This window comes from Rhinoderma darwinii, chromosome 2, assembly GCF_050947455.1.
Source record: "Rhinoderma darwinii isolate aRhiDar2 chromosome 2, aRhiDar2.hap1, whole genome shotgun sequence".
NCBI lineage: Eukaryota > Metazoa > Chordata > Amphibia > Anura > Rhinodermatidae > Rhinoderma > Rhinoderma darwinii.
Window position 1 is genome coordinate 305,179,412 of NC_134688.1, and position 144,179 is coordinate 305,323,590.

Below are 144,179 nucleotides of genomic sequence, written 5' to 3' on the forward strand. Positions count from 1 at the left end.
GAGGGGTGGCGGCCCCATCTGACGTGCCACCGGCCCACACCGCAATGCGATTGCAGGGTGCCGATGGTAGTCATGGCGGCCTGGGGGCCTAATGAAGGCCCCCAGGTCTGCCATCTTTGAATACCTATGAAGCCCTGTCGGAATCACGGTATACAGCAATACATTAGTATTGCACTATATCATGTAAGCAAAGTTAAAAACAGTTAAATAAAGTTTCTTTGATATATACATGTATAAAAATATTAAAAGTTAAAAAAAACAAAAAAAGTTTTACATTTTCCCCCAAAAGCAATGGACATTTTTTTTAAATAAAACCGCTATCGCCGTATCTGTAAAAGTCCGAACTGTCACAATATAATATTATTTAACCCGCACGGTAAATGCCACAAAAAAATAATGTAAACGCCAAAATTGCTGTTTTTTGGTCACCTCATCCCCCACAAAAAATGTAACAAAAAGTGATCAAAAAGTTTCATGTACATCAAAATAGTACCAATAGAAACTACAGCTCGCCCCGAATATTTTTTTTTTTATGGCTCTCAGAATATGGCGACACAAAACAATTAGTTTTTTCCTTGTCATAGTGTTAAAACACAAAAAAAACTATATAACTTTGGTATCGCCGAAGAGAAAAGTTAACATGTAGTTTTTACCACACTGTGAATGCCGGAAAAATGAAACCCCCCAAAAAATGAAGGAATAGCAGTTTTGTTTTCTCATTCCCATTCTAGTTTCCTAGTACATTATATGGTACAATAAATGGTGCCATGAATAGCCACAACTTGACATGCAGAACCGAAGCCCTTATATGGCTTTATCGATGGATAAAATAACAAAGATATGGCTCTTGGAAGGTGGGGAGTAAAAAACTCAAATAAAAATCTGAAAAATGGCTGTGGTGGGAAAGGGTTAAGGTATTCATCTAGGGGTATAGTGAGAAGTAGTAGTTTTCTTTTTGGTTTCACTGATATTTCAATTTATAATGTGGGGGCATATGTGAGCTGTGCAGAGTACATAACGGTATTATAAAGTGGTGTAATAACAGGATAAATAAAAAAATTAAGTTAATAATCTGTGGGTGTGTTGTACGCTTTGAAGCGATCCTTTGTTCACAGGCAAGATGACTCATGGATACATGGTGTCCTCTCAGCACTTTTTTTAGTCTTTCCCTATATTGAAGTTTGAGGTATTTCACTGGGAAAATGTTGCCTTGGTAAAATACGGGCACCCTCTCTCCATCTGGTTTCCAAATGTTAGAGACTTGATAACCACCTCTTGAAAATGAAGGAATGTTATAGTCTCCGGCCTGCAAATCGCAATGGCAAGTAAGCGTTATATAATTCCATCGGTACGATATTCACAGCCACCTTTTTGTACCACAACTTTTTGCATGGAACTGTATGGCTTCAGCACTTAATCTGAAAGATCAACTCCTCCCATGTACATATTCTATTCCAGGATACAATTTGGCTTGGGGAGTCACAGTAGTGGAACCTCGTACAGGGACGGGGGTGCTGCCGTAACAGTGTATTGTGGAGAATATGTTCTCTTTGTTAGTGCCCTGCCCTTCTGAGTGTTGCCCAAGTAGCGATCTACAGAAGCCTGCCTGGTTTGTACACAGTGCCTCATGCTGCTTCTGAAAGTGAGGCACCTAAAGAGTTGGATGCTGGTATAGAAGTAATCCGCGTAGAGGTGGTAACACTATTTTTTCCACTACCTCACAGGAAGGGGACGGAGAGCATTCTGGTAGTTTAATCCTAGAGTCCTCTTTGTAAAGCCTAAACCTGTGGTTGTACCTTGAGGTACTCTCTCACAGCTTATACATTTTATTATAATGTTATTGACCGCGGCATTTAAGTAGTTAAATGGCCGAAATCAAAGTAATCTTCGATTCCGCCCATTGCACTGGGCTGTCAGCTGTAACATACAGCTGACACACGCTCGGTATAGAGCGCGCTTAACCCGTGAGTGCTCCCTATATTTCCCCTTGGTGGCGGTCACGTACATGACGTCACCAAGGGGTTAAATTATAACAAAATATATCATATATAATAAATTATATTGGCGCTTGTGCAGAATATCAAGATACATTTCCATTATTTATGAAGCATCAGTATTGCGCATGCCCAGAATGTCAAGATGCCATTCCACTCTCTGTAACAAGGTATATGGACGTGATTATATATAATCTTCAGAGCCAAGTACCAACGGAATTCCTTCAAAAGGAGTACAATATTCGTTGCAGAAAAGGGAGATAGGCATAACACCATATTTGTCTAAAATTAGAGATTTTCCTTTATGTCCCATAACCTATTCGGGGGACATAATTAAGAAACGGACTAAATACGCAGTATGTTAGGATAACCATAGTATTTATTTACAAAGATCTGCACTAGAAGGAACCAAAAGAACAGCCATAAAGACAACATGTCATATAAACATCTACACCCAATGCAGTATATTAAGGGTTACTAAACATTCAACAAACTTCTGACATGTCATCGTGACATATCAGAAGTTTTAATCGGTGGGGGTCTGAGCACTGAGACCCCAACCGATCGCTAGAAGGAAGCGGGAGAAGCACTCGGGTAAGCGCTGAGCCGCTTGGATTCTGATCTACTTTTCTCGGAAAGCCGATGTAACGGAGTACGGATTCAATAAAAAGTCTATGAGTCCGTACACCACTAAATCGGGTTTCCGAAAAAAGCTCATGAGAAACCAAGCGGATCAGCACTCACCCGATTGCTTCTGCTGCTTCATTCTAGCGATCAATGGGGGTCTCAGTGCCCAGACCCCCACCGATCAAAACTTCTAATGTGTAAATCATGAGGCACAGCCTATATAGCCTAGTAGCAGCCAATTTGTAACGCCATGATAGCACATAGAGCGGGCTGCCCTGCTTGCTATGCCAGACCGTGTGTGTATATATATATATATATATATATACACACAGACACATACATATATGACATACTGTATAAATACCGGATATAAAGTGCACTGTGCTAAAAAAATATATACACCTGTAAGGGTATGTTCACACGAGGGCGTCCGTTACGGCTGAAATTACGGGGATGTTTCAGCCTGAAAACATCCCCGTAATTTCAGCCGTACCGGCATGTGCAGGCGCTTGAACGCCGCGTCATTTACGGCCGTAATTAGCGCTGCTATTCATTGGAGTCAATGAATAACGGCTCCAATTACGGCCAAAGAAGTGACAGGTCACTTCTTTGACGCGGGCGTCTAGTTACGCGCCGTCATTTGACAGCGGCGCGTAAATATACGCCTCGTGTGAACAGACAAACGTCTGCCCATTGCTTTCAATGGGCAGATGTTTGTCAGCGCTATTGAGGCGCTATTTTCAGACGTAATTCGGGGCCAAAACGCCCGAATTACGTCCGTAAATAGGCCGTTTGAACATACCCTAACCGTTAACACACACATAAAAATGTGTCATTTATTCATTACTAAACCCCTTAATGACCATGCAGCTATGAAAATCTTTGAAGTCTAATTTATTAAATTTTTTTCTATTAAAACTATGTATAATGTGATTTTATACAACTTTTAAGTAGGTTTTTATAAAACATTTTTTTTTACTTTTTGAGATACAGATTCTATGTATCCTGTATACATAGAAGCTGTATCTTGCCGTCAAAGCCAAATCCGTCATATCAGCGGGACTGACGGCTTTGATAAACGCTGGTCATGCAGGATCCAGCTGTTATTGATCACATTTATGCCTTATTCACACGAACGTGTGTGCATATTGCGCGCGTAGCAGTTCCGTGTGGCATCAGTATTTGGTGCGTGCCTGCGTGATTTTCGCGCATATGGTATCGTTATGACACTCAGTTTTATGTTTACAAACATAAAAGCAGGCGGTGCTTTTTTGTTTTCATTCATTGATTTTACAACTGTAGCGCGAATCACGCGCGGCACATGGAAGTGCTTCCGTGTGCCGTGAGCGATTTTCACGCACCCATTGACTTTAATGGGTGCGTGATGCGCGAAAAACGGGCAAGTATAGGACATGTCGTGAGTTTTACGCAGCGGACATACGCTGCGTGAAAATCACGGACTGTCTGAACGGCCCCATTCACTAACATAGGTCCGAGACGGGCGTGATTTTCACGCGTTTATCACGGACGTAATACACGTTCGTGTGAATAAGGCCTTAGGGACGATTCACACGAACGTATGAAACCTCGGACGTGAAAAACTGCTGTTTTTCACGTCCGAGGTGCCTCTGTGCTGCACCCCTGCAGGATGTGTTATCACGCATCCCCCATAAACTAGAGTCTATGGTGGGATGAGTGAAGCGCAAAAAAACTAGGACATGTCCTATTTTTTTAACAGACCCTTCACACGGTCCATTGAAGCAACGGCCGTGTGAACGGCCCCATTGAATTACATAGCTCCATGTGACGGCCGTTGTTTTAACCCCTTCCCGTCGTAAACAACTTTCAGGTTTTAATTTTCGTTTTTTCCTCCCCACATTCCAAAAGCCATAACTTTTTTATTTTTCCGTCGATATAGTCCTATGAGGGCTTGATTTTTGTGGGACGAGTGGTAGTTTTTCGTAGCACCATTTAATGTGCCATATATTGTGCTATATAGCAGGGAAAAAATTATTTGTGGGTAGAAAATGAAAAAAACAGCAATTCCTCCATTGTTTTTTGCGCTTAGTTTTTGCGGAATTCACCGTGCCTATTAAAACAACATGTTAACTTTAGTCTGTGGGTCAATACGATTACGACGATACTAAATATATATAGTTTTTTCTATATTTTACAAGTAAAAAACGAAGTGTAAAAAATGAAATTTATTTTGTTGCCAAATTCTGAGAGCCATACCTTTTTTATTTTTCCGTCGATTAAGTGGTATGAGGGCTTATTTTTTGCCGGATAAACTGTCGTTTTTAATTATACCATTTTGGGGTTCATGCGACGTTTTGATCACTTTTTATTCAATTTTTTGTGGGAGATTAGGTGACCAAAAAATAACGATTCTGGTGTTTACAAAAATTTTTTTTACGGTGTAATAGTTCAGACTTTTACGGTTGCGGCGATATCAATTATGTTTATTTATTTATTTCTTTTTTTACTATGCTCTAGGGAGAAAATGGGAAAAGGGTTTTGTTTTTTTTAACTTTTAATTTAAATTTTTACATAAGAAACAACAACAACAACGACTTTATTTTACTAATTTTAACTTTTTTTATTAGTCCTCCTAGGGGAATTCAACCAGCGATCGTTGGATCGCTTGCACGATATACTGCAATACCAATGTATTGCAGTATATCATCTTTCTGACAGGCTTCTATTAAGTCCTGCCAGAGGCAGGGCTTAGTAGGAGCACAAAGATGGCGGAACTGGGGGCCGTCATTAGGCCCTCAGGCAGCCATAGCAACCATCGCCATCCCGTGATTGCATTGCGGGGTGTGCGATGAGCTGCTAAAGGGAGTCGCCCCCCTTTTTCTAACGATTTAAATGCCGCGGTAGCTACTGACAGCGAAAATAGTCAATTGTTATGTTTTTTCTTTGTTAGGGTATGTTCACACGCTTAACAAAAATGTCTGAAAATGCGGAGCTGTTTTCAGGGGAAAAAGCCTCTGATTTTCAGGCGTTTTTGAAGCTGAAAATGAAGCTTCTTTTCTTTTCAGGCTTCTTTGAGGCGTTTTTCATAGTGTTCAATGGAAAATCAGCTCCAAAAAACGCCTCAAGAAGTGGCATGCACTTCTTTTTAGGGAGCATCTTTTTACGCTCCGTTTTTTAAAACAGGCGTAAAAAGACGCCCCATATAAACTAAATTCTGTTTTTCCCATTGATTTCAATGGGCAGATGTTTGTAGGCATTCAGCTTCAGTTTTTTCAGGCGTTTTTCGAGGCATAAACGCCCCAAAATACGGCTGAAAACACTGCGTGTGAATTTTCCCTTAGGGTATGTTTACACGGATTATTTTTGGCCATTTTTCAGCGGAACGCCTTCAAACATCTGCCCATTGATTTTAATGGGAAGAACGGCATTCTGTTCTGACGGGACGCGCTCGTTTTGAAAAGGGTATGTTCACACGCTTAGCAAAAAACTCTGAAAATACGCAGCTGTTTTCAAAGGAAAAAGCTCCTAGTTTTCAGAGGTTTTTTAAGCAAATGCCTCCAAAAACGGCATGCACTTATTTTTCGCTGGTGTTTTTTACGGCCCATCGGAACAGAACGCCGTTTTTCCCTTTGAAATCAATGGGCAGATGTTTGGAGGCATTCTGCTTCTGATTTTTCGGCCCGAAAAACGGCTGAAAATAAGCCGTTTAAACATATCCTTGGAGTAGTAAAATATAATTTAAAAAAAACTATAAATTTGGTATCACCGTAGTCATATTGATCCGCAGAATAAAGTTAAGTTGCCGTTTTTACCGCACGGGTAAAACCGTAAAAATGAAACACAAAAAACAATGGAGGAATCTAATTTTTTTCCAATTCCATCCCACAAAGAATTTTTTTTTCAGTTTCCCATCACATTAAATGGTGCTTCAAATGGTGCCACTAGAAACTACAACTTCTCCCGCAAAAAACGAACCCCTTACAGCACTCTATTGACGGAAAAAAAAAAAAAAGTTATGGCTCTTGGAAGGAGTGGAGTGAAAAACTAAAAAGCAAAAATATGGCTTAGGGCCTGTTCACATCACCGTAACATTTCCGTTCCGGGGTTCCGTCTGAGGTTTCCGTCGGGTGAACCCCGCAACGGAAAGTGAAAGAACAGCTTCCGTTTCAGTCACCATTGATCTCAATGGTGACGGAAACATCGCTAATGCTTTCCGTTCGTCACCATTCCGGCAGGTTTCCGGTTTTCCGACGGAATCAATAGTGCAGTCATTGATCGGCACTCGTTTGGTCCTTTCACAAGGAGCAATGTATGGGGACGATCGATCGTTACTACACAGGAAGATGTGGTGCCAACAACGATAATATTTCCTGCATTTAGGACGATAGTCAGCGGATGAATGAGCGTTTGATCGTTTATCAGCTGATCGTTGCCCTGTTTATGGAACGAGCGTTCTGTGAACGCTCGTTTGCCCGATAATTGGCCTGTGGATGCAAGATACAGCTTCTATAGACGCTGTATCACAAAAAGTAAAAACATTTTTTAATAAAAACCTAATTATAAGTTGTTCACAATCACATTATACAAATCATTAAAAAAATACTTCAAAGGTTTACATAGCCTAAGGCCTCACTTCCGTGTGCCATTGAACGGCCGCTAATGTCGGTTCGGTGAATTACGGACCGCACACGGATGGCTTCCGTGTGCAGCCTGTTGTTTCACAGACCAAATCAATGCAAAGGCCAAGACTGTTCCGTCAAAAACGGGCAGGAGTAGGACCTGCACTACTTTTGACAGAACGACCGTACGGTTCCGTTAAAACAACGGAAGTGTGCATGGCCCCATTGAAATTAATGTGTCAGGGTTCTATCAGTTAAAAAACGGATAGCTTCCTGACGAAAAAAACTGAAGTGGGCATGAGGCCTTAAAGTGTAGCTAAACGTTTGACAAACTTCTGACATGTTATAGTGACTTGTCAGAAGTTTTGATTGGTGGGGATCCGAGCACTGAGACCCCCACCAATCGCTAAAACTAAGCGGCTGTAGCACTTGTGAGTGTTCGGCTGCTTCGTTTCTGTTCGTCTTTTTCCGAAAAGCCGATGTATCGGAGTAGAGGCTCATAGACATTCTATTGAGCCCGTACTCAGATACATTTATTTTCGGAAAAAGCCGAACAGACAAGAAGCGGCTGAGCGCTCACACGAGCATCTCAGTGCTCAGACTGAAATCAATGGGAGGAGATTTCAGGTGTTTTATGTTCACACGGAGCTTTTCGCAGGCTGAAAATTCTGCCTCAAAATTCAATTTTGAGCAGATTTTGAGCTGCCTGCACACCGTTTGACACAGCGTTTTTCGCCCGCGGCCATTGAGCGCCGGGGGCAAAAACGCAGCGGAAAATGCTTTTTCTACTTCCCATTGATGTCAATGGGAGGTCAGAGATGTAAACGCCCGAAGATAGTGAATGTCGCTCCCATTGAAATCAATGGGAGGCGTTTTCGCAAGTTTTTTGGCTAATTTTCCGACGTGGTTTCCGACGTGGTTACCTTAGAGTTAAATACTTCCTAGATGGTCTGTGGGCATCCACTATCTGCCTAAACTGGGATCTCATCTCATTGTTCCAAATACCGTCCGCGGCCTTTAGGGTATGTTCACACGCTGAGCCAAAAACGTCTGAAAATACGGAGCTGTTTTCAAGGGAAAACGGCACCTGATTTTCAGAAGTTTTTTGAGCAACTGACATTTTTCGCGCCGCTTTCGCGCCGTTTTTTCGGCTGTTTTTGGAGCTGTTTTCAATAGAGTCTATGAGAAAACGGCTCCAAAAACGTCCCAAGAAGTGTCCTGCACTTCTTTTGACGAGGCTGTAATTTTACGCGTCGTCTTTTGACAGCTGTCAAACGACGACGCGTAAATTACAGGTCGTCGGCAGAGTTTGTCGGCAAACCCATTCAAATGAATGGGCAGATGTTTGCCGACATATTGGAGCCGTATTTTCAGGCGTAAATCGAGGCATAATACGCATCGTTTACGCCTGAAAATAGGTTGTATGAACCCAGCCTTAAAGTACTGAGGCCTCTATATAAGTCCCCATGCATACTAGCTTGGGAGAGGGATCTGGGACAATCCTTCTCGGATATAACATGGTGTAAAGCGACCTCTTATACTGCAGAATTTTTTAAATGTACCTCACATTATGAAGCCGCCATGAAAACTCTCCTAAGGTGGTACTATACTCCGGAAAGATTATGTCGAATATACCCTAATACTACAGCCCTGTGCTGGCGAGGTTGTGGACGAGTGGGTTCCCTACTACATACAGTGGCGTAACTACCGCTATAGCAGTCGTAGCGGCTGCTACGGGGCCCGCGGCATGAGGGCACGGGCCCCCACCATGGCCGGAGGCTCCGCTAGCTGCCGCTATGGCTGCTACAGCGGGACGCCACTGAACGCTACGGCAGAGCAGGGAGGTATCTCCCCGCTCTGCCATAAACAAAAGACGTGTATCCCCTATCCACAGGATATCCACAGGATAGGGGATACATGTGTGATCGCTGGCAGCGATAGGGAGAACGGGAGACTGAAAGTCCCCTGAAGTTCTCCATCACAAACCTCGGACTTCCGGGGTCTGTGTCGGCAGCTCCGTAGAAATGAATGGAGCGCCGGTCGCGCTTGTGCGCATGCGTGACCAGCGCTCCTTTCATTTTTATTGAGCTGCGCAGATGCCGGAAGTCAGGGGTTAGTCATGGAGAACTTGGGGGACTGTGGATAGGGGATACATGTCTTTTGTCTTTTCACACTGTAGGTCGCGTTATGGCGTTCCCTACAGGGGGGGGCTGTATAGCGTTCCCTACAGGGGGGGGGCTGTAAGGCGTTCCCTACAGGGGGGGGCTGTACGGCGTTCCCTTCAGGGGGGGGCTGTACGGCGTTCCCTTCAGGGGGGGGCTGTACGGCGTTCCCTTCAGGGGGGGGCTGTACGGCGTTCCCTTCAGGGGGGGGCTGTACGGCGTTCCCTTCAGGGGGGGGCTGTACGGCGTTCCCTACAGGGGGGGGCTGTACGGCGTTCCCTACAGGGGGGGGCTGTACGGCGTTTCCTACAGGGGGGGCTGTACGGCGTTCCCTACAGGGGGGGGGCTGTACGGCGTTCCCTACAGGGGGGGCTGTACGGCGTTCCCTACAGGGGGGGCTGTACGGCGTTCCCTACAGGGGGGGGCTCTACGGCGTTCCCTACAGGGGGGGGCTCTACGGCGTTCCCTACAGGGGGGGCTCTATGGCGTTCCCTACAGGGGGGGGCTGTATGGCGTTCCCTACAGGGGGGGGCTGTATGGCGTTCCCTACAGGGGGGGCTGTATGGCGTTCCTTACAGGGGGGGCTGTATGCCGTTCCCTACAGGGGGGCTATATGGCGTTCCCTACAGGGGGGGCTGTATGGCGTTCCCTACAGGGGGGGCTGTATGGCGTTCCCTACACGGGGGGGCTGTATGGCATTCCTTACTGGCGGCGCTGTATGGCGTTCCCTACATTGGGCTGTATAGTGTTCCCTACAGGGTTGGGGACGCTGTATGGCGTTCCCTACAAACCCCCCCCTGTAGGGAACGGCATACAGACCCCCTGTAGATAACGCCATACAGTCCCCCCTGTAGATAACGCCATACAGTCCCCCCTGTAGATAACGCCATACAGTCCCCCTGTAGATAAAGCCATACAGTCCCCCCTGTAGATAACGCCATACAGTCCCCCCTGTAGATAACGCCATACAGCCCCCTGTAGATAACGCCATACAGTCCCCCCTGTAGATAACGCCATACAGCCCCCCCCCTGTAGATAACGCCATACAGCCCCCTTTGTAGATATCTACAGAGGGGGCTGTATGGCGTTATCTACAGGGGGGCTGTATGGCGCTATCTACAGAGGGGGCTGTATGGTGTTATCTACAGGGGGAGCTGTAAAAAAGGCACTATCTACAAGGGGGGGGGGGGGTTGTGTGACACCCAGGGGAGGGGGGCCCCAGTCAGAAGTTTGCTATGGGGCCCAGTCTTTCCTAGTTACGCCCCTGACTACATATATTGTGGTCCTGTCCTCTTGTTACAACCTATTGGGTCACAATCTATGAGCTCATAGCTGAAATAACAGGAATTGCACTAGTACCGTCACCTGAACTCGCATTACTGTTCCTGAATATACACACGATCCCTCTCAGGCAGAGATCCATGATAGGCCATATCATGTTGGCAGCTAAACTTGTTCTTACAAGATACTGGAAAAGTCAGACAATCCCCCATATGTCTGAAGTAATTACCCTCCTTAACAACACATATGAGGCTGGGTTCACACGAGCACATTAACGTCCGTAATGGATGGACGGACGTATTTCGGCCGGAAGTCCCAGACCGAACTCAGTGCAGGGAGCCGGGCTCCTAGCATCATAGTTATGTACGATGCTAGGAGTCCCTGCCTCTCTGCAGGACAACTGTCCCGTACTGCAATCATGTTTTCAGTACGGGACAGTAGTTCCACGGAGAGGCAGGGACCCCTAGCATCGTACATAACTATGATGCCCGGCTCCCTGCACTGTGTTCGGTCCGGTACTTCCGGCCGAAATACGTCCGTCCATTACGGACGTAATGTGCTCGTGTGAACCCAGCCTAACTGTGAGAAGACACTTTCATTCAGTGTGTTTGGGAAGAGAATGGAGGAAAAGTGGAAATCATGGTCACAGAGTGCCAAATGTGTAACGTACTAGATAGACCTTTTTATACCAGGTGCCAAATGTGTGGGCAATGTTTCGGTTGAGTTGACTGTTTATTTCTACTGCACTCGCTTTTAGATACATTACCATCCTCGAATTTAGGACGCATGATGTAACTGCATAATAAAACTCTTGCCTACACATTATAATTCAATTATTCTACTATGCAATTCCTGACTAGGATGATTCATGATGTATATCAATGTATCTTATTTTTTGTTGTGCTGGATGAGATATTCCGGCCTGTTTGGATGTTATGTGCAAAAAACAATAAAAATCTTTGTTTAAAAAAAACTTGTAAAAAAAACAGTGTGAAAAGAGCCTTTTTCCGACGTGGTTTCCGCGTCAAAAACAGCGCCAAAATACTCTGTGTGAACTCCACAATAAAAACGCATGTCACAATTAGGCCGTTAACAGTTTTTCCGCGTGCAGAAACATCTGCCTCGCAGATTTTGACCTGCCTGGGCAAAAGACGCAACGAAAAATGCTTTCTCTGCCTCCCATTGATGTCAATGGGAGGTTGGAGGTGGAAACGCCCGAAGATGGGGCATGTCACTTTCTCCTGCGAGCGTTTTTTCCCACGAATTCGGCCGTGGATTTCAACGCTCCGTGTGAACAGGGCTTGTGCACATCAGCGTTGGCTTTCCATTGAGGGTTTCCGTCTTGAGGTTTCAGTTGTAGAACTCCTCAACGGAAAGTCCAACGGAAACCTTAGCTTCCGTTTGCATCACCATTGATATCAATGGTGACGGAAACATTGGTAATGGTTTCCGTTTGTCACCATTCTGGCAGCTTTCCGTTTTTTCGATGGAATCAATAGCGCATTGATATCAATAGTGTTGCAAACGGAAGCTAAGGTTTCCGTTTGACTTTCCGTTGAGGTGTTCCACAACGGAAACCCTCAACGGAAAACCAACGCTGATGTGAACAGGCCCTTAGGCTTCGTTCACATCTCGGTCAGGGCTCCGTTCTGTCGGAACGGAGCCCTGACTGACACAAAAAGAAACCGCAGGTTTCCCTTTCCATCACCATTGATTTCAATGGTGACGGATCCGATGCCAATGGTTTCAGTTTGTCTCCGTTGTGCAAGGGTTCCGACGTTTTGACCGTGAATACCGTAGTCTACTACAGCATTTATCCGGTCGAAATGACGAAAACCTTGCACAATGGAGACTAAGGGTCTGTTCACATCAGCGTTGGCTTTCCGTTCCGGGGTTCCGTTGGGTAAACGCCGCAACGGAAAGTCAAACTGAAACCACAGCTTCCGTGACCATTGATATCAATGGTGACGGAAACATCGCTAATGGTTTTCGTTCATCACCATTCCGGCAGGTTTCCGTTTTTCTGACGGAATCAATAGCGCAGTCGACTTTGCTATTGATTCCGTCGTTAAAACGGAAACCTGCTGGAATGGTGACAAACGGAAACCATTAGCAATATTTCCGTCACCATTGATATCAAAGGTGACGGAAACTGCGGTTTCAGTTTGACTTTCCGTTGCGGCGTTCACCCGACGGAAACCTCAGACGGAACCCCGGAACGGAAAGCCAACGCTGATGTGAACAGGCCCAAAATGAAAGCATTGGCACTGGATCCATCACCAACGATGATGGAAACAGAAACCTATGGTTTCAGTTTGTGTCAGTCAGGGCTCCGTTCCGACGGAAAGCTCCGATGGAACGAAGTCCTGACGCAGATATAGAAACATAGCAGCGTGTTCCAAGTCATCTTTTCACATGACCCTCCCCCTTAGCGCACATTAAACCCCTTTCGGCGCCACAATACACAGCAGAGCGCTTCCCCCAGTACAGCAGTCTAGACCACTTCCTGCAAGCCGAGCGCCAAATAGACTGCGTAGTCACCTGACCTTCGTGTCCCACGTGACTCAAGCGTGACCACATCTCCACTGGCGGCGATTCCGTTCCTTATCTGGTATGTATGCCTGGGACACGCTATGGAACCAGCTTTCCCACGTATGTAGAACGCTCTTGTAGCAGGCGTTGTGTCCATAGTGTGAAGAGGTAATCGTATGGTGTCTATGAAAGCGGGGGTTCACTTATATTTCTATGTGGGTCTGACGTATGAATCCTGCACAACTAATGTTACAGTGCAGTCTGATTCTTGGTGCGCAACTTTCAGTCACCATGTAGCCTCAGCCTAAAGCTCCGTTCACATTGGATTTCCGGTTTCAAATAATTATTAATAAAAAGATAGCTATTAAACTTTCTAATATACTTAAAGTGCAACTAAACCTTCAACAAACTTCTGACTTGTAAGAAGTTTTGATCGGATTAGATTTGTTCTGAGCAATGAGACCGCCACTGATCGCTAAAACAAAGCTTCAGAAGCGCTCAGGTGAACGCTAAGCCGCTTAGTTTCTGATCGGCTTTTTTCGGAAAGCTGATGTAGCTGTGTGTGGGCCCATATACTTTCTATTGAGTCTGTACAACGCTACATCGGCTTTCCGAATAAAGCCGATCAGACTCCAAGCTGCTCAGCGCTCACCTGAGCGCTTCTGCCACTTCGTTCTAGCGATCAGTGGGGGTCTCAGTGCTCGGACCCCCACCGATCAAAAGTTCTGACATGTCAGAAGTTTGTTGAAAGTTCACACGGCCTATTCTCGGCCGTTTTCTTGGCCGTAAACGCCCGAAAAAACTGTTGAAAAATCGAAAGCAGAACAACTCCAAACATCTGCCCATTGATTTCAATGGGAAAAATGGCGTTCTGTTCCAACGGGCCGGTTTTTTACAGGGCTGTTTTGAAAACCGGCCGCGTAAAAAAATAGCCGCAAAAAAGAAGTGCAGGTCACTTCTTGGGCCGGTTTTGGAGTCGTTTTTCATAGACTATTTAAAACCGCTCCTAAAACGGCCGTAAAAAAACGCAGCGAAAAACTCGAGTGGCTTAAAAAACTTCTGAAAATCAGGAGTTGTTTTCCCTTGAAAATCGCTCCGTATTTTCAGACGTTTTTGGCTAAGCGTGTGAACATACCCTGACATTTAAATTTTTAAAGATCTTGAATTCCCCCCATGGAATCTCCGATGATGTCCCACTCGTTCAGCGCTGTTCTTGTACTTCCAGACGAATGCTTCTCCCGGCCTGCTGACTGATGGCGCGTCAATGATGCTCGTTCAGCGGGTTGGCCCTGCTGACGAGGCATCGTCTACGCTCATGCGCATTTCAGGGTATCTCTTTGATCCACACATGCTCAATACATTGAGCCTCCACTGCTACTAGTGATGTACTGGGAGCATCGGGGGAGGAGGGAGCATAGACATCAGTGTGTACTGGGTGGGTTTGACATGGCCTAGGAGAGAAACAGTGCATGCTGGGAGTGGAGCTGGAAGCTGTCATCAACGCAACGGGAAGTCAACAACATGCTGGATGACTACAAATGAAGATAATAGGACTAAAATGACTTCCAAAGTAAAAATATATATTTAGGGGGTTTATGTGGGGAAAATAAAGGCAGACGCAAATAAATTAAAGTAAGTATAAGATTTCAGAAAACACTTTTAACGGAGCAGTGACATCTTTCACACATCTATTGTAAAAACTATCCCATTTACGGAACTTATAATGGGTCTGTCCAGGTTTCCATCTACTTCAAGGCTATCAATGCAGACTATGCTATTCTTGCCATTAAAGCAACAAAAACCTGATGGAGTGAAACCCAGTGCCAGTGAGAACGGAGCCTGATCTGTTCCCAATGCTTGAAATCTTCATGTTATGTCTTTCAAAAAATCTAAGGCTGTGTTCACATCTGCGTTCAAGTTTTTTGTTATTCTCCTTCGTCTTAGGAGCAAAAACAACAAAAATCTGGATCAGTTGCCTGACGGAACCCATTGTCTTTAATGGGTTTTGTCCGTTTTCCTTCATGGTGTCCGTCGTTTTGTCTGGCAAAAATGTCGGACCCTCTAACGTAGATGTGAACAGAGCCTAAACTGCACTATGTGAAATAAAATTTTCCACGGACTTTCTTCATGTCTCTTTGCTTTTGTTTGGAGTTACTATGCTTATTTTGTTAGGGAATTGCATAAACAGTAATTTCCTAGTATACAGTTATGTTTAAAATTGTTTATACTTCTTCCTAGAGGAAATAAACCAGGACTGCCAGGGTTAGGCTTCGTTCACATCTGGCGCCAGGGCTCCGTTCCGACAGAACGGATCCCCGACTGACACAAACCGAATCCATAGGTTTCCGTTTCCATCACCATTGATTTAAATGGTGACGGATCCGGTGCCAATGGTTTCCGTTTGTCTCCGTTGTGCAAGGGTTCTGTCTACTACGGTATTCATTCCGTCAAAACGACAGAACCCTTGCACAACGGAGGCAAACGGAAACCATTGGCACCGGATCCGTCACCATTGAAATCAATGGTGATGGAAACGGAAACCTATGGATTCGGTTTGTGTCAGTCAGGGTCCCATTCCGACAGGAAAACTCAGACGGAACGTCGAAACGGGACCCTGGCGCAGATGTGAACGAAGCCTCACTGATGGTAACTTGCTGGTATGATCTTGTAATCTCTGGGAATTTGAAATGCCACTCCCTGCTGTGCTTTTAAAAAGCTCTTTTTAGTACAATGTTTACACAGAAATTTGTAGGCCATGTTCACACAGCATATGTTACAGGCAGAAAACAGCCCCTGAAATCCAGGCGTTTTTGATATTTACAACCATATTTTAGGCATATTTTCAAAGCGTTTTTTTAAGTGTCAATGGAAAAAGGGAAAAATTAGCTACAAGAAGTAACGTCACTACTCTTTTTTACAAAGTGTATTTTTACAGGGCATTTTTTAATTCAGCAGCAACAAAATATGCATCATATTAACTACACAGTGTATTTCCCATTAAAATCAATGGGATACTGTTTGCAGGCTCATTTCAAGTGTATTTCAGAGTGTAACACAATAGTTTTACGCTCCGAAGTACACCTGAAAATAACCCGTGTGAACATGGCTGTAGGCAGAAAAAGATGTGTATTCTGCGCCAAAATCACTTTTTTACGCCACATTCAAGGAACACACGCGTTTTTTTACACTTTTTTTGACGCTTTTTTATGCTGTTTTTTTAAGTACATGTACCTTTTGGGGTGTGTTTAAAAATATGCGCGCTGTGTATTTTGCACACGTTTTCACATGCAAAAACGCTAAAAATAGCAAGCAAGCGTTTTGTTTTTTTACAGCGTTTTTAAAGCCTCCAATTATAGCGCAGGAGGCAGGACCTAATAGGCTTCCTGTCTGTATAACTGACAGCTCTAAAACAATGCACTACATAGGTACTGCTCAGAGTAGTGAAGTCCCCAAGTGGGACAAAAAAGAAATAAAAAATAAGTAAATAGAATAATTAACCCCTTAATAAGCAGCCTATTTTAGACCTTAATGACCAAGCTATTTTTTATGTTTTTCCATCGTCGCATTCAAAGAGCTAGAACTTCTTTATTTTTATATTGACATAGCTGTATAAGGTCTTTTTTTTTGCGGGACAAATTGTATTTTTTAATAGCAGAATTTTGGGGTATGTATAATTTTATTGATTAACTTTTTTAGAAACTTTTTTTGGGGGGGGAATATAAAAAAAAACCAGCAATTTCGGCACTTTTTTTTTGCGTCCTAAATTACGCTGTTTACCGTGTGGTATAACTAACATAACATCTTTATTCAGCGGGTCGTTATGATTGCGACGATACCAAATTTATATATATTTTTTATGTTTTACTACCTTTACACACTAAAAACACTTTGTTTTCAAAATTATTTGTTTTTGTGTCGCCATGTTAGGATCCATAACTTTTTTTTATTTTTCTGCCGATGCAGTTGTATGAGGGCTTTTTGATTTAGTCAAAAAAACGGAAACCTGCCGGAATGGTGACAAACAGAAACCATTAGCAATGTTTCCGTCACCATTGATATCAATGGTAATGTAAACGGAAGCTAAGGTTTCCATCTGACTTTCCGTTGAGGGGTTCCCCCGACGGAAAGGTCAGACGGAACCGCTCAACGGAAACCACCTCCGGCATGGCCTAACAGGCATCGACTAGAGGCAGACATGTGGGGGCCTTTGTTAGGCCCCTGGCTTCCATAGAAGCCACCGGCATCGCTGTTGAGCGCCGCATCTAAGGGGTTAAACTAGCAGGATCGATACTGATACCGGAGGTAGCTGAGAGCAGGGAGATTTACCTGCTCCCAGCTCTGTTTATTTATTCCGATGCAACGCTGTAAAAAAGCAACACCATCGGAATAAAGCCCATTAGTGGCCGACATAAAAACACCTATGGGCGGTCACTAACGGGTTTCAAGTTAAAGTTTCAAGTAAAAAAAAAAACACCTTTACTCCAATAATAAGTCTTTTGTTCTAGGAAAAAAAGTGAAAAAATTCAAAAGAAAAGTACAGATATTTGGTATTGCCGTGTCCGTAACGGCACAAACTATAAAACTATAGTGTTATTTTTCAGTACTGTGAACGCCGTAAATTTATTTATAAATAACAATTCCAAAATTGCTGTTTTTTGGTCACCTCAGCTCCAAAAAATGGAATAGAAAGTGATCAATAAGTCCATTGTACCCCTAAAAGGTACCAATAAAAGCTTCAGCCCGCCCGACAAAAAACAAGCCCTTACACGCAAACATTTTCAAGTTATGGCTCTTAGAATATGTTGACACAATATAAACGATTTAAAGAGGCTCTGTCACCAGATTTTGCAACCCCTATCTGCTATTGCAGCAGATAGGCACTGCAATGTAGATTACAGTAACGTTTTTATTTTTTTTAAAACGAGCATTTTTGGCCAAGTTATGACCAATTTTGTAGTTATGCAAATGAGGCTTGCAAAAGTCTAAGTGGGAGTGTATTATGTGCGTACATCGGGGCGTTTTTAATACTTTTACTAGCTGGGCGTTCTGATGAGAAGTATCATCCACTTCTCTTCAGAACGCCCAGCTTCTGCCAGATCACGCTGTGACGTCACTCACAGGTCCTGCATCGTGTCAGACGAGCGAGGACACATCGGCACCAGAGGCTACAGTTGATTCTGCAGCAGCATCAGCGTTTGCAGGTAAGTAGCTACATCGACTTACCTGCTAACGCCGATGCTGCTGCAGAATCAACTGAAGCCTCTGGTGCCGATGTGTCCTCGCTCGTCTGACACGATGCAGGACCTGTGAGTGACGTCACAGCGTGATCTGGCAGAAGCTGGGCGTTCTGAAGAGAAGTGGATGATACTTCTCATCAGAACGCCCAGCTAGTAAAAGTATTAAAAACGCCCCGATGTACGCACATAATACACGCCCACTTGGACTTTTACTTTTAAACACGCCCAGTTGGACTTTTGCAAGCCTCATTTGCATAACTACAAAAATGGTCATAACTTGGCCAAAAATGCTCGTTTTTTAAAAATAAAAACGTTACTGTAATCTACATTGCAGCGCCGATCTGCTGCAATAGCAGATAGGGGTTGCAAAATCTGGTGACAGAGCCTCTTTAAAGAAGTGATTGTTAGGGTATGTGCACACACAAAATCAAAAACGGCTGAAAATACGGAGCTGTTTTCAAGGGAAAACAGCTCCAGATTTTCAACCGGTTTTTCGCAGGGCTTTTTACGGCCGTTTTTGGAGCTGTTATTCTATAGAGTCAATGAAAAACTGATCAAAAGTGACATGCACTTCTTTTTACGGGAAGAGTTATTTTTTACGGGGCGCGCCCGCCAGAACAGAACGCGTATTTCCCATTGAAATCAATGGGCAGATGTTTGTAGGCGTTCTGCTTCTGTTCTTTCAGGCTTTTCTCGAGGCGTAAATGCCCCGAAATACGCCTGAAAACACTACGTGTGCACATACCCTTACTGGGCAAATGCCGTAAAACATAAAAATTCCAGCTAAATTTGAGCTCCAAAAGCCAAATTGTGGTCCTTCCCTTTTGAGCCCTGCCGTGTATGCAAACAGCCGTTTACGACCACGTATGGGATATTTCCGTACTCGGGAGAAATTGCTTTATAAATGTTAGGGTGCTATTTCTCCTTTTTTCCTTGTGGAAATGAAAATATTTTATTGAAAAAAAACATTTTTTCATTTTCACAGCCTAATTCAAATGAATTCATCCAAAAAAAACCCGTGGGGTCAAAATACTTACTATATCCCTAGATGAATTCCTTGAGTAGTTTGCCAATTGGAGTCACTTTTGGGGGGTTACCACTATTTTGGACCCCCAGGGGCTTTGCAAATGTGACATGGAACCCGAAAACCATTACAGCAAAATTTACGCTCCAAATGGCACTCCTTCCATTCTGAACTCTGCCGTGTGTCCAAACAACAGTTTATGACCACATTTGGGGTATTTCCGTACTCGAGAGAAATTCCTATACAAATGTTGGGGTGCTTTTTCTCCTTTATTCCTAAGGAAAATGATAAAATCTGAGCTAAAACTTTATTTTAGGAGCGAAAATGTATAGATAATTTACACTACCTAATTCCAATATATTTAGCAAACAACCTGTGGGGTCAAATTGCTCATTATACCCCTAGATAAATTTCTTGGGGGGGTGTAGATTCCAAAATGGTCTCTCTTTGGGGGTGTTTCCTATGTTTTGGCATAACGAGACCTCTTCTAGCCTAACATGGTGCCTAAAATATATTCTAATAAAAAGAATGCTCAAAATCTACTAGGTGCTCCTTTGCCTCAGGGGCCTGTGCTTCAGTCCAGTAGCACACTAGCACCACATGTGGGATATTTCTAAAAACTGTAGAATCTGGGAAACAAATATTGAGTTGTGTTTCTCTGGTTAAATCTTCTGTGTTACAGAAAAAAGGGCTGAAATTTGAATTTCTGCTAAAAAAAAAATAATTTGAAAATTTTACCTCGCTTTTGATTTAAGAGTTAAGAAACTTTCTAACTGCTGTTTTGAATACTTTAAAGTATGCAGTATTTAAAATGAGGTCATTTATGGGGGGTTTCTAATATATAGGCCCCTCAAAGTCACCTCAGAGCTGAACTGGTTCCTAAAAAAGTGGTTTTGAAAATCTTCTTGAAAATTGCTGCAAAAGGTCTAAGGGTATGTTCACACAAGGTCATTACGTCCGTAATTGACGAACGTATTTCGTCCGCAAGTACCGGACCGAACACCGTGCAGGGAGCCGGGCTCCTAGCATCATAGTTATGTACGACGCTAGGAGTCCCTGCCTCGCTGCCGGACAACTGTCCCATACTGTAATCATGTTTTCAGTACGAGACAGTTGTCGTACATAACTATGATGCTAGGAGCCCAGCTCCCTGCACTGTGTTCGGTCCGGTACTTGCGGCCTAAATACGTCCGTCATTTACGGACGTAATGACCTCGTGTAAACATGCCCTAAGCCTTGTAACATCCTAGAAAAATAAAAGGACGTTTAAAAAAACGATGCCAACATAAAGTAGACATATGGAAAATTTTAAATTGGTAACTATTTTGTGTGGTATTGCTATCTGTCTTAGGCTATGTTCACACAGAGTATTTTGCCGAGTTTTTTGACGCGGAAATCGCGCCAAAAAGCTAGTCAAAAACGGCCTGAAAATGCCTCCCGTCGATTTCAATGGGAGGCGGGGGCGGTTTTCTCCAGCGAGCGGTAAAACCGGCTCGCGGGAGAAAGAAGCGACATGCCCTATCTTCGGGCGTTTCCGCCTCTGACCTCCCATTGACTTCAATGGGAGGCAGAGAAAGTGTATTTCGCTGCGTTTTATGCCTGCAGCGCCCAATGGCCGCGGGCGAAAAACGCAGCGAAAATCGGCGTGCAGGGAGAGGAAAATCTGCCTCAAACTTACAAACTGAATTTTGAGGCAGAAATTCTGCCTGCAAAATACTCCGTGTGAACATAGCCTTAGGGTATTCTCACACGCTTAACAAAAAACGTCTGAAAATACGGAGCTGATTTCAGCCTCTGATTTTAAGGGTATGTTCACACGACAGCGTCCGTAACGGCTGAAATTACGGGGATGTTTTCAGGAGGAAACATCCCCGTAATTTCAGCCGTAACGGCATGTGCAGGCGCTTGAACGCCGTGTCCATTACGGACGTAATTGGCGCTCCTTTTCATTGGAGTCAATGAATAACGGCTCCAATTACGCCCCAAGAAGTGACAGGTCACTTCTTTTACGCGGGCGTCTATTTACGCGCCGTCATTTGACAGCGGCGCGTAAATATACGCCTCGTGTGAACAGACAAACGTCAGCCCATTGCTTTCAATGGGCAGATGTTTGTCAACGCTATTGAGGCGCATTTTTCGGACGTAATTTGGGGCAAAAACGCCCGAATTACGTCTGTAATTAGTGTGTGTGAACATACCCTTAGGCGCTTTTGAAGCTGAAAATTAAATTTGGAGCTTTTCAGGCGTTTTTTGAGGCGTTTTTCATCGTGTTCAATGGAAAATCCGCTCCAAAAAACGCTGCTTCTTTTTACGGAGCGTCTTTTTATGCTCAGTTTTTTTAAACCGAGGCGTAAAAAGACGCCCCGTATGAACTAATTGCTGTTTTTCCCATTGATTTCAATGGGCAGATGTTTGTAGGCGTTCAGCTTCTGTTTTTTCAGGCGTTTTCGAGGCGTACCCTCATAAGCAGATACATTTAAATTTCGAACAACATACCCTCACAAGCAGATATATTTAAATTTAGAAAAATGCACTTTTTTCCAAATTTTCTCTAAATGTTGGTGTTTTTCACAAATAAACGTTGACTGTATCAACCTCCTGATGAAGCCGATCTTAGGTGAAACGCACGTCGAGGCATTTCTTGTGCCACATCTCCTACTACCATGTCTTTAGGTGCAGTTTACTTATAATTATATTCTGGTGATGACTCTTTTCAGCCTATATTTAAAGAGGCTCTGTCACCAGATTTTGCAACCCCTATCTGCTATTGCAGCTGATCGGCGCTGCAATGTAGATTACAGTAACGTTTTTATTTTAAAAAAACGAGCATTTTTGGCCAAGTTATGACCATTTTCGTATTTATGCAAATGAGGCTTGCAAAAGTACAACTGGGCGTGTATTATGTGCGTACATCGGGGCGTGTTTACTACTTTTACTAGCTGGGCGTTCTGAAGTATCATCAGCATTTGCAGGTAAGTAGCTACATCGACTTACCTGCAAACGCCGATGCTGCTGCAGAATCATCTGTAGCCTCTGGTGCCGACACGATGCAGGACCTGTGAGTGACGTCACAGATCTGCACTGCCAGAAGCTGGGCGTTCTGAAGAGAAGTGGATGATACTTCTCATCAGAACGCCCAGCTAGTAAAAGTAGTAAACACGCCCGGATGTACGCACATAATACACGCCCAGTTGTACTTTTACTTTTCAACACGCCCAGTTGTACTTTTTGCAAGCCTCATTTGCATAAATACGAAAATGGTCATAACTTGGCCAAAAATGCTAGTTTTTTAAAAATAAAAACGTTACTGTAATCTACATTGCAGCGCCTATCTGCTGCAATAGCAGATAGGGGTTGCAAAATCTGGTGACAGAGCCTCTTTAACCTACTATTTTCATTGCTGTTTTGGGGTCATACTCATGTACACCCATCATCTTTTTTACGTACCTATAAGGTTTTTATATTTGACTTTCTGGCCATTGCTGCTTAGTCAGTCATGTTTTGTATTTTATGGTGAAATGGAGTATGGGACATTGTTGTTTTGAGATGGATTGTTCTGTTTACCTCTGGGTATTATTACATCTATACCACTGATGCCGCTCTTCGTATATGACCTTTTCTACTATGTTCATTTATATATTTATGTGATACCATGTATTGTTATTTATCATTAATAAAGACTTCTATTTTTTGATACGTGGTAGAAGCATATTTCTTCTATCTATTCTGGGTGTTATGTTCCCTGTGCTTTTAGGTTGTTCAACCATATTTTACCAAAAACATAAAGTACACTTTGTCACAAGAAAACATTCGCAGAATCACTTGGATAAGTAAAGCCATTCCAAAGTTATTACCATATAAAGTGACACGTCAGATTTGAAAAAAAATGGGCTGTATCCACAAGACCAAATTTGGTTGTGTCTCCAAACAACAAAAAACAAAACGCAAGCTATGCACACACAAAATAAAAAATATCTAAAAATACAGAGCTGTTTTCAAGTAAAAACAGCTCCTGATCTTCAGACTTTTTTAATCAATGTCACATTTTTCGTGGCGTTTTTTTAACATCCGTTTTTGGAGCTGTTTTTCTATAGAGTCTATGAAAAACTGCTCTAAAAAACGGCTGAAGAAGTGCACTTCTTTTTCACGGCCATTCTTTTACGCGACCGCGTAAAAAACGCCCAGTCGGAACAGAACTCCATTTTCCCATTGAAATCAATGGGCAGATGTTTGGAGGCGTTCTGCTTCTGATTTTTCAGCCGTTTTTGGCTGAAAACACTCCGTGTGAACATACCCTATATGCACAGTGTCAACCCAGGCCTCATGCACACGGCCGTGCCTGTAATCATGGCCCGCGATTGCGGGCACGCCCACCTGCGGGCCGCATTTTTGGCTTGTTCTCGCATACAAAGTATGAGAGCACGTCCCATAAAATGCAAAAGATAGAACGCGTTCTATCTTTTGCAGTACAGTTCTATGGCACGGACACCTATCCGCGGCCAATAGAACTGAATGGGTCCGTAATTGCGGACCGTATTACGGTCCGCAATTATGGAGATTTTTACAGTCGTCCCTAAGGAAAGGCTGCAATTTTCCCATGACTTTAATCACTGATAAGAAGTAAGATATTCTTTTCATGTAAACTAAAGTGCATGTAGATGGCTTGTCCAGTAGTTCTTGAATTATAAATGTTATTTTTTCCAATTTTTGTCCTAGAAATCGTCATGGCAAGCTCCTCTCTCTACGACACTGACCGAGTTAGCCGTCTTTTCCTAAAGGCCCTGGGATCTGGTTCACATGGATCCTTGGAAGCTTACAAGATTCTTCAATATTTTCCTGGGCCATTTCCTTGGAGCAGAATAATAGAGAGACTTTGCATAAAAGTGCCCATCCAAGATGTATATACCTGGAAATTGATCTTGTGAGAAATATTCTTTTTCATTGTGTATATTGTTTGAGTAATGTTTCAACTTACTGAAAAAAAAAATGCAAAGGGAAATTGTCTGTATTGTGAACAAAGCTCGAATACAAATAAAAAATAGAAAAATAAATATAAAAAATAAGGATAATACAATAGAGTGCAAAAAATGATGAGTTGATAATGGTATTAACAATCTAGGTTTCCCAGTTTACCCTACAGTGTTTATAAAGTGCAGTGAGTCAAATGGTGCTCCACATAATTATGACCTTGTAATTGAATACGCCATTGATGTCAATGGGAGGTCAGAGGCGTAAACGCCCGAAGATAGGGCATGTCCCTTTCTCCCGCGAGACGGTTTTACCGCCTCCCATTGAAATAAATGGGATGCATTTTCGGGCCGTTTTTGACGAGTTTTGCGACGCGGTTTCCGCGTCAAAAAACTCTGTGTGAACCCAGCCTTATATTGCATCTGGCTCAGTATTTAAGATTACAGCCCAGTGGGTGTAACTACGGTGCACAATACTGTGTCACTCACTGCGCTGCTGACTGGTTCGATCATATGCTGGTAATTCTTTATACTTGGATTAAATTGCAAGGTCATAATTACAGTATGTGGAGCACCATTTGATGCACTGCACTTTATAAACACTGTAGGGTAAACTACGAAAACCTAGATTGTTAAAACCATTATCCGCTCATTATAGTTTGATAGCAAAATATTGCAAAGGGGTTTAGAAAGTTATGGTATAACATAATTTTTTGCATTCGGAATGTATTATTTTTAATATATATAGTTATTATGATTATAATGTGACAAAAAAAAACACGTCGGCCGTTTGAGGCCTTTTTTCGGTCTCCCGTTGATTTTTTAATGGGGTTTTTGAGGCGGAAAACACCTCAGAGCATGTCTCTTGGGGGAAAAAAAAGCCTCCACCTCCTATTGAAAACAATGAGGCAATTTCGCCTGTTTTTTACCGCGGTTTCTGCAGCAAAAAAAGTGTCAAAAAAAACTATGTGAACAGGGCCTTAGAAAGTCTATAGAGCTGGGGTTTGCTTTATTGATAATTTTTTTTATACGATACTTTTGAATACAACCATTGCGCTCAGCTGTCCTTATTGCTTGCATCACAGGTGAGCCACTACTATTCACTAAAGAACTAAAAATCCTTAAGGTGCATTCAAACGTTGCGGTGGAGGTGCTGTTAAAACTGCATAAAAAAAAAGAAGCATCTGAAAACCGCATGCCTTTTTACAGCAATTTGATAACTGCAACGGAAAACGCATCAGATCAAGGTAAAAATGCATGCGTTTTTCGATGCGGTTCTAATTGCATCTCAACTGCATTGTGTGAATGGACCCTTACAGTGCTTGCTGTTATGTTTGCACTACCAATATAATAATTTAGCTAAGACACAGTAAGGGCTCATTCACCCATCGTTCTCCTTTTATACGGCCGCAAAAAACAGACCGCATACAGATGGCTTACGTGTGCAGTCTGTAATTTTAACGGACCCATAGACTAGAATAGACAAACGTTATAAACGTTTGACCGCTGGGGCGCCCGCCAATGACATAAAACCTCCTCCACACCGTAGTGTTGGTGAGGAGGAACGGAGGACTCTAGACTCCTTTTCTGATTGTTGGGGGTTCCAGCGGTGGGGCCTCCAAAAATCAAACATCTCTCACCTATTCTGTGGAAAGGATAGGTGATAAGTGTGTTTAGTGGACAAACAAAGATGAAAAAAAAGATAGATGTCTGTACTTACTAAAGAGCTTTTCCTGAAGTTCTTATATGTACAATGAGTGCATTTCTCATACATCATTATTTCTCCTTCCAATTTATTTTCAGAAAGCCTAAACTTTTCCAGCTGCCAATAACATTTCAGAGGAATTTATTCAGCATCCTGAATTTTATATTTCCCCTGTTACCATCACCATGTATTCAGCTTTTGGCAGAGGCGATCAGACTACAGTGGTACTTCTCAGACGACTGGCTGCTGTTCCTCACTCATGAGTTCATCGAAAATATTCGGCGTGAAGCCTGGGTCCAAAGATCTCAAGTGGTGCAAAGACTGCAGATTCTCTGTAAGGACTCGAATCCGACAGTGGATGAGCAGCCTAAATTATGCCGATATAAGCAACTTTGGGACTCATTAAGGTCTGACTGCAGAATGCAGCGTGAGCGTGAAACATCAGTGGAAAATGAAAGAAGGTCCACTTTAAGTGTTTGCTCTGAAGTACTCTGCACAACTTCCAAGTCAAATAACTTTGCTGAAGAACTGAACACAGAGGAAAAAGGAACCACCAAAGAGAGAGAAGAAGTTCCTGCATCCATCAAGGTAAAACAATATATTCCCTTACAGGTTATAAGGAAGACAATTTGTAAAGTTATTTTAGAGTTAGAGCTGGGCGATTTTGTCAAAAAATGAAATATAGTTGTTTTTTTTTCCCCACACTTTTGGCAAATCAGCATCATACACTTCTCATCGTTCCCACCCAGCTTCTTTCACTAAAGACACACAGCTTGACGTCACCCACAGATCCTTCAACCATGTCGTCGGACAAAGAAGATTCATCGGCTGAAAGGCGTCCAAAAGGTTAATATACTCGTCTCTAGGGAGTTTACTATGCTTACCTGCACATGGTGATGCTGCTGCAAATTCAACTGTACGCCTGGAGCTGTGGTGTCTTCTCTCTTCCGACGCCAAGGTTGAAGGACCTGTGGGTGACGTCACGCTGTGTCTGCAGTGAAAGAAGCTGGCTGGGAGTGATGACGTCACCCACAGGTCCTTCAACCTTGGTGTCGGAAGAGAGAAGACACCACAGCTCTAGGCGTACAGTTGAATTTGCAGCAGCATCACCATGTGCAGGTAAGCATAGTAAACTCCCTAGAGACGAGCATATTAACCTTTTGGACGCCTTTCAGCCGATGTTGTAATGATAGGGGTAGGGAAACGGACAAGTGAGCCCTAATCTACCCGCCACTCTGTCCCTGCCTACTTGCAACGACCCGCGCTAGGCGACGGGGTACAACTGGGCGGCGGTCCCTACGCTCAGTATAGTGCACGAGACAAACATACAAGGGAATATAAAGCAAATGGAAAGGGGCAGTTGCCCACGGCAACACCGTGAGCAACAGAGTGGTGAACGAGCCAAGTCAAACCAGGAGAGCACGAGGTACCAAACGCAGAGCAGAAGAGTAGTCAGAAAGCCAGGGTCAGAATGGAGCAGGATCAAATTTTTAGGAGCTGTAGCTGGGCCAGGAAACACACGGAAAGAATCACAAGCAAGGAGGAACAGGAAAGGCAGGTATAAATAGACAGAGGGCGGGAGCTAGCTGAGTCTGGCCAGGCTGCGATAGGCTCTCCCACTCCTAAGCCTGCCAGCCTGAGTGGTGGAAGCTGGAGTCAGTCTCAGAGAGATAGACTCAGGTGAAGACTGATTACCTATGGACGTTAACCCCGAAGCTGTGCCTGGCAGATCCTTTACAGTTGTATCTTCTTTGTCCGACGACAAGGTTGAAGGACCTGTGGGTGACGTCACGCTGTGTGTCTTTAGTGAAAGAAGCTGGGTGGGAAAGATGAGAAGTGTGTGATGCTGATTAGTCAGCAACATACACTTCTATTCACAACGCCCAGTTAGTAAAACATGTAAACACGCCCAGTTGTTAAAAAAACAATACACGCCCAGTTGGAAATACGAAAAAAACACACCAGTTGTCCATTTCAAAGCTCATTTGCATAAATATAAAATTGCTCATAACTTGGCCAAAACTGATAGTTTTAAAAAAAACAAAAAAAAAACGTTACTGTTATCTACATTGCAGCGCCGATCACATGCAATAGGCGATAGGGATTTGATAATCTGGTGACAGAGCCTCTTTAACAGTAAAACCAAGAGATAATGTAATACATTTTCTTTATATAAATAACTCTTTAACATATATTGCTATAATTATTGTATGTAACTTCACAACTTTTAACCTCTGCAAATACTTTATTTTATCATAAATACAATTGGAAAAATGTCTATCTAATTGATTATAACTTCTGTGTTCCCTGGCAGGGAACAGGTTAACATAATCTATAATCAATTCTGCTCTGCGTGCACTAATATCCCTCTCTGCCCGTCACCACCTCAGCCAGTCTCCGACGTTGCCGGATCCACATGACCGTGATTGGACCGTGAAAAATGGTCCGTGTGTCAGCCGGGTTTTGTGGCCCGATCATGGGACTCTTGGCATCCGTCATTTAGGCTACAATCACACGACAGTGAAAAAAAAATTGCCATTAAAAACTCATCAATGCTCAGTTTTTTCATGTCCATTTTGCATCAGCATCTCCAAATTCTCATCCATTTCCAGTCCGTCTTTCATGGCCGTAAAAAAAAGGGTAGACAGTGCCCACATATAGTGCCTTAGTTCCCACATGTACTGACAGTGCCTACATAGTGCAACCCCCCCAATATAGTGCCCATGTAGACAGTGCCACACCCCCTTGCAGATAGCACACCCACCCCATGTAGATCTTACCCCACCTTGCAGATCGCAGCACCACCCACCTCCCTTGTAGATTGCACCCGCCTTGTAGATCGCACTGCTGTAGCTGCCACTGGGAGCTAAATCCCCGGCCAGAGGTTGCCGATGCTTTGGCCGGGGATTCAGCTCCTAGTGGGAGCTTCAGCGGTGCGATCTACAAGGGGGGTGTTGTGTGATATAAAAAGTGCAAGGGGGAGTGATGCGATCTACAAGGTGCAAGAAGGGGTGCTATCTACTGCGGTGCGATCTATAAGGGGGTCCTATCTACAGCGGAGGGGTATCTACAGGGCGGTGTGGCTATGTATTAGGAGTCCCAACTTCCCCATGGAACTGTTCCATACTGTATGATTTTGTTCAGTACAGAACAGCAGTTCCGTGGGGGGGCAGACCAGGAAGTGGCGTGGTGGAGCTTCCCCCTGCAGCATGGCGCGACGACGCCACTAAAGAATTGATTCTACAATTCTGTTAAAAAATAGAATCGTGTGAGTCCTTGAAGGCAATTCAAATTAATTAGATTAGTCGCCCAGCCCGAATTTGAGTAATAACAAAAAGGGCACCTATCCTTTAAAGAGGCTCTGTCACCAGATTTTGCAACCCCTATCTCCTATTGCAGCAGATCGGCGCTGCAATGTAGATAAGAGTAACGTTTTTTTTTTGTTTTTTTTTTAAAACGAGCATTTTTGGCCAAGTTATGACCATTTTTTATATTTATGCAAATGAGGCTTGTTAAAGTACATCTGGGCGTTTTTACTTCTTTTACTAGCTGGGCGTTGTGAATGGAAGTGTATGATGCTGACGAATCAGCATCATCCACTTCTCTTCGTCAACACCCAGCTTCTGGCAGGGCACAGACACACAGCGTGTTCTCGAGAGATCACGCTGTGACGTCACTTTATGCCCCAGGTCCTGCATCGTGTCGGACGAGCGAGGACACATCGGCACCAGAGGCTACATTTGATTCTGCAGCAGCATCGGCGTTTGCAGGTAAGTCGATGTAGCTACTTACCTGCAAACGCTGATGCTGCTGCTGAATCAACGCCCAGCTAGTAAAAGAAGTAAACACGCCCGATGTACGCACATAATACACGCCCAGTTGGACTTTTACTGTAAACACGCCCAGTTGTACTTTTGCAAGCCTCATCTGCATAAATATAAAAATGGTCATAACTTGGCCAAAAATGCTAGTTTTTTTTTAAAAAAACAACGTTACTGTAATCTACATTGCAGCGCCGATCTGCTGCAATAGGAGATAGGGGTTGCAAAATCTGGTGACAGAGCCTCTTTAAATCAAAATCATTTCTTTACACTGTTAGCTATTTTTTTTAAACTTTTTCTAACTTCACTGAAGTTTTTTTTTTTTTTTTCCTCTATTGTCCGGATAGGAGTATTTCTGAGGAGCTATACGTTTTGAGATATGTTTAAGATTAAAGTGCATATGTTACCAAAATATTCTTTATATTTTGACCAATCCTTTTAGAATAATATTAGAAATATATTTTATATTATATTTTTAAAGGGGTTATCCGAGAATTAAATTTTTTTTTTTTTTTTTTTTTACAGTAGCAGATGTTGTTAAAAACAAAATAAATAAACAAACAGTACTCTCTTGTTAAATCCCCTGCCCCTACAGCGACGGTAGTCCCCTGCCGTCCTCTGTTTACTTTCCAGGAGTGGTGACATGCAATATTGGCCCATGTCCGCTGCAGCCAATCACTGGCCTCAGCGGTCACGCGCTGTTCAGCCAGTGATTGTCTGCAGCGGTCATGTGGCGGTTTATCTGGAGATGCTCGTGAATATTCATTGGAGGCTTTGCTTCTGCCAAGCCCTCTTAGAATACATCATTTACTAGATCCCTGTACTTGTTGACAGCTAGCTGGCCTATAATGTGACTTCACATACAGTGAAGGAAATAAGTATTTGATCCCTTGCTGATTTTGTAAGTTTGCCCACTGTCAAAGTCATGAACAGTCTAGAATTTTTAGGCTAGGTTAATTTTACCAGTAAGAGATAGATTATATAAAAAAAAAAGAAAATCACATAGTCAAAATTATATATATTTATTTGCATTGTGCACAGAGAAATAAGTATTTGATCCCCTACCAACCATTAAGAGTTCAGCCTCCTCCAGACCAGTTACACGCTCCAAATCAACTTGGTGCCTGCATTAAAGACAGCTGTCTTAAATGGTCACCTGTATAAAAGACTCCTGTCCACAGACTCAATTAATCAGTCTGACTCTAACCTCTACAACATGGGCAAGACCAAAGAGCTTTCTAAGGATGTCAGGGACAAGATCATAGACCTGCACAAGGCTGGAATGGGCTACAAAAGCATAAGTAAGACGCTGGGTGAGAAGGAGACAACTGTTGGTGCAATAGTAAGAAAATGGAAGACATACAAAATGACTGTCAATCGACATCGATCTGGGGCTCCATGAAAATCTCACCTCGTGGGGTATCCTTGATCCTGAGGAAGGTGAGAGCTCAGCCGAAAACTACACGGGGGGAACTTATTAATGATCTCAAGGCAGCTGGGACCACAGTCACCAAGAAAACCATTGGTAACACATTACGCCATAATGGATTAAAATCCTGCAGTGCCCGCAAGGTCCCCCTGCTCAAGAAGGCACATGTACAGGCCCGTCTGAAGTTTGCAAATGAACATCTGGATCATTCTGAGAGTGATTGGGAGAAGGTGCTGTGGTCAGATGAGACTAAAATTGAGCTCTTTGGCATTAACTCAACTCGCCGTGTTTGGAGGAAGAGAAATGCTGCCTATGACCCAAAGAACACCGTCCCCACTGTCAAGCATGGAGGTGGAAACATTATGTTTTGGGGGTGTTTCTCTGCTAAGGGCACAGGACTACTTTACCGCATCAATGGGAGAATGGATGGAGCCATGTACCGTCAAATCCTGAGTGACAACCTCCTTCTCTCCACCAGGACATTAAAAATGGCTCGTGGCTGGGTCTTCCAGCACGACAATGACCCGAAACATACAGGCAAGGCAACAAAGGAGTGGCTCAAAAAGAAGCACATTAAGGTCATGGAGTGGCCTAGCCGGTCTCCAGACCTTAATCCCATCGAAAACTTATGGAGGGAGTTGAAGATCCGAGTTGCCATGCGACAGCCTCGAAATCTTAATGATTTACAGATGATCTGCAAAGAGGAGTGGGCCAAAATTCCATCTAACATGTGTGCAAACCTCATCATCAACTACAAAAAACGTCTGACTACTGTGCTTGCCAACAAGGGTTTTGCCACCAAGTATTAAGTCTTGTTTGCCAAAGGGATCAAATACTTATTTCTCTGTGCACAATGCAAATAAATATATATAATTTTGACAATGTGATTCTCAGTTTTTTGTTTTTTTATATATAATCTATCTCTCACTGGTAAAATTAACCTAGCCTAAAAATTCTAGGCTGTTCATGTCTTTGACAGTGGGCAAACTTACAAAATCAGCAAGGGATCAAATACTTATTTCCTTCACTGTACACTGCTTTTAAACAGTGAATGTCATTGGTCAAATCACTGAATTAAACTCCAGACTCATGCACAGACAAGTAAGTTAGACTCATAGAGGCTTTCTAAGATTTCTAAGACTGGCGTTTTAAATGCCAGTCTTAGTATGAAGCATGCAGGTGTAAGATGCAGCTAATTTATTAAAGAGGTGCAAGCCTTAATGCCAGCTACGAGCTAGTGTAGATTTCCCCTATAACTTACGCCAGTTTCTGAAGTAAATCATAGTAAATGTGTCGAGCCGCTGACGGCCTCTTCCGCTAAGTTCCGCCCGCTTTTTCAAAATTGCGTGAGCAGCGCAAATGACTCAAAAGTCGCAATTTTTTTTTCCATATATAGTGACTTTTTGTTTTCTGAAAAAGGGCTCAACAGGACACTAAAAAAAACAGATGTGTAATCCTTCCACGGTAATATATTGTAATAGATCGTGGAATGCAACTCAAAGGTGGTGATGGATGCTCTTTAAAATGTAATTCGGGGCAACCAATTGGTATGAGCCACTTGACAAGCAGCATAGGAAATACAATAAAGTTGGCAGTTGTAGTATTTCCTGTTCTGCCTGCCCAGTGTTTTACTTTGTCTCTAGCCTGTGCATGTATTTCAGTAGTCTATGCTTTTGAAAAACATTCCTAAAAGGAGAGAAAATGAAGCATGCCTGCTTCTCTTTCTATTACAGTTTGAGGGTTATGAGAAAAGTACCCAGACAGCTGTGCCTAATATTGCAGCTCGTCCCCTTCAGTTGAAGAAGGGGACGAGCTGCAGTACCAGGCGCTGCCGCCCGTACACACGAGCCGACGTGCCAGTGAAAACAATGAAGGGACTGCAGTCCCTTGTTGGGCTGATTAGCAGGTATCTCGGAGGTCGAACACCCATGATCAAACATTGATGCCCTACCCTATGTATCAAGGTTAAAATTTCAGTGAACCCCTTTAAACCAAAACTTTAACTTTGTAGCCCTTTAGTTAAAGCCTCACCATGGCAACTTCTGGTGCTCAGCTGACTGCTTCTGCACCTTCGTTTCAGCGAGGGTGGGGGTCTCAGCATCCAGACCCCCCACCAATCAAAACTTCTGATCGGTCTCTGATACATTCAAAATTTTTTAAAGAGCAGATACTCTTTAACTTAAATAAAGTTTAATAAAGTGATTATTAACCCCTTAGTTACCAATAAAGCCTTTTCACGGCGGTCACTGGGCGGCCGTCGCCTTTTCACGGCGGCCCAGTCTAAGTCCTACACGAAGTTTACTTCGATTGCGGCCGTTTAACCTGTTAAATGATGCGGTCAATAGCAACTGCGACATTTAAATCATTTACAGAGGGAGGGAGCTCTCTCTCTCACCTATCGGTGGCCTGCAAATGCAATCCCGGGTCTCCGATGGGGTGTTATGGCAGACAGGGGGCCTGATGAAGGCCCCTAGTTCTACACTGGACATATGTCTATTAGGACATGCCGGAAGCACGTCCTAATATATTGCCTGTCGGTTTTACACTGACCGTTAATAATGCTTTGGTATACTTTGTATACCAAAGCATTATAGCAGCAATCTAAAGATCGCATAGAGTCCACTAGTGGGACTAAAAAAAAGAAATCATAAATGTCAAATAAAAATGTTTTTTATTTATTTATTTAATAAAAAGTGGTTTTATTTAGTAAAAGTGTAAAAAAATAAATAAAAGTACACATATATGGTATTGCCGCGACTGTAATGACCCAAACCATAAAAGTTAATATGTAATTTAAACTGCAGGATGAACACCGTAAAAAAAAAAACGCAAAAAACAATGGTGAAATTGCTATTTTTTTTCATTGCCACCCCAAAAAAGTCATAATAAGTTAATCAAGAAGTCCCATGTACCCCAAAACAGTACCAATCAAAACTACGTCTCATCTCGCAAAAAAACCCTCATATCACTACATTGACAGAAAAATATAAAAATTGCGGCTCTTGAAAAAAGACGATGCAAAAACAGTTAGGTCCAGAATTATTTGTACAGTGACACAATCTTCATGATTTGGGCTCTGCATGCCACCACATTGGATATGAAATGAAACGACTGATATGCAATTGAAGTGTAGACTTCCAGGTTTAATTCGAGGGGTTGAACAATAATATCCTGTGAGACGTTTAGGAATTGCAACCATTTTTCTACACCACCTCCTCGTTTCAGGGGCTCAAAAGTCATTGGACAAATTCACATTACCAGAAATAAAATGCTTTTTTTTTTTTTTTTTAATACTTTGTAGAGAATCCTTTGCAGTCAATGACTGGAACCCATGGACATCACCAAACGCTGGGTTTCCCCCTTTGTGATGCTTTGACAGACCTTTACTGCAGCGGTCTTCAGTTGTTTCTTGTTTGTGGGTCTTTCTGCCTTAAAGGGAAGGTGTCATGAATTTTTTATTTTTTTATCATATTGCTTTTAATATGATATTAACATAAATTTTATTTATTTGTGTTCTCATGTTCTACTTTTTACTTTGTTCTTACTTTTACTTCTCTATGGGGGCCGCCATTTTTTTTTCATCTCTGTATGATTACAGAGATGGAATACGGCACATACAACCCCATAGAGAATGCGAGCGGGAGCCGTTCCATTCTCTAAAACGTACGCCGTCTGTGTGGGAACGCTCAGAAAATGGCGGCACACAGTGTAGGAGGTTTGAAGATTCAAAACCCTCCTTCTCCTGGCACTAGCTAGAAGATGGGAGGGGGGATTGTGTGAGGACACTAGAGAGAGTGTGTCTACCCCAAATTTGCAGCATAAAGTAATGCGGTTGCTTTACCACATTGACCATGCTGCAATTTTTGGAACTGCTCCCTCTAGTGGCCAGCAAATGGAAATGTTATAAATTAGAATCTAATTTATAATATTTCCTGACTTGTGAAAAAATTAAAACAATGTGTAATCACTTAAATAATAATTGTTTAACTAAAAAAAATTCTAGCGACACATTCCCTTTAAAGAGGCTCTGTCACCAGATTATAAGTGCTCTGTCTCCTACATAATCTGATCGGCGCTGTAATGTAGATAAGTGTTTTTTATTTTGAAAAACAATAATTTTTGACCAAGTTATGAGCAATTTTAGATATATGCTAATTAGTTTCTTAATAGACAACTGGCTGTGTTTTTTACTTTTTACCAACTGGGCGTTGTGAGGAGAAGTGTATGACGCTGACCAATCCGTGTCCAATCAGCGTCATACACTTCTCATTGTTCCAGCCCAGCTTTTTTCACTGCACAGCGTGATTGTGCAGTGTGTTTGTGCAGTGAAAGAAATGCAGTGTCAGCTGTGTTTTACAGCTGACACGCTGCGCTAACGGACAGGAACAATGATTCGTCAAACGATGTTTGACCAATAAAAGAACTTATTGATTGAAACTTGGGAGACTTGTGCTGCTGTTCACCACGCTTTTTCTGAAGATTACATTACGTCAGACTGGGTTTGTCTGATTTTACAGCGTGACACCGCTCCTGATAACAGGATTTGTGCTGCTTCAAATATTGCATTTTTTACATCCACAGGATATGTCATAAATGTTAGATAGATGCGGGTACCACCTCTGGGATCCGCACCTATCTCTAGAACAGGACCCAGTAGCCCCATTCTATCTTACTTGGCTCCGCTGTCTCCCAGCCACTTCCTGGTTAGGTTGTCGGGAGTTACGGAAACAGCCGAGTGCTCGCTGAGCTACGCTGCTTCCATAACTCCCATAGAAGTGAATGGGAGTTACGAAAACCGCGTAGCACCGCGAGCTACGCTGTTTCCGTAACTCGGTAGCTACCAAAACAGCGTGCATGGTCGGGATACGGAAGCAGCGTAGCTCGTCAAATATTTATGGCATTCCTGTGGATATGGCATAATCGTCTAAGGCCCTGTTCACACAGTTATTTTGCGCATCTTTTGACGCAGAAACCGCATCTGAAACCGCGACAAAAATCTGCCCAAAATGCCTCACATTGATTTCAATGGGAGGCGGAGGCGTGTTCCCGCTCGCAGGAAAATGAAAGGTGCCCTTCTGGCGTTTCTGTCTCTGACCACCCATTGACATGGCATCCCATTGACAATGGGAGGCAGAAAAAGCGGTTGTCACAGCGTTTTTTGCCCGCGGCACTCAATGGCTGCGGCCTAAAAACGCGTCAGAGTGAAGGCAGGTCAAAATCTGCCTCAAAATTCCTGAAGTAATTTTGAGGCTGATTTTTCCGCCTGCAAAAAAAACCTCTGTGTGAACAGGGCCAAAGATGGGGAAACCATTTTAAGGGGGTTATACATGGAATTTGTTTTCCCCTCAAATTTATAGTCTTTCCATAAGTAGAAAATCTTGTTTTTGGATTAATTCCACATTTAATTACTTTCATCTTCTTTTCTAGGATCATATCTCTAACCTGAAGCAGATAATTTATCTGGAACTGGACTCGGAGGTAAAAATAAGACTTTAGGCCTCCGGTATTACAGTAAGGGTAGATAGAAAGTGGAGCAGTGGTCCATAGAAAAAAAATCAAAGCTGTGATCTGGTTGCTTAGCCAAGTGTTTATTCATATGGGAAGCTACCCATCTTTTAGTTTGCACTAGGGTCTCTGTCTCTCCCTTTCTCTTTTTCTTTCGCTCTATCTAATACTTACTGATATATATCAAATTTGTAATTTACTTACTGTTAAAATGTAGCTGTTTTATTCATGCAAATTATGTATGAAGTTACTGCCACTAGGTGCCTCCCTTGCTGTAATCTGCAATCAACCTCCTGTTGTCAAGCAAAGTGTCCCTGGTAACAGAGCAGAATTGATGGACTACAGAAGGTGGGGGTGTCTCTCTTCACTGCCTGCCTTTACAAGTCTATTGAGAAGGGAGGGGGAGCAGGAGCAGAGTGAGGAAGACACATGCTGCTGTTAAGATTTCTTTGCCACCCCAGTTATGGATTCTCAGCTACACATCTCATTACTTCTGTATAATCTTTACCATGCTGTTGCGGCTTCTATATATGTGATAGAGATAGGATAGCAGGAATTTCCTCTTCTCTGTGTAGTGTATGGAAGACATGATAGCAGTTAGGTTCCACCCACTAGCTCAGAGACCACTGAGAATTAGGGAGGATTTACACGAGCGTGTAATACGTCCGTGCAACGCGCGTGATTTTCACGCGCATCGCACGGACCTATGTTAGTCTATGGGGCTGTGCAGACAGTCCGAGATTTTCACGCAGCGTGTGTCCGCTGTGTGAAACGCACGACATGTCCTATTGAAGTCAATGGGTGCGTGAAAATCATGCGCACCACATGGAAGCACTTCAGTGGGACGCGCGTGATTCGCGCAACAGCAGTAAGAAGTATGATTGAAAACAGAAAAGCACCACGTGCTTTTCTGTTTACAAACAGAGTGTCATAATGATGGCGGCTGTGCGAAAATCACGCAGCCGCGCATCATATGGTGATGACACACTGAGCTGTTAAGTGCCTTTTGCACGCGCAAAACGCACACGCTCGTGTAAATTTGGCCTTCGAGATAGTGCATGCAGAGGGAAAACTGCCAAAAAATGCAGGATACAAGTCATATAATGGTCAGAAATAGTGTTATTCCTCATGTACACACACATTCTAGTCCTTCTCAAAAAGTTAATTTATTTCAGTAATTCAATTCAAAAAGTGAAACTCATATATTATATAGATTCATTACACACAGTGATCTATTTCCAGCATTTTTTCTTTTAATGTTGATGATTTTGGCTAACTGTTAATGAAAACCCAAAATTTAGTGTCTCAGAAAATTAGAATATTATATAAGCCCAATTTCAAAAATGACTTTTAATACCGAAATGTTGGCCCACCGAAAAGTATGTCCAGTATCTGCCCTCAATACTTGGTCGGGGCTCCGACTCTGCATGAATTACTGCATCAATGTGGTGTGGCATGGAGGCGATCAGCCAGTGGCACTGCTGAGGTGTTATAGAAGCGCAGGTTGCTTTGATAGCGGCCTTCAGCTCGTCTGCATTGTTGGTCTGGTGTCTCATCTTCCTCTTGACAATACCCCATAGATTCTCTATGGGGTTTAGGTCAGACGAGTTTGCTGGCCAATCAAGCACATTGATACTGTGGTTATTAAACCAGGTATTGGTACTTTTGTCAGTGTGGGCAGGTGCCAAGTCCTGCTGGAAAATGAAATCCACGTCTCCATAAAGCTTGTCAGCAGAGGGAAGCATGAAGTGCTCTAACATTTCCTATTAGACGGCTGCATTGACTCTGGACTTGATATAACACAGTGGAACAACACCAGCAGATGACATGGCTCCCCAAACCATCACTGACTGTGGGAACTCCACACTGGACCGCAAGCAACTTGGATTGATGCCTCTCCACTCTTCCTCCAGATCCTGGGACCTTGATTTCCAAATGAAATGCAAAATTTACTTTCATCTGGAAACAGGACTTTGGACCAATGAGCAACACAGTGCTGATCGCCTCCATGCCACGCCGCATTGATGCAGTAATTCATGCAAAAGGAGCCCCGACCAAGTATTGAGGGTATATACTGTACATACTTTTCAGTAGGCCAACATTTCGGTATTAAAAATTATTTTTGAAATTGGACTTATATAAAATTAAAATTTTCTGAGACACAAAATTTTGGGTTTTCATTAACTGTTAGTCATAATCTTCAACATTAAAAGAAAAAAAATGCTGGAAATAGATCACTCTGTGTGTAATGAATCTATATGTAATATGAGTTTCACTTTTTGAATAGCTGAAATAAATTAACTTTTTGATGATATTCTAATTCATTGAGAAGAACTAGTATGACCGCTTATTTTGAAAAGTCCAATGTAAAGTTAGGTACGCTTTAAGGCAGGGGTCTCCAACTCGGCCGGGTAAATGGGCCGCACATAAAAAAACGTTGAAGTTGACGAGCCGCATTACTTCTGAATTTGATACAATACAAAATTATTGTTAATCAATTAGTTATTTGAAGTACTATAATAATACTACATTACTATAATAATAGCACTAGGTCTAAACTTAACGGAAATTTGCGAGTTTACTCCAGGTGCTTTTTTTAACAATCCAGTTTTCCGGTTTGTGTCACTAAATGCAGTCTAGCTGCTCAGTTGGCAGCGTTTTGCAGACACAAGAATGTCAAGATTGGGCAGCCCCTTTTTAGATATTGCCATAGTGCCCTCTCTATATATTGCCACACAACCCTGTAGATAATACCACAGTATGCCCTGTAGATAGTGCCACACCCTCACCATAGATAATGCCACAGTGCCCTCTGTAGATAATGCCACAGTGCCCTCTGTAAATAATGCCACAGTGCCCCCTGTAGATGGTGCCACACACACCCCCTTGTAGATGGTGCCACACACACCCGCTTGTAGATGGTGCCACACACACCCCCTATGGACACCCCTATCCCTGGCCAGAGCGCCGGCAACGCCCCAATGTAGCTACCTACAGGGAGGAGCATAGTGTATAAAAGTCACCAATACTCTGCTGACTCAATAACTGCAGCTCCTCTGGCATTAACATCCGCACAAAAACTGTGTGCCGAGAGCTTCTATAGCAAATAAGCTTCTTGCAAGCCTTACATCACTAAGCACAATGCCAAGCATCGGATGGAGTGGTGTGAAGACTCCGGGGCAGTGGATATGTGTTCTGTGGAGTGACAAATCCCCCTTCTTTATCTGGCAGTCCGATGGACGAGTCTGGGTTTGGTGAATGCCAGGAGAATGTTACCTGACTGCATTGTGCCTACTATAAAGTTTAGTGTAGGAGGGATAATGCTATTTGGGTGTTTTTTAGGGGATGGCCTAGGTCCTTTAGTTCAAGTAAAGGAAAATGTTAATGCTTCAGCACACCAGGACATACTTGTCCATTGTATGCTTACAAATTTGTGGGAACAGTTTGGGGAAGGTCCTTTTCTGTTCCAGCATGATTGTGCCCCAGAGCACAAAGCACGGTCCATAAAGATATGGTTGGGTGAACTTGGTGTGGAAGAACTTGACTTGCCCGCAGAGAGCCCTGACGTCAACCCCATCGAACACCTTTGGGATGAAATAAAATGGAGATTGCGAGTCAGGAACTCTCATCCAACATCATTGTCTGACATCGCAAATGCTTTTCTGGATGAATGGGCAAAAATTCCAACAGAAACACTCAAAAACTTGTAGAAAGTCTTCCCAGAAGAGTGGAAGCTATTTTAGCTGCAAAGGGGGGGGGGGGGACAAACTACATATTAATGTATATGGTCTTAGAATGGTATGTCAAAAGCTCATGTAGGTGTAATGTGTCGTTGTCCCAATACTTTTTGTCCATATAGTATATGTCCTTTTTTTTTGGCCTTACAAACTATGATACTATGTACACATTTAGCGTGTACATCCACAGCTTTTTCCGTTTTTACAAGCTAAAAGTAGTAATTGAACATGGTGTGAAAGATGCCTTACTTATAAAGTTACAATTATATTGTTTTGTTTGTATTTTTTTACAGACACTGGACAAGGAATATCTATCAAAGCTGCAAAATATCTGTTATAATTGTAACCCTTTGCAGGTGTGTAGTTTTCTTCATGTACTCACAAAGGATACAGCACTGCCAATAGTAGGCTCCTGTTTCTCTACATGACCATTAAATTCATATATTTCTTACAATTACCAAGGTGTATAAGTTTGAAATATAAAAGTTATTTCCCTAAGGATCTGTTGTCCCCTGATTCCTAAAACAAAAATTTCTCAACTATAGATGGCAAAACATACATAAAGATAAGTGCTAATTATATCTGTAATAATTCTATCATAATAAAACAGCAGTATATTTGAAAAGGGGGATTGAGTTACCCAAAGAAGGAACAGGACTGCATTAGTGGATCATTTAAACATAAAGTTACAAATTATTTCTGCTGACTTGAACCCACAATATGTCTTGCGTCATTAATACCATTAAAGACGTTGTCTGCTTTTTAATTTTTTTTATATTTTGTTTTTTTTATAGAATAGGAAATCATACAGTTTTCTAATATACATGTATTACACATTCTGTTCACATACCTTTCTTAGACCAATGAGATCGGCCCCTGTCTCTTCACAGTAGAATGCTATAGTTTACAGATTAGTCCTGTGTAAGGCTCTGTTCACATCTGCGTTGGGGTCCCGTTCTGATGTTCCGTCGGAGGTTTCCGTCAGAACGGGACCCTGAGCAGACACAAACTGACACCAACGGAAACCAGAGGTATCTGTTTCCATCACCGTGATGGAGCCGGTGCCAGTGGTTTCTGTTTGTCTCTTTTGTGCACCGGACCCTTCGTTTTGCCGGAAGCAATAGTGTAGTCGACGGATCCGGTGCACAAAAGAGACAAACGGAAACCACGGGCACCGGCTCCATCACGGTGATGGAAACAGATACCTCTGGTTTCCGTTGGTGTCAGTTTGTGTCTGCTCAGGGTCCCGTTCTGACGGAAACCTCCGACGGAACATCAGAACGGGACCCCAACGCAGATGTGAACAGAGCCTTACACAGGACTAATCTGTAAACTATAGCATTCTACTGTGAAATCAATGGTGATGGTGTCAGTTTGTGTCTGCTCAGGGTCCCGTTCTGACGGAAACCTCCGACAGGACGTCAGAACGGGACCCCAACGCAGATGTGAACAGAGTCTAATGCATCCATGGGCTGACTGAATATGAAGAAACACGGAATCAGTCATGTGACCACACACACACACACACACACACACACACACACACACACACACACACACACACACACACACACACTTGATTCTAGCATTCAGTTAGCAAAAGGTTATATAACATACTAGCTGTTACCCGGTTTTGCATGGGTCTATTTGTTTGTGTGTGTGTGTGTGTGTGTGTGTGTGTGTGTGTGTGTGTGGTTAAAAACTCTTTTTGCTACTGATATGCCTCAGTCTGCTGGGGAGTTTCAGCATCTCGCTGTTGGCTGTGACGTATATTGTCAGCCTGGAGACGAGTTTAGGTCTGCTGAGAGGATTCAGCAGCTCGGTCAGCAGCCATGCGGTTTGCGAGTCTTTCGTCCAAGTGCAGGGTTCCTTTTTGGAGGCATGACTGGTCTGAAAGCGGTTCAATTTATGAGAGTGCTGAAATCCAGTATAGGTACAGTGTAGTACAGTCAGTTCACGGCGAGTAAAGAAAGATGGCTGGATTGTTCTGGAAACCCGATGTAAAACAAATCTGACTGGGTTGTTATGTGCATCTAGTGTAAAACTGTGCATGTCGGTGAGGCTAAGAATGAAGACCCTGCGAGAGTCTATTGGCTAATATGGGTCACCTGTTGTGATTATGGAGAAGGACCCTTGATGTGGAAGCCAGTGGTGCCCTATTTACGATTGTATTGCAATTCTTTGTGAATATGTCGAACGGTAGGCACTAGAGAGCTGAAACGCAGTGTAAAACCTTTGAAAGCGCCTTATTTACTTAGGTGCCAAATTTGGAATTTGGTTCATATTGGTCCAGTCAGTTGGCCGTGCAAAAAGAACAGACAACAGAAATTCAGTCGTGTGTGTGTGTGTGTGTGTGTGTGTGTGTGTGTATATTATATATTTGTAGGATTGTATCATCTTCTGATTCCTTATTTTGTTTTTTTTGTTTTTTAAAGCTGCAAACTGTTTTTCTCTCTGCTGGTGTCACACGCATCTCTCCAAAGTACCTGTTTCAACTATGCATGCATTTGGACTCCATTACACCAGATCTTAGTTATGCTCATGCAGAATCGTTGGCTAGTATTTTCTTCCTTGAACAGGTAAATTACTTTACAATGACTAAAGTGAGATGTCTCTTGTATTACTGATATTGTTGGAATAAAACAGAGAGAGGTTTATCCCTTTCCTTTCCATCTTGGTAATCCGCAGAAGGATTATCAAATTTTAGCTGGCTTAAAAGGAGTCTGTCACCAGAATGTCCGTATTAAACTAGTAACAGTGTATTGTACAGGTGACTAACCTGCTTCTAGCGTTTATTAAAAATTTTTGGTTACTGGCTACTTTGTAGGGAAATCTGTTTTATTAACCTTATGCTAATGAGCATTTAGGTGCAACGAGGGCTTCACCGTTGCTCCTAAATGCTTTTACGGCGCTCCCCAGTTCAACCCCCCCCCCCTCACTCCCTTCTTACATTGGTTGACAGGGACCAGGCAGCGTAATTGGCGCATTTATGCCTGGCCCCATACTCTCTGTAACGCTCGCGTGTCCCTCCTCTTTACTAGGCACATGCGAGTACGGAGAGCAGGAAGATCGTACTGCGCATGCGCCGAGTAAAGAGCAGGGACGCGCGCAAGTTAGACCGTACAGGGGATAGGCATGAGCGCACCGATTACGCTGCCTGGCCCTTGTCCATCAATGTAAGAAGGGAGGGAGGGGGGTGGAACTGGGGAGCGATGTAAGAGTATTTAGGTGACGCCCTTGTTGCACCAAAATGCTGATTAGCAAAAAGTTAATACAATGGATTACAATGGAGGCAGTATCCAGAAATTGAAAATAAGCGTTAGAAACAGGTTTGTCTCCTCTACAATACCCTGTTACTAGTTTAATATGGACATTCTGGTGACAGACTCCATTTAAATGGGGTATACCTCTGAGAATGTAGGGTTAAAGGGGTTATCCAGGATTTTGAAATAAATGGCCTATCCTTAGGATAGCCTCTTCATTGTTTTTCTCGGGTTTCAGGCTGTTCGTACTTGCACACGCTGTCACTTACGTAGTGGCTGTGCAATTGAATAGGACAACACTGCAATACCTTGCACAACCACTACTAAAGTAATGGCGTGTGCATGTTTGAACAGCCTGAAAATGATGATAAACAATAACCTCTTTAAATGCAGAAAATGTAATGCTATAGTTTTATTTAAAATGTAAATTGCAAATTCAAATGGAAATCAGAATACGCTGCTACACAGATGCTGTATGGTAAGTGTCAGCTTGCAGCCTATTGCTAAAGAAAATTGTACAGAATTTAAAATGGCACAAAGTAAATCTAAGTTAAAGATACATCTTCCAGGTCCACGCAGTGTTGCTTGGTGCAGTTTTTGATGCACTTTTTCCTCAGGAGTGATCTAAACATAGAACATTCAAAAAATCCATAGTTTCACATAAAAGAAAAAAAAGATAAAACCCTGCTCAATCCCTTAACCTGCTTATAAAAGCCCCCCAGGAACACAGAGCAAACTGCCAAGACTAAGAGACCTAAATGACCACTACAATTTTTAGTTTTTGCCCCTGCCTTTCAGCAGCCATAACTATTTCTGTTTTTTTCCTTGACATGGCTATATGAGGCCTTGTTTTATGGGTTGGGGTTTGAAAAACGTACTGTGTAAGGTAAGTTTTAGATATTTATTTTTTTTTTTGCGGTGTGAAAGTAGCAAAAAACAATTTTCGGCATTGTTTTTTTGTTTGTTTTTTATCTCGTTCATGTTTCACGCTAAATAATTTAATTCTTCAGGTTTTTATGGTCATATAGATACCCATTATGTGTAGGTTTTTTTGTTTTCAGGTAATGTATGGGCAGTAAAATATTTGATGCAAAATAATGACTTTTTTTTTTTTAATACCTTTTTTTGTTTTTGTTACATTTTTAATCCCATGAAGGGATAACTTTACTTACAACTTTATTTATTTTTTTATAAATTCTTTTATTTATCAATTTTCAAACATAACACGATGATGCAAAAAGAATCTGCAAGCATATAGCACTTCGGCACGCAGGCCGGAAAATGAGGTAATCTTGTAAGATGTATATGCAATCAGAGAAATATCAACATTAATTGGGGCTAGGCCCTTGCATCCCGAACCTGCAGACATGCACTAGGCCCACAGTGAAGCATAACTTAAGAGGGGGAAAGAACAAGGAGAGGAGAAAAAAGGAAAGACAGGGGAGGGAGGGTAAAGGACGAATTCTGGTGTTATATGCCCTGCAAAGGGTACAAATCAGGAGGCTACGATGTTCCTGAACTCCACTGATGATTGAAACCTGACCCAGTGATACCAGGTCTTCATGAACTTGGCGTGAGTACCTCTCATGGATGCCGTGAGATCCTCCATCCTCATGATCTCCTGTATCTTATTAAACCACGTGCTGAGCGACGGCGCAGCAGATTGTCTCCACAGCGCTGGTATGCAGGCCCTGGCAGTGTTCACCAGGTGGCAGACCACTGAGCGACGATATGAGGATAGTGGAACCTCGCACAGATGGAGCAAGAAGAAGGCCGGTGTGCATGGGAGCGGGAAGTCCGTGAATTTACAACTTTATTTTTGACTTCTAATGTGTTAACATACTTCTGTACGCTAATACATTACACTGTGTCACTATGACACAGGCTGATGTTAGGGCAGCACATAGTGTTCCCTAACAGAAGGCTTACTGAACAGACATCCCTGAGGTCCTTTCTAGGACTCTAGGACTGATTTCAGAGGTTTTCCACAGTCACCGATTGCATCACCGGATTTTGAGTCCCTTTTGATCATGCCCCAGTCACGGATTGCAGCGATCAAGTGTTTAACCCCTACCCGCACAAGTCAGTAACTATACGTAGTTGCGGGAGGTTACTTCCCGCACGAGGACGTATAGTTACTGAGTAGTTCCCGGTGCACACTGTCGCCGAAAGTGTGCATCGGGGACCCGGACTTTAGCTGTCCCCGACTCCAGTGTTGCTGACCAGCGTCTCATCACCCCTGATTAAGGCAACCGATCGCCGCATTTAGGGGGTTTGTGGCACATCGGCAGCCCGCATGTAATCGTGGCCATGGCAACCGGAGGCTAGACAACGGCCTCCGGGTCTGCCATGTATGGAAGCCTATGAGGACCTGCCTCTGGCTGGTCAACATAGGCTTGCTGTCAGAGTGACTGTGACGGGTTAGTGATAATGTATTCTAGCAGAGTGACTGTGACTAGGTAGTGTAATGTATTCTAGCAGCGATCAGAGCTGCAGGTCAAAAAAAAGTGTAAAAAGTAAAAAAAAAAGTTAATATAAATGTTTTATAAAAGTGTAAAAATAAGTGTTTGTTTTTTTTCCTACAATAAGCCTTTTATTCTAGGAAAAAAATGAAAACATAAAAAAAGTACACGTATTTGGTATCACCGCGTTCGTAACGACCCAAACTGTTATTTTTCCCGCACGGTAACCACTGCAAAAAAAATAAATGAAAAACGATGCCAGCATCGCTATTCTTTGGTCACCACCCCTCCCAAGATATAAACTAAAAAGTGATCAAAAAGTCACATGTACCCCAAAATAGTACTAATAAACTAAAACCGAGCCTGCAAAAAACAAGCCTTTACACGGCTTTTTTGACTGAAAAATAAAAAAGTTACGGCTCTCAGAATATGGCAACACAAATTTTTTTTTTTTTTTATAAAAATGTGATTTTATTGTGCAAACACTGCAAAACATAAAAAAACTATATACGTATGGTATTGCCATAATCGTACCAACTTGCAGAATAAAGTAAAACTTAATTTATTGCGCACGGTAAACGCTGTAAGAAATAAGGAATTTAAAACGCCAAAATCGCTATTTTTTTGGTCACCTTAGTTCTAAAAAATCAAAAAGTTGTATGTACCATAAAATGGTACCAATAAAAGCTACAGCTCGTCCCACCAAAAATAAGCCCTCACACCGCTCAGTCCACTAAAAAATTAAAAAGTTATGGCTCAGAATGTGATGATACAAAAAATTTTGGGTAGTAAAATATAAAAAAACCTATATAAAACTTTTGGTATCCCTGTAAACGTATTGAGACACAGAATAAAATGATGTCGTTTTTACCGCATGGTGAAACACGTAAAAACAAAACCCCAGAAACAATGGAAAAATCAGTTTTTTCCAATTTCAGCCAGTAAATATATATTTTTTTTCAGTTTCCCAGTACATTATATGGTACTTTTAAATGGTGTCAATAGAAACTACAACTCCTCCCACAAAAAAATAAGCCCTCACGCCACTCTATTGACAGAAAAATGTAAACGTTATGTCTCTTGGAAGGCGGGGAGTGAAAAATTAAAACGGATCAGTCCTGAAAGGGTTAATTAATTTCTAATAAAACCATTTATGACCACATATGGGGTATTGCCGTACTCAGGAAAAATTTATTTTCAAATGTTGGGGTGCTTTTTCTTTTATGAATTAAAAAATTCAACATTTTAGTGGACAAAAATATCTATATTAATTTTCACGGCCTAATTCCACAAAATTCTACAAAAAACCTGTGGGGTCAAAATGCTAACTATACCCTAGAAAAATTCCTTGAGGGGTGTAGTTTCCAAAATTGGGTCACTTATGGGGGGTTTCCACTGTTTTGGTCCCTCCAGGAGACCACCGGCAACCATTCCAGCAAAATCTGCGCTCCAAAATCCAAAAGGCGCACCTTCCCTTCTGTGGGTCCAATCATCAGTTTATGACCACATATGGGTATTGCTGTAATTGGGAGAAATTGCTTTACAAATGTTGGGGTGCTTTTTCTCCTTTTATTCCTTTTAAAAATTCTATGTTTTAGCAGAAAAAAAGTAGATTTTCATCTTCACAGACTAATTCCACTAAATTCTGCAAAAAAAACTGTGGGGTCAAAATGCTGACAATACCCCTAGAAAAACGCCTTGAGGGGTGTAGATTCCAAAATGGGGTCACTTTTGAGGGGGTTTCGATTGTTTATACACCACAAGACCTGTTCAAATCTGACATGGTGCCTAAAATATATCCCTAAAAGGAGGCCTCAAAATCCTCTAGGTGCTCCATTGCTTCTGAGGCTGGTGCTTCAGTCCATTACCACACTAGGTCCACATGTGGGATATTTCTAAAAACTGCAGAATCTGGGCAATTAATATTGAATTGCGTTTCTCTGGTAAAACCTCCTGTGTTACAGAAAAAAAAATTATTACACATGAATTTCAGCAAAAAATATTTAAAGAGGCTCTGTCACCAGATTTTGCAACCCCTATCTGCTATTGCAGCAGATAGGCGCTGCAATGTAGATTACAGTAACTTTTTTTTATTTTTAAAAAACGAGCATTTTTGGCCAAGTTATGACCATTTTTGTAGTTATGCAAATGAGGCTTGCAAAAGTCCAAGTGGGTGTGTTTAAAAGTAAAAGTCCAAGTGGGCGTGTATTATGTGCGTACATCGGGGCGTTTTTAATACTTTTACTAGCTGGGCGCTCTGAAGAGAAGTATCATCCACTTCTCTTCAGAACGCCCAGCTTCTGACCAGGGCCGCCATCAGGAATTTCAGGGCCCCCTACAGCTAAATTTTCTGGGCCCCCCTACCGTGGCACCGCCTGTTAACGGTACTCTGTCCAGAACTATATCATGGTACCCAGGGCCGCCATCAGGGGGGTATTAGGGGTACTGATGTGAGAGGCCCGGCCAAACCTAATTGAAAGGGGGGCCCGGCAAACTGCCGCGACTTGCCTTTGGTAGAAAAAAAACAGGCCCCTGCAATGGGGCCCATTTTTTTCACCAAAAGAATGTCGTGAGCTGCGGGCCCCCCTTTCAATTAGGTTTGGCCGGGCCTCTCACATCAGTACCCCTAATACCCCCCCTGATGGCGGCCCTGGGTAGCATGGGGGTCGTCATGGGGGCCGTCAAAGACCGCCGCCCGTGCGACCGATCGCGCGCACCCGCAAACTCCCGCGCATGCGCGACCGCCTGGAACCGCGCACCGAATTTTGAGGCAGATTTTGACCTGCCCACACTATCTTGCCGCGTTTTTTGCCCACGGCGATTGAGGACAGCAGACAAAAAACGCAGGGAAAAATGCATTTTCTGCCTCCCATTGATTTCGATGGGAGGTCAGAGGTGGAACCGCGACAAGAAAGGACGTGCTGCTTTTTCTTTTTTCCGCGACTGGCTCCCATTGATTTCAGATTAAATCAATGGGAGGCGGTTTTGGAAGTTGTTTGGTGCTGATTCTGACGCAGTGTCCGAGTCAATATCAAGGGCCAAAAACTCTGTGAACTGGGCCTTATTGTTAGGGCTTATTCAGACCAACGTGTAATACGTCCGTGCAATGCGCGTGCTTTTTACGCGCCTCTCACGGACCTGTGTTAGTCTATGGGGCCGTGCGGACTGTCAGTAATTTTCACGCAGCGTGTGTCCGTGTGTCCGCTGCGTAAAACTCACGACATGTCCTATATTTGTGCATTGTTCGAGCATCACGCACCCATTGAAGTCAATGGGTGCGTGAAAATCACGCCCAGCACTTCCGCAGCCGTATGAACTATGAATGAAAACAGAAATGCACCACGTGCTACAAACATACAAACAGAGTGTCATAATGATGGCGGCTGCGCGAAAATCACGCAGCCGCGCATCATACGCTGCTGACACACGGAGCTGTTATGGACCTTTTGCATGCGCAAAACGCCACGTTTTTGCGCGCGCAAATAGCACACGCTCGCGTAAATCCGGCCTTAGGGTAGGAACACACTAGGCATGAACACTGCGGATTTTATGCAACACATTTTATTGTGGAAAATCCGCAGCGTATTACAGTCGCAGCCGAGTGGATGAGATATGAACAAATCTCATCCACACGCTGCAAAAAATAATGGACCTGCAGTGTGGCTTTTGGCTTTTTAAGCCGCAGCATGTCAATGTATTCTGTGGGATCGCTGCTCCTCTGTTGCGGAAATGCTGCGGTTCTGCCGCAAAAATCACAAATGAGAAAAAATAAAAAGGCACTTTTTTAAATTTATAAAAAAGTTTAGACATACCCCGGCCGTAGTCCTGGTGACGCGATCCTCTATTCTTAGTGCAGCTCGGCCTCCTGTCATGACGTTTCATCCCATGTGACCGCTGCAGCGGTCACATGGTCTACAGCGTCATCCCAGGAGGCGGGGCTACGTTCAGAAGAGAGAGATGCGTCGCCAGGACTACGGCCGGGGCAAGTCTAAACTTTTTTTTCCCTGCAGGATTCCCGCAGCGGACACGCCTCACGAAACCTGCGCCACTATTTGGTGCGGTTTTGCTGGCAGAATTCCCTGCGGCTACCGGGGCGGATAAGCTGTGTAGTTTTACTCAGCATATCCGCCTAGTGTGTCCCTTATGATGTCGCTCCTGGAGCTGCTGCCGGTCTCTAAATAGGTCCAGTAGAATTTGGAATTATTTTTTTTTGTGAACCAGCTTAAAAAAATCCAAAACTTTTGTGTTAGGGCCTGTTCACATCACCGTTCGCTTCCGCTCCGGGGTTCCGTCTGAGGTTTCTGTCGGGTGAACCCCGCAACGGAAAGTGAAAGTGACAGCACAGCTTCCGTCACCATTAGCGCAGTCGACTACGCTATTGATTCCGTCCGAAAACCAGCCAGAATGGTGACGAACGGAAACCATTAGCGATGTTTCCGTCACCATTGAGATCAATGGTGACTGAAACGGAAGCTGTGCTATCACTTTCCGTTGCGGGGTTCACCCGAGGGAAACCTCAGACGGAACCCCGGAACGGAAGCGAACGGTGATGTGAACAGGCCCTAACACAAAAGTTTTGGATTTTTTTAAGCTGGTTCACAAAAAAAAAATAATTCCAAATTCTACTGGACCAATTGCCTATTTAGAGACCGGCAGCAGCTCCAGGAGCGACATCATAAGGGACACACTAGGCGGATATGCTGAGTAAAACTACACAGCTTATCCGCCCCGGTAGCCGCAGGGAATTCTGCCAGCAAAACCGCACCAAATAGTGGCGCAGGTTTCGTGAGGCGTGTCCGCTGCGGGAATCCTGCAGGGGAAAAAAAGTTTAGACTTGCCCCGGCCGTAGTTTGGGTGACTCTCTCTTCTGAACGTAGCCCCGCCTCCTGGGATGACGCTGTAGACCATGTGACCGCTGCAGCAGTCACATGGGATGAAACGTCATGACAGGAGGCGGGGCTGCGCTAAGAATAGAGGATCGCGTCACCAGGACTACGGCCGGGGGAAGTCTAAACTTTATCAATTTAAAAAAGTACCTTGTGATTTTTGCGGCAGAACCGCAGCATTTCCGCAACAGAGGAGCAGCGATCCCACAGAATAAATTGACATGCTGCGGCTTAAAAAGCCAAAAGCCACACTGCAGGTCCATTTTTTTTTTTGCAGCGTGTGGATGAGATTTGTTCAAATCTCATCCACTCTGCTGCGACTGTAATACGCTGCGGATTATCCACAATAAAATGTGTTGCATAAAATCCGCAGCGTTCATGCCTAGTGCGTTCCTACCCTAAGGCCGGATTTACACAAGCGTGTGCTTTTTGCGCGCGCAAAAAACGTGGCATTTTGCGCATGCAAAAGGTCCATAACAGCTCGGTGTGTCAGCAGCGTATGATGCGTGGCTGCGTGATTTTCGCGCAGCCGCCATCATTATGACACTCTGTTTGTATGTTTGTAGCACGTGGTGCTTTTCTGTTTTCATTCATAGTTTATACGGCTGCGCAAGTGCTGGGCGTGATTTTCACGCACCCATTGACTTCATTGGGTGTGTGATGCGCGAACAATGCACAAATATCGGACATGTCGTGAGTTTTACGCAGCGGACACACGGACACACGCTGCGTGAAAATCACTGACCATCTGCACGACCCCATAGAGTAACACAGGTCCGTGCGAGGCGAGTGAAAATCACGCGCGTTGCACGGATGTATTAAAAACGGGACCCTTTGCAGGGGCCCGTTTTTTTTTACCAAAGACAAGTCGCAGCAGTGGCCGGGCCCCCCTTTCAATTAGGTTTGGCCGGGCCCCTCACACCACTACCCCTAATACCCCCCTGATGGCGGCCCTGCTTCTGACAGTGCAGATCTGTGACGTCACTCACAGGTCCTGCATCGTGTCGGCCACATCGGCACCAGAGGCTACAGTTGATTCTGCAGCAGCATCAGCGTTTGCAGGTAAGATCGACTTACTGCTCAATACTGTCAAATGCTCACACACTTGTAGTGGCGATACACAGAAGGCTGTACCTGCCTTTGAACTGCCACTTCAAGTGTGTCAGCGTTCGACAGTATTGAGCAGCGTGAGCAATGAAGGGGAAGCAGCACTAGCACCGCGACCTCTTTAAAGCAGCTGATCGGCGGAGGTGCAGAGACTCCCACCGACCAGATATTGATTGTCCTGAGGATAAGCCATCAATTTTCTCTCTCCGGAAAACCCCTTCATATTGTTCCTTTTGGTTTTCCAAACCCTATTGGAATCACTGTAAGGCTACATTCAGACAAGCGTATCTGTTTTGCTCTCGTAAAAAAAGTTGCATTTTTCCTACGTTTATTGTCTGTTTGCATTGCGTATTGGTATCCGTGTGCTTTTGTGTGGCCTGCGTTTTATTACGTCCGTGCAAGCACTTAAGTTTTGTTTTTTTACATTTATTGCTTTTCTATGTATGTAATGCATGAAACATGGACAGCACACGGATGTCGGCCGTGTGCTGTCCGTGGTTTTCATGCACCCATAGACTTCAATGGACGACTAGGTGCGTGAACACGCACACCAATATGGGACATGCAGTGAGTTTCACACACTGCAGGAAAAATAACGCATGTGTGAATGGTCCCATTGAATTGCATGGGTCAGTGTGCTGTGAGGTATTTTCAACGCACAGCACACGGACAAGTATTACGCTCGTCTGGATGAGCCCTTAGATGTTAGGCCTTTGTCTCTACTGATCCCTTATCTTAGCTCCTATCAGATCACTAATCTTTGGATATATATCTATATTAATGTATCTAGAATGTAAAGAAGAACAGTCTGAACTGTTTTCTTATGATGAACCATGCTTTTCTAATATCTCTTATCATTATAGACAGTATATCTACTGGTTTGTCCTCCTCAAATATACAGTTAACCCCTTACTGAGAGAGGAGATATTAAAGGCTATATACACCTTTGTAGGCAAAACATTTTTTTATTAATAAATGAATGGATTTTGTGTTTTTAACAAACTTTCAACTTGACTTTTATTAAAAATAATTTTTACTTTTTAAGATCTAATTTCTGTGTATCCTGTATCGTTCTGTCTCATCAGATTCCGTCAGTTCAGCTGAACTGACCGCTCGGCACAGAGCGGGTCCTCCGTGTCCCTGACACACAGGATCCAGCTTATAAGGTGTCTCTGACACAAAGCATCCAGCTAATAACGATCACATCTTAGTACATACCTTTGTTGTGATCAATATTAGCTGGATCCTGTGTGTCAGAGATACGCAGGACCTGCTCTCAGCGGAGCCATCAGTCCAGCTGAACTGAGCTTTTTATGTAAACGAGATACAGTGAAGGAAATAAGTATTTGATCCCTTGCTGATGTTGTAAGTTTGCCCACTGTCAAAGACCTGAACAGTCTAGAATTTTTAGGCTAGGTTAATTTTACCAGTGAGAGATAGATTATATATAAAAAAAAAAAAAAAAAAAAAACACATCGTCAAAATTATATATATTTTTTTGCATTGTGCACAGAGAAATAAGTATTTGATCCCTTTGGCAAACAAGACTTAATACTTGGTGCCAAAACCCTTGTTGGCAAGCACAGCAGTCAGACATTTTTTTTTGTAGTTGATGATGAGGTTTGCACACATGTTAGATGGAATTTTGGCCCACTCCTCTTTGCAGATCATCTGTAAATCATTAAGATTTCGAGGCTGTCGCTTGGCAACTCGGATCTTCAGCTCCCTCCATAAGTTTTCGATTGGATTAAGGTCTGGAGACTGGCTACGCCACTCCATGACCTTAATGTGCTTCTTTTTGAGCCACTCCTTTGTTGCCTTGGCTGTATGTTTCGGGTCATTGTTGTGCTGGAAGACCCAGCCACGAGCCATTTTTAATGTCCTGGTGGAGGGAAGGAGGTTGTCACTCAGGATTTGACGGTACATGGCTCCATCCATTCTCCCATTGATGCGGTGAAGTAGTCCTGTGCCCTTAGCAGAGAAACACCCCCAAAACATAATGTTTCCACCTCCATGCTTGACAGTGGGGACGGTGTTCTTTGGGTCATAGGCAGCATTTCTCTTCCTCCAAACACGGCAAGTTGAGTTAATGCCAAAGAGCTCAATTTTAGTCTCCTCAGACCACAGCACCTTCTCCCAATCACTCTCAGAATCATCCAGATGTTCATTTGCAAACTTCAGACGGGCCTGCACATGTGCCTTCGCGAGCAGGGGGACCTTGCGGGCACTGCAGTATTTTAATCCATTACGGCGTAATGTGTTACCAATGGTTTTCTTGGTGACTGTGGTCCCAGCTGCCTTGAGATCATTAACAAGTTCCCCCCGTGTAGTTTTCGGCTGAGCTCTCACCTTCCTCAGGATCAAGGATACCCCACGAGGTGAGATTTTGCATGGAGCCCCAGATCGATGTCGATTGACAGTCATTTTGTATGTCTTCCATTTTTTCTTACTATTGCACCAACAGTTGTCTCCTTCTCACCCAGCGTCTTATTTATGGTTTTGTAGCCCATTCCAGCCTTGTGCAGGTCTATGATCTTGTCCCTGACATCCTTAGAAAGCTCTTTGGTCTTGCCCATGTTGTAGAGGTTAGAGTCAGACTGATTAATTGAGTCTGTGGACAGGAGTCTTTTATATAGGTGACCATGTAAGACAGCTGTCTTTAATGCAGGCACCAAGTTGATTTGGAGCGTGTAACTGGTCTGGAGGAGGCTGAACTCTTAATGGTTGGTAGGGGATCAAATACTTATTTCTCAGTGCACAATGCAAATAAATATATATAATTTTGACAATGTTTTTTTTTTTTTTTTGTTTATATAATCTATCTCTCACTGGTAAAATTAACCTAGCCTAAAAATTCTAGACTGTTCATGACTTTGAAAGTTGGCAAACTTACAAAATCAGCAAGGGATCAAATACTTATTTCCTTCACTGTACATAGAAGCTGTATCTTTAAAAAGTTATTTTATTTATTTTTAATAAAAGTCAATTAAAATGTTGGTCAAAAGCAGAAAATACATTCATTTAATAAAATAATTGCTTACAAATCATGGCCTATTAATTCTCTATCAAGGGATATATTAGTAAAACTCTGTTCACACTTCGTTTTTGTATATGATGGACTTTTCCCCCACGTATGCCACTGTATAGCAACACGGTGGCATAAGTTGGCCACTGGCTTCAATGTAAAAAAAAAAAAGCATTCCGCGTTGTATAAGCTTTTCTACGACGGCCCACAGTATAGTAATGCACAGTCTGCTATGCTTAAAAGATAAAAATTAAAGGTATCCTGTCACAGGCCAAAAGGATACTCTTGAGTGAAAGGGAAACTATGACTACGTCGCCAGGAGCCTTCCCGGTGAATACGCCAACGTGCTCACGTAACGAGATGTGAACAGAGCCTATATACCTCATAAAATCTCAGACTGCCATTTCTCACTAGCATATTCCCATCCTTTCCTCGCTCCATAAAAATTAATACTATTAATACTTGAAGCACTAAGCAAAAAATAAAAATAAAGTTGTCGTAGGGGGAACAAGAATACTGGGGAAACTGACCATTTTCAATAGGTAAACCCCCGTTTTTTACCATAATAGATAGTGGTTAATCTCTTCATTTTTCTAGTTCCTGCTTTATCTTATTTATCACCTAGGTAAAGTTTAATTTTTAAGTAGAATTCTGATTTCTAGGGTACCAAAGTCCCAAATATAAAATCTTCTGCTACTGACATTCTGACATTATCTGACTTTGTCAGAATCAAGGAAAAATACTTCACATTTTTTCATATTAACCCCTTAGCGACTATCCACGTACACGTATTTAGCAGCTCTTAAGTGGAAGTATGTCACGGGCTCACAGGCTGAGCGCGCTCCATACTTGGCGGATAACGGCTGATGTACAGCCAACACCTGCAACAGGCGGAATCAAAGATCACTTTGATTTTGCCTGTTTAACACCTTAAATGCAGTGGTCAATCATGACCGCAGCATTTAAATAGTTAGACTCATGGGGGTAGCCCCCTTCGACGTGCTGTTGCCCCTCCACGATGCGATCGCGAGTGTCGATGGTAGTCATGGCAGCCTGGGGGCCTAGTGAAGGCCCCCAGGTCTGCCATCTTTGTACTCCTTTGAATCCCTTCCTCCGGCAGGGCTTTAAAGGAGACTGTCAGTATAGCGATCTACTGCAATACATTAGTATTGCAGTATATCATGCAAGCGATCCAATGATCGCTGGTTCAAGTCTCCTAGGGACTGAAAATATAGCATTGTTTAACGCCGTAAAACAAAAATATATATAAAACTGCTGTTTTTTTGGTCAACTTAGCTTTCCAAAAAAATTTATCAAAAAGTCGCATGTACCTCAATATGGTATCGGTAAGAACTACAGCACGCATCACAAAAAATAAGAGCTCACACCGCTCAATTGACAAAAAAGTTATGGCCGTGAGAATTTGGCGACACAAAACAATTTTTTTTTCTTTTCAGAAAATAGTTTTTTTCTCTAAAAGTGGTAAAATATAAAAAATTTGTATCGCCATAATTGTATAAACCCGTAGAATAAGATGATCGTTTTTACCGCCTGATGGACGCCATAGAGACAAAAAAAAAATAGCGTAATTGTTGGTTTTTGCCCATTTCACCCCACTAATATTTTTATTCAGCTTCCCATTACATTATATGGTAAATAAGTGGTGCCATGAAAAACTACAACTTGTCCTGCAAAAAACAAGCCCCCATACGGCTATGTCGACGAAAAAAGTTATGGCTTTTGAAAGGAGGGGAGGAAAAAACTAAAATAATAAAACGAGGATTAGCCGTGTTCTTAAGTGGTTAATCTTGAAACCTTAAACTCCAAAATCAATAATAACTTCCAGTACATTCTATAAGGAAGCACCTGAGTCATCAAGATTCAATATCACGTTGTAAGCAAAAAAATATATTTTTGGCTTGGTAATTCCGATTTTGGATTCACCTTAGTATCCCTTATATATTTCACGAGAGGTTCGGTAACCATGTTGGGACAACGGGGTGAAAGGAGACACCCTGTCGCGACGCTGGAGCAAGATATATTCTTAAGTTACATTAGATGCCACTACATGTGCTTTGGATTAGCATACAGTACATATATCTAAATATGTTTATAATATTCCCATTAAAACCCATCCTATCCATTGCGGTAAACAACCAAGACCAGGTGACATTATCAAATGCCTTTACCACATCCACAGCAGTAATGATTTTCCCTTTAGCTTCCGCTTTAATTTTTGACCAATCCAGGATAGAGAGAACTTTTCTTAGTTTTCTTGCATCCAGTCTGCCTTTAATAAATCCGGTCTGTGATAGAATGGAGTAACCTTGAATAGCATAAGCTTTGCCAAATTTCTTTGAAAGATACTTCACATCTTGATTCAACCAATATTGGTCAATGTGGCCTTGGCATCAATGGGTCCTTTGCCTTTATTCAATATCACCTTAATAAAAGCCTGTTTCCCTGTTCTCAAATTTCTACCCAAGAAAATCCTATAATTAAAAATGGAAACCATTGAATTTGGCAACTCCGGGAGAAGTGTAATGTTAGGGTATGTGCACACGTAGTGTTTTCAGGCGTATTTCGGGGTGTTTACACCTTGTAAAACACCTGAAAAAACTGAAGCAGAAGGCCTCCAAACATCTGCCCATTGATTTCTATGGGAAACACGGCGTTCTGTTCCGACAGGGCGTTTTTTTTACGTCTCATTTTCAAAAAACGGCGCGTAAAAAGACTCCTGCGAAAAAGAAGTGCATTTTTCATTTACTCTATAGAAAAACAACTGCGTATTTTCAGACGTTTTTGGTTAAGTGTGTGAACATACCCTTAAGCTTAATTCTGCTTGTTTTTTTGGACCTATTTGCTCCTCTTTACAAGCTTTACGGACATCTTCTTGGCTTCTACCTTTTTCCCATTGACTGACATGTTTTTAAAAATGTGACATCAATCTTTTTGTTTGTAATACATTTCCCTTACATCTCCCCTGTGTTTAAATCTATTTCTGATACTCCTTTTTTTTTTTTTTTTTTATAGGTTCTCTCACTCTCCGCACCAGCATCTCGTACCGTAACTGCAGCACTTACTGTGTTTTGCAGAAAGTATGCCTGGCCTGCATGTAACACTCTAATTGTCCCAGTTTTGGCTAAAGCTGTGACAGGTAACCAACAAAATTGAGTTACAGCTCATGCATGTGTCCATATTAGGGCTCTGTACAAGCTCTGATTTGTAGGAAGCTGTAAACTGGTACCCATAAACGGCATGTATCTGTTTTCATATGGAGGAATACAGATGTTCTTTCTGTTAGATTTATAGTAATATGAAAAAGTGGCATTGGATGCCATATTTCAGAGCTGTCCTCGTATTTGGTATCCCCATAACAGTAACAAACCATACAATAAAGTTGGCTATAATGGGACAAACATGCAGCCTCCAAAAGATGAGCAGAGCTGACAGAAGCCGAAGAAGCACATTGCTTGTCTCGGTTCGGATCACAGCATTCAGACCCCGTCGTATATTGATGACAAATACTAGCGATATACCATCACTGTCCTTAGTGAGATAAACCATTTAAGGCGTTACATTAACCTACTGTTGCTGACACTTTTTTTTTTTTTTTCTTTCCCTTGTCTGATATGCAATAGAGTATGTAGATGCAGATTTTCTCTGCCGAATGATATCTGAATGCCTGGGGTATCATGAACTACATCTGTGCTTTGAGTAAGTGTAATCTTTAAAATGCAACTATTCTTTACTTTTGAAACGATAGCAGGAGTTTATAGAAATTTGCTTTTCAACATGCTTGCATAAAAACATCCTGCATCCAACAACTTTTTCTACTCCACGCCTGTTGTTGTGGTTCCAATGCTGCACATCAGATGTTATGTATATCAATGAAAAGATCAGTAAACAGTAGCCAGTAAAAGCATTTGCATAGTCAAACGTGGCAGAAGATTCTGGGTACTGCAGTGAAAATAATATTTTTAAGTTTCTTTTTGTCATTTGGTCAATATTTCTATTTCCTCTTTTCTACTGAATTAAATTACTATGACTTAGGCTGCATTCACATCTGCGTCAGGGCGCCGTTCTGATGTTCCATCAGAGCTTTGCGTCGGAACGGAGCCCTGACTGACACAAACGGAAACCAGATGGTTCCATCACAATTGATTTGAATGGTGACGGATCCGGTTTTAAATTTGTCTCCGTTGTGCAGGGGTTCCGTCGTTTTGACGGAATGAATACCGTAGTCGACTTCGCTATTGATTCCGTCAGAATGACGGAACCCCTGTACAACGGAGACAAACGAAAACCATTTGCACCGGATCCGTCACATTTGAAGTCAATGGTGATGGAAACGGAAAGCTCTGATGGAACATCGGAACGGAGCCCTGACGCAGATGTGAACGCAGCCTAAAATCTATTCTACCCTGCTTTCTTTTAAAAGCTTTTTTGCGTATTCTCTTATACTTGTTACCTGCCTTTTGAATACCATGTTGATAAAACGGTACGACAAAAGCAGCAAACCGGATGGGAAGCAATTTGCTTATAAATAATTTAAAGAGGCTCTGTCACCAGATTTTGCAACCCCGATCTGCTATTTCAGCAGATCGGCGCTGCAATGTAGATTACAGTAACGTTTTTATTTTAAAAAAAACGAGCATTTTTGGCCAAGTTATGACCATTTTTGTATTTATGCAAATGAGGTTTGCAAAAGTACAACTGGGCGTGTTTAAAAGTAAAAGTCCAACTGGGCGTGTATTATGTGCGTACATCGGGGCGTTTTTACTACTTTTACTAGCTGGCCGTTCTGAAGTATCATCCACTTCTCTTCACAACGCCCAGCTTCTGGCAGATCACGCTGTGACGTCACTTCCCCAGGTCCTGCATCGTGTCAGACGAGCGAGGACACATCGGCACCAGAGGCTACAGTTGATTCTGCAGCAGCATCAGCGTTTGCAGGTAAGTAGCTACATCGACTTACCTGCAAACGCTGATGCTGCTGCAGAATCAACTGTAGCCTCTGGTGCCGATGTGTCCTCGCTCGTCTGACACGATGCAGGACCTGTGAGTGACGTCACAGCGTGATCTCTCGAGAACACGCTGTGTGTCTGCACTGCCAGAAGCTGGGCGTTCTGAAGAGAAGTGGATGATACTTCTCGTCAGAATGCCCAGCTAGTAAAAGAAGTAAAAACGCCCCGATGTACGTACATAATACACGCCCAGTTGTACTTTTGCAAGCCTTATTTGCATAAATACAAAAATGGTCATAACTTGGCCAAAAATGCTCGTTTTTTAAAAATAACGTTACTCTTATCTCCATTGCAGCGCCGATCTGCTGCAATAGCAGATAGGGGTTGCAAAATCTGGTGACAGAGCCTCTTTAATGCCGCATCCCTGCACCTCAGCCTTTGTGGAGAGCAGAGATGGAACACTGTAGCAAAGCAGTTTTGGATCCCTTGTCAAGGAAGTTCTCTCTTATCTGCAGGTGCACCTATTCTATAGCATAGGTAATCTGTCTGTGTATATTAGACAGCTGCCCCCTGCACCAGTTGCAGCCCCGGGAGCACTGATTTAGGACTGCTTTATTGAAACCTTGAGCTTGGATTTGGTTGGTGTCAGGCGGTTCGCCATATTGATGTGTGCTCGTAGTCAACGAGTTTCATAAAGAAAACCCTGTTTAAAAAAGAAACCGGCATGGCTATCAGCTGATCGCCGCCAATCAGGCTTTTCTAACTTCTGACAATCATTTCCCCTGCAGTATGTACTTTTGACATACATTTGGGTAATATGCATTGTGTACTGCATTTTTTTTTTTTTTTAATTGTATTACAAAAAGCATAGTCGATCTTGCAAAACAAAAAAACATACATATATACTGTTTTGCTTTGTTTTGTTTTTTTTTTGCAATGGGAGTTAACAAGCAACATATGCAACTTTATGTCATAGTTACCTACATCGGAAATATACATTTAGCATATATGTTTATGTAGAACAAAAAATTCCCCGAACTTTTGAATGAGGATATTCTTTCAATATGCAAAGGAGAAAGGGGGAAAGGAATAGCTTGATGATTGAGCTTGATTAACATATGTACTCTGTCGTATTTTTTTTTACAGACCAATCTTTAAGATACCATGCTCTGAAGTGTCCGTCAGGGTCCTGCACGTGCTGGTCGATAAAAAGGTATGGGGCTATATGGTGAAATAACAATAGTGCTTGCCCAATCTAAACTGGAAATCAGAATAATTGTCTGATATATTCAGGTGAATTCTTTGCATGGGTATAGACATTTACGTCAAATATTAATAGACAGCCACTTTGTTTTTGTGAAATGTTAACAGGTGTCCTTAGTCTGAAACCATTAGGGTGCCTATACTTGCAACATTTGTGCTGTGGTAGTGTGCTTCACGACAGAATTATATGGGAAAACCGCCCGCGTATATTCAGCTTTGGTAAATCTATACATGGAGAACTTTATGAGGTTGACAATTACTGTCAGTCTCTTAGTACTCACATCATTGTACAAAACCAATAAATAGAGCATTTATAACCACTTGTAGATTTATTTTTATTTTTTTGCCAACAACCCCTGGTCATCTGTAGAAATGCATTTTCTTGTACTGGTTATAATTGCAGCTGATACACAAGCTGCTTGACTTCAAGTTGTTTCTCCTGCCTATGGTTGTGGTTGCGGAACTGGAGTTAGAAGAAATACAGTCTGAACTGATTAAATTAATGTATAACTGCTCGTTTTATTTTCCATGTGGGACAAACAGCATAACTGTTATATCTTTTTTTTCTATTTCAGGAGAAATTAAGTCAATCAGAGTTTGACCGCATGGTTAACCACCTAGGTCATGCTGCAGAGAACTTCTCCAAGTCTATGGCATTTTCCAAATTACTATTGGTTCTTATGACGAGTAATATGAACTTGGTGAGACCTTTATTTCCTATTTAGTTACAGGGCAAGTAAAAAAATATCTTTATTGAAAATATCATGCAGAGAAGTGTGAAATGTAATAATTTAAGACCTCCAGCAGAAACACATTTCCATCCTGATTGTCTATACAACTCTGAACTTCTTTTATGTATATTTTAGCCCCCTAAAATCAAGTTTTTTCCTTCCTTCCGTTTACAATGCCGGATCCCTCAGGATGGAATAGCGTAGTCTCCTACACTATTCCATCCTTCAAAAAAAATTGTATACAAGCCCAACAGAGGCCAAAAGCACACTTTTTTTTTTTTTTTTTGTTCTATATCGGGTTAATGGAGCCCTATGGATAAGTTTAGCATGTACTTCGGAAAGCCTTCATACATGCTAATCATAGGGCAGAAACTCGCTTCCCTGCAGTTAAGCCTCATGTCTTCTTCTAATCAGACGGCATATATTTCACCCCGCATTCTTTTCTGCTTGGCTATTGTTTCCGTGATGCCTCAGTACATCACATGGGCAGATACAGCCAGTACCATCTCTGCCTTCTGGGAGGACAGTGTGATCACACTTATCTCAATATTCTCCTAAATAAGCTTTTAAGTCTATAGACAGGTAGTCTGAACAGTGATCTTCTTCATTATAACTGTGTGACAGGAGCCTGTATAATCATCAGCAGTAACTGTGATAGGAGATTGTATCCCTTCCCCCTTCTGAAGAACCTGTGTGAAACAGTCCATGTAATCTCATCATAAAGAAGTTCCCAATGGCAAGTAGAAAAAGTGTGTCACCGAAGCCTGATTCAGACTCTTGGTCTGCGACGGACCCTTGTGATATTTAGCGATAGAAACAGAAGAGACTGACACATGGAGTGCCTTAAAAGGGGTTTTCTGGGACCAATTAACTATTTTCAAACTATTTTAAAGGTGTATTCAATGCACTTTGCAATATACTTGCATTTATGTCACTTGATGTCTCGCACTTAAATTCGAACTTCCGCCGTTGTTCCACACATCATCTTTCATTTCCCTCTTCCGGTAGACGATATACTGACACTTCATTCTTGATGTCACTGTACACTGGAGGGGGGGCTCCCGGATCCCCTGTCTTATCCTTCTCTGAGCATGCAAGGTTGATACACATACAGTGTTCACCATACATGCTTGATTCTCAGCGCTCACAGCGCCTGCGTGGCTTGTCCTCCTTCCAGCTTCTGCTGGATGCCCAATTATGCATGGACTAGGAGTTCTAAGATGACGACACGGTGGATAACTGAAAAAGAAAGTTGGTGTTTGGTGAAGATCTTCAGTGGATGATCTGTGGAGGATCTTCTGCTGGCTCAGACAACAGCACTAGACATCATGAGACTTGTAGGCTGTGAGGAGTACAGGAACCGGCCGGGGACATAAAGTAAACTATTTAAGCAAAGCAGAGAGCAGTCACTTCACCTGGACAGTGATGAAATAAAATGAAAATACTACATTGTTACACATAACACAACAGGCACAAAAATGTAAAAACTATGTCTGCTGCTATTTTTTTTAGTTTTATTTATTTCTATTCTCTCTTTAGATGCAGGTGATTTTTCAGCCTGGTCAACCCCCCGCAGCTAGGCAGTTCTCTGCTCTGAATTTCCCTTTCCACCGATCACCTTAAGGGGGTTTTACACTGGGCGATTATTGTAAACAGGGCAGCGATCCGCAGTTGATCAAGCAAATGCTCGATCATCTGCTTTTCGTATTGTTTTAAAAAAGTAAAATATTATTGTTATCGGCAGCATATCTCCCTGTGTAAATGGAGACACGCTGCTGACATGGTCATAAAGCATGGGGACGAGCAATCTGAGTAACGTCCGCTCGTCCCCATCCATATCTCCCTGTGACAGGAGCAAACGAGCGCCGATCAACGATGTCTCGTTGATTGGCGCTCGCTGCGCCGGCCGATGTAATAGGGCCTTAAAATGTATTTTCTGCCCCCTATACCTTCGAGGTTACTGAACAGGTGATCTTTCTTACACCCGAAGACTGCAGAGGGTAAGTAGGTTATTTCCCATTCCCCCGCCTACATTATTTAGGGTCTAAGCATTTGGAGGCTCTCTATATCTTGAGGGGCTAGATTTTTTTTATTGGGAGGAAGATTTTTATCTCTGCACATCTGTAGGAATTTATTACTTTTTATTTTTACTTGCCTATACTCCCGGTGCACATATTTATGTTCCTTTGCGTGGGTGGGACGGACTCAGCCTGGCTTCAAAATTTAGGACCCTTTTACACCAGCCAATTATCGGGCAAAATGCTCGTTCCCGGTAATTGCCCTGTGTAAACAGGACAACGATCAGCCGATGAACATGCAAATGCTTGTTCATCGGCTGATTGTGTCGTTTACGCAGCCTAAAATATCGTTGCCAGCAGCACATCTCCCTGTGTAAAAAGGGAGATGCGCTGCTTGCATGATAGAAATGTATGTGGACGAGCGATTGGAGTAACAAGCTGTCCTCATACATACATTACTGATAATAGCTCCTTGTGACAGGAGCAAACGAGCGCCGATCAACGAGCTGTCTTGTTAATCGGCGCTTGTTTACATGGCCTTTGTCGAGCCTTGTAATAGGACCTTAAGTCTCCAGCATTTTTCAGGCCTAGGCTGCAATCTCTCCTTTTTGCTCCGCTTTCTGCTGGACACATGTTGGGTTTTGACCTATTGGATTTGGGGGCAGGGGCGGAAGTTTTAAGAGGACTGTGATCTCTTGGAGCCAGCGCCATGTCCATACGATTTGGGGTCTTGATCTCTTCTATTCAGCTTCCATCCTGGACCTCAAGTGTCTCAACACACGTCAGGGGGAGTTTCCTCCGTGGACAACAAGGACGCGTATTTTCACTTCCCTATTTGCCAGACTCACCTGCGCCCATACAGTGCTCGCCCATCCTATTTGTGGCTCTCTCTTTCAGCCTAGCTACGGCCCCCAAGAGTCTTCACAAAAATCCTTCTGGTCGTGATTGCACTTCTTCGGACTAGGAGGTGTTGGTCACCCCGTACCTGGATGACATTTTGATAAAGTCACCATCCAGGGAGGACAACGCGACTGCTCCGGATCACTGGACACCTTGTGCCAATTCGATTGGGTTGTCAACCTCTACAAATCTTGCATGTTTCCTTCCCAGCAGATCGTGTTCCTGGGCGTAGCTTTCGACAGTCACCCTGCGAGAGTGTTCCTTTTTCCGGAACGACTTGGTCCTTCAGGATGGGATTCACTTGTTGTGGGCGGCTGTTCCGACCTCACTCCACTTATGCATGAGGTTTGTTAGAGCCGTGGTGGCTTGGATGAAGACCATCCCCTTTGCGCAGTTCCACACGCGACCCACATATTTTCTCCGTCAAGAGACTAGATCCAGGAGAATAGTTTTTTCACCAAGAGGTATTCTATCAGCTGTGCCAGAGGTGGGGCTACCCAGATATGTATCTTTTTGTGGCCCATCTCAACCACAATCATATGTGGATGGCTTATTTACGCTGGTGTGAACAGAGTATTTTCCATCCTATGAAATGTATCACACCTAAAGTTTAGTACTTCCTGCAATCAGGCCTTGAACAGGGCCTTGGCTTTTCTTCCCTGAGTACTTTACCTTTTCGATCTCAGGTGAAGACGTTTTTCAAGGGGTGGCTTATGCGGTCCCTTCTTTCAGACATTCCATTGAGCCTTGGGAGCCTAATTTGATCCTTGAGGCTTTTGAGGAGGCTCCTTTTGAACTTTTGAGAGACATTTTGTTGTCTCCTTTCCCAGAAGGTAGCTTTTCTGGCGGCAGCTGCATGTATCAGTCGGATTTTGGAACTTGCTACCTTGTTCTGCAAGTCTCTTTTTGGTTATCTATACCAATATGGTGGTGTTCCGTCCTGCTCCATCCTTCCTACCGAAGGTAGTTTCTGCATTTTTAATATCAATTAAGAAATTGTTTTCTCTTCCTTTTTGCCCCTACCCATCTCATCTGATGAAGTCGTTATGGCGCTCCGTTTCTTGTTTTGTTATTTCTGAAGGGCCACGTAAGGGTTTGGCAGCATCCAAGGCCACCGTTGCATGTTGGATCTGGTCTGTGATATTGGAAACCTATATTTCTAAGGGTAAAGTTCCTCCCTTTCAGGTTACTGCCCATTCTACAAGTGCTGTTGGTGCCTCCCAGGGTTGTCAGGCATCAAGCTTCAGTTTCTCAGGTCTGCAATGCTGCTACCTGTGTTTCTGTGCACACCTTCACCAAGTTTCCCTGTGGCATACCAGACCCACAATATACCTATTTCGGGGTTCCGTCGGGAGAACCCCGCAACGGAAAGTAAAAGTGAAACCACAGCTTCCGTTTCAGTCACCATTGATATCAATGGTGACGGAAACATCGCTAATGGTTTCCGTCAGTTACCATTCCGGCAGGTTTCCGTTTTAACGACGGAATCAATAGCGGAGTCGACCACTATTGATTCCTTCAGAAAACCGGAAACCTTCTGGATTCTTGACGAACGGAAACCATTAGCGATGTTTCCATCACCATTGATATCAATGGTGACTGAAACGAAAGCTGTGGTTTCACTTTCCGTTGCCGGGTTCACCCGACGGAAACCTCAGACTGAACCCCGGAACGGAAAGCGAACGGTGATGTGAACAGGCCCTAACACGCATCATACTTATACATGTGATTTGGTTACCTCTACACTGCTGTTGGAATTGCTGTCTTTTTTTTAAAGGTGAAGGTACCTTCAATAACTTTATCATAGCATCTCTTGACTGATTTAATATATCCCCTGATGAACTATGGTTTATCCATAAGGAAACACGTTGGAACTTGGTTTATGGGACAAAATTGAAATCCTTTTTGGTATTTATGATATCACAATAATGGCTGTGACACTAAAGATACTGTTCTACTGATCTATCTATATTATAGCACTATATCAGTTGTACCGAAGTGAACTGCCTTGTGGTAACTATTTTGGTGACACAAATGTTGGAACTTTGTTTGTGAGATATCAGTGTAACCTACAATATGTGTGACACAAGAAATAATTCATTTATCATACGTGAAGTATTATATGTGCTGTTGTTTACTCTGTTAACCTTCTTGCACCCTTGGTAAGAGTTGCAGATCAAGGTTTTTTGTTAGAAGTCCCTAGAGTGGGATCCCCTTTGTTATATGCTGCTTTAGTAGGGACCTACTAGGGTGCAAACAGGGGAGGTTCCAGATAGCAGGATTGCCCTTATCAGGGCGGTAGTTCTGCTGCAGGCAGGGTCCGTTAGAAGAAAATATATATAGGGTGAGATTACCCTTTCTTCCATATATACCATCCCCTTCTTGGAATTCCCTGCTTGTTTATCAAGTGTTTATTTTGTGTGACCCGGCTGTACAAGCTGCCTTTTACGTGTAATTTTTTTTAAATTAAAAGATAATTTTTATATTGATAGGTTTTCCTGTGACTACTTGTTTAAACTGACCCAATAGGGTTAACGTTCTAGATGGGGTATTAGTCAGTTCTGTGACTATATTTCAGTATAGAGCGAAGGAGGAGGAGGCTTAAAAACTGCAGACCTTCCTTCATCTCTGTTGAGGGAGAAAGAAACAGAGATTCAAATATCTTACCTAAACAGGGAATTGTAAGCTAATATAGTCCTGTCATCAGTAATCCGTATAATTCAGATATCATCAAACCATAAAATTAAGAGGGGAGAAAAGAAGAAAACAATAATAAAATAAAAGGTATCACATAATTAGAATTACGTAGCTGTAATGACTAAGTACCATATCAGGAAGTAAAAGAGCAAGGTATACCAGGGGTGTCAACATAGATGGACCATGGTTGCCAAGTTTTCTGAAATTGATCCATCGTGTCAGTTCTGAGACCGTGTAGCTTTTTATGTTGGCATTATTTTTTAAATGACGTTCGAATACTTAAGTTTAGCAGCAATTTCTCACATTTTCAAGACCATTTCCAAACCAAATTTTTTTAGGGACCAGTTCAGTTCTGAAGTGGCTTTTTGGGGCCTATATATTAGAAATCCCCCATAAATCACACCATTTTAAAAACTGCACCCTCTAAGATTTTTTCAACACAGAATTTAGAATGTTTGTTAACCCTTTAGACCTTTGACAGGAATTAAAGCAAAGTGGAGGTGAAATGTAAACATTGAATTTTTTTTGCAAATGTTCAATTTGAATAAAAAAAAATTCTGTAACACACCAAGTGTTAACAAAGAAACTAAACTGAATCTTTATTACCCTGATTCTGCTGTTTTCAGAAATATTACACATTGTGGCCCTAGTATGCTACTTGACAGCAACACAGGCCTCAGAAAAAAGGGAGCACTATATGGATTTTGGTGCCTCCTTTTTCTTTTATGAGGATGTTTTTTTTAGTCACCATTATAGGTTTGCAGACGCCTTGAGGTAATGCTGGGCGATTTTGCAAAATATAAAATCTGGATTTTTTTCAACCCTATGGACAATTTTCGATTTGAATCCCGATTTTCTTATTTATGTTAAATGAACAGAAAAAAATACCAAGACAAGGTATACATGGTGCATTGCTAGTATACAATGTACAGATAAATGGTGTGGTGCATATATGAACAGACTGAGAACCATGAGACCTGAGGTAAAATACACATATAAGGACCCATTCACATTTCCCTACGGTTAGTGTGCACGCCGGGAAAGCTCCAGACATACGCTTAGGTTACCATTAGTCCGACAAGGGCCAAAAGAGAGTCCTATTGGTGTCCATTGGGCCGGTATGTAGTGGTAGTTACAGACATACTGAAATTCGCAGCAATGCCTCTATACATAAATAGGGAATTTTACACATGGGGAGATATTTCTAAACTATTAAAAGGCATTATATCATAATGCACACAGGTACAGTATAGCCGCATTAATAATACACACTATATGGGTATATACTGTACCTGTGTGCCTTTTATATGGCTATATACTGTACCCGTGTGGATTATATATAGCTATATACTGTAATTGCGTATTATACATAGGTATATACTGTACCTCTGTGACACAGTGCATAAGTATATACATGTAAGGTGGGGGCCCGGCGTCAGGTCCTTGTAAGAGCGATGTTGAAATGATAAGGGAGCAGAAGCGGTGAGTATAAATAAATGTTTTTACTTATTCAACTGTTTAATGTGAATGGCAGCATGGTGGCTCAGTGGTTAGCACTATTGCCTTGCAGCACTGGGGTCCTGGATTCAAATCCAACCAAGCATAACATCTGCATGGAGTTTGTATGTTCTCCCCGTGTTTGTGTGGGTTTCCTCCGACACCCCAAAAACCATACGGATAGGGAATTTAGATTGTGAGCCCCGATGGGGACCGTAAAAAGAGGACCTCTGTACAGCGCTGCAGAATATGCTGGCACTATATAAGTAACAGAAATAAATAAATCTGGTCGAGGGGTGGCAAGGTAGGGGCCCAGTACTGACCTCTACCTTGCTACGGAGCTGGCGTAGATTTCCACTATAATATACGCCACATTTCTGGCGTAAATTCTAATAAGTGTTGGCCTTTGGTGGACACGCCCCTTTCCACGAGGCCATGCCCCATTCCACAAAAGTGGCAAGGGTGGCACAAAAAGGCCAAGCATCCCAATTTGCTGTTTTTGGGTTCTTTTCAACTTTTCTATGTAGAAAGCATGATAAATTACCCCTAAAGTCTGCATGTGATTTATAACTGAGGCAAGTCTCTTAGGCCCCAAGCACACGACTGTAATTTTGCCGTAATTGCAGATCAAAATACGGTTCTATTCATTTCTATGGCCCACGGACACCTTCCCGTCAGTGTCCGTATATTTGCAGGATGGTGTCGGGCCATAGAAAGACTCCGCAAAAGATAGGACATGTCCTATTTTTTGCTTTTTACGGACCATGCTCCAAAACGTTATATGTTAGCACATCATTCAAATGCAGGTGGCTGTCAGCGGCCGGCTGTGCCCATACTCACGGACAGTGATTACGTGCACGGTCATGTGCAGGGGGCCTTAGACACAGAAACTGTGTTTTAAGAAATTTGTTATCAGCAGTACTACACAGAACTAGTAAACTCCCACTGCATTGTATATCATCCTCCACTGACACTGCTCTCTACTAAGGCTTTATCATAACTTAAGGTAATGAAAACCACTTCAATTACCATCTCAACCTATAGCTTCTCATTCTTGGAGTGCAGCTGGAACCGCCTGGGAAAACGGGCCCCCACATGTAAAACTCTCTGGAAGGAGTATAACACACAGAGCTAGCAAACCCCCGTTCCCCTTACTGCTGCTCCTGTTCATTGTCGGCATTCAGTGATATAGATGCACTGTGCAGCGTGCCTACCTGTTAATAAAGCTTTTTTTCCTCTCTCTTGCCATGGGAGCAGGGCCTGTAGCGATGTCACGATTTTTGCCAAATCCAGAATCGTGCTGATTTTGAAATGGAGAATTAATTTAATTTGATCGCCCCCGCCTTACCTTGAGGTGCCAAAACATAAGGATCACCCCCAAAAAGACCCCCATTTTGGAAACTTCACCCCTGGTAAATCCGTGTAGGGGCTGTCGGGGCTCCCTCAGTAGATCGAGATAAATGGAGAAAAATAAAGGATAAAATTCTCCAGCGCTGTCCAAATGTTGTGGAATTGAAGGATTCAATCCAAGGCAAGAAGTTTTAATAAGATATATATGTTTAATGGATAAGAATGCTACGCGTTACGAGATCAGACCGATCTCTTCATCGGGCAAAGAAACATACATTTTTTTTATCGCCGTCGCACGGACGAGATACACGCTTGTCTGAATTGCTTAACCACTCAGCCAACTCAGACTAACTTCAACTCGTTGTTAATTATTTTTTTAAAACATATCAATGTTTACTCTAAATTACCCATTTCCTGGGTAGGCCGTATTTTGGCAACTAAAATTTTACTACTGCCCAAGATACAATATTGTTTTCGTAATCTTCCCATTACTTTTATCCAAAGTCTTTCTCTCGCATAGTAAAATACAGATTATGATATTTGTGTGGCAGCGTCAGAGGGCGAGGGTCTCCACTAAGATGCTATTTCTGCCATCTCTAACAGTGGCCTGGGATGTCTATGGGTAACTGACTATTAGTATGCAACTCTGTTAGATCAAATGAAAAGCTGGTGGTTAAATTATACTTCTAAGCAGTGGGTAGAAATAGAGACTAACATGACAAGCCATTCTAAAATATTTCTTCTGTTCCCTCAGATTGCCTGGCAAGACTCTCAATCTGCACACAACCCCCCCCCCCCCCCCAGCCTAAAATTAAGGAGGGTAATCACATTTTGAGAAACATAGCCTCACCTCCCAATGTACTTCTGACTTGTATTAATGATTTGCTCATTGAGGTTGTTCAACATTCTATAATTGAGGGCCTGTTCACATCACTGTTCGCTTTCCGTTCCGGGGTTTCTGTCCAGAGGTTTCCGTCAGGTGAACCCCACAAGTGAAAGTGAAACCACAGCTTCCGTTTCAGTCACCATTGATATCAATGGTGACGGAAACATCACTAATGGTTTCCGTTCGTCACCATTCCGGCAGGTTTCCGGTTTTCCGACGGAATCCATAGTGGAGTCGACTGCGCTATTGATTCCGTCGGAAAACAGGAAACCTGCCAGAATGTTGACGAACGGAAATCATTAGCGATGTTTCCGTCACCATTGATATCAATGGTGACTGAAACGGAAGCTGTGGTTTCACTTTCCGTTGCGGGGTTCACCTGACAGAAACCTCAGACGGAACCCCGGAACGGAAAGCGAACGGTGATGTGAACAGGCCCTAACTCAGACTTATACTAGATGGATAAGGGGTTAGTTCATATCGTTAAATGCTCATCCCTACTCCCTTTTTCTTGAATTTGTGACGCTTTTAATATACCCACTAGAGACTTTTAAAAGTAATTGCATCTCAGGAACTTTGTAACCACATTAGACTTTTCCTCATCATGCCCTCGTACTTTTTATGAAATGTATTTCCCAGACCCCAAGAGTTTGACCAAAGGGATTTCAAAACCTTATTCTGCTATGTTATTACAGTCGACTACTTCTACCCTTACTTTTAAGGGCAAATGGGAAGTGGATTTGCAATGTACTTCTTATGATGGACAATTAGCAGTGTATCAAATTACTAATAGAACTTTCATTGTGCGACTCAGTTAGGCCCTGTTCACATCATAGTTTTTGCCTACGTTTAACATACGTTGGAAAAAAAAACCGACTTATACGTAAACGTAAGCTGTTACAGATGCCTAACATTGGCATCTATCATCAAAGACTTTAATGGTATCCGTTAAACGATAAGTTGTTAACTGGGGTCATTAGCGTTTATGACGGATGCCACTGTTAGGGCATCCGTTTAACATATCCGTCACCAATAGTCTATAATGGTATCCATTTAATGCATACGTCATGAAATGAAAGCCCATGACCTAATGGTTATACGGACGCCTGTGATGTATGCCATACAGTGGCATGCGTCAACCATAGACTTGCCTGGTCCGCACATAGCTCTGACCTCAACCCCATCGAACGCCTTTGGAATGAACTAGAATGCAGATTTTGAGCCAGGCTCTCTCATTCAACATCAGTGTCTGAACTCACTAAAGCTCTTCTGAATGAATGGGCCAAAATTTCCACAGACCCACTCCAAAATCTTGTAGAAAGCCTTCTCCGAAGAGTAAAAGCTGTTTTAACTGCAAAGGGAGACTCCTATGGATTTAGAAAATGTCATAATAGCTCCTGTAGTTAAAATGTGTAGGTTCCTCAATATTTGTGTCTATATAGTGTATGTTGGATGTGTCATGAACATGTAGGGTATATAATGCACGTGTGGTGGATGTATGACCTTTTCAAACCTCTTTGGGCTCCGCTGTATCTTAATCTCAAAGAAATATTGGTTTCAAATTTTCCATGGGATCCACCCTTGGCCTTATTTTCCTTGGGGATAGAGAATGTATCTTTGGATGACCCCACTGTGCTTACTAATGATTTAACAGTTTTTAAATCTTGTATAGATAAAAAATGGAAAAGTACTTCAGTTCCAACAGTCACTGAAATTTGACACATTGTCTATCATAATTGAAAATTGGTAGAATAAATAAACTAAATTAATTTAAAAGGAAATGGGCAAAGTGGTTCTCATATGTAGGTTATTTTTTTGTTAACTTTGGTATCTATATCTCACATTATGTTTTTGTGATTATGGCTACGTGCTTGGTATTGTGCTGGTTATCCTGGCAGCTGACACCTTTTTTCATTCACACTTCACAGCAAGGATAGTTCTTTTCTTTTTTTTTTTAGCTTTTGAGATTTTCCGTTTAATTGGGTTTTGGGTCTCTTCCCTACACTGCAGCAGGGAGACACTTCTCATTGTCTATTTTCTGAACAGGACTTACGCTTGGATACTTATTATCACACACATATGGGCAACTGTTTATGTGGTATTGCATGGTAATATCACACTTTTCTTATGCATGAAAATATTTATATTTCATAGTGTAAAGTCCTTTTGGGCAAATATTAGGTGCTCATTTTATTTCTTAACATTGTCATATTTACATGTACAAAAGATTTCTGTTTGTCACTGACAAGCTTGTATGATTATTGCTTGTATATGACCAACATCAATAAATAATATGTTCTTAAAAAATGCACTGTTTAACTTCCGCAGCTTCTATGTATGACGTTAGTAGCTGCAGAACCCCGCTTTCAGGCAAATCCATCAGTGAGCTTCTCCGACGGCTCGGCTGATAGTGGCTCTTGTGTGCTCCTGAGCGATCTTCTAAGCTCAATTCTGATCAATTCAAAGTAGATCCACTGTTATACATAGAAGCTGCAGAAGTGAAGCACTGCATTTTTTAAAAGAAAAGAAAACTTTATCAACTCGTACCCAATACTTTATCATAATCATACAAGCATACTTAGTGGCAGAAAAAAATGTAAGGTGCTGGTCACACTATATTTTTTTTCATACAGTTGAGGTGTAACGTCTTTTGTACTGCCAAATGTATATACAGCCGTTTTAAATAAATGTAAGCAACTGTTTGATCATGTATTATATTGCTTTCACAAATCACTTAGTAGGGAATGGTTTTCAATAGAACATCAGTCCCTGAATACGTCAAACCTTAACATATAACTTTTATTGAATATTAAAATATTTCAAAATTCAAGTCCAAATTCCAAAGAAACGCTATCCAGTATACATGTATCCAAAGCCCAGCAGGTTCTGAGATTACCATTCGCAATAATACTGCCTTCCTTAGTGGCATGTTTTTTCTTTTTTTTTTTCTTACTGTACTTTTAGGCTATGTTCACACGGGGTATTTTGCCGAGTTTTTTGACGCGGAAACCGCATCGCAAAACTCGGCAGAAACGGCCCGAGAACGCCTCCCATTGATTTCAATGGGAGGCGTCGGCGTCTTTTTCCCGCGAGCAGTAAAACTGCCTCGCGGGAAAAAGAAGCGACATGCCCTATCTTCGGGCGCTTCCGCCTCCGACCTCCCATTGACTTCAATGGGAGGCAGGAGAAAGCGTATATCTCGCTGTTTTATGCCCGCGGCGCTCAATGGCCGCGGGCGAAAAACGGCGCGATAATTGCCGCGAAAATCGGCGTGCAGGGAGAGGAATATCTGCCTCAAAGTTCCAAACGGAATTTTGAGGCAGATATTCCTCCCCCAAAATACTCCGTGTGAACATAGCCTTATTCTTTTATGTCTGTATTTATCTTTTAAAATGTTTTATTGCTGTGAGACCAGATAATAATATATTTTTAAGAAATGAAGTACTTCACACAGTTTGTTAAAGTATCACGTGTACAAGTATTGTAGATTAAATATATTGACTTTTACAGATACAGCCTTGCCATATTGGACTCCTGACTTATTCACTCCAGTCCAACAAAACGTTCATGAAGAAGTCTTTGGGAAATGCACTGAAGAAAGTGCAGGAAAGTTTAAAGTGAAATATTTGCTATACCCTTTTGTGTATTGGAGACATCATATCCATGCACTGCTACAATTTCCTAAGGCTTGGTTCACACATGCTGCATACGTTTTGACCATGTTTATTTTTGAGAGGAGATTCAATTCAGTTACCAGTGTTTTCTTGCCCTAAAATTTATGTTCATGTGTCACTTAACCACAACAATGACGTGTTGTCCATAGTGACGTCCCCACTGCAGCTAGTGATTGGTGGTGCTGGAAGACATGTCCTCATACTGTGATAAATACTGGAAGTAGAATCGGGGGCCTGTTCTGTGTTAGTCGATCGAAAATTTCTGGGATTGATCTAAATAATAGTAGCTGAGCTGCTATGTTTTTCGTTCTGTTAATGTTTTCATTTTTCTTTGTTATGAATCTCGTCATATCACTTTATTTTTGCACCTGTATATGATGTGTCGTTTTGTATGCATTGTATTATACTGTGTATATTTTCCTGTGTTTGGTGTGGATGGCCTTTAGGACTTGCATAATGCAAATATGTTATTCTGAAAAACAAATAAGATATTTAAAGTATATGTACACTTTTGAAGTACACTTTTTTCTACTAAATAAATGTTTTATTTGATTTCAAACAACTTTTAAATTCGTTTTTTATTTAAATGTTTACTTTTTGAGATACAGCTTCTATGTATCTTGTAAATAGAAGCTGTATCCTTCCGTCAAAGCAGATTCTGTTAGGTGAGCTGCACTGACTGCTCTGGTGAAAACTAGTCCTTCATGTCTCTGAAGTGCAGGATCCAGCTAATAATCATCACACTAAGAATGTATTACGAAGGTATTCCCCCCCCCCCCCCCCCCCCCACACTGACAAGGAATGGAGTGGAAATTCAAATTACATTTTGCTGTCACTGGTGAGCCTTGGAATGTGGTACTACTTCATGATCCTTCTCAAGCAAGTGTTGAGATGTCCAGTCTGTTCAATTGTCCTTCTGAATTAAATGTGACAGTCCAATACCACAAAAAAAGGTTTCCACAAATGCACTTTAATGGGGTACTCACAAGATGTAGATAGTTTAAAAGCCTGTCTCCATAAAACACACAGCACTTCAAACTTCTCTCCCCGACACAAGGTTTCACTGTTCCAGCTTCTTCCAGGGCATGTTTGGTGTGCACTTTTTCATTCTCATTTGAAAAGGCCGCTAATAACACACACCTCATTACATTCTAAAACCTTCCCAAAAGCAACCATAAAAATAAGTTAAACATTCACAATATCTTTTTGAAATATATTATATATGTATAAAATAATTCAAATAAGGGCCTGTTCACATCAGTGTTCGGGTCCGTTTTGGGGTTTCCGTTCATCTATTCTGTCTGCGGAACAGATGAACGGAAACTATAGCTTCCATTTGCATTACCATTGATATCAATGGTAATGCTTCTGTTTCAGTTGGTTTCTGCTTGTTTCTGTTCCGTAAAGTTTTTGTTTTTTTACGACTAGTCGACTACATTAAACAAAACTCCCAATATTTTATTACAACCAATAAGTTGTCCTAAGAGACTCACAACATAGAATTATCAAATTCATTCACAAAAACTAAGGAAGACGGTCACGTGATCTTAAATAACATTCAATCCTAATATTTGCAAGAATCTACATATAGGGTAAGTAATTTGTTGCGTTTGTTTTATGTACTTTTCTGTGCACATTCTTTTTATTTATTTTTTCTTAATATTTAGGCTTAACCTTTAAACACATTAGGGGAATACATATTGGATCTTATTTATTCTCAGCCCAGTGGGGAGTATGATGTAAGATTTACAACTTTTTCAAAGTCTATATTCAAACCTAACAGTTTTTCTTTCAAGAATCCAATAGGATTTTCTTTAGCTTATCTTTCTTTTTTATGTTGTCATCCTCTCTCCAATTATATTTCACCACTTCTATAGAATAGGACTTGGTATCCATAGGATCTTTATTATGTATTCTAAAAAAAATATGCACGTTAATTGATTGTCAGACGATATCGATTTTTATTTTAACTCTATTGCACATATTTTTGGGATGGTTTTGAAATGTAATGAATTGTGTGTTATTAGCTGCCTTTTTAAATACGTAATGAGAGTGCACACCCAACATAGTTGATAAGGTTGAAAAAAAACACAGGTCCGACATGTCCAGCCTATAATCCTACCATGTTGATCCAGAGGAAGGCAAATCCCCACCCTCCCCCCGCCATGGAACGAATGCCAATTGCCTCATTAGGAGAAAATTTTCTCCCTAACTCCATATATTACAATCAGAATAAATCCCTGGATCAACGTTCCATCACCAGAATCTAGTATCCATAACTTGAAATATTAGATTTTTCAAGAAAGGCGTCCAGGGCCTCCTTGAACTTGCTCAACGAACCAACCATCAATAAATCCTGTGGCAGAGAGTTCCAAAGTCTTTGATTATGGTGAAACATTATTTTCTCTAGATGTAAAGGATTCCCCCCTTGTCATGGCTACAAGCCTAGGTATAAAAAGATCATTAGAAAGATATCTGTACTGTCCATTTATACATTTGTATATTGTTATTAAGCTCCGAAGCCATCTTTTTTCTAAACTGAATAACCCCAAGTTTGATAACCTATCTTGGTACTGCAGTCCACACATTCCCTTAATTATCTTTGCACCTGCTCTAGTTCAGCTATGTCCTTATTTACAGGTGCCCAAAATTGTACACAATAATCCATATGTGGTCTGACTAGTGATTTGTAAAGAGGCAAAACTATATTCTTTTCATGTGCATCTATGCTTCTTTTGATGCATCCCATGAATTTATTTGCCTTGACTTCAGCTGACTGTCACTGGGTGCTAAAATATCCCTAAAGTCTTTTTCAGTGGCAGTTTTACCCAATGTTGTACTATTTAAAGAGGCTCTGTCACCACATTATAAGTGCCTTATCTCCTATATAAGAAGATCGGCGCTATAATGTAGGTGACAGTAATGCTTTTTATTTAGAAAAACAATCTATTTTAAACCACTTTATGAGCGATTTTTAGCTTTATGCTAATGAGCTTCCTAATGCCCAAGTGGGCGTGTTTTACTTTAGACCAAGTGGGCGTTGTACAGAGGAGTGTATGACGCTGACCAATCTGTGTCATGCACTTCTCTCCATTCATTTTCACTGCACTAGCGATATAGTTATATCGCTATGTGCAGCCACAAACACTAACATTACTGCAGTGTCCTGATAATGAATATACATCACTACCAGCCTGGACGTGATGTTTATTCAGAATCCTGACACTTTTGAATCTTTTCTGTGAGATTCCAGCAAGGCAAGCGTAATCTTGCGAGATTACGATGTAACCTGTCATTTCAAACGAGATTACGCTTGCCTTGCTGTAATCTCACAGAAAAGGTTCAGAAGTGTCAGGATTCTGAATAAACATCACGTCCAGGCTGATAGTGATGTATATTCACTGCAGTATTGTTAGTGTTTGTGTATGTAGCTGCACATAGCGATATAAATATATATCGCTAGTGCAGTGTAAATGAATGGAGAGAAGTATATGACGCTGATTGGTCAGCGTTATACACTCCTCTGTACAACGCCCACTTTGTCTAAAGTAAAACACGCCCACTTGGGCATTAAGAAACTCATTAGCATAAAGCTAAAAATCGCTCATAAAAGTGGTTTAAAATAGATCATTTTTCGAAATAAAAAGCATTACTGTCACCTACATTACAGCGCCCATCTCCTTATATAGGAGATAGGGCACTTCTAATGTGGTGACAGAGCCTCTTTAAAGAGGCTCTGTCACCACATTAGAAGTGCCCTATCTCCTACATAAGGAGATGTGCGCTATAATGTAGGTGACAGCAGTGCTTTTTCTTTAAAAAAAAACGATCTATTTTCACAACGTTGGGAGCGATTTTGGTTTATGCTAATGAGCTTTCTTAATGCCCAAGTGGGCGTATTTTTACTTTCGACCAAGTGGGCGTTGTACAGAGGAGTGTATGATGCTGACCAATCGGCATCATTCACTCCTCTCCATTCATTTACACTGCACTAGCGATATAGTTATATCACTATGTGCAGCTACATACACAAACCCTAACATTACTACAGTGTCCTGATAATGAATACACATGACCATCCAGCCTGGACGTCATGTGTACTCAGAATCCTGACACTTCTGAATCTTTTTTGTGAGATTCCGGCAAGTGAAACCAAATCTCGCAAGATTACGAGATTTGGTTTCACTTGCCGGAATCTCACAAAAAAGATTCAGAAGTGTCAGGATTCTGAGTACACATGACATCCAGGCTGGATGGTCATGTGTATTCATTATCAGGACACTGTAGTAATGTTAGTGTTTGTGTATGTAGCTGCACATAGTGATATAACTATATCGCTAGTGCAGTGTAAATGAATGGAGAGGAGTGCATGATGCCGATTGGTCAGCGTCATACACTCCTCTATACAACGCCCACTTGGTCGAAAGTAAAAATACGCCCACTTGGGCATTAAGAAAGCTCATTAGCATAAACCAAAATCGCTCCTAACGTTGTGAAAATAGATGGTTTTTTTTAAATAAAAAGCATTCGTGTCACCTACATTACAGCGCCGATCTCCTTATGTAGGAGATAGGGCACTTCTAATGTGGTGACAGAGCCTCTTTAACCCCTTCAGGACTGAGCCTGTTTTGGCCTTCAGGACGAAGCCGATTTTTCAAATCTGACATGTCACTTTATGTGGTAGTAACTCCGGAATGCTTTTGCCTATCCAAGTGATTCTGAGAATGTTTTTTTTATTTGTAAAAAAACGCCAAGATTTAGAGAAAATTATCTATTTTCTAAATTTAAATGTATCTACTTGTAAAACAGATAGTAATACCACACAAAATACTTTCTAGTTTATATTTCCCATAGGTCTACTTTATGTTTGCATAGTTTTTTGAACATTCTTTTATTTTTTTAGGACGTTACAAGGCTTAGAACTTTAGCAGCAATTTCTCATATTTTCAAGAAAATTTCAAAAGCCTACTTTTTCAGGGACCAGTTCAGTTCTGAAGTGGCTTTGAGGGCCCTATATATTAAAGTCCCCATAAATGACCCCATTTTGAAAACTGCACCAACAGCATTCAGAAAGTGTTTATAACCCTTTACCACAGAAGGTTTTACCCAAAAAATGCAACTCAATATTTATTGCCCAGATTCTGCAGTTTTTAGAAATATCCCACATGTGGCCCTAGTGCGGTAATGGACTGAAACACAGGCCTCAGAAGCAAAGGAGCACCTCGTGGATTTTTGGGCCTCCTTTTTTTTTTAGAATATATTTTAGGCACCATGTCCGGTTTGAAGAGGTCTTGTGGTGCCAAAACAGTGGAAACCCCCCAAAAGTGACCCCATTTTGGAAACTATACCCCTCAAGGAATTTATCTATGGGTATCGTTAGGATTTTGAACCCACAGTTTTTTTGCTCAATTTATTTGAATTAGTATGTGAAGATGAATATCTCCTTTTTTTGTGAAAAAACGTAGACATTTTAAATTTTTGCAAGGAATAAAGTAGAAAAAACACCCCAACATATGTAAAGCAATTTCTTCCGATTATAGCAATACCCCATATGTGGTAATAAACTGCTGTTTGGACCCACAGCAGGCTTCAGAAGAGAAGGAGCACCATTTGGATTTCTGATTTTGCTGTTTTCAGTGCAGTGTAGCGTTTTCAATGCACTGGAGAGATGGAAACCCCCCAATAGTGACCCCATTTTGGAAAGTACGCCCCTCAAGGAGTTTTTCTAGGGGTAAAGTTAGCATTTTGACCCTACAGTTGTTTTGCTGAATTCATTGGAATTAGTCTGTAAAGATAAAAATCTACTTTTTTTCTGTAAGAACTTAGACATTTTTAATTTTTACAAGGAATAATGGAGAAAAAGCACCCCAGCATTTGTAAAACAATTTCTCCTGATTACGTAAATACCCCATATGTGGTAATAAACTGCTGTTTGGACCCACACCGGGGCTTAGAAGGGAAGGAGCGCTATTTGGCTTTTGGAGCTCAAATTTAGCTGGAATAGTTTTTGGGTGTCATGTCGAATTTGCAAAGCCACTGAGAGACCGAAACAGTGGAAGCCCCCCAAAAGTGACCCCATTTGAGAAACGACACCACTTAAGGAATCTATCTAGGGGTATAGTGAGCATTTAGGCCCTACACGTCTTGCAGAATTTATTAGAATTAGGCCGTGAAAATTAATAGCAACATTATTTCCACTAAAATGTTTAATTTTTTAAATTTCACAAAGGATAAAGGAGAAAATGCACCCCAACATTTGTAAAGCAATTTCTCCCGAGTACGGCTATACCCCACATGTGGTCATAAATGTTTTTTTCATTAGAAAGTAATTAACCCTTTCCGAACTGAACCATGTTTTTCTTTTTCATTTTTCCTCCCCGCTTTCCGAGAGCCACAACTTTTTTATTTTTCCGTCAATAGAGTGGTGTGAGGGCTTATTTTTTGCGGGACGAGCTGTTGTTTTTATTGGTACCATTTTTTGGTACATAAGACTTTTTGAGCACTTTTTATTAAATTTTTTGGTAGAGCGAAGGTGACCAAAAAACGGTGATTTTGCCATTTAAAATTCTTTATTTTTCACGGCGTTCACCGTGCGAGTTCAATAATGGTATATTGTAATAGCTTGGACTTTTACGGACGCAGCGATACCGATTTTGTGTATTTTTTTAATCTTTTTACATTACTTTAGAGAAAAAAATGTGAAAAGGGTTTCTTTTTGGACTTTAAATATTTACTTAATTTTTTCCACTAATAATAATAATTTACTTTTGTTTTTACACATTTTATTAGTCCCCCTAGGAGACTTGAACCAGCGATCGTTAGATCACTGGTAGAATACACTGCAATACTAATGTATTGCAGTATATTGTCATTTTTACAGGCACCTGTAACAGCGTGTTCGCTGTTTCTGTCCGTTAGTCCCAGATATCAGCTGTAATACACAGCTGACACCCGCAGCAAATGGCGCGGGCTCAGCGCGTGAGATGCGCCATATATCACCCCCCCCCCCAACACACACACCACGACATGCTATTAAGTCATGGTGCGCGAAGGGTTTAATGCGCAGCGGATGGTGCAGAGTGAAAATTACAATTTTCCACTGATGTGCCATTTTAGTGCACTATATGTTGTGCCCAGTTTGTGCCACAAATACCTAATAAAATTTTAACCGGGTTCTCCCGGGTATGGCGATGCCATATCGGTGGACGTAAACGGCTGTTTGGACACGCTGTAGGGCTCAGAAGGGAGGGACGCCATTTGGCTTTTGGAGCGCAGAGTTTGCTTGGTAACTGGTTCTGTTTGGCGTTTTGCTGGTATTTCAGTTTATAATGTGGGGGCAAATGTAGACTGGGCAGAGTACATCAGGGGCATAATAAGAGGGTATAATAATGCGGTAAATAAAATAATCCGCAGATATGTGGCCTTTGTGGCACTTATAAATGGCGCCTGATCTTATCCGCTTTTGGACAATCTGCACATTTTGCATCGCCATATTCTGGGAGCCAGAACTTTTTTTTATTTTTTCACCACCGGAGCCGTGTGAGGGCTTATTCTTTGCGGGACAATCTGTAGATTTCATTGGTACCATTTTGGGGTACATGCCATTTTTTTTTATCACTTTTTATTCCATTTTTCGGCAAGCCAGGTGACCAAAAACCATCAATTCTGACAATGATTTTTATTTATTTTTTTACAGCGTTCACCCTGGGCTATAATTGACCATTATATTTTATTCTGCGTGTCGGTACGATTACGGCGATACCATATGTATATCGTTTCTTTATGTTTTGCAGCGTTTGTGCAATAAAATAACTTATTTAGAAAATAAACTATTTTTTGTGTCACCATATTCTGAGAGCCATAAGTTTTTATTTTTCAGTCAAAAAAGCTGTGTAAGGGCTTGTTTTTTGCGGGACGGGTTGTAGTTTGTATCGGTACTATTTTGGCGTACATGCGACTTTTTGATCACTTTTTATTGCATATTTTGGGAGGGGTGGTGACCAAAAAATAGTGATTCTGGCATTGTTTTTCGTTTATTTTTTTTGCGGTGTTCACCGTGCGGGAAAAATAATATTATAGTTTTATAGTTGGGGTCGTTACGAACGCGGTGATACCAAATATGTGTACTTTTTTTTTACGTGTTAGTTTTTTTTTTCTATAATAAAAAGCAGTTCTTGTTTATATCACTTATAACTTTTATTTTTACACCTTTTTTAAAACATTTTTATTCTTTTTTTTACTTTTTTCACTTGTCCCACTAGGGGACACTTAGACTTGCAGCTCTGATTGCTGCTGGAATACATTACACTACACACGTAGTGTAATGCATTCCAACTGTCATTGTGACGGGGTGGTCCTCATAGGCTTCTGTACATGGCAGCCCGGAAGCCATTGTCTGGCGTCCGGTTGCCATGGGTACCATCGCCAGCCCCCGTGATTTCACATGGGGGCTGCCGATCGGCGCTAAACACCTTAATTGTGGCGTTTAAAATCGAACGTCGCAATTAAGGGGTTAACTGCCGAAATCAGCGGCGATGGGCCGCTGATCGGCAACGGGGAATGCAGCGCAGACACCCTGCACGGTTAACCGCCGCTGCGGTGTAGCGCTGCGCGGCGGTCAACTGTCAAAGCACTGATGTTACTGCACGTCAAGGTGCGCAAAGTGACTGCTCCCATTGACGTGCATTAACGTCAAGGTGCAGGAAGGGGTTAATGCCTAGTGCTAGAAGTTTTTCCTTGGTCTAAGTGTATAACCTTACATTTATCCACATTCAAACTTCATTTGCCAGTTCTCTGCCCACGCCTCCAGGTTCTCCAAATTTTTATGTAATCTATTATCCTTCTCTTTGTTGGTTACTGTATAGAGCTTAGTATCATCTGCAAATATTCTACTATGTAAGCCCTCCACAAGGTCATTAAAGGGAACCTGTCACCAGCATTTCACCTATTGAACTTTACTTCTCCCTCACTAGCTGCTGCTATAAAAAGTTCATTGCCGTTATCCCCTCTCCTAAACTCCTCCTCCGACTGTAAATAACGGTCTGCAAACGCTTCGCGCCTTTTATCGTAATAATCCGGTGTCCCTTTGTGCGCACACACCAGAAGAGGACATCAATGCACAAGCGCGGGATGTTGTGTGCTGGGGGAAGGCGAGGAGCTGTCAATCAAAAGTAAGGAGGCGGGGTAAACTCGGAAAGACTTGAGGAATGACGATTTGACTCTTCAAAACGAAGATTTGACTCTTTTCAAATGAAGATCTGACTCTTTTCTGCTCATTAGCATACGGTGTGGGAACACTAAAATGCTAAATACTAAAGCTAAGAAGATAATTATAGGTTATTGTAATCGCAGGGGGTAGGTAGACGGACAAGTGAGCCCTAATCTACCCGCCACTCTGACCCTGCCTACTTGCAACGACCTGCCCTAGGCGACGGGGTACAACTGGGCGGCGGTCCCTGCGCTCAGTAAGTGCACGACAAACATACAAAGGAACACAAGCAAGGAAAAGGGGCCGTTGCCCACGGCAACTCCGTGAGCAACCAGAGTGGTGAACGAGCCGAGTCAAGCCAGGAGTGTGCGTGGTACAAAACGAAAAGCAGAAGAGTAGTCGGTAAGCCAGGGTCTGTATGGAGCAGGATCAAAAATAGCAGGAGCTGTAGCTGGGCCAGGAAACCACAAGGAGGGAAACACAAGCAATAGCAAGCACCGAGGGACAGGAAGTGCAGGCTTAAATAGACCGAGGGCGGGAGCTAGCTGAGTCTGGCCAGGTTACGATAGGCTCTCCCACTCCTATGCCTGCCAGCCTGAATGGTGGAAGCAGGAGTCAGTCTCAGGGATGTATTCTCAGGTGCTGACTGATTAGTTCTGGGAGTTAACCCCGAAGCTGTGCCTGGCAGATCCTTTACAGTACCCCCCCTTTTATGAGGGGCCAGGTGGAACCTCCTGACCAATACCCCAGCGTGAACATCCCGGGCGGGTACCCAAGTCCTCTCCTCGGGCCCGTATCCTCTCCAATGGACCAGGTACTGGAGGGAGCCTTGGACCATCTTGCTGTCCACAATCCTGGCCACCTCGAATTCCACCCCCTCCGGGGTGAGGATGGGAACAGGAGGTCTCCTCGAGGGAGCCAAGGACGGGGAGCAGCGTTTGAGGAGGGAGACATGAAACACGTCGTGTATCCGAAAAGACGGGGGTAACTCCAGCCGGAAGGAGACAGGATTGAGGACCTCAATGACCTTATACGGCCCAATAAACCGGGGAGCAAACTTCTTGGACGGAACCTTGAGACGCAAGTTCCTAGACGACAACCACACCAGATCCCCGACCATAAACGGGGTTAGCAGAACGTTTTTTATCAGCCTGAGTTTTTTGTACGCTCTGGGACACCTCTAGGTTTTTCTGAACCTGGGCCCAGACTGTGCACAGTTCCCGATGAACGACCTCTACCTCGGGATTGTTGGAACTACCAGGTGAAACGGAGGAGAACCGTGGATTAAACCCAAAATTACAAAAAAAAAGGAGAGACCCCTGACGAGTTACTGACCCGGTTATTAAGGGAAAATTCAGCGAGGGGAATGAAAGAGACCCAATCAAATTGACAGTCAGAGACAAAACACCTTAAGTATTGTTCTAGAGATTGATTAGTCCTCTCCGTTTGGCCATTGGTTTCAGGATGGAAGGCAGAGGAGAAGGACAGATCAATCCCCAACTTCATACAGAAGGCTCTCCAAAACAATGAAACAAATTGTACCCCTCTGTCCGAAACAATATTGACAGGGACCCCATGGAGACGCAGGATGTGTTTGACAAACAAGGTAGCCAACGTTTTGGCGTTGGGTAGTTTCTTGAGGGGCACAAAGTGGCACATCTTACTGAAGCGGTCCACCACCACCCACACCACTGACTTGCCTTGGGATGGAGGCAAATCGGTGATAAAATCCATGGAGATATGTGTCCAAGGTCTCTGGGGAATGGGCAGCGAACGCAGTAAACCCGCTGGTCGTGACCTGGGAGTCTTGGACCTAGCACAAACCTCACAAGCGGCGATGTAGGCCTTAACGTCTTTAGGCAACCCAGGCCACCAATAATTTCTGGTAATGAGGTGTTTGGTACCCAGGGTGCCTGGATGGCCAGATAGTGCGGAGTCATGATTTTCCCTAAGTACCCTTAGCCGGAATTGCAGGGGAACAAACAGCTTGTTCTCAGGAAGGTTCCCGGGAGCTGCACCTTGATCAGCAGCAATATCAGAGACTAAATCAGAATCGATCGAGGAAATGATTATACCTGGAGGCAAAATACAAGCAGGATCTTCCTCTGAAGGAGGGCTGGCCATGAAGCTACGCGACAGTGCATCAGCCTTAATATTTTTAGACCCAGCCCTATAGGTAACCAAAAAATTGAATCTGGTAAAAAATAACGCCCATCGAGCTTGTCTCGGGTTTAGCCTCCGGGCAGATTCTAGGAAAACCAGATTCTTGTGGTCGGTAAGGACCGTTACCTGGTGCCTAGCCCCCTCCAGGAAGTGGCGCCACTCTTCAAATGCCCATTTAATGGCTAAGAGTTCGCGGTTGCCAATATCATAGTTACTTTCAGTTGGCGAAAACTTCCTGGAGAAATAGGCACAGGGGCGGAGATGAGTGAGGGACCTGGTACCCTGGGACAAGACAGCCCCCACTCCCACCTCACATGCGTCAACTTCCACGATAAATGGCTCCATTTGGTTGGGCTGAACCAGCACCGGGGCCGAGACAAAGCACTTCTTAAGGACCTCAAAAGCCTGGACAGCCTCAGGAGGCCAGTGGAGGAGATCAGCACCTTTGCGAGTGAGGTCCGTAAGGGGCTTAGCGATGACCGAGAAGTTAGCAATAAATCTCCTGTAATAATTAGCGAACCCCAAAAAACACTGTAATGCCTTCAGGGAGGCAGGTTGGACCCATTCCGCCACAGCCTGAACCTTGGCGGGGTCCATGCGAAATTCATGAGGAGTGAGGATTTGAACCAAAAATGGAATCTCCTGTACCCCAAACACACATTTTTCGGTTTTGGCAAACAGTTTATTTTCCCGAAGGACCTGGAGCACCTTCCTGACATGCTCAATGTGGGAGGACCAGTCCTTGGAAAACACCAGTATGTCATCAAAGTACACTACCAGAAAAATCCCCAGGTAATTTCTCAAAATCTCATTTATGAAATTCTGAAAGACCGCAGGGGCATTACACAACCCAAAGGGCATGACGAGGTATTCGAAATGGCCTTCGGGCGTGTTAAACGCAGTCTTCCACTCATCCCCCTCTTTGATGCGAATAAGGTTATACGCCCCCGTAGATCCAATTTAGAAAACCTTTGGGCCCCCTGAACCTGATTAAAGAGATCAGGAATCAAAGGAAGGGGATACTGGTTCCTTACCGTGACCTTATTCAGGCTACGGTAGTCAATGCATGGCCTAAGACCACCATCCTTCTTCCCCACGAAGAAGAAGCCAGCACCTACCGGAGAAGAAGAGGGACGAATGTAACCCTTGGCCAGGGATTCCTGGATATACACTCTCATAGCTTCACGTTCGGGACAAGAAAGATTAAATATCCTACCCTTAGGAAGCTTAGCTCCTGGTACCAATTCGATGGCGCAATCGTATTCTCTATGAGGAGGTAACACTTCGGAGGCCTCCCTAGAGAAAACATCAGCGAAGTCCTGAACAAACTCGGGTAGCGTATTCGCCTCCTTAGGGGGAGAAATAGAATTAACAGAAAAACATGACGTACAACATTCATTACCCCATTTGGTTAGCTCCCCAGTATTCCAGTCAAACGTAGGATTATGCAACTGCAACCAGGGAAGACCTAGAACCAAATCGTACGATAATCCCTGCATCAACGGTACAGAGCATTGCTCCAAATGCATGGAGCCAACAAGGAGTTCAAAAACAGGGGTATGCTGTGTAAAATAACCATTAGCAAGAGGAGTGGAGTCGATACCCACTACCGGGACAGGTTTAGGCAAATCAATCAGAGGCATAGCAAGGGACATAGCAAATTCCACAGACATGATATTAGTAGAGGACCCTGAATCCACGAAGGCACTGCCGGTAGCAGACCTACCACCAAAAGAGACCTGAAAGGGAAGCAAGATCTTAGTACGTTTCATATTTACGGGAAATACCTGTGCGCCCAAGTGACCTCCCCGATGATCACTTAGACGCGGAAGTTCTCTGGCTGCAATCTTACGCTTAGGACAGTTGTTCACTTGATGCTTGTCGTCCCCACAGTAGAAGCAGAGACCATTCTTCCTGCGGAATTCTCTACGTTGTTGGGGGGACACGGAGGCCCCGAGTTGCATAGGTATCTCTGAATCTTTCGGGGAGGAACGAAGCAACGGAGCTTCGGGAGGCATCATGGGGGAGTCGGAGGAGAAAACACATAAACGTTCACGTTGTCGTTCCCTGAGACGTCGGTCAAGTCGTATCGCTAAAGCCATAACCTGGTCTAGGGAGTCAGAAGAGGGATAGCTAACTAGCAGGTCTTTCAGGGCATTCGACAGACCCAACCTAAACTGGCACCTTAAGGCAGGGTCATTCCACCGAGAAGCTACGCACCACTTCCGAAAGTCAGAGCAATACTCCTCAACAGGTCTCTTACCCTGACTTAAGGTCACCAGCTGACTCTCGGCAAAGGCAGTCCTGTCAGTCTCGTCATAAATAAGTCCGAGAGCAGAAAAGAAACAATCAACGGAGGAAAGTTCAGGGGCGTCAGGAGCCAAGGAGAAGGCCCACTCTTGGGGCCCTTCCTGGAGCCGGGACATAATTATACCCACCCGCTGGCTCTCAGAACCTGAGGAATGAGGCTTTAAACGAAAGTAAAGCCTACAACTCTCCCGAAAGGAGAGAAAAGCTCTCCGGTCCCCTGAGAACCGGTTGGGCAACTTGAGGTGGGGTTCAAGAGGTGCGGTGAGGGGAACTACCAGGGTAGCATCAGGCTGGTTGACCCTCTGAGCCAGGGCCTGGACCTGTAGGGAGAGACCCTGCATTTGCTGAGTCAGGGTCTCACGGGGATCCATAGTGGTGTCAGGGACCAGGGGTAGACTAGGTATGGGCTTGTTATTATGTAATGGCAGGGGGTAGGGAGACGGACAAGTGAGCCCTAATCTACCCGCCACTCTGACCCTGCCTACTTGCAACGACCCGCCCTAGGCGACGGGGTACAACTGGGCGGCGGTCCCTGCGCTCAGTAAGTGCACGACAAACACGACAAACATACAAAGGAACACAAGCAAGGAAAAGGGGCCGTTGCCCACGGCAACACCGTGAGCAACCAGAGTGGTGAACGAGCCGAGTCAAGCCAGGAGTGTGCGAGGTACAAAACGAAAAGCAGAAGAGTAGTCGGTAAGCCAGGGTCTGTATGGAGCAGGATCAAAAATAGCAGGAGCTGTAGCTGGGCCAGGAAACCACAAGGAGGGAAACACAAGCAATAACAAGCACCGAGGGACAGGAAGTGCAGGCTTAAATAGACCGAGGGCGGGAGCTAGCTGAGTCTGGCCAGGTTACGATAGGCTCTCCCACTCCTAAGCCTGACAGCCTGAATGGTGGAAGCAGGAGTCAGTCTCAGGGATGTATTCTCAGGTGCTGACTGATTAGTTCTGGGAGTTAACCCCGAAGCTGTGCCTGGCAGATCCTTTACAGTTATATAGAAATGATTTTTCACCCACTACCACCAGGTATAGTCGGTTTAATAGGTGAAATGCTGGTGACAGGTTCCCTTTAATGAACATATTAAAAAATAAAAGTTATATACTGACCCTTGTGTAACCCCACTGGTAACTGCGACCAGTGTCGGACTGGAGTACCTTGGGCCCACCATTCAGTTATATAGAAATAATGCGACCACTCTTAATTGTGTAGCAGAAAGTGTGTAGTAAAATAAAGACCAATATTATCACCATATAGTGACTATATAGTTGCAGATACGAGTTCTTCATAGGCACTCTGCAGACTGTATAAGTGAATACAGTAGATTTGCATATAGTGACTCGCAGGTGATGTCTTCTCAGTCGTTCACTTTCCCTTTTCTTCATACGGCCCAGAACACCATGATGACTTGTTACAGCCACTGTCACGGTCACAGGGTATGTGGACCCACTTGGCTGCTCCGCCGGAGCAGAGAGGCTGCTGACCAGGTCTCAGTCTATACAAAAGTCTATAGCAGTTCGTAACACTCGGGTACCTGAACTAGTCCAGACAGTAACTGTGGCTTCAGCATGGATGGAGGTCGGTGCAGCAGGTTGCGCCAAACGTGGCGGACAGTACAAGATGTGGCAGAAGACACTGGACGTAGTAAACGACAGCAGGTGCAGTAGGACCCGACTCCAACACTAGTAGGCACAAGAACACAGCACGGGATACAGGAACAGGTAACGGCACGAGTAACAACTAGAACAGGAAACACTAAAGGGACCATTTGCAAGACAGACTTGGGATATACTAACAATGCTCAGGCAAGGATCAGAAGGGCTGGGACCTTCTTATAGTCCAGGAAATAATTTGAGTTAATGATGATTCTTTTCATGTGTGCGCGCTGGCCCTTTTAAGAGCGGGCACGAGCGTGCTTGCGCACGCACCTTACATTACACAGCGGACCGGACCGGAAGTGAGCGCTGGCGTCTCCTAGGAAGGAGATGGGGACTAGAGCTCACAGATCCATGGCTGTGGGCGTCGGGCGGTGAGTAAACCCGATGGCCTGCGGCCAGGGACGCTACAGCCATGAATCGCCTCTGCAGAATTTGCAATATAAACATCTTTGGCTCCTTGCTTTTCCAGCACCCAGGGCCAGTTTTAGACAAAGTGTGGCCCTGGGCAAAGGTAAAAGTAGGGCCCCAATTGCTGAATTACTGTATCAACAATGCAGTAAATTCAGAAGGCGGTGTGCAGAGAACTGCATTGCTGATATCTAGCGCGTCCAGGATGGTTGCAAGCCCCAGAATGTGTCTCCCCTCTCACACAACACAATTATCTATATACATTTACAGTTATTAAATCATATCACTTTACCAGATGAAATATTACCCCCATACTGTTACTGAACACAACTCACTATTATAAGACCAATATTACCAATAATAACACAATATAAGATCCAAATAATACCTCCCCGTTTCTAGCGATCGCCGGAGAGCTGCACAGCCTCCAGACCGGACGCTTGCGCAGACCAGCGTGATGCAGTGACGTCATCACGCCTGCCTATGTAGGGAGTCTTCCCAGCGTCTTTTAAGCTCCAAGCCTAACGTGGCCTGCAGCCTATTGTATTCAATTGAACGTGGGTGTTGCTAGCCCCGGGGCCCCCTCCGGTGCTAGCGACGCCACTGGGCATGAGGGGGCCAGTGCAGCTTGTCCCATAAATGTTATGTTCCAGGCGGTGCAAACCCCCCTTAATGTCTCGGGCTCCATATGTCTGCTATAGGGGGCCCTGGGCAGTTGCCCAGTTTGCCCCCCCTAATGCCGGCCCTGCCAGCCCCATCCCTTCTATTTCCCACCCTTTACAAAAACTCACCATCCATAGTGCCCCAGACAGAAATAATGCTCACTCTTGGTGCCCCACACAGTAATAGTACTTTCCTTTTGTTCTCCACACAATAATAGTACCCCCACACAGTAATCGTGCCTTCTTTAGTCCCCACACAGCCATATTGCCTGCCCTACCGTAGTTAGGCCCACATTTGTGTCCCAACATATTAGTTAGATCCCCCTTTGGGCTCCCATGTAGCAGTTAGGACTCTTTTGTGTCCCCATTTTAGTTAGGTCTCCTTTGTGCCCTCTATGCAGTAGTTAAATTCCCTTTGTTTCCACATATAGTGTTAAGGTCCCCTTTGATCCCCTATATAGTGGTTTGTTCCCCATTGTGCTCGCATATAGTAAGCTCTACTTTGTGCCCCTATATAGTGGTTAGGTCCCCTTTGTGTCCTCATATAGAGGTTAGGTCCCCTTTGTGTCCCTATATAGTAGTTAGGTCCTTTTTGTGTCCCCCACTTAGTAGTTAGGACTCTGTGCCCCTATATAGTAATTAGGTCCCCTTTGTTTCCCCCGATATAGTAGGTATGCCCCCTTGTGCACTCCATATAGTAGTTAGGCCCCCTTGTGCCCATCATTAATTAGCTAGGTCCCCTTTGCACCAATGAAAAAATAAAACTCACCTAACCCCGGCCTCACATACCTTAAAGAGGACCTGTCACCTCTCCTGACATGTCTGTTTTAGGAAATAATGGTATTCCCCATAAAATAAAAATTCTGGAGCATCTTTTCTTTTCTGATATTCCTCCTATAAATTATAAATTTTTTAATAAATTGACAACTGGGTGTTACCAGTTGGGGGGGGGGGGTGTCCCTACACAGACTGACAATATCCAACCAGTTCTGACAGAGTAAGGCCACTTTTTACATTTACTTTAGTATTTTGGTCATTATTTTGCTTCAGTATTGGGAAGCCAAAATCAAGAATGGAAAATAAACAGAAAATTTATAACCTACTCCAAATACTGATGCAAAATACTGACCGAAATGCTGCTGTGTAAAAGAGACTTAAGACTGTAGGGTCACGCCTATTTGACAAGGGGAATGGTGGCACCCAGTTTTCAATTTATTCATACATTTCTAGAAGGAATAACAGGAACATCACAATGCAAATAAAATATGTTCCAGAATTGCTATTTCATTGAAAATAATTTTTTTACTAAAATATAGATGTCAGGAGAGGTGACAGATCCTCTTTAAACAGCCTGTGGCCTACATTAGTAAGCGGCGGAGCAGGGAGCTAATGGCGGAGAGAGATGCATATTGGCGCCTGGGCCCCCCGGTGGATCCTCTGCTGGGCCAGTCCAACGCTCTCTGTGACCCAATCTGAGAATGTACCATTAATAACCACCCTCTGTTTTAGGATAGAGATGGCAAGAGAGGTGACAGATCCTCTTTAAACAGCTTGTAGCCTACAATAGTAAGCATCGGTGCAGGGAGCCAATGGCTCTCTGCTCCGTGTCCGGAGAGAGTTGCAGTTTGGCGCCTGGGCCCACCGGAAGGTCCTCCGTTGGGCCAGTCCGACGCTATCTGCGACCCAATCTGAGAATGTACCATTAATAAACACCCTTAGAATAGAGATGTCAGGACAGGTGACAGATCCTCTTTAAACAGCCTGTGGCCTACAATAGTAAGCAGTGGGGCAGGGAGCCTATGGCTCTCTGCTCCGTGGCCAGAGAGAGATGCTGCTCAGTGCCTGGGCCCATTGCAGGATCCTCCGTTGTGCCAGTCCGACGCGTTCTGTGACCCAATCTGAGAATGTACCATTAATAACCACCCTCTATTTTCTATCATAGAGCCAAATATTAGCCCAATTACAAATATTTTCCCCCCAGCATTCTCATTTTATGCACTAACCTTTTATGCGACACAGTATTAAATTCTTTTGAAAAGTCTCGATAGACAAAATCCACAACCTTACCTAGAACCAGTCTAAAACTTACTTCCTCATAGAAACTAATCAGTTTAGTTTGACAGGCCGATCCCTAATAAACGGGTGGGATTAACATTTTAATAACTGGTTCTGTGCTTTGCCGACAAAGACATACCCGCCAGGGGGTGGGTGTCGAGGTGAATCGCGCCATAAAAAATGGTTCTAATAATGAAATAAAACAATTACAATATTACAAATACACCCTATATTAAAGTGGACTCTAAATAAAGAAATTCCCTTTCCAGAATGTTTAACTGGATTACCACACTATATATATAATTACAAAAGCATACATACCTATCTACCTACACCAATTAAGCTCACCCATTACATATAGACCTATATGCACACATTCAATTTCCTAAGCGGGCTCAGCCCATTTAGTTAGGCTGTGCACTGTTAGACAGGTGGAGGACAGTGCGGCATGCGCAATAAACCGCAACAAATCTACCAGCTAATGCACAGATACAGCACCAGAAAAAAGCTGAGTACATAAATACAGCACTAGAAACAAGTTCACTACATATATACAATACCAGAACTGACCTCAGTACATAAATACAGTAACAGTGTCACATTGGGTACGTGGACCCATTGGACTGTACCACCTTGATGGTATGGCAGCTGGCCAAAAGGACACGGGTCACAGTCTATAGTTTATATACTTTACCTGTTGTAGCTCAGACAGTAGCAAGACAGGCTCGGCTGGGACTAGGCAGCAGGCAGGCTCCAGGGGTGGTGTAGCAGGACAGGCATGGTACACAGCACAGCACGACTTCAGCTCAATATGGTACTTGACCAGGATAGCACGGGATACAGGTGGCAGGAACGGGAAACACTGGGAACTGGGAAACACTAGGAGACCATTTGCTTAGAAAGACTTGGGTAGACAAAAAGGCTCAGGCATTGCAGGGAGGGGCACATCCCTTCTTATAGCCCAGGGTGCTCTGGGAGCAATCATCTCAATCTCCCACCTGTTTGCGCTTTGGCTCCTTAAGTCTGGACTGAGCTCGTGAGCGCACCCTGGTGGTCACTGTGGAACAGGATGGCCGCATGTGCAGACATCTCTGGAGAGAAGGGCGTTGACTGGATGGAAGGAGTTCGTGGTCAGCGACCACGGACGTTACAGTATCCCCCCAATTATGCCCCCTCCTCTTGGGACCAGAACGAGAGAGAAACCTCTTAATGAGGGTAGGAGCATTGAGATTCTCTTCTGGCTCCCAGGACCTCTCTTCTGGACGAAACCCCTTCCAATCTACTAAATAAAAGGTTCTTCTTACTTTTTTAGTGACCAGGATCTCCTTAACCTCAAAAGTCTCTGATGAACTGCTGGGAGCCACTGCAGGAGTGGAAGCCTTGGAGTAGCGGTTCAAGGTCACCGGCTTCAGCAGGGAGACATGGAAGGAGTTGGGGATCTTGAGGGTAGGAGGCAGCCGAAGCTTGTAGGAAACAAGGTTGATTTGTTGCAAAATCTCGAAGGGTACAAGAAATCTGGCAGCAAACTTGTATGATGGCACCCTCAGCCGGCTTTTCCTAGAGGACAACCAGACCTTAGTACCTGGAAGGAACTGGGGAGGCTCTCTCCTTCTTGTGTCTGCGTTTCTCTTCATGCGGTCGACTGCCAGCAGAATAGAAGATCGAGTCTTCTGCCAGATCTGTAGAAAATCCCTGAATGTAGAAACAGCTGCAGGCACCTGGGACGTAGTGGAAACAGGAAGAGGTATACGAGGATGTTCGCCATAGACAACAAAGAATGGACTCTTAGCAGTGGACTCACTAGTGTGGTTGTTATAGAAGAACTCAGCCCAAGGAAGCAGCTGCACCCAGTCATCATGCTGCCTGGAGATAAAGTGTCGTAGATAGTTCTCCATAATGTGGTTTATTCTCTTGATTTGACCATAGGACTGGGGATGGTAGGCAGAGGAAAAGTTCAACTTCACACCGAGGAGTAGGCAGAAGGATCTCCAGAACTTAGAGGTGAACTGATCCGTCACAATATGTAGAGGCAAGCTGTGCAGACGGAAGATGTGTTTGGCAAAGAGATTGGGAAGTCAGGAAGCGGACGGTAGGCCGGTCAGTGGAACGAAATGAGCCATTTTGGAGAATCGGTCCACCACCACCCAGACCGTACTGCAACCAGCAGAGAGAGGCAGGTCCGTGAACTTCGAGGTAAACTGAACCCCCCCCCAATTAGACACAATATGCTGCGGCAAGCCGTGCAGGCGGAAGATGTGCTGGATGAACAGCTTGGCCAGCTGAAGAGCAGAAGGAAGACCGGTCAGAGGAACGAAGTGGGCCATCTTCGAAAATCGCTCCACCACCACCCAGACAGCACTGCATCCAGCAGAGAGAGGCATGACGGACATTTTTCTGATGAGTCATTGGATCTTGCGAAAAAATCAAGATGTCATCAAGATAGACCACAACACAAATATAGAGGAGGTCGTGGAAGATGTCATTAACGAACTCCTGGAAGACCGCGGGAGCATTACACAGGCCGAAGGGCATTACTAGATATTCATATTGTCCGTCACGGGTGTTAAATGCAGTCTTCCATTTGTCACCCCGGCGAATCCGGATTAGGTTGCAAGGCCCACGCAGGTCTGGTTTAGAAAAAATCTTGGCACCACGTATACAATCAAACAGTTCAGAGATCAATGGCAACGGATACCTATTTTTCACCTTGATCTGGTTGAGACCCCGGTAGTCGATGCAAGGATGCAGAGAACCATCCTTTTTCTTGACGACGAAGAACCCTGGCTCCTGCCGGGGAGGAAGACTTCCATATGAAGCCCCTCTCCAAGTTCTCTTTAACATAGGCGTACATGGACAGAGTCTCTGGCACGGAGAGAGGATATACCCTACCACGGGGAAAGGAAGCACCAGGAACTAGGTCGATAGGACAGTCATACGCCCTGTGTGGGGGCAGCGTCTCCACCTCTTTCTTGCTGAAAACGTCCGAAAATGCAGAATAATGACCAGGCAATCCTGCCAAGGACTGAGGCAGAGGAGGCTGAGCTGAACAAATCTGTACCAGGCAACGGTTGAGACAATCGGGGCCCCACTGGAGAACCTCTCCAGAATTCCAGCCCAGGACTAGGGCATGTAGTCGGAGCCAAGGCAGACCCAGTAGCACTGGGTTGACGACCTTGGGCAGGACAAAGAACGAGAGGAGCTCGGAGTGGAGGGCTTCCACTTGGAGCCTCAATGGCTTGGTCACAGCTATTGTAAAGGATCTGCCAGACACAGCTTCTGTGTCGACGCCCGTGGTTAATCAGTCTTCATCTGCTCCAAGGTCTGATAGAGTGACTCGATCTGCTACCACTCAGGCTGGTAGGCTGAGGAGTGGGAGAACCTATCACAGCCTGGCCAGACGGTTCTAGCTCCCGCCCACGGTCTATGAATACCTTCATTTGCTTCTAGTCTTTGCCTGTGATTCTATCTTGTTTCCTGGCTCTGCTGCTCCAGCTATTACTATTGACCTCTGCTTCATTTTTACCCTTGCTTTACTGACTACGCTCCTGCTCTGCGTTTGGTACCTCGTACACGCCTGGTTTGACTCGGCTCGTTCACTACTCTTCTTGCTCACGGTGTTGCCGTAGGCAACTGCCCCATTTCCCTTAGCTTCTGTGTACCCTTGTCTGTTTGTCTGCCATGCACGTATTAAGCGTAGGGACCGTCGCCAAGTTGTACGCCGTCGCCTAGGATGGGTCGTGCAAGTAGGCAGGGACTGATTGGTGGGTAGATTAGGGCTCATCTGTCTGTCTCCCTACCCCGTCATTACATAATCACAGGCCCATATACCTTTTCTGGTTCCTACTACTATGGACCCCCTTGAGACCCTGGCTCAGCAAATGCAGGGTCTCTCCCTACAGGTCGAAGCCCTGGCTCAGAGGTGCATCCAGTGTGATGCTAACCACCTAGTGTCCTCCACCTCACCTCTTGAACCCCATCTCAAGTTGCCTGACCGGTTCTCAGGGGACCAAAATACTTTTTTCTCCTTTCGGGAGAGTTGTAGGCTCTATTTCTGTCTAAGGCCCCACTCCTCTGGTTCTGAGAGCCAGCAAGTAGGTATTATTGTCTCCCGGCTCCTGGACGGCCCCCAAAAATGGGCCTTCTCCTTGGCTCCTGATGCCCCTGAACTTTCCTCTGTTGACCTTTCTTTTCCCGCTCTCTGGCCCATCTATGACGAGACTGACAAGACTGCCTTTGCCGAGAGTCAGCTGGTAACCTTACGTCAGGGTAAGAGACCCGTAGAAGAGTACTGTTCTGACTTTAGGAAGTGGTGTGTAGCTTCTCGCTGGAATGACCCTGCCTTGAGGTGCCAGTTTAGATTGGGTCTGTCGAACGCCCTGAAAGACCTGTTAGCTATCCCTCTTCTGACTCTCTAGATCAGGTTATGGCTTTAGCGGTACGTCTCGACCGACATCTCAGGGAACGACGACTTGAACGTTTTGGTGCCTTCTCCTCTGGCTCCCCCATGATGGCTCCCGAGGTTCCGTTACTTCGTTCTTCCACGGAAAACTCGGATGAACCAATGCAACTCGGGGCCTCCGTGTCTCCCCAACAACGCAGAGAGCTCTGCAGGAAGAATGGTCTCTGTTTCTACTGTGGGCATGACAAGCATCAAGTGAATGACTGTCCTAGGCATAAGAATACTCCAGCCGGAAAACTTCCGCGCCTAAGTGACCATCGGGGAGGTCGCTTAGGCGCACAGGTATTTCCCGTAAATATGAAACCTAATAAGATCTTGCTTCCCTTTCAGGTCTCTTTTGAGGGTAGGTCTGCCACCGGCAGTGCCTTCGTGGATTCAGGGTCTTCTGCTAATATTATGTCTGTGGAATTTGCTATGTCTCTAGCTATGCCATTGATTGATTTGCCTAAACCTGTCCCGGTAGTGGGTATCGACTCCACCTCACTTGCTAATGATTATTTTACGCAGCATACCCCTGTTTTTGAACTCATTGTTGGCTCCATTCATTTGGAGCAGTGTTCTGTACTGGTGATGCAGGGATTATCGTCCGATTTGGTTTTAGGCCTTCCCTGGTTGCAGATGTATAATCCCACGTTTAACTGGAGTACTGGGGATCTTACTAAATGGGGTAATGAATGCATGACGTCCTGTTTTTCCTGTTAATTTTATTTCTCTCCCTGAGGAGGTGAACACTCTACCTGAGCTTATTCAGGACTTCGCTGATGTTTTTTCTAAAAAGGCCTCAGAAGTGTTACCTCCTCATAGAGAATACGATTGCGCAATCAATTTGGTACAAGGAGCTAAACTCCCTAAGGGTAGGATATTTAATCTCTCTTGTCCCGAACGTGAGGCCATGAGAGAATATATCCAGGAAAGCCTGGCCAAGGGTTACATTCGCCCCTCTACTTCTCTGGTAGGTGCTGGCTTCAACTTCGTAGGGAAGATGGATGATGGTCTTAGGCCGTGCATCGATTACCGAAACTTGAATAAGGTCACTGTAAGGAACCAGTATCCCCTTCCTTTGATTCCTGATCTCTTCAATCAGGTTCAGGGGGCCCAATGGTTCTCTAAGTTTGATCTTCGGGGGGCTTATAACCTTATCCGAGTCAGAGAAGGGGATGAGTGGAAGACTGCGTTTAACATGCCCGAAGTTCATTTCGAATACCTCGTCATGCCCTTTGGGTTGTGTAATGCTCCCGCGGTCTTCCAGAATTTCATAAATGAGATTTTAAGAGACTACCTGGGGGTATTTCTTGTAGTGTACCTTGATGACATACTTGTGTTTTCCAAGGACTGGTCCTCCCACATTGAGCATGTCAGGAAGGTGCTCCAGGCCCTTCGGGAAAACAAACTCTTTGCTAAACACGAAAAATGTGTGTTTGGGGTGCAGGAGATACCATTTTTTGGTCAAATCCTCACTCCTAATGAATTCCGCATGGACCCTGCCAAGGTTTAGGCTGTGGCTGAATGGGTCCAACCTGCCTCCCTGAAGGCGTTACAGTGCTTCCTGGGGTTTGCTAATTATTACTAACTTCTCGGTCTTCGCTAAGCCTCTTACGGATCTTACTCGCAAAGGTGCTGATCTCCTCCACTGGCCTCCGGAGGCGGTCCAGGCTTTTGAGATCCTTAAGAAGTGCTTTATCTCTGCCCCAGTGCTGATTCAGCCTAACCAAATGGACGCCTCCAAGGTGGGAGTGGGTGCTGTCTTGTCCCAGGGTACCAGGTCCCTCACCCATCTCCGTCCCTGTGCCTACTTCTCCAGGAAGTTCTCGCCCACTGAGAGTAACTATGACGTCGGCAACCGCAAACTCTTAGCCATTAAAGAGTGGTGCCACTTCTTAGAGGGGCTAGGCACCAGGTAACGGTCCTTACCGACCACAAGAATCTGGTCTTCCTAGAATCTGTCTGTAGGCTAAACCCGAGACAAGCTCGATGGGCATTGTTTTTTTACTAGATTCACCTTTGTGGTCACCTATAGGGCTGGGTCTAAAAATATTAAAGCTGATGCACTGTCGCGTAGCTTCATGGCCAGCCCTCCTTCAGAGCAAGATGCTGCTTGTATTTTGCCCCCAGGTATAATAATATCCTCTGTTGATTCTGACTTAGTCTCCGAAATTGCGACTGATCAAGGTTCAGCTCCCGGGAACCTTCCTGAGAATAAGCTGTTTGTTCCCCTGCAATTCCGGCTACGGGTACATCCTGGGTACCAAGCACCTCATTTCTAGAAACTATTGGTGGCCTGGCTTGCCTAAAGACGTTATGGCCTATGTCGCCGCTTGTGAAATTTGTGCTAGGTCCAAGACTCCCAGGTCCCGACCAGCGGGCTTACTATGTTCTTTGCCCATTCCCCAAAGACCTTGGACCCATATCTCCATGGATTTTATCACTGATCTGCCTCCATCTCAAGGCAAGTCGGTGGTGTGGGTTGTAGTAGACCGCTTTAGTAAGATGTGCCACTTTGTGCCCCTCAAGAAACTACCCAATGCCAAGACGTTAGTTACATTGTTTGTCAAACACATCCTGCGTCTCCATGGGGTTCCTGTCAATTTTGTTTCTGACAGAGGCGTACAATTTGTTTCATTGTTTTGGAGAGCTTTCTGTAAAAAGTTGGAGATTGATCTGTCCTTCTCCTCGGCCTTCCATCCTGAAACTAATGGCCAGACTGGGAGGACTAATCAGTCCCTAGAACAATATTTAAGGTGTTTTATTTCTGACTGTAGATATGATTGGGTCTCCTTCATTCCCCTCACCGAATTTTCCCTTAATTACCGGGTCAGTAACTCGTCAGGGGTCTCCCCTTTTTTCTGTAATTTTGGGTTTAATCCACGGTTCTCCTCCGTTTCACCTGGTGGTTCCAACAATCCCGAGGTAGATGTTGTTCATCTGGAACTGTGCACAGTCTGGACCCAGGTTCAGAAGAATCTAGAGGCGTCCCAGAGCATATAAAAGACTCAGGCAGATAGAAGACGTTCTGCTAACCCCTTGCTTGTGGTCGGGGATCTGGTGTGGCTGTCTTCAAAAAATTTGCGCTTTAAGGTTCCATCCAAAAAAATTCCTCCCCGGTTTATAGGGCCGTACAAGGTCATTGAGGTTCTTAACCCTGTCTCCTTCCGGCTGGAGTTACCCCTGTCTTTTCAAATACACGACATGTTTTATGCCTCCCTCCTGAAATGCTGCTCCCCGTCCTTGGTTACCTCGAGGAAACCTCCGGTCCCTGTTCTCACCCCTGAAGGGGTAGAATTCGAGGTGGCCAAGATTGTGGACAGCAGGTTGGTCCAAGGCTCCCTCCAGTACCTGGTCCATTGGAGAGGATACGGGCCTTAGGAGAGGACTTGGGTACACGCCCGGGATGTTCACGTTAGGGTATTGCTCAGGAAGTTCCATCTTCGGTTCCCTGATTAAGCCAGGTCCACCTAGGAATTGTCCAGTGGCCCCTCATAAAAGGGGGGGTACTGTAAAGGATCTGCCAGACACAGCTTCTGTGTTGACGCCCGTGGTTAATCAGTCTGCATCTGTTCCTAGGTCTGATAGAGTGACTCGATCTGCTACCACTCAGGCTGGTAGGCTGAGGAGTGGGAGAACCTATCACAGCCTGGCCAGACGGTTCTAGCTCCCGCCCTCGGTCTATGTATACCTTCATTTGCTTCTTGTCTTTGCCTGTGATTCTATCTTGTTTCCTGGCTCTGCTGCTCGAGCTATTACTATTGACCTCTGCTTCATTTTGACCCTGGCTTTACTGACTACCCTCCTGCTCTGCGTTTGGTACCTCGTACACTCCCAGTTTGACTCGACTCGTTCACTACTCTTGTTGCTCACGGTGTTGCCGTGGGCAACTGCCCCATTTCCCTTAGCTTCTGTGTACCCTTGTCTGTTTGTCTGTCGTGCACGTATTAAGCGTAGGGACCATCGCCCAGTTGTATGCCGTCACCTAGGACGGGTCGTGCAAGTTGGCAGGGACTGATTGGCGGGTAGATTAGGGCTCACCTGTCTGTCTCCCTACCCCGTCATTACAGCTACAGTGAAGGAAATAAGTATTTGATCCCTTGCTGATTTTGTAAGTTTGCCCACTGTCAAAGACATGAACAGTCTAAAATTTTTAGGCTAGGTTAATTTTACCAGTGAGAGATAAATGATATAAAAAAAAAAAATGAAAATCACATAGTCAAAATTATATATATTTATTTGCATTGTGCACAGAGAAATAAGTATTTGATCCCTTTGGCAAACAAGACTTAATACTTGGTGGCAAAACCCTTGTTGGCAAGCACAGCAGTCAGACGTTTTTTGTAGTTGATGATGAGGTTTGCACACATGTTAGATGGAATTTTGACCCACTCCTCTTTGCAGATCATCTGTAAATCATTAAGATTTCGAGGCTGTCGCTTGGCAACTCGGATCTTCAGCTCCCTCCATAAGTTTTCGATGGGATTAAGGTCTGGAGACTGGCTAGGCCACTCCATGACCTTAATGTGCTTCTTTTTGAGCCACTCCTTTGTTGCCTTGGCTGTATGTTTCGGGTCATTGTCGTGCTGGAAGACCCAGCCACGAGCCATTTTTAATGTCCTGGTGGGGGGAAGGAGGTTGTCACTCAGGATTTGACGGTACATGGCTCCATCCATTCTCCCATTGATGCGGTGAAGTAGTCCTGTGCCCTTAGCAGAGAAACACCCCCAAAACATAATGTTTCCACCTCCATGCTTGACAGTGGGGACGGTGTTCTTTGGGTCATAGGCAGCATTTCTCTTCCTCCAAACACGGCGAGTTGAGTTAATGCCAAAGAGCTCAATTTTAGTCTCATCTGACCACAGCACCTTCTCCCAATCACTCTCAGAATCATCCAGATGTTCATTTGCAAACTTCAGACGGGCCTCTACATGTGCCTTCTTGAGCAGGGGGACCTTGCGGGCACTGCAGGATTTTAATCCATTACGGCGTAATGTGTTACCAATGGTTTTCTTGGTGACTGTGGTCCCAGCTGCCTTGAGATCATTAACAAGTTCCCCCCGTGTAGTTTTCGGCTGAGCTCTCATCTTCTTCAGGATCAAGGATACCCCACGAGGTGAGATTTTGCATGGAGCCCCAGATCGATGTCGATTGACAGTCATTTTGTATGTCTTCCATTTTCTTACTATTGCACCAACAGTTGTCTCCTTCTCCCCCAGCGTCTTACTTATGGTTTTGTAGCCCATTCCAGCCTTGTGCAGGTCTATGATCTTGTCCCTGACATCATTAGAAAGCTCTTTGGTCTTGCCCATGTTGTAGAGGTTAGAGTCAGACTGATTAATTGAGTCTGTGGACAGGAGTCTTTTATCCAGGTGACCATTTAAGACAGCTGTCTTTAATGCAGGCACCAAGTTGATTTGGAGCGTGTAACTGGTCTGGAGGAGGCTGAACTCTTAATGGTTGGTAGGGGATCAAATACTTATTTCTCTGTGCACAATGCAAATAAATATATATAATTTTGACTATGTGATTTTCTGGTTTTTTTTTTATATAATCTATCTCTCACTGGTAAAATTTACCTAGCCTAAAAATTCTAGACTGTTCATGACTTTGACAGTGGGCAAACTTACAAAATCAGCAAGGGATCAAATACTTATTTCCTTCACTGTATAATTGGTTCTGGCAGAGGTAGTCCATTTACAGATGCAACCATCAACGGCCTCTCCAGAGAGGTAGTGGGCAATTGGAGAAGATTCACCAGGTCTCTACGAATGTAATTAGCAGCGGATACAGAGTCCAGATACACAGAGACCCGATGCATTTTCTCGCCGGACACTATGGTCACGGGAATGGACAATTTCGACTAAAGTCCTTCCTTACCCAAGGTTGTCTCTCCCACCAACTCTAGGCTATGGGGCTTTTGGGGACACAGATGCACAAGATGGCCTCCGAGGCCGCAATATAGACAGAGTCCCGAGATGCGTCTGCGTTGTCTCTCCTGGGTAGATAGCTTAAACTGGTCCATCCTCACAGACTCCTTAGGAGGATCGGCCTCTGAGGACAGCAGGTGTTGCTGCAAAGTAGGGACGAGGCTAGAGAGTCATTTCTCCCAACGAGTTTCTTGGAGCCATTCTCGGATCCTTATATCAATCCAGGCGGCCAGAAAGATGAGGTCATCCAGGGTAGACGGTAGATCTCGGGCGGCAAGCTCGTCCTTAATCTTAGGAGACAGTCCCTGCCAGAATGTAGCCACCAGGGCCTCATTGTTCCACAACAGTTCTCCCACCAGGGCCTCATTGTTCCACAACAGTTCTCCCACCAGGGTGCGGAAGTGGATGGCATACTCACCCACGGAGGTGTCTCTCTGGCGTAGGTTCAGCAAGGAGGCGGCTGCAGACGAAATTCATCCAGGCTCCTCAAACACCGTGCAAAATGTCCGGAGGAACCCCTGGAAGTCACGGGCCTCTGGTCCTTGTCTCTCCCAGATAGGATTCGCCCATGCAAGGACCCTGCCAGTGAGGAGAGAGACGATGAAAGCGACCCTTGCGGCATCAGACGAAAATGCCCTTCCATACAGGCTGTATCTGGCACTGGTTCAAAAAAACACGGCAGGTCCTTGCGTCTCCATCATAGCGGTCAGGAAGTGGCAAAGAAAATCTGGGATCAGCACTGTCAGGAGGTGTAGTCAGAGGATCAGTACTGCCAGGAGGTGTAGTAGGAGGATCGGCAGCTTGCACCTCCAGCTGACGTGCAATAATGTTAAAGGTCTGGAAGAGTTGGTGCTGTTGAGACCGGAGGTCTAGCATATCCGCCCACATCTCTTGTGACGTCATCATGGTCTTGGATTGAGCAGCGGGGTCCATGGCCTGAGCCTACTGTCACGTTGGGTACGTGGACCCACTGGACCGTACCGCCTGACGGTATGGCAGCTGGCTAACAGGACACGGGTCACAGTCTATAGTTCGTATAGTGTACCTGTGGTAGCTCAGACAGTAGCAAGACACGCTCAGCTGGGACTAGGCAGCAGGCAGGCTCCAGGCGTGGTGTAGCAGGACAGGCGTGGTACGCAGCACAGCACGACTTCAGCTCAACACGGTACTTGACCAGGATAGCACAGGATACAGGTTACAGGTGGCAGGAACGGGAAACACTGGGAACTTGCTTAGACAGACTCGGGTAGACAAAAAGGCTCAGGCATTGCAGGGAGGGGCACATCCCTTCTTATAGCCCAGGGTGCTCTGGGATCAATCAGCTCAATTTCCCACCTGTGTGCGCTTTGGCTCCTTAAGTCTGGAATGAGCTCACGAGCGCACCCTGGGGATCACTGTGCAACAGGACGGCCGCATGTGCAGACATCTGTGGAGAGAAGGGCATCGACTGAGTGGAAGGAGTTCGTGGTCAACGACCACGGACGTTACAAACAGAACCAAGCTCAGTACATAAATACAGCACAAGAACAAAGCTCAGTACATGTATACAGCACCAGAACTAAGCTCAGTACATATATACATTACCAGAACAAAGCTCAGTACATAAATATAGCACCAGAACCAAGCTCAGTACATATAGACAGCATATAGATATTGTTCCTAATCTGCTTTTGCTGGACATTGGGCAGGGCCAGAAAGTATTGGAACACCACAAGGATTTTGAGGCCTTATTTTACTTGGATGATTTTAGGGCACATGTCATGTTCGCAAAGGCATAATAAATTCAGATACTACACGATATTACAAATCCTAGGTATTCATCTAGAGGTATAATGAGTATTTTTAGTTTTGTTATGGGAGATCTTCAATTTTTGAAATGGCGAAATGGTTATGGTGAATCAAAGGGACGGTAATTGTAAATGAAAGGGACTATAATTATAAATGAAAGGGACGGATGAAAATAAAATTTAGAACTCCAGAGAGGTGTGATATATCTGGAAGCACTCCTTTATACACAGTCCAGGGTGGGTGGGGCAGATGTTGCACTGGTATGTCGTGTCTTTTCTTATGCCTCTTCTGGCACAGACACAATAATTTTTCTGGGGGCGCCTTTTTTTTCTGTGCGTGGCACTTCACCAGGAAAGTGCTATCCTGGGGACATCAGTGCTTGCAGAGGTAGAAATTTCTCCTAATTAATTCCCAAAGAGAAGGGATTTGATCACATTCTCCTGGTACTCCAGGTATGTCCCCTCCTGACCAGTGCTCCTGTAAATTACAAAGGTGTTGTACAATGCCATTTGGACGAAGTACACCGCAAGTTTTCAATACCAAATTTTGGATTTCTGCATGGCATTGTACAGCTTGAACATCTAAGCAGAAAGGTCCACTCCCCCCATGAATTTATTATAGGCCTAGATGCAGACAGGCCGTGACATGGTGGTGGGTGTTGCACCACGCAGAGGGACAAGAGAGCAGGTGGTGTCATGGATTGATGTCAGCATTAGGACATCCTGCTTGTCCCTGAATTTCAAAAACAGGACCCCTTCGCTTTGGAGCGCCCTGCTCTCCCCAAGCTGCAGGGGTTGGCCAAGAAGAGTTTTTGGGAGCTGTCTCTGGTTTTTGCGGATCGTCCCACATGCCACCGATTTTTGCTCCGCCAGGCATTTGAACAGGGGTACAAGGGTACCCCTGATTAAACAGTGGGTGCAGGAGGTCCCAGACAATCTTCCCAGTTATGGTCAGGATGGGTGGACAGTTTGGGGGCTCAATCTGACTGTCCCTTCCATCGTATATCTTGTATATCTTTATTCCATACCTGGCACGTTTGTTGGGCAAATACTGGCTGAACTTCACCCTTCCCTTGAAATGCACCAGGTAATGGTCAATGGTCAATGGCAATTTCTCTTCCAGGGGTATATGACGATGAAAATGTTTAGGCTAAATGGGAAATAAGGGGTCTCATTTTGTAGGGTCTATTAAAATTGGGATCATCCCGGGGGGCACTGGGAATTATCATTAAAATGTAAGAACTTTTGTATTGCCTCAAAACGAGCCCTGGGCATTGTGGTGCTGTATAAGCGGCAGTGGTACAGAATATCTGTGGACCGATAGGCCCTCACTGATGGCTTCTTTGTTAGGCCCATATTCAGTACCAATCCCCAGTACTGCAGCATTTCTGCTTTGTCGGTGGGATGCCACCTGTATGGCCTGGCATAAATACTACAGCAATACATTTTGAGCACTGAGATTTCTCTGCTCAACAATATTTTCCACAAGGCTATCCGAAAAAAAGAGCTGGAAAAACTCAATCTCAGACTTCCCTGCTGTTTGGACTTGGCCCCAGCAGCAGCAGTAAAGTCCGGTACTTGGGGGGTGTCTTAGGTTGGGGGCAACCAATTAGGTTCAGGTGCAGCAGTAACTTGAACACTAACCCTCCGGCGACTGCGAGGAGTTCCTCGGTGTCGCTTGAGGAGAAGGACAGAGGAAAAGCAGACCCAGCATCACTCGCAGTATCTGTGTCCGATGTGAGCATCTCATACTCCTCCTCTGCAGTAAAGGTTTTGCGGGCCATTTTTATTGTTTATATAGAGTAAATGTACATGTATACAAAAAAAATAATTTGTTTCTTTTTTTCACATAAAACACTAAATACTAACATACACTAATATTTTTTTAATTTTATGATACTAAAACTGACTAATACTGATTAAACTACACTGACAAAAAGACGATGACTAACTGACAATCACACACTGACTGACGCTAACTGACTGACGGTGATTGTCTGACGCTGACTAACAGACGGTATGACACTGACTAACAGACGTTCTGACGCTGACTAACAGACGTTCTGAAACGAAGTGACGCTGACACTGATTGACACTAATTAAATTGACGCTGACTAACACTGACTAAATTGACGCTGACTAAATTGATGCTGACTATCGCTGACTAAATTGATGCTGACTAACACTGGCTTAATTGACGCTAACACTGACTAAATTGACGCTGACTAATACTGGCTAAATTTGACGCTGACTAACACTGGCTAAATTGACAGTGACTAACACTGACTAAATTGACGCTGACTAACACTGACTAAATGGACGCTGACTAACACTGATTCTGACTAACACTGACTAAATGGACGCTGAATAAACTTTTTTTTTTAGTTTTATGAATTTTTAAAAGTAAAAAGAACAAAAAAAAGCTCCCTTATAGACTGGGAGGGGAAGGGAAGGGGCTGATCACAGTTACAGACTGTGATCAGGGGGTTAATGGGGATATATATATTTTTTTTTAGCAACTTTCTCTGACCACGACGGCTACAGGCTCTGATCTCCTCTACTTCCCGACTCCAAAAGAGGAGATCAGAGCCTGTGACATATTTCTTTCTAAGAACTATGCTCCGATTGGTAAGTCTGCACAGACTAACCAATCAGAGCGATGTACAACAAGGGACCGCTTCGATTGGTCCCTTGTATTCTACCCGAACATCAGGGCAGACAGACTGAGAAGTTAACCGCCGCTGCCGTGTAGCGCCGCGCAATGGTTAACTTTTAAAGCACGGACATAACTGCACGCCCAGGTGTGCGAAGTTACTGATCACCTGGACGTGCATTTACGCCAAGGTGCGGGAAGGGGTTAATGGGACCCATAATCTGTACAATTCCATTTAAAGGGGAAAAATAAAAATAACAAAACTACAATAATGTGGTTGCATAAGTGTGTGATCGCAATGGGGTCACTTTACGCCTTGATCTCCATGCAGGTTCAAATCGATAGGTAGGACGAGCTGCTCGGAGAAGTAACAGATACACTGAGACGTTTCTCAAGGTAAAATACTTCTAATTTATTGAACTACAACGTTCATACTTATAGCATCAGACGAACAAAGAACATTCCATAACATATGAGTCATCTGTATATTCAAGCCTTACAGCTTCCTTTCCCACAAAAGCTCATTGGTGGAGCACCAGGTATTCCCTTATGTTTCCTTTATGCTTAGGGGGGTGGTCAAGTGATTGACCACCATCTGTTTGCAATTTCAAGGGACGGCAGAGCATCTGCAAACTATTTCTTCTCTTAACCTTTCTAAAATACCTTTATATTGTAATACATGTTCTCCTTTATAACATTTCACTCCTTATGGTCCCAAATACATTATATATGTATATTTATACCATAACAATCCCTCCTTTTGTGATTTTACCAACACCTAAATTCCAATGCTACTTCTATCTCCGGATAGCAAGGCTTCGATCCATTTCTTCACTTGATTCACACAGGTATGTAGGTGGGGTAATCTCACAACATTCTTTCATCATAATGTATAGGCCTCTGATTGAATGCTTCCCTTATTTTACAAAATGCATAACAATTAAAACATGTAAGCAATACAAATAATATCATTAAACAAATCAATGGTTGGAAAAGCACATGTAATATTTTAGTAGCTGTAGGTGAGAATCCTGTAAAAACGTCATACCAGTGATGGGCACTAGCATCTTTAATTGCTGATGACAAATGTATCACTTCCCTAGCTGCTATTGTAGCCAATATTTTCACCCTACTTAGAGTTACATTATGGGCTTGGATTAGTTTTTCAACTTCTCCTGATCGTTGTAACACCTTTTTCAATTCGTCTAAAGATAAACTAAAATTTCCATAGGGCAAAGGTTCAGGTACCCATATAGTGGACATTATTTCTTCTAAAGTAGGCAGGAACACTATAGTTTGGTTCCCCCAAGTCAAATGCGTCACATTGTATAGACATCCTGAAAATGGTCCTGTGAGTTTAAACTGGCTAAGGGTCTGCTTGTTGTTAGTTATTAAACATACATGCTGTGGACCTACTTCAATATAAACCTGTAGGTTAGCTTCTGGGATTATAGTGAGTGCGCATACATTATCCTGGTGCTGCATTAGACAGGGTTCATATATCCCTGACTGTTGATTACATACATATCCTTGCTCTGTTAACTGGCACAAATCTATATTCCTTGTCTTATTTTGAGAATCTATGTGTGTTCCTTTCATTTCCGGCATCCAATATTGTCCTAATAATGTCACCGGATCAATCATTACCATTGGCATAATAATAAATTTGCATAATAGAGTAGGATTTTTCACATTAAATGCTATTAGTCTTCCTGCACACCATTTAGGTGTACACTCAGTATACTCAGGCTGTAACAATAACCACGTATCATTTCTCTTTCCTATGGGCAGAATGTCTGTCCATTGCCTAACATGACTACTAAACAATTTATTCTTAAAATTATTCATCTGTTCTTGTTGCCACATCGTTTTAAGCGTACATACTGTCCAATTTACAAAAGTTGATACATTCTGTAATGTTCTATATTCGGTTAGCATACTTTCATTAAAAACATTTAGAAACAGTTCATCTATAGCTAACCCTTTTTGCTGTAAGTCAAAGGTAGTAGGTAACCATGACGCACCTATCCTTAATGCAGTAGATGTGTCATCTCCCACTGAGTTTAATTTGTTCATAACTGTTTCTAACTGTATACCATTCAATACTCCTAATCCCGTTCCTACCCCTCCTAATAGCGTGTCATACCATTCTCTTTTTTGTCTATGACAGCTGGGGGATTCAGGGAAGGAAATATTGAAGTGTACATTCTTTTTCTGCTGTTGGGTTACAGCCCTCTTACAAGTGTGTGGGATTCTTTCCAGACTTTGTACTGTTATATGTGGCTTAAAACTATCTCTTAAAATTGTTATCAAGAATACAAAATATATTCTATTTCTTATTTCGCTATTATTCATACATATCATCCCATCAGTTTCTTTTATTACAATCGTAGAGTTGAGCCTCTCCTTGTTGCATCTTTCATAAGTCTTATTTATCATTTCGTTTCTATTTTTACTGGTTGTATATTTCTGTAGATACTGTAAATCTGGTTCATAACAACAAAGCAACAGCCCCGGCGTCTCCTCTTGTATGCTAATGTTGGCTGTTTTGTCTATGTGAAGGTACACAGTCCCTCCATGTGGTCCTTTTTTCCAAGTCCCTTCGGTTGTAGTCACATTTGTAGTATAACACGGGGCATTGGCCTTACAGGTGTAGTTACCCTGCTTTCTATCCACTGTGGCATTCGCCCACCCTGTCCTGAACTGTTCCAGTGATTCTGTACTGATTACGTGTACAGGAGTAGCAGTTCTGCCTTTTTGTATAAGAGCACACGCAACAACCGCCGCAACAACCGCAAAGATCTTCATTCTTCTGGCTGAAGAACCTTTTTACAATGACTGGCGTGAATCCAGCTTGCCTTTCCTTCGAGCTTCACTGAGGTGCTTGTTGTGAGTAGGACTTGAAACGGTCCGTCAAATCTTGGGTCTAGACTTTTCCTCACGTGTCTCTTAACGACCACCCAATCTCCCGGTTCTAACTTATGCGTCCCTTCAACTGAATCAGGATCTGGAATGGAAGCAAAGACTTGTGCATGCACCTTGGTCAATTGTTTGTTCAGCGTTGATACATAATCTGTTAGTCTACCATACTGCATTTGGAGCACCTATGGAAAATAACATCCTAATCTGGGAGCCGATCCAAATAAGATCTCATATGGGCTGATACCTGTTCTTTTTGTTGGAGTGTATCTTACTGAGAACAAGGCTAATGGTAGACACTCGGTCCATGGTTTCCCGGTTTCTACCATTGCTTTTTGGATTTTCAATTTGAGAGTCCCATTTAGTCTCTCAACCTTCCCACTGCTCTGTGGATGGTATGGTGTATGTAGGGCTTGACTTATGCTACAAAATACCTTGAACCATCCACAAAGAGTATTAGGTCTGGGTTTTGGAGTGGGGTATCTTTTACATGTGCAAACCCCACTGTTTCCTGGGCCATAAGGGCCATACAATCATGTTCATCAGTTTCAGGCAAAAATTGTGACCATACTTTACCTACGTCTTCTCCCCCTTGCTCCAAAGGCAGTAAGGTAGCTGGGTTCAATGTAGTACAGCGGTGTAAAGTAACCTGCTCAGGGAGAAGAAGTGCACAGGTTAATCTCAAATGTCTTGCTGTTGACAAGTGCTTCGGCTGTACTTGAGTAAGAATAGCAGTAATATCATGTGGTGCAAAAACTTGGACTGGAAATGCCAGGACCAAATCTGAGGCCTTGTTTAACATTGAATTTACAGCAATGATAGCTCTCACACATGATGGGGAACCTCGGGCCACAGGGTCTAGTCTAGCTGAATAATATGCTACTGGGCGCTGCTGTGGTCCATGACTTTGTGTGAGAACTGCAGTGGCATGTCCATTTTGTTCAGTACAGTACAACCTGAAGGGTTTGTCATAGTCTGGAGTACCAAGGGCTGGAGCTGTTTGTACTACTAATTTAAGGCTATGAAAATTCTCTTCAGCTTCTGGGGTGAGTCCGAATGGCTGACTTTTTAGGCAATCATACAGGGGCTGCATGAGGATCGATGCTGATCTGATCCAGGGCCTGCAATAGGATACAAGACCCAGGAATGTCCTGAGGGTGTTTAATGACGTGGGCAATGGCAATAGAGTAATGGCTTGAACCCTATCAGGAGTAAGGTGTCGTGTGCCTTGAGCCACACAATGTCCCAAAAATACCACTTGTGTGCAACAAAACTGCAACTTGTCTTTTGATGCTTTGCAGCCATGGTTAGCTAGGAACGTGAGGAGTGACACAGAAGCCTCTGCGCACTCTTGTTGGGAGGGACAGCAAAGGAGTAGATCATCAACATACTGTAATAATACTATTTCCTCGGGAGGCACCCATTCTGCAAGTACCGACTGCATTGCGGCCGTATAGGTACTTGGAGAGTTATGTGCTCCCTGGTGCAAAACAGTCCATGCATACTGTTTTCCCTCATGTGTGAAAGCAAAAAGATACTGACTATCTGGGTGCAATGGGACTGAGAAGAAGGCATTTGCCAGATCCACCACCGTGAAATGCGAAGATGCTGCTGGGATGTGAGCCAATAATACATGGGGATTTGGCACTATCGGTGTGTTAAAAACTGTTGCCGCATTTACTGCCCTCAGGTCTTGGACCATCCTATATTTTGCAGGTTGGCCTTTTTCTGATTTCTTTTTAACAGGGTATAAGGGAGTGTTACATGGGGACACTATTTCCCTTAGTACTCCTGCTTGTAGGAAGTCCCTGATGCTACTGGTTATAGCATCTGATTGGGCTTGGCTGAGGGGGTATTGTTTCTTTTGAGGTAGTGGATGATTGGGTTTCAGTTTGACCTCTACCGGGGGTACTGGCAGTATGCCTACATCTGTAGGACTTTTTGACCACAACTTGTGTGGTACATATTTCAAACATTGTTCTTGCTCTGTGGGAGTATATGCTTGGACGTATGCTTGCGTAGAGGTACTCCATGGATTGGTGTCACAAGCCGCTACCAAACACAACTCCTCCTCATTCAGCTGGCCACATAGTTTTACCGTCCCATCCGGCAAATACTCGATGGTGGCCTGTAATTTTTGTAACAGGTCAGCACCAAGCAAGCAAGCAAGCAAGCGGGAGTAGTATCACAAGTGACCAACCTAGTAACGAGCGAGCTGTGTGGTCCAAATTGGAGTGTGACAGGTTTACTTATTTGATTTTTCACCACAACTCCTCCCACACCCACACATTCTTGATAATCTGGGGACAACATCTCGGAAGGAAGTAATTGGGTTTTGATGACAGTTATGGCTGCTCCCGTATCTATAAGGAAGGGTATGGAGGGACCTCCGTTTATCTTTAACGGGACCGTAGGAGCGGGACCTAAGGAAACTACTTGTATCTGTGTTACTACCCCTTCCTCGGGATTGCCACTGTCCTATGCCTGATATGTTTACATTTGTTGTGTCTGCGGAGGTGCCGTAGGCTGCGCGCCCTCCACTTGCAGGAACTGTCGTGGGCGTTTTGGACCTCTACAGTTCCTGGCTATGTGTCCTTGCTTCCGACAATTATAGCAAGTTATATCTTTCCGTAATGGCCTTTGTGCCTGTTCCTGTTGCTGGTACTGAGGCTGGTATACTCCAGCACCAACAACTTGTTTCTTTCTTTGTCCTTGTGCTTTTTGACCCTGCTCTATACCTTGTGCTATTTTTAACAGGTCTCCTGGGGCCAAACTTCGGTACTCGGGTCTAGCTACTAACAATGCGTCTTTTATGTGTCGTTTTAGCCCGTCTACAAAACAGTTTGTCAGTAGTCTAGTATCTAGTTGGTTGTCTCTTCTGTATCCCATATTTTTCCAGCTTGTCTGGAGTCTAGCGTAAAATTTCTCCACTGTTTCACTTCCATCTTGCGTAAGGTCTGTCTGGTTAAGTCCTAGCTCTGCCTGCTTTTTCACTGCCCATTCTTTCAATTGATCCACCATGTTCTGCCCCGATGGCTCTGTCTGAGCCCAATTCCCTCCTACTGGGGGATCCAAATCATCCATGACTGTAGAGCTATAGATTCCCATTTTGGTATGTATGAGCTGCACTAAGTCTTCCCATGTTGCTGAATACATTTTCTGAATTTGTTCTATATATCTCCAAAAAGGGACAGGCTCTGTCTCCGGGTCGGGGGCTTTCTGAACTAAAGTCAACGCATCCCTAGGGTTCCATGGCTTATATTTATGTTCCTTATCTTTATTAAAATTCTTGTCAGCTTCAGTCGCAAACAGGTCTGTCAACACTTGTAACCTTTTTCCCACGTTTTCTAATGCTTGCGTCGTATCTTTTGACTCGGGAAGCTTCCTTGCTGCTTCTGCCTGATCCATATTACGCTGATGTCTTTCCCTTTCCTCTTTCTCTTCTGCCTCCTCTTTTTCCCTTTTCTCTCTATACGCTCTAGTTTCTACTCTTTCATCCGTTGAGCTCTCGGCTCCTCCTGTTACTGGGTTATTCCTGCCAACACTACAGGGGCCAACCCTATTGTTTGTTTATATGGTTCTGGTACTTGTTGAGGTGAGGGGGCAAAGGGGTTTGTGCTACTCATTTTTGGTACCACTGGATATATCCCTAGGGGATTTTGCCCTCCTGGTCTTGCTGCCCCACATGCAAAACATGTATCCCTCCATGCTTGATTCTGCTGACCACACACTCTACACGTCCATCCCCCTGGTCCCTGCGTCGTGACTACCCCGGTGGGCTACTTGCTTTTTCCTTTCCTTGTTTACCACCTTCATTATAACAAGTGTAGTAAAACTTATCTTTACATTCTGTTTCCCTGAAACCTCCTCGTACTGCTTCTTCTGACACTTTTCTCCATGCTTCTGCTTTCCCCTGTAACTTTTTATCTTTCAACCATCCACGTTTTGTGTCACAACATTCATTCCATTTTTCCAGATCTAATCTTCCCGCTTTTCCCATTCCACATGCCTTCATTAACTGATTCGTTCCTTTTGTCACATCCTTTCCCTCTCTTTCCGCCACTACCTGTTTGGCTGTCAGTCCTTGTGGGTGCTCATCTCGTAATAGGGACACCAAGTTCCCCATTGTTGCCTAGTTATAAGTGGTCGCCTATGGGCAGACCCTAAGTTATGTAGGGGGTAATTTTCCTGATAGGTGAATTCCTTTCTCACCTATTTGAGACAGTTTCTAGTTTCGGTACTTACTTTCTACTCTGGCCAGAGAATCTTCCTTTTACAGTCCTTTTATAACTAGCTTACTTTCTTAGTCTGAGACACCACTCGAGTACGTGCCCTCCGCACCATAAGAGTAATATGACAAATATTCCTAATCCAAATAACAAGGCAAACGTAAAATCAAGCTGTTCATTTGACATGCCGGTTTATCGGACTGCAGAAAATTCTGGAATTTTGAGCTGAAAATCAGCGCATGATAATCCCCGCAAGTACTCCAATCGTATACACAATTTCTCGGTATTTTGTCGGATTATCAGGCTGCACAAAATTTTCGATTTCCGGGCTAAAATTTAGCCTATCATAATCCCCGTAGTCACCTGAAGCATGTACACATGTTTCTGGTAATTTGCCGGATTATCGGAATTTTTTTCCAAAAACAATTTCCTTATTCTAAAATGCATTTGTGACACAAAACTGGGTTTCTACAACATTCATACAAATACTGTCATGGAGATCAGGCACTTTATCCTGAGGGTAGGATTTATTTTAGACTTGACCAGATTTTTACACTAAAAATACCCTCATGTGGCCCCTCTATTCCTTAGGAGTACTACCGGGAAGGTGACCTACCAGACAGGAAGGTGCAGAGCAGAGTTTGTAAGAATTAAGTCTTCTTACCTTGCTGCAGCAGTGGTCTGCACGTTCCTTCGTCCGGGAGGTCGCCACTCTAGTCCCGGGAGATCCCCTGGGTGGGGTGCCGTCCTTCTGGTCAAGTCTTTGTTCGGGCGCCAATTTCTGTGATCGCAATAGGGTCACTTTACGCCTTGATCTCCATGCAGGTTCAAATCGATAGGTAGGACGAGCTGCTCGGAGAAGTAACAGATACACTGAGACGTTTCTCAAGGTAAAATACTTCTAATTTATTGAACTACAACGTTCATACTTATAGCATCAGATGAACAAAGAACATTCCATAACATATGAGTCATCTGTATATTCAAGCCTTACAGCTTCCTTTCCCACAAAAGCTCATTGGTGGAGCACCAGGTATTCCCTTATGTTTCCTTTATGCTTAGGGGGGTGGTCAAGTGATTGACCACCATCTGTTTGCAATTTCAAGGGACGGCAGATCATCTGCAAACTATTTCTTCTCTTAACCTTTCTAAAATACCTTTATATTGTAATACATGTTCTCCTTTATAACATTTCACTCCTTATGGTCCCAAATACATTATATATGTATATTTATACCATAACAAGTGTGAACATCCCCTTATAATTGGGGATGTGGTTGTGTTCAGAATTAGCCAATCACATTTAGGCCGGATTCACACGAGCGTGTGCATTTTCCGCGCGCAAAAAACGCTGCATATTGCGCGCTTTGTAGGTGCGTGGGTCGCCGCGTTGCTGCGTTTTTTACGCGCGTATGGCATGCATTTTTCATGCGCGTAAAAAAAAATGGAGGCTTGCTTATGGAGAGGCCAGCCTACAAAAAGGCACCCTTCACAAACACATGCTTGATGTCTGCACATGTTCTCATAGTTTTCGCTGCTTGCAAAATACTTTGGGTACTTTACAGTGTTTACCGCCTTATTTGCTTCGCCTCAAAGTTATGCCGTATACTCCGCTGGGCCGTGTGCTGCTAGCGTGGATGGTTTCTCGTCGCGGAGAAGAGGGAGGATTTGGGTTGATCCTCTTGTGGCACAACGCACCTCCAAAGGGCACTTTTATACCCTCTATGATGACCTCCGGCGTCACCCAGAGAAATTTAGGTCGTTTTGCCGCATGTCTGTGTCCACGTTTGATATTCTGCTGGAGGAGATTCGTACAGGAATCACCTACCAGGACACAAACATGCGGCGCTGCATTTCCCCAGAGGAGCGACTCCTTGTGACCTTGAGGTATGTGTGTTTTATACAGTTAGTGCTTACAGGATGGTGTGTGGGTGTCATGTCCTACATAATTGTTTTTTTCTCACCCGTGTAGATTTCTTGCAACAGGAAATAGTTATCATTCCTTACATTTTGACTTTCTTCTGGGAGTGAGCACAATTTCAGGCATTGTGACAGGCACCTGTGTCGTGCTGTGGCAGAGATTAAAGACCACAGTGATGCCACAGTGATGCCTCAGCCCACGGCAGAACACTGGCTTAGTATTTCTGAATTAGCGCCACACAATTTCCTCATTGTATTGGTGCCCTAGACGGGAAGCACATTCGTGTGTTCATAACTTTACACGCATACATGATGCAAGTTTTGATGCAGAATATATTCTAAGAAATGCTACCACATCAACCATTGTGCGACAAATTCCACTAGGGAGGGCACAAACATCTGGTATCCGAGTGCGTGAAATATTTGCTGAATATTTTGACAGTCCTGCTGGAGCACTACCATGGCAGGACGATTCTATGTAAACGGTGGCATAGTTGAGAATATTCGCGAAATAGATCATTAGTGAGGCCAATGTATTTTGTTTTGGGGGGGATTGTAGTATTAGGGACTCGCAAGACATGAGGACCCTTGACGTGGGTTGCGAGCTTATATCTTTTGGGGTTTCGCCATAGTATTTAGCATGCAAACACGTAATTGTATGTGAAGCACATTCCCTATTCCAGTGTTCTCTAATACAATCACAAATGTCCTTTGTGTGTCGAATATGCTAGCACTGCACGGCCACATAGAACTCGATATTGATTTGAGCAAAACCACAAAAGATACACTAATACCTCAATTAGGGCATGCCACAAGATTGGGCCCTGTCCACCGTGTGGAAACGTAACATAAAAGGACCTAATTGGCAAAGATTGTTACACAAAATAAATTGTGGAAAACACACACACTTTTTGCTAAAACAAAACAAGACTTTATGTTGATGCCACACAAAATCTGTACATAGAACATACGTAAAATGACAAAGAAAACCGCACCAACATGATGCACATTTGCTAAGAATAAACCCAAACAGGCCTAACTGATAACATCAAAACTATGATGCAGGCACAGCACTACAACTCCTGATATCGATGAGGCGGTGAGGTGTAGCTGGCCATTTCAGCACCACTATGCTGTCCATGGGCCTGCAGAGGATGTTCCTCAACAGCATAGTGGTGCTGATGATGCGTGTGATAGCCGCGAGGTGGGGCCTGTGGAAAGCTTTCCACCGGTCGGCTGTAGCCAGGGAAATGACGCTCACGCCCCGGCACAGGAACAGGAGACAGGCGTGACGGCATTGGGTGGTAGTAATGGTGGCGTGGCAAGGGGGTGGCAGGCTGGGATGGGCCAGGTACAGTGAAGGGCACCGACGGCTCCGGCAATCCACGCCAATGCTCAATTGCGTTGAAGCACTGGCGTGGATTGTTTGGAGGGGTGGCAGAGTCAATCAGGGTGATAATTGAGGACTGGAGCTGCGCCATCCGATGGTCGGGTACCAGGGGCATAACTAGGAAAGACTGGGCCCCATAGCAAACTTTTGACTGGGGCCCCCCCTCCCCTGGGTGTCACACAACCCCCCCTTGTAGATAGTGCCTTTTTTACAGCCCCCCCCTGCAGATAACGCCATACAACCCCCCTGTAGATAACGCCATACATCCCCCTGTAGATAACGCCATACAGCCCCCTTTGTAGATAGCGCCATATAGCCCCCTGTAGATAACGCCATACAGCCCCCTCTGTAGATAGCGCCATACAGACCCCCCTGTAGATAACGCCATACATCCCCCTGTAGATAACGCCATACAGCCCCCTTTGTAGATAGCGCCATACAGCCCCCCTGTAGATAACGCCATACAGCCCCCTCTGTAGATAACGCCATACAGACCCCCCTGTAGATAACGCCATACATCCCAATGTAGATAAAGCCATACAGCCCCCTTTGTAGATAGCGCCATACAGCCCCCCTGTAGATAACGCCATACAGCCCCCCTGTAGATAGCGCCATACAGCCCCCTCTGTAGATAGCACCATACAGCCCCCCCTGTAGATAGCGCCATACAGCCCCCCTGTAGATAGCGCCATACAGCCCCCTGTAGATAACGCCATACAGCCCCCTCTGTAGATAGCGCCATACAAACCCCCCTGTAGATAACGCCATACATCCCCCTGTAGATAACGCCATACAGCCCCTTTTGTAGATATCTACAGAGGGGGCTGTATGGCGTTATCTACAGAGGGGTCTGTATGGCGCTATCTACAGAGGGGGCTGTATGGCATTATCTACAGGGGGGCTGTATGGCGCTATCTACAGAAGGGGCTGTATGGCGTTATCTACAGGGGGGCTGTATGGCGCTATCTACAGAGGGGGCTGTATGGCATTATCTACAAAGGGGGCTGTATGGTGTTATCTACAGGGGGGTCTGTATGGCGCTATCTACAGGGGGGTCTGTATGGCGCTATCTACAGAGGGGGCTGTATGGCGTTATCTACAGGGGGGGTCTGTATGGCGCTATCTACACTGGGGCTGTATGGTGCTATCTACAAAGGGGGCTGTATGGCATTCTCTACAGGGGGTCTGTATGCCGTTCTCTACAGGGGGGCTGTATGGCGCTATCTACAAAGGGGGCTGTATGGCGTTATCTACAGGGGGCTGCATGGCGCTATCTACAAAGGGGCTGTATGGCGTTCTCTACAGGGGGGTCTGTATGGCGTTCTCTACAGGGGGGGGCTGTATGGCGTTCCCTACAGGGGGAGGCTGTATGGCGTTATCTACAGGGGGCTGTATGGCGTTATCTACAGAGGGGGCTGTATGGCGCTAACGCCATACAGCCCCCCCTGTAGAGAACGCCATACAGCCCCCCCCCTGTAGGTAACGCCATACAGCCCCCCCTGTAGAGAACGCCATACAGAGCACCCCCCCTGTAGGGAACGCCATACAGTGCCCCCCCCTGTAGGGAACTCCATACAGCGTCCCCCCTTGCAAGAAAATGCGACCTACAGCGTGTCCTAAAAAATACATGTATCCCCTATCCACAGGATAGGGGATACATGTGTGATCGCTGGCATTGATAGGGAGAACTGGGGACTGAAAGTCCCCCGAAGTTCTCCATGACTAACCTCGGACTTCCGGCGTCTGCGCAGCTCACTAAAAATGAAAGGAGCGCTGGTCACGCATGCGCACAAGCGCGACCGGCGCTCCATTCATTTCTACGGAGCTGCCGACACAGACCCCGGAAGTCCGAGGTTTGTGATGGAGAACTTCAGGGGACTTTCAGTCCTCCCTTCTCCCTATCAATTCCAGCGATCACACATGTATCCCCTATCCTGTGCCGCGTGCCCCGTAGCAGCCGCTACAGCTGCTATAGTGGTAGTTACGCCACTGTCGGGTACCTTCCAAAGCAACGGGGCTATGGTGCGGCCAAAGGCGTCACAGGCGTCCTCGTCTGCGCAGCGTCGCAGGTACTCCAGTACCCTTGTGTCCACCTGTGCACCTGCGGAATCAATGTGCCTGGCTGCTGCGTTGGTTTCACGAGGTACGTCCGGTGGTACCTGTGATTGGCTGGACGCCTGTGGGGCTGGTTCCGGAGCTGTCGCCTCTGGTGTTAAGGGCAGCAGGGGATTTGCATCTTCTGGCGCGTGCGGCTCTTCATGGGCAGGCTCCTATTCGGTGTCTAGCAGATTGTCACTGCTTCTATAATACAAATGTAGAGTTATTAGTAGCATTGCCAGAAGGGACAAACACCCTGTTTGGATTAAATGACATGTGAACACAGACATTTCTTAAAGGTACAGTGATTACTTACGCTCGCATCTCCATGATGTCCTTGAGGAACATGAGCTGCTGGGTGTACATGTATTTTCTTTTTTTTGGTTGCACCGTCACCACTTCGGCCTCTGGCCCCATATTCCCGGCGGAATTGATCCCGGGTGCTCCTCCACCGGGTCTTCAAATTATCTACTGTACAAAGGATTATAAAAAAAAATGGTCAGTCAGGAGGTTACATAACCAAAATCTCCACTGGTTGGAAACGTTGTCATTCCGTTACACACCAAGATACATTAAATAAGCTCAATGATGCTGTGACACACCCGCTACGTTGGGCATTTTGAAAATGTTACACACTACAGCATGTGTGTTTTACATGACATATCTAAATCAATGTACTTACCAATGCTTTTTCTGTCGCGTGTGCTGCCTTTAGCCCACTCCTGGCTGAAGAGTGTCTGCACGATGTAATCCCATGTCACTTCTTTGCCCGCGCGGTCGTGGTATGCCTCTGCCCGCGTGTCGCACAACTCTGGCCTCTCCTGGACAAGGCAGATGAGTTTCTGCAGGTCACATCTCAGTATGTGCCAAACAAGTGCAAAGCAACTTCCTGGTTTGTGCTTGTTTGGACAAGTTTTCGAACTCATTTACATACTCTTAACAAGTCTTGCGTGAAAAACGCATGTCCCACGGAAGTGCTTCCGTGTGCCATGCATGATTTTCACGCACCCATTGACTTCAATGGGTGCGTGATGCGCGAAATACGCAGAAAGAACGGACATTTTGTGAGTTTTACACAGCGGACTCACGCTGCGCAAAAAACACGGACTGTCTGCACGGCCCCATAGACTAATATAGATCCGTGCGTGACGCGTGAAAATCACGCGCGTTGCACGGACGTATATCACGTTCGTCTGAATAAGCCCTTAAACTCATATTAAATAGTAGTCAGAACACATCTGCCATTATTTAAAGGGATTCTGAGTATCCCCATATAAAGTTCAGCTGTTCTATTAGGATTTTCATGACTTTTTTTGTTCTTGCATGTGACAGCAAAAGCCATGGTCCGTAAAGAGCTTACAACACAGCAAAGGGATATGTTGAAAGGCATCAGTCAGGAGAATGGTTCCAAAGAATTTCCAAGACATTAGATATACCATGGAACACAGTGAAGACGGTCATCAAGAAGTGGATTACATTTTGGCACAACAGTGACATTACCAAGAACTGGACGTCCCTCAAAACTTGCTGAAAAGACAAGACGAAAATTGGAGGCTACCATGAGGCCTAGAGCAACATTAAAGGAGCTGCAGGACTTTCTGGCAGGTAATGGTTGTGTAGTGCATGTGACAACAATCTCCCGTATTCTGCCAAAAGCATGTGGGAAAACGTGTTATGGTCTGATGAGACCAAGGTTGAACTTTTGGCCATAATTCCAAAAGGTTTGTTTGACGCAAAGCCAACACTGCACATCACCAAAAGAACACCATACCCACAGTGAAGCATGGTGGAGGCAGCATTATGCTTTGGGGCTGCTTTTCTGCAGCTGGAACTGGGGCTTTAATCAAGGTGGAGGTAATTATGAACAGTTGCAAATATCAGGCAATATTGGCGCAAAACCTGCAGGACTCTGCTAAAAACCTCCAAATCAACATAGGAATGGCTTCACCAGAAGAAGATCAACGTTTTGGAATGCTCCAGCCAGAGCCAAGACCTGAATCCCATTGAAAATCTGTGGAGTGACCTGAAGAGGCCTGTACACAGGAGATGCCCTCGCAATCTGATAGATTTGGAGCGCTTTTGCAAGGAAGAGTGGACAATTGTCGAGTCAAGATGTGGCATGCTGATAGACTTTTACCCAAAAAGACTGAGTGCTGTCATAAAGTCAAAGGGTGTGCATATTTATGCAACCACATTATTTTTGTTCTTTAATTTTATTTTTCCACCCCAAAAGATTTCAGTTTGTTTTCCAATACAATTTTATAGATTATAGGTGACATTAAAGGTGGAAAAAAGTTCTGAAATTATTAATCTTGGACTGATTTTTCAACACGAACAAAACCTGGCATTTTAACAGGGGTGTGTAGACTTTTATATCCACTGTATATACAACACGAGAACAAAGCTCAGTACATAAATACAACACCAGAACAAAGCATAATACATATATACAGCACCAGAACCAAGTTCAGTACATATATACAGGGCCAGAACCAAGCTCCCTACATAAATACTGTTCCAGAACCAAGCTCAGTACATATATACAGCACCAGAACCAAGCTCAGTACAGAAATACAACACAAGAACTAAGCTTAATACAGAATTACAACATCGGAACCAAGCCGAGTACATATATAGATGTAATGGTGGGGGTAGGGAAACGGACAAGTGAGCCCTAATCTACCCACCACTCTGTCCCTGCCTACTTGCAACGACCCGCCCTAGGCGACGGGGTACAACTGGGCGGCGGTTCCTACGCTCAGTAAGTGCACGAGACAAACAGACAAGGGTACACAAAGCTAAGGGAAAAGGGGCAGTTGCCCACGGCAACACCATGAGCAACAAGAGAGGTAAACGAGCCGAGTCAAACCAGGAGTGTACGAGGTACCAAACGCAGAGCAGGAGAGTAGTCAGTAAGCCAGGGTCAGTATGGAGCAGGATCAAATAGTTCGAAGCTGTAGCTGGGCCAGGAAACCACACGAGAAGAATCACAAGCAAAGGAGGAACATGAAAGACAGGTATAAATAGACAGAGGGCGGGAGCTAGCTCCGTCTGGCCAGGCTGCGATAGGCTCTCCCACTCCTAAGCCTGCCATCCTGAGTGGTGGAAGATGGAGTCAGTCTCAGAGACATAGACTCAGGTGCAGACTGATTACCTATGGGCGTATCCACAGAAGTTGTGCCTTGCAGATCCTTTACAATACAACTCCAGAACCAAGATCAGTACATAAATACGGCACCAAAACCAAGCTCAATACATATATATATAGCACTCGAACCAAGTTCACTACATAAATTCAGCATCAGAACAAAGCTCACTACATATACACATTACCAGAATAAAGCTCAGTATATAAATACAGCCCTAGAACCAAGCTCAGTACATATATACAGCACCACAAGAAAGCTTAGTACATAAATACAGCACCAACACCAAAGAGAAGCTCAATACATATATACAGCACCAAATAGAAGCTCAGTACATATATACAACTCCAGAACTAAGCTCAGTATATAAATATAGCACCAGAACAAAGCTCAGTACATATATACAGCACCACAAGAAAGCTTAGTACATAAATACAGCACCAAAACCAAGCTTAGTACATGTATATATGTTTTGAGCCTGGTTGGTATGATATATATATATGTACTGAGCTTTGTTCTGGTGCGGTCTTTATATGCTGTTCTTGATTCTGGAACTGTATATATGTACTGAGCTTTTCTTTGGTGCTTTATATGTGTATTGAGATATTATGATGTATATAACAGCGCAAGAACCAACTCAATACATATATACAGCACCAAAACCAAGCTCAGTACATTTATACAGCACAAGCACAAATACAGCTCAGTACAAAGATCGTTTGCAAATTCAGTATAACCCCTGCCATATAAGTTTGTTTGGCATAAAACTACAGCTCCCAGTATAGCCTGGACAATGGTAAGGATATGCTGGTATTTGTTGTTTCACAAAAAAGAACTAGAGATCTATTGTAATGACAGGGTTGGGAGACGGACAAGTGAGCCCTAATCTACCCGCAACCCAGTCCCTGCCTACTTGCTCGGCCCGTCCTAGGCGATGGCGTACAACTGGGCGACGGTCCCTACACTAAATATGTGCACGACAGACAACACAAGACAGGGTACACAGAAGAGAGGGAAGTGGGGCAGTTGCCCACGGCAACACCGTGAGCAAGAGGAGTAGTGGACGAGCCGAGTCAAACCAGGAGTGTACGTGGTAACAAAAAGCAGAGCAGAAGAATAGTAGTCAATCAAGCCAGGGTCAATATGTAGCAGGTCAAATGTAAGTAGCAGGAACAGCAGAGCCAGGGACCATAGAGAATCACAGGCAAAGGACAAGCAGCAAATGAAGGTATACATAGACCAAGGGCGGGAGCTAGAACCGTCTGGCCAGGTTGTGATAGGTTCTCCCACTCCTGAGCCTACCAGCCTGAGTGGTATACAACCAATTTGTACACATGAAGCGCTAGTGGGCTATCTCAAAAAACTATCTGGTATAGTGTGTAAGATAATGCAATAAATTACGTCTCAATTTTTACACCATTATAAATAGAGATAGCCTCGAAAATATAACCAAGTGTGACTTGGTGTTTTTGACTAAGAATATACAGAGAACCTATAGAGAGAATAGTCAAAAAACTGATGCAAATGTAGCAAATAAATAGAAATTCGTTTTATTAACAGACAGATACAAACAAGATAAAAAATTATGAGTCATACAATGTTCAAAAATGGCGTCAACCGAATATAGGACACAGAGTAATACATACAGGGTATGAATGACAAAGTACAAGAAAATAGGATGACAGCATGAGATATACTGGTTATGCCTGATATGCAAGCAAGAAAATATATAATAAAGTGCAGTGTACAGGTAATGGTATGCTATTAAAGCTATACTGTGCTCTAGGAAATATATGAATGCAAAGCACTTTTTAGAAATAAATGGATGCAAGGCAGGACATGCAATGATAACCAGTAAAATAGTACAATAGAGGCCTCGTTCTTGTAAGAGAAGAATGCTATCAACCCTCCAAAAATGTGTACCAACAGTGTAGAGTAATGAAGTGCATACCCAAATTCATGAGTGATCCCACATGCAGGAGACGCCAGACCCGACGCGCGTTTCGGCGGATGCCTTCGTCCGGGGGTGGCATCATCCAAACGGGGCCCTCCCTTTTATGTTGGATGTTAAACCATAACATCCAATCTATGGGAACATCAGAGGTGGAGCAACGGCGACAGGGTGAGGGTACAAAGATGGCCGCTGCCCCACTTCCGGATCCGCGTCATCAGAGAGGATGTGGGTAGGCGCTGTCTGACAGCGCCACCCACATCCCACTCCGATAGGAGACAGCGTCCCGAAAGCTGCAGAGGCCACTCCCCCCCTCAACCAGCGCACCAGCCCCTCTCCAAGACCCATGGACTGGAGTAGCGATATATGCAGCTGGACAAAGGTAAACAAGTAAAGATGTAGTGAATATCGGGATCTGTCAGTGTGTGTTTATTCATTGTTAGAGCAGCAATTCATCTAGCGTGACATACAAGGGAAAAATAAAGGAAAAATAAGGATGACAAACCAAAACCTGAGTGTATAAAAACGTATGTTTGTAAGACGGATCATAAAATTTGAAGACCGATTGTGATGTATAATAAAAAGAAATTTATTGAAAGAAGGGGGAGGGGGGAGAAAGAGGGAGGGGAAAGAGTAAATAGAGTGACAAAAGTAAAAAACATTTATAGATACATCAAACATATATATTAGGATGACCATCCATGAGAGTGAAAATATATCTTGTGCTAATGCTTTAGTACGTGCTACATATACAAGTACGTGTTTCGTACACTAAAAAAAGGGAAAAAGAGGGAGGGGGCGGGGGGTGGAGGGGAATATGTGTTAATGAAGTGACCATGTATGAAGACAAAAATATGACTAGTGCTTGCAAATAAATACGTGAAATGTGTTGCAACAAGGACATCTTTGTGGTGGAAAATAAGTGAGAGGGTATGGTGTGTGTGCACGTGTCCGCTGTGAAACAGACAGAAGGTCTGGGCAGACACATGAGCACAATGAACCCTTAAGAGAATAATACCACATATTGAGCGAAAAAACATGCAAACCATATGCTCCGATGTTGACGTTCACGCAAACCACGCATGCGCGAGGACATCAAGGCATAAAGAGTGCATATGAAAAAATATATACATATAGTGTAAAAACGTAATAAAAAAATGTGCACAAGACACATTAATATAAAAACACAATTTATATCGAAGACAAAATCTGAGATAATAAATGAATATGTTCATTTCACTTCTGTATCTTCCGATGAACCTTCATCGTATAGCCAGATGTCAGTTTGCCTAGCAGCTGCACATAAAGAACCTCTACGTGAGAAAAGAGGAAAAACAAGGAAGGGTAATTAGCAATATAAAAGATAAAAATATGACTGGTTAAAAAATAGACCCGCTTGGAGTCAATGGGTGACAAAAACGGAGCGAAATTCAAGGATTCATTCAAACCAATTGGATGCATTGTCCCAAGGGTCCAAATCCATCGGGCCTCACATTGAGCCAACTTCTGTTTAATACCCCCTCCCCTCGTATTGGTTACGATGTGGTCAATTCCTCTCACCTTTAGTTGGGATGGATCACAGGAATGATACATCTTAAAATGTCGTGGTATGGGTTTAAGCGTTTCCATAGTGACCTCATCACTTGCTCGTCTAATATCTGACATGTGTTCCCTTATGCGTACCTTCAATTCCCTGGAAGTTAAACCAACATATATTTTAGGGCATGGACAAGTTGCGTAATATACTACCGCTTTAGTGGTACATGTAATCGGATGCGTGATGGTGTATGTTCTTGTACCTGTCGCGTTAGAAAATTTAGTTGCCTTTTCAACATTGGGACATGCAACGCAATGTCCGCAAGGAGCACAGCCCCATTTGGGGCCTTTTGTCCCAAATGGATATTTTGCTTTGATACAGTCATAGTGGCTCCTCACTAAATGATCTTTCAGGTTACCTTGGTCCAGCTGCATATATCGCTACTCCAGTCCGTGGGTCTTGGAGAGGGGCTGGTGCGCTGGTTGAGGGGGGAGTGGCCTCTGCAGCTTTCGGGACGCTGTCTCCTATCGGAGTGGGATGTGGGTGGCGCTGTCAGACAGCGCCTACCCACATCCTCTCTGATGACACGGATCCGGAAGTGGGGCAGCGGCCATCTTTGTACCCTCGCCCTGTCGCCGTTGCTCCACCTCTGATGGGATCACTCATGAATGTACTTCATTACTCTACACTGTTGGTACACATTTTTGGAGGGTTGATAGAATTCTCCTCTTACAAGAACGAGGCCTCTATTGTACTATTGTACTGGTTATCATTGCATTTCCTGCCTTGCATCCATTTATTTCTAAAAAGTGCTTTGCATTCATATATTCCTAGAGCACAGTATAGCTTTAATAGCATACCATTACCTGTACACTGCACTTTATTAAATATTTTCTTGCTTGCATATCAGGCATAACCAGTATATCTCATGCTGTCATCCTATTTTCTTGTACTTTGTCATTCATACCCTGTATGTATTACTCTGTGTCCTATATTCGGTTGACACCATTTTTTAACATTGTATGACTCATAATTTTTAATCTTGTTTGTATCTGTCTGTTAATAAAACGAATTTCTATTTATTTGCTACATTTGTTTCAGTTTTTTTACTATTCTTTCTATAGGTTCTCAGCCTGAGTGGTAGCAGATCGAGTCACTCTAACAGACCTAGGCACAGATTCAGGCTGATTAACCACGGGCGTCAACACAGAAGCTGTGTCAGGCAAATCCTTTACAGTACCCCCCCCCTTTTATGAGGGCCCACTGGACCCTTCCTAGGTGGACCTGGCTTGTTTTGGAACCGAAGATGGAACTTCCTGAGCAATAACCCAGCGTGAACATCCCGGGCGGGTACCCAAGTCCTCTCTTCAGGCCCATATCCTCTCCAATGGACCAGGTACTGGAGGGAGTCTTGGACCATCCTGCTGTCCACAATCTTGGCCACCTCAAATTCTATGCCTTCAGGAGTGAGAACAGGGACCGGAGGTTTCCTCGAGGTAGCCAAAGACGGGGAGCATCTTTTCAGGAGGGAGGCATGGAACACGTTGTGTATTTGAAAGGACGGGGGTAACTCCAGCCAGAAGGAGACAGGGTTAAGGACCTAAATGATCTTTTACGGCCCTATATACCGAGGAGAAAAATTTTTGGACGGGAATTTAAGGCGCACGTTTTTTGAGGACAGCAACACTAGATCCCCGACCGCAAACAAGGGGTTAGTAGAATGTCTCTTGTCTGCCTGAGTCTTTTGGATGCTCTGGGACGCCATAAGGTTCTTCTGAACCTGGGCCCAGACTGTGCACAGTTCCTGATGAATGACATCTACCTCGGGATTTTTGGAACCACCAGGTGAAACGGAGGAGAACCGTGGATTAGACCCAAATTTACAGAAAAAGGGGGAGACCCCCGACGAGTTACTGACCCGGTTATTAAGGGAAAATTTGGCGAGGGGAATGAAGGAGACCCAATCATCTTGACAGTCAGAGATAAAACACCTTAAATATTATTCTAGAGACTGATTAGTCCTCTCAATTTGGCCATTATTTTCAAGATTGAAGTCCGAGGAGAAGGACACATCAATCTCCAACTTCTTACAGAAGGCTCTCCAAAACAATAAAACAAATTGTACCCCTCTGTCAGAAACAATATTGAAAGGAACCCCATGGAGATGCAGGATGTGTTTGACAAACAAGGTAGAAAACGTCTTGGCATTATGTAGTTTCTTGAGGGGTACAAAGTGGGACATCTTGCTGAAGCCTTGGGATGGAGGCAGATCGGTGATAAAATCCATGGAGATATGGGTCCAAGGTCTCTGGGGAATGGGCAAAGAACATAGTAAGCCTGCTGGTCGGGACCTGGGAGTCTTGGACCTAGCACAAGTTTCACAATCGGCGACATAGGCCTTAACGTCTTTAAGCAACCCAGGCCACCAATAGGTTCTAGAAATGAGGTGTTTGGTACCCAGGATGCCTGGATGGCCAGATAGTGCAGAGTCATGATTTTCCCTGAGTACCCTTAGCCGGAATTGCAGGGGAACAAACAGCTTGTTCTCAGGAAGGTTCTCGGGAGCTGAACCTTGATCAGCCGCAATTTCGGAGACTAAGTCAGAATAAATAGAGGATATGATTATACCTGGGGGCAAAACACAAGCAGGATCCTCCTCAGGGGGAGGGCTGGCCATGAAGCTATGCGACAGTGCATCAGCTTTAATATTTTTAGACCCAGCCCTATAGGTGACCACAAAGTTGAATCTAGTAAAAAAAAAACGCCCATCGAGCTTGTCTCGGGTTTAGCCTCCGGGCAGATTCTAGGAAAACCAGATTCTTGTGGTCGGTAAGGACCGTTACCTGGTGCCTAGCCCCCTCCAGGAAGTGGCGCCACTCTTTAAATGCCCATTTAATGGCTAAGAGTTTGCGGTTGCCAACGTCATAGTTACTCTCAGTGGGGGAGAACTTCCTGGAGAAGTAGGCACAGGGACGGAGATGGGTGAGACCCCTGGTACCCTGGGACAAGACAGCACCCACTCCCACCTCAGAGGCGTCAACCTCCACGATGAATGGCCGAGAAGTTAGCAATAAATCTCCTATGGTAATTAGTAAACTCCAGGAAGCACTGTAACTCCTTCAGGGAGGCAGGGTGGACCCATTCAGCCACAGCCTGAACCTTGGCAGGGTCCATCCGGAATTCATTAGGAGTGAGGATATGACCCAAAAATGGTATCTCCTGCACCCCAAACACACATTTTTCAGTTTTAGTAAAGAGTTTGTTTTCCCGAAGGGCCTGGAGCACCTTCCTGACATGCTCAATGTGGGAGGACCAGTCCTTGGAAAACAGTATGTCATCAAGGTACACCACAAGAAACACCCCCAGGTAGTCTCTTAAAATCTAATTTATAAAATTCTGGAAGACCGCGGGAGCATTACACAACCCAAAGGGCATGACGAGGTATTCGAAATGACTTTCGGGCGTGTTAAACGCAGTCTTCCACTCATCCCCCTCTTTGATGCGGATAAGGTTATAAGCCCCCCCCCCCCCGTAAATCAAACTTAGAGAACCATTGGGCCCCCTGAACCTGATTGAAGAGATCAGGAATCAAAGGAAGGGGATACTGGTTCCTTACAGTGACCTTATTCAAGTTTCGTGAGTCAATGCACGGCCTAAGACCACCATCCTTCTTCCCTATGAAGAAGAAGCCAGCACCTACAGGAGAAGTAGAGGGGCGAATGTAACCCTTGGCCAGGCATTCCTGGATATACTCTCTCATGGCTTCACGTTCGGGACAAGAGAGATTAAATATCCTACCCTTAGGGAGCTTAGCTTCTGGTACCAAATCGATTGCGCAATCGTATTCTCTATGAGGAGGTAACACTTCGGAGGCCTTTTTTGAAAAGACATCAGCGAAGTCCTGAATAAACTCAGGTAGAGTGTTCACCTCGTCAGGGAGAGAAATTAAATTAACAGAAAAACATAACGTCATGCATTCATTACCCCATTTGGTAAGATCCCCAGTATTCCAATTAAACGTGGGATTATGCATCTGTAACCAGGGAAGGCCTAAAACCAAATCGGACGATAATCCTTGCATCACCACTACAGAGCACTGCTCCAAATGCATGGAGCCAACAAGGAGTTCAAAAACAGGGGTATGCTGCGTAAAATAACTATTAGCAAGACGAGTGGAGTCGATACCCACTACCGGGACAGGTTTAGGCAAATCAATCAATGGCATAGCTAGAGACATAGCAAATTCCACAGACATTATATTAGCAGAAGACCCTGAATCCACGAAGGCACTGCCGGTAGCAGACCTACCACCAAAAGAGACCTGAAAGGGAAGCAAGATTTTAGTAGGTTTCATATTTACGGGAAATACCTGTTAGCCCAAGTGACCTCCCCGATGATCACTTAGGCGCGGAAGTTTTACGGCTGCTTATTCTTACGCCTAGGACAGTTGTTCACTTGATGCTTGTCATCCCCACAGTAGAAGCAGAGACCATTCTTCCTGCGGAACTCTCTACGTTGTTGGGGAGACAGGGAGGCCCCGAGTTGCATAGGTTACATAGTTACATAGTTACATAGTTAGTACGGCTGAAAAAAGACACATGTCCATCAAGTTCAACCAAGGGAAGGGAAAAGGGAAGGAAAAATTTCTACACATAGGAGCTAATATTTTTTTGTTCTAGGAAATTATCTAACCCTTTTTTAAAGCCATCTACTGTCCCTGCTGTGACCAGCTCCTGCGGTAGGCTATTCCATAAATTCACCGTTCTTACTGTAAAGAAGCCTTGTCGCCTCTGCAGCTTGAACCTTTTTTTCTCCAGACGGAGGGAGTGCCCCCTTGTTTTTTGAGCGGGTTTTACAAGGAACAGGATATCACCATATTTTTTGTATGTGCCATTAATATATTTATATAAGTTAATCATGTCCCCCCTTAGTCGTCTTTTTTTCAAGGCTAAATAGGTTTAATTCTTTCAATCTTTCCTCATAACTTAAATTCTCCATGCCCCTTATTAGCTTCGTTGCTCTTCTTTGTATTTTTTCCAACTCCGGGGCATCCTTTCTATGAACTGGAGCCCAGAACTGAACTGCATATTCTAGATGAGGCCTCACTAATGCTTTGTAAAGTGGCATTATTACATCCCTGTCCCGCGAGTCCATGCCTCTTTTAATACACGACAATATCCTGCTGGCCTTTGAAGCAGCTGATTGACACTGCATGCTGTTATTGAGTTTCTGATTTACAAGTACACCCAGATCCTTCTCAACAAGTGAATCCGCCAGTGTAGCTCCCCCTAGGACATATGATGCATGCAGGTTGTTGGTACCCAGATGCATAACTTTACATTTATCTACATTAAACTTCATTTGCCAAGTGGACGCCCAAACACTTAGTTTGTTTAAATCTGCCTGTAATTCATGAACATCTTCCATAGTCTGAACTATATTACATAGCTTGGTGTCATCTGCAAAAATAGAAATAGTGCTATTAATCCCTTCCTCTATATCATTAATAAATAAGTTGAATAATAGTGGTCCCAGCACTGAACCGAGTTTTCCGTGGAAGAACGAAGCAATGGAATCTCGGGAGCCATCATGGGGGGGTCAGAGGAGAAGGCACCAAAAAGTTCAAGTCGTCGTTCCCTGAGATGTCGGTCAAGACGTACCGCTAAAGCCATAACCTGATCTAGGGAGTCAGAAGAGGGATAGCTAACTAACAGGTCTTTCAGGGCGTTCGACAGACCCAATCTAAACTGGCACCTCAAGGCAGGGTCATTCCACCGAGAAGCTACACACCACTTCCTAAAATCAGAACAGTACTCAACGGGTCTCTTACCCTGACGTAAGGTCACCAGCTGACTCTCGGCAAAGGCAATCTTGTCAGTCTCGTCATATATGAGCCCGAGAGCAGAAAAAAAAAGGTCAACAGAGGAAAGTTCCAGGGCGTCAGGAGCCAAGGAGAAGGCCCATTCTTGGGGCCCGTCCTGGAGCCGGGACATAATTATACCCACTCGCTGGCTCTCAGAACCTGAGGAGTGGGGCTTTAAACGGAAATAGAGCCTACAACTCTCCCGAAAGGAGAAAAAGGTCTTCCGGTCCCCTGACAACCGGTCAGGCAACTTGAGGTGGGGTTCAAGAGGTGAGGTGGGGGGCACTACCAGGGTAGCATCATGCTGGTTGTCCCTCTGAGCCAGGGCTTGGACCTGTAGGGAGAGGCCCTGCATTTGCTGAGCCAAGGTCTCAAGGGGGTCCATAGTTGTGTCAGGGACCAGGGTAGAAAAGGTATATGGGCCTGTGATTATGTAATGACGGGGCAGGGAGACAGACAGGTGAGCCCTAATCTACCCGCCACTCAGTCCCTGCCTACTTGCAACGGCCCGTCCTAGGCGACGGTGTACAACTGGGCGACGGTCCCTACGCTCAATAAGTGCACGACAGACAAACAGACATGGGTACACAGAAGCTAAGGGAAATGGGGCAGTTGTCCACGGCAACACCGTGAGCAACAAGAGAAGTGAACAAGCCGAGTCAAACCAGGAGTGTACGAGGTACCAAACGCAGAGCAGGAGAGTAGTGAACGAGCCGAGTCAAACCAGGAGTGTACGAGGTACCAAACGCAGAGGAGGAGAGTAGTCAGTAAGCCAGGGTCAATATGAAGCAGGGACAAATAGTTCACGCAGCAGAGCCAGGAAACAGGAGAATCACAGTCAAAGGAGGAGCAGGAAGTGAAGGTATAAATAGACAGAGGGCGGGAGCTAGCTCCGTCTGGCCAGGCTGTGATAGGCTCTCCCACTCCTCAGCCTCCCAGCCTGATTGGTAGAAGGAGGGGTCACTAGATCAGACTTAGGAGCAGGTGCAGACTGACTAACCACGGGCGTCGACACAGAAGCTGTGTCTGGCCGATCCTTTACAGGTTACACCCTAGAGTTCTTAAAGAGCTCAGTTTAGTTATTTCTGTCCCACTCTTCATAATATTTAGAGATTCTCTAGTGACCGGTCTAGTGCCAAGGGACAGGCGTAGGGCAAATGTGGTGCCTATTTTCGAAAAGGGCTCTAGGTGTTCCCCGGGTAATTATAGACCAGTAAGCTTAACATCCATCGTGGGGAAAATGTTTGAAGGGCTATTGAGGGACTTCATACAGGATTATGTGGCAAAAAATAGTATTATAAGTGACGGCCAGCACGGTTTTACTAAGGACAGAAGTTGTCAAACCAACCTGATTTGTTTTTATGAAGAGGTGAGCAGAAGCCTAGACAGAGGGGCCACTGTGGATATAGTATTTTTGGACTTAGCAAAGACATTTGACACTGTCCCTCAAAGACGTCTAATGGGTAAATTAAGGACTATAGGTTTAGAAAGCATAGTTTGTAATTGGATTGAGATTTGGCTCAAGGACCGTAGTTAGAGAGTTGTGCTCAATGATTCCTACTCTGAATGGTCCCCGGTTAACCCCTTCGCGCTCAGGTCAGTAATAGTACGTCCTGCTAAGTAGAACGTTCGCGCTCAGGTCAGTACTATTACTGACCTGAGTAAACACGGCGCCATCTTTCCCCGGCGCGTGTCTGAGCTGTGATACCTGCTGTTTCCGACAGCAGGCTATCACAGCTTAGTGTGCAGGGACCGATCGCGGTGGTCCCCGCCGATTAACCCCTTAGAAGCCGCGTTCAATAGCGATCGCGGCTTCTTAGGGGTTAAGCTGCCATCGCCGGCCTGCTACACGATAGCGGGCCGTGATGGCTACTATGGCAACCAGAATCCTAACAATGGACTCTGGCTACGCCATCGACGGAAGCCTAGTGGGTCCCGACAAAATCAGGACCCACTATGCTTGCTGTCAGCGAACAGCTGACAGCTCTAATACACTGCACTACGCATGTAGTGCAGTGTATTAGAATAGCGATCAGAGCCTCCTGCCCTCATGTCCCCTAGTGGGACAAAGTAAAAAAAGTGTAAAAAAGTAAAAATAAGAAAATAAAAGATTTAAAAGTAATAAAAGTAAAAGTCCCCCTTTTTCCCTTATCAGTTCTTTATTATTAATAAAAATATATAAATAAACAAATAAACTATACATAATTGGTATCGCCGCGTCCGTAACGTCCTGAACTACAAAACGATGTCGTTATTTATCCCGCGCGGTGAACGCCGTAAGAGAAAATAATAATAAACCGTACCACAATCACAATTGTTTGGTCACTTCACCTCCCAAAAAATGGAATAAAAACAGATCAAAAAGTCGCATGTACCTAAAAATGGTACTGATCGAAACTACAGTTCGTTACGCAAAAAATAAGTCCTCGCACGACTTTCCTGATGGAAAAATAAAACAGTTATGGCTCTTAGAATAAGGAACACAAAAAGTAAATTATACTTTACAAAATGTATTTTATTGTGCAAACGCCATAAGACATAAAAAAAAACTATAAACATCTGGTATCGCCGTAATCGTATCGCCCCGCAGAATAAAGTGAATATGTCATTTATAGCGCACGGTGAACGCTGTAAAAAAAATTGAATAAAAAACAATAGTAAAATTGCTGTTTTTTTAGTCACCACGCCACCTAAAAATAGAATAAAAACTGATCAAAAAGCCGCATGCACCCCAAGAAAACTACAATGGATTCCTCAAGGGGTCTAGTTTCCAAAAAGGGGTCACTTTTGGGGGGTTTCCACTGTTTTAGCACCACAAGACCTCCTCAAACCGGATATGGTGCCTAATAAATTAAATTAAATTAATTAAATGTCACCTCTACTTTGCTCTAAATTCCTGTGAAACGCCTAAAGGGTTAATAAACTTTTTAAATGCTGTTGTGAATACTTTGAGGGGTCTAGTTTCTGAAATGGGGTGTTTGATAAGGGTGTCTAATATATGGGCCCCTCAAAGCAACTTCAGAACTGAGCTGGAAACTAAAAAATAAAATAAAAATGAGGCAATACTTCGCTTCTTACATTATACTGATAATGAGCCGTGCCCACCCCGAGATGACCCCAGTTTTGACCGTTTGTATAAACGGAGACCCCTATTAGACCGTTTCAGTGCCCGGTTTTCCCAGCATTCACCCCCGAGAAGTGTATTGAAAGGGAGGCTTCAATTCCGCCAGTACCTGCCGGGTAAGAGGGCAAGGTATGGCGTGAAGATGTATAAGCTGTGCGAGAGTGCATCCGGGTATACCTACAAATTTAGGATATATAAAGGGAAGGACACCAGTACTCAGCCCCCAGAATGCACCCCCTTACTGGGAGTTAATACAAAAATTGTGTGGGATTTGGTGCACCCACTGCTGGACCAGGGTTACCACCTCTACCTGGATAATTTTTATACCAGCGTCCCACTCTTCAACTGCCTCGCTTCCAGAAGTCCTGCGGCATGCGGCACCGCTAGAAGAAACCTGAGAGGCCTCCCTACGACTCTGCTTGGGCAAACACTCAGAAGGGGTGAGAGCAGGGCACAATCTAGCAGCAACATATTGTGTGTCAAGTACAAGACCAGGGAGATGCCACACCAGTACCCATGTACCTGTACGAGGTACCAGTACAGAGACCCCTAAACCAGACTGCATCCTGGACTACAATAGGTACATGGGAGGGGTGGACTTGTCAGATCAAGTCCTGAAGCCTTACAGTACTTCTGCAAGCGGGGCCACAGGCATCGTACCAGGGCAACACTTTTTAGGAGAAGTTCCCCAAACTGGCAAGAAGGGAAAAAGTCAAAAGAGGTGCAGAGTCTGCTATAAGAGGGGGATAAGGAAGGACACAATATATCAATGTGACGCGTGTCCCGAAAAACTAGAGCTCTGTATGAAAGAGTGTTTTCAAATTTATCATCCATCCCTTTATTTTTAATTTACCCCAGTTTTACTCGCTCTGATCCACTTCGCACAGCTTACCCCTCCTCATCTTTCCCCTCTGAGCCCTGCTGTGTGCCCAGGCAGCTGATAACAGCCACATGTAGGGTATTGCCGTACCCGGGAGAGCCAACATTACAGTTTATGGGGTGTAGGTCTCCGGTGGCACATGCTGGGCACAATATATCGGACACTGACATGGCATATATATAGAAAATTGCAAATCTCACTCTGCACCAACTGCTGCACATTATCTTTTACACAATACCTGTGGGGTCAAAATGCTCACTACACCTCTAGATGAATTCCTTAAGGGGTGTCACTTCTCGGGGGTTTCAACTGTACTGATACCTCAGGGGCTTCTGCACACACGACTTAGCACCAGAAAATTCCCAGTAGGCCACATGGTGGTCCTTTCCTTCTGAGCCCTCCCATGGACCCAAACGGCAGTTTATCACCACAAATAGGGTATTGCCACACTCAGGACAAATTGGGCAACAAAATGCGGTATTTTATTCCTTGTGAAAATAAGAAATTTTGAGCCAAAACTACCTCTTATTGGAAAAAATAAAATTTTTTTTAATTCACAGCCCAATTCAAATAAATTCTGTGAAAAAACTGTGGGGTCTAAATGGTCACAACACCCATAAATAAATTCTTTGAGGGGTGTAGTTTCCAAAATGGGGTGACTTCTGGTGGGTTTCCATTGCTTTGATACCTTTGGGGCTCTGCAAATGCGACATGGCACCCGAAAACCAATCCAGCAAAATCTGGGCTCCAAAGAACACATAGCGCTCCTTTCCTTCTGAGGCCTCCCATGGGCCCAAACGGCAGTTTATCACCACAAATGGGGTATTGCCGCACTCAGGACAAATTGGGCAACAAATTGGGGTATTTTATTCCTTGTGAAAATAAGAAATTTTGAGCCAAAACTACCTCTTATTGGAAAAAAATTCATTTTTTTGAATTCACAGCCCAATTCAAATAAATTCTGTGAAAAAACTGTGGAGTCTAAATGGTCACAACACCCATAAATGAATTCCTTGAGGGGTGTAGTTTCCAAAATGGGGTCACTTCTGGTGGGTTTCCATTGCTTTGATACCTTTGGGGCTCTGCAAATGCGACATGGCACCCGAAAACCAATCCAGCAAAATCTGTGCTCCAAAGAACACATAGCGCTCCTTTCCTTCTAATACCTCCCATGGGCCCAAACGGCAGTTTATGGCCACAAATAGGGTATTGCCGCACTCAGGACAAATTGGGCAACAAAATGGGGTATTTTATTCGTTGTGAAAATAAGACATTTTGAGCCAAAACTACATCTTATTGGAAAAAAGTTTTTCTTTTTAAATTCACAGCCCAATTCAAATAAGTTCTGTGAAAAAACTGTGGGGTCTAAATGGTCACAACACCCATAAATAAATTCCTTGAGGGGTTTTGTTTCCAAAATGGGGTCACTTTTGGTGGGTTTCCATTGCTTTGATACCTCTGAGGCTCTGCAAATGCGACATGGCACCCGAAAACCAATCCAGTAAAATCTGCACTCCAACAAACACATAGCGCTCCTTTCCTTCTGAGGCCTCCCATGGGCCCAAACAGCAGTTTATCACCACAAATGGGGTATTGCCGCACTCAGGACAAATTGGGCAACAAAATGGGGCATTTTGTTCCCTGTGAAAATAAGAAATTCTGATCAAAAATGACATCTTATTGGAAAAATTGTCATTCTTTTAATTTCACAGCCCAATTCAAATACGCGCTGTGAAAAAACTACGGGGTCAAAATGGTAACAATAACCATAAATTAATTCCTTGAGGGGTGTAGTTTCCAAAATGGGGTCAGTTTTGGGGGATTCCTACTGTTTTGGCACCTCAACACCTCTTCAAACCTGGCATGCTGCCTAAAATATATGCTAATAAAAAAGCACCACCAAAATGCACTAGGTGCTTCTTTGCTTCTGGGGCTTGTGTTTTATTCCACGAGCGCACTAGAGCCACATGTGGGGCATTTCTAAAAACTGAAGAATCTGGACAATACATATTTAGTTGTGTTTCTCTGGTAAAACCTTCTTTGTTACAGAAAAAAAATAGAATAAAATTGAAATTCAGAAATAAAAACGAAATTTGCAAATTTCACCTCCACTTTGCTTTAATTCCTGTGAAATGCCTGAAGGGTTAAAAAACTTTCTAAATGCTGTTTTGAATACTTTGAGGGGTCTAGTTTTTAAAATGGGGTGCTTTATGGGGGTTTCTAATACATAGGCCCCTCAAAGCCACTTCAGAACTGAACAGGTACCTTAAAAAAAAGGCTTTTGAAATTTTCTTAAAAATATGAGAAATTGCTGTTTATGTTCTAAGCCTTGTAACGTCCAAGAAAAATAAAATAATGTTCTAAAAACGATGCCAATCTAAAGTAGACATATGGGAAATGTGAACTAGTGACTATTGTGGGTGGTATAACCGTCTGTTTTTCAAGCAGATGCATTTAAATTCTGAAAAATGCTATTTTTTCTAAATTTTCTCTAAATTTTGCAATTTTTCTCAAATAAAGACTGAATATATCGACCAAATTTTACCACGAACATGAAGCCCAAAGTGTCACGAGAAAACAATCACAGAATCGCTTGGATAGGTTTAAGCATTCCGACGTTATTACCACATAAAGTGAAATATGTCAGATTTGAAAAATGGGCTCTGAGCCTTAAGGCCCAAACTAGGCTGCGTCCTTAAGGGGTTAATTTTCTGATCGCTATGGGCAGGGCCGCCATCAGGAATTTCAGGGCCCCATACAGCTAAATTGTCTGGACCCCCCTACTGTGGCACGCCTGTTAACGGTACTCCGTCCAGCACTAGATCATGCTACCCCTTCATTTCTACTTGCTCTCTGAGAATCGTCGACACAGATGTAGTGCAATTCAGAGTATTGCAGCCTTCTCACATTCACTTCATTGTGAGAAGGCTGCAATACTGTGAATCGCCGCTACATCCGTGTCCACGATTCACAGTGAGCAAGCAGAAATGAAGAGGAAGCAGCGCTCGGACCGACCCATAAACTATTGATGGCCTATCCTGAGGATAGGCCATCAATTTTTAGGGACTGGAAAACCCCTTTAAAAGGAACCTTTTAGCACACTCATGCTGCCCTAACAATGGACACAAGCCAGTGCTAAAGCTATGACTTCTCTTATATGACGCGGCACTTTAGAGTAACACATAGTTTATTTTAATCAGTGCACCTGTCACTATATCATACTACCCGCAGTTAGGGCAACATTAACAGGCCGACAGGTTCACATAAACAAAATAGAAGATACAGGATTTGTTTTGGTACAATCTTAAAACCCCATCTATGATCAAAAATAGATGCATAAGAGCAAAGGAGAAAAAGGTTGTTAAAACAGTAGCATAACAATTGCGGTCAGAGGGAGGGTGGGTCGACCTGGAATGGGCGAGCCCCACTTAAAACCGGATCCTCGTATTTAACGAAGCGTTAGGACGGTGTATGCTGCGTCTTATATAATTTACTAATGCTGCCCGGCCGGATGTGGAAGTGGGCCTTGTGTACCAGGCCATGGAGGCAAGAGGAGCGAATAGCGGGGAGTAATTTTTTTTACATTTTTATGTCGGTTCTGGGGTCCATGCTTAAGGTAGACGAGGCTATTCAAAAGTGTGGCATGGGGCCCAGCACAATGTAGTTACACCCCTGTGTGTAAATATTATTCTAGTTCTATATGTAACCCATTTATTCATTTTACACTTACCTTTGCAGTCTTCTCTTCTCTTCAGCAGGGGGGCATCAAGCTCACAAGTCCTTACCACACACTGAAGCTGAGCCGCTCCCTCTGCCCTATGCAGACACAGCAGTTGGCGTCTTCTGGGATTGCTCTTCATCGCTTTGGAACTTTAGCAATAATAAAAATTATTAAGTAAAAGAAAAAATAAATATATATATAAACATTGTAAAGAGCTTCGTCGTTAGTTCTACAGAGTTTTAAACTTTAGGGTTAACGCTTATGACGTTGAGCGTGACGTCAAGATGTGCTAGATTGCAACATGAGACTGCTGAGCAACTTAAATACACCCCATCTAGACGCACACTGGAGCTGCTGCTTACTGGTTAAAAAGCAACCTTTCAGTCCAAAAAAAAAACTAATTAAAAACTGCAAAATTATTGTTAACCTACCTGTTGGTCTCTCTTTTTCCAGAATCCAAGATGGCTGCTACTGTCTCAGACTTGCATATAGAAAGCATTGCCTGCCAGTCTGAGACATGCCCCCACCTCCTTCACTGCTCTCAGAAGGACAAGCACCGATGTCAGCGCTGTGTCCATCTCTTCTGACACGTCGTCTCCTCATGGGTTCTTGACAGGGGTTCCAACTGCAGCAACATCCTTGCAGGGGCCTGTTTTTTTCTACCAAAGGCAAACCGCGGCAGTTGCCGGGCCCCCTTTCAGTTAGGTTTGGCCGGGCCCCTTACAGAAGTACCCCTAATACCTCCCTGATGGCGGCCCTGGCTATGGGCCACACTGCTGGGAAACCCTACCAATCGTGAGACTGTGGGTCCCGAAAATGCCATTTTTTCTCACTGCTTGCCCACAGTTCAAAGTCTATGGAAATGTTAGAAACAATCAAATACATTGCTCGGCTGTATCCATCATTCACATAGACATTGAATGGAGTGGCAGGCACATGCACCATTCAAGAACCTTCTGATTGCAGGGGTTGCAGAGAGTAGAATCTGGGGGTTTGTGACTCCCGTTCTCATGATTGGTGTGGGTCCCAATGGTGAGGACCCCAGTGATCAGAAAATGATCACCTATCCTGTGGATCGGTGATAATTTATGATTCTGGAAAAACCCATTTAAACGAATCCTAGTTCCTGTTTCCTGTCCAATGGAGGAGGCAGTCTCTTCAGAGGTGCTGTCATAGGGCGATACCTCTGTTGTTTAGATGCACAGATGTGCAAGAGGTGTTCTACTAATTCTAAATATGATTCATGCAAGCACAGCAAATTTATCAGCTGTTATTCAGCTATCTGTTGTCAATGCAAATCCTATATATAGTCTAATGTTCCAGCATTTGATTATATAAACAGAAAAAAAAGTTGCATGACTTTTTGGACTCATGCACATGGCATAGCCGTATACTCCTTGTGCTGCTGTAACATGCTTTGCAGAGTGCTGTATGTATGGAGCGATTCTTCTCTAGGAGCATTGCTTTAAGGCTAAATTCACACAAACGTGTCTGTTTTGCACGCATAAAACACGCGGTTTTCTTGCATTGTTGTTCCATGTGGCATCTGTATACAGGGATTGTCTGCGTTTTTTACGTGCGTATGTCATCCGTATGTCAAGCGTTTTTTACATCTGCAAAAAAAAATGAAGGAGGTGTTTTTTTTTACCTCATCATTTCTTTAGGAACTGGTGCGTGAATCACGGACAGCACACGGATGCCTTCCGTGTGCTCTCCGTTATTTTCACACACCCATTGACTTCAATGGGCTGCGTGGTGCGCCAAAATGCACAAAAATAGGACCTGCAGTACGTTTCACACAGCGGAAATACACTGCGTGTAAAACAACACGTGTCTGAATAGCCCCATTTAATTACATATGTCCGTGTGACGGATGTTGTTTGAACATCCGTAACACGAACGCAAAGTACGCTCGTGTGAATCAGGCCTAAGGGTAGAAAAGTTCGATACACACAGCATCTGATGACATCTAATGCATCTATGAAATTAGAAAGTCTAAGGGTATGTTCATACGGCTTATTTTCAGCCGTTTTTCGGGCCATTAATACGGAGGCTGAACGCCTTCAAACATCTGCCTATTGATTTCAATGGGAAAAATGGCCTTTCGTTCCCACGGGGATTTTTTTTTACACGTCGCGTAAAAAAACACCCCCGTAAAAAAGAAGTGCATGTCACTTCTTGAGCCGTTTTTCATTGTCTCAATAGAAAAACAGCTCCAAAAACGGCCGTAAAAAGACGCATCAGGGGCGGATTAAGGGTACCATGGGCCCCGGGCACATTTTCAGGTCTGGGCCCCCCCCCCGCGTGAACTTCGAAGATGCTGTACCGTATATATTTGCAGATTTCTGTTTAAGGCAGCCACAGACCTGGCACGGTTTTAATTTAGCTGTAAAAGCAGAATGAGCCATATAGAAGAAAGAAAGCAGAATACTTTGAGACACTGAAGTGGTCAGAAGCTTTATAACTTTTTTATTTTTACGTCAAAGGAGTGGTGTGTGAAGGATTATTTTTTTTGCGGGAGGAGTTATCGTTTTTATTGGCAACATGTAAAGTACCATATGATGGGTGAATTGGAAAAAACTGAGATTCCTCCATGGTTTTTGGATTTAGTTTTTACTGTATATATTTACCTTCTCTTAAGGTAAAAGTAGATTTAACATATAATTTTACCTTAAGAGAAGGTAAATATATACAGACCCAGAACCAAGCTCAGCACATATATACAGCCCCAGAACCAAGCTCAGTACATATATACAACACCAGAACCAAGCTCAGTACATAT

At 43.8% G+C, this 144,179-nt stretch overlaps 1 protein-coding gene across 2 annotated transcripts; it reads left to right on the forward strand.

Moving 5' to 3' along the window:
- The first annotated feature begins 13,149 nt into the window (after positions 1-13,149).
- On the forward strand, positions 13,150-75,867 carry FANCE (FA complementation group E). Of its 2 annotated transcripts, none has more exons than XM_075850618.1 (11): positions 13,150-13,273; positions 24,172-24,376; positions 26,226-26,715; positions 36,805-36,855; positions 40,913-40,975; positions 43,055-43,198; positions 58,396-58,519; positions 59,004-59,079; positions 61,476-61,542; positions 62,168-62,293; positions 75,182-75,867. In XM_075850618.1, exons 2-11 carry the CDS (start codon positions 24,180-24,182, stop codon positions 75,290-75,292), a joined length of 1,449 nt encoding a protein of 482 aa, XP_075706733.1. In that variant the 5' UTR covers positions 13,150-13,273; positions 24,172-24,179; the 3' UTR covers positions 75,293-75,867. The 2 variants fall into 2 exon arrangements, with proteins under 2 accessions (XP_075706733.1, XP_075706734.1); XM_075850619.1 differs by lacking the exon at positions 13,150-13,273 and adding an exon at positions 13,274-13,362.
- Positions 75,868-144,179: the final 68,312 nt, after the last annotated feature.

Coding starts and splice junctions, on each gene's coding strand:
- FANCE (XM_075850618.1), top strand. CDS start 24,180: ATGGCAAGCTCCTCTCTCTACGACACTGACCGAGTTAGCCGTCTTTTC. Junction 26,716..36,804: donor AAGTTCCTGCATCCATCAAG/GTAAAACAATAT, acceptor CTTCTTTTCTAG/GATCATATCTCTAACCTGAA. Junction 36,856..40,912: donor ATCTGGAACTGGACTCGGAG/GTAAAAATAAGA, acceptor ATTTTTTTACAG/ACACTGGACAAGGAATATCT.